At 41.6% G+C, this 144,179-nt stretch overlaps 2 protein-coding genes across 2 annotated transcripts; both read left to right on the top strand.

Moving 5' to 3' along the window:
- Positions 1-58,624: 58,624 nt before the first annotated feature.
- Positions 58,625-125,971, top strand: fam20cb (FAM20C golgi associated secretory pathway kinase b). The gene is made up of 11 exons (XM_080872824.1): positions 58,625-59,952; positions 60,140-60,315; positions 64,820-64,898; positions 116,823-116,915; positions 120,818-120,933; positions 121,470-121,650; positions 121,953-122,062; positions 122,286-122,367; positions 123,382-123,441; positions 123,647-123,797; positions 124,268-125,971. The coding sequence occupies exons 1-11, from the start codon at positions 59,441-59,443 to the stop codon at positions 124,382-124,384; spliced, it is 1,677 nt and encodes a 558-aa protein (XP_080728950.1). The 5' UTR covers positions 58,625-59,440; the 3' UTR covers positions 124,385-125,971.
- A 3,348-nt stretch (positions 125,972-129,319) lies between these two features.
- foxl3 (forkhead box L3) lies at positions 129,320-131,730 on the top strand. The gene is made up of 3 exons (XM_080872998.1): positions 129,320-129,519; positions 130,272-130,440; positions 130,746-131,730. Exons 1-3 carry the CDS (start codon positions 129,413-129,415, stop codon positions 131,217-131,219), a joined length of 750 nt encoding a protein of 249 aa, XP_080729124.1. The 5' UTR covers positions 129,320-129,412; the 3' UTR covers positions 131,220-131,730.
- Positions 131,731-144,179: the final 12,449 nt, after the last annotated feature.

The raw sequence follows: 144,179 nt of genomic DNA, 5'->3' as shown, positions 1-144,179 counted from the left end.
CAAATCTCTTAACATTATGGTGATCACGCTTAAGTTTTTGTGAAATATCTAAGGTTTTCATTACGTGTCCAAGGCATTAAACTATTTCACGCTTTTCAGCAGCAGAGAGATCCTTTTTCCTTCCTATATTGCTTGAAAATCATGGTCTGCTTAATAATGTGGAACATCCTTCTTTAGTTGTTTTACCTTTAATTGGACACACCTGGCAAACTAATGATCATAGGTGTCCGAGATTGATTTCAGTGATCCAAAGAGCCCTGAGACATAATTCCATCCATGGGTTTAGTTGAAAAACAACTTATTTAATCTTTATGACACTTAAACACAATTTGCATAATAACTTGGAATGCGGTGTAAGGACACACTGCACACCATGCTGAGATTTGCTCTTTGTAAATTTCCTTGTTAATGCAAAAACAGTATTTTATGTTTGCTAAACTGTCTTGTCTGTGATATTTTTCATAGATTCAATGAAAAAATTGGGAACAAACAAATAGTTTTTGTTACAGGCTGCTAGTTACAAAATGCCATTCCTTGACTTAGATACATTTTTGAATAATTCATAGGTCAGTGATAACACATTCCTCTGAAAATGGTCTGGTTCAAGGACTAGACTGAAAATGACTGAATAAATAGCCAATGTCCAAAGAAGGACCTTCAGAAAGTTTGGAGAACGATTGCTCAGACCAAGACCGTGTGTTATTATCAGTATTGGAAAATACAAACCAATAGTTAATAATATTGAATGCAATGGCAGGATATGTTTTGTGTTCCTGAAAACCTTCAGTGTTTTCAGTATACAATAACAAGCTATCTGCCTAATCTTCCAGCTCAACACATTCTTCCTGCCACAGTTTTCATTAATCTATGCCGGCTGCATATAGGGATAATCGGTGTGAACCAATTAACGCAGCCCCACAAGTTAAAATGTTATTTAAATCAAATGTTTTATTTACTTCCTGCAGCAAGCTTCTCATTTCCCTAACTCTCTCTAATTAGTAGCACTGCTTGATTACATTTCTTTATTGATTAAAAAAAAAATCATTTAGTGTTTACATAAAGTGGATTGACCTACAGCTATGAACTTCAGGGAATGAGTTGAATATTAATGTATTATCAAAATGTATCCTGCAGCATTGCTGCAGACAGATAGGGTTTAACTGAGATTTACAGTTGACTTTCAGCGTTGCAGTTTCCTACATTCCAGTTTCTTGGAAAATAAGAATTTGTAAAAAAAAGTAAAGAAAATTTGTACCTACAACATAATGAGTATGCCTGATTGTTCATCCTCTTTGTAAGCATCAAACTTTTCATACATGAACCTATTGACTTCCTACAGATTGGTAATTGATTAATAACTGCTCATTTTAGGGAAAAATCAGCCTTAAATAGGAAAAACCGGAGGTCCAGACTTCTGGGAATCCCTGGATAGATTATTAGCACAGTCATACAACAAGGAGTAGAGTGTGTTGTCACTCACTTCTCTCGTGACTGTCAGGCTTCATGCCAACATGGCAGACAGAGCGCAGGGACTTTAACACTTCCAGTGTATCCTGTATCTTTCTGATGCTACAGCAGCTGTGAAGTGAGCCGTGATACAGCCGCTAATTAAACGTGATGTTTTAATCAGCCTAACAAGCTGCAGTCAGTCATTCCAACAGGTTCCTAATGAACCAACAAGTGTTTGCAGTGAAAGGAAATCTCATACTGTGTGAGAACAGCCTCTGAGTCCTTTGAGCGGCGGAAGGGAGCGACGTGACTTTCTGGAAAATTTGCTGAATTTTCTGAAAAATAAGATTGGCAAAGATTATGCTGTTAAAAAAAGGAAGAGGAGAACATTTTCTACCTTGTGGTCTTGCACTTTAGAGCCCTGTGCCTAAACCGTTCCTAAAATCTAGCCTTCGAGTTGATTCGCTACAGCAGCACATACAGTTAGACCTGTAACACCAAAACTATTATATTTGATACATGCATTTTTTAGTCGTCTACATCATCAGTGATTTAACCTCCTAGGACCTGGTGTCCACTTAAGGGAACATCATGTTTTGAGTTGTCGAGACTACAATACAAAATTTTGTTCTTTCAAATGAGCCATATTGCTCAAAGGAGGACAATTGTTGTTTCTCATTTTGTTTTTGTACTCAGGTAAAATGCTGCTGTGTTCAGACACCAAATAAAGAGTTTTGGTCATTACTCAGTTGTGACTTCATAATGTTCTATCGAACACTATAAGGCCAAATAGCAAAGTGAAATTAAAAATGCATGCCATGAAAGAGTTCGGGTCTTAGGAGGTTAAGAAAACTTTTTCTTTTACTATTTTAAAAAAACATTCTTTGTTTTTTGCCTTAAAACAACAACAAGCAGCTCTTTAGGCCAACTGAGATACAATACAATAAATCAAAAGGCTTTTTGAAAAAAAGGTTTTGCATTTAGGCTTAGAACGCACTACACGTTTGTAGAGTACGCTTGGGGAGTGTGATTGTGTGTACAGCGTCTCTTTATGTCTGTCTCCACGTTGGTTGAGTGTGGAGTGAGTGCATATGAGAGCATGAGGGTGGGAATGGATGTTTGTGTCTGTGTGTGCCTGTATGTCTGTGTCTATATGTCAGGTTGGGTATCAGACGCCACCTCTCTGGGGACACCTCAGGCCCTCCAAGGTTTGGAGGCCTATCTCCACCCACCACCACTTCCCCTGCCGGTGGCGGACTCCCTCAGGTGTCGGTGTGTTGGTGGTTCTTTGTGTCTGGGGGTGGGCGTCCGGGTACACACCGGCTCACTCCTTGGCGGCCGCTTGTCGGGGCCTGGAGCCTGGGGCTCGCTCGGGCCCCTTTGGAGGTGGGGTGCCCCCGGCCTCTCGGCCTGGGGCTCGGTCACTCAGGCGCAGCTGGGGGCCGGCGGAGCTCACGGGCGCGTCACTGCAACTCCCCCTGACTTCTGCTCCGCGGCTGCTGGGCGAGCCCTCATCTGGGACTCTCCTCAGCTCTTACTGGAACAGTGGCGCGGCTGCCCCTCTGTTGGTCTTCCATGGTCTCTTGTGTTCTGGGGGCCTCTGGATGTCTGGAGTTTTGATCTCCTCCATACCCGCTTCACACCCTGGAGGACGGGGCTGTGGCCCCCCCACACTCCCTAGCAGATCATTACATGGAGAAACCTTTGGAATGCAAGCATGCTGATCCACACAGGTATGCACACATGGGTATTCACAGACGCGGACTAAAGCTTTCTTGGCTGCTGCCTCAAAGCACACTGTGCGCTGTCTATCTTGCGTGCTGCACAATATCGTTTATTATTTAGTAAATATTGATATCTATGACTAGCTAGTTTATTGTGATGGTGCTTTGTTTTCTCTATTATTATGTTGCTCTTTGTTGTTTGCTGTCTCCTCTGTTTGTTTTTTTTGTTTGTTTGTTTTTTTTCTCCATACAGGTGACCCAGGAGTTCTTTTTTTTTTTTCTCTCTCTTCCCCCCCCTTCTCACCGTCTCTTCTCCCCTTTGGTTTTCTTTCTTTCTCTCCCCCTCTTTCTCTCATTCATTCCCCCTGTCCTATTTATTAAAAAAAAAAAAAAAAAAAAAAAAATGACAAAGGATGAACTGAAGCTCTGCCATCACGTAATGTCGCATACTGCTGTTTCTGATGTCATTTAGAAAAAAAAAAAAAAAAAAAAAAAAAAAGAACGCACTACACCCTAAAAATATGTTACCCATAAAAACTATCACTATCATTTTGTTAGTCCCCAAAAGGTTGATTCTGTTTATCTTTCTCCAACCTTATAAACAGTACATTTGCACAATGACTGAAACTAGCCCACTGTAGGAACAATGGGCTGTGAGGTCAGTGTCTTGATCATTAATATTCAAATTTTCATGACCACTGATCGAATGTTTTGTGCAAATGTACTAAAAACGTGTGAATTCACAATGTCCTTGTAGTTTGACCTTCTAACTTCCAAATGTTAACGATTTCATCATTCCTAGTGCCAAAATTCCCTGAAGAAGTATCAAACACATGGTCAACATAATGCCGACCACAGTTGGCGGCGGCTCGGAGCCAAAGTAAACCACGAGAGTCTGACTGTTGGTCGGTAAGTGTCTCTAGGATTACACAGGCCAGCGGGACAATCACCAACATGATTCAACGTAATTACTGCAGATGTCACAGAGAATGTCCTTCGCTTTAGGAAAGACTATTTAAATAAATCCCATTATCAATATGCTGAGGCATTTTTTTAAACATCAAAGAGAAAAAAAAAGATGAAGGTGGAAAAGAGAGTAAAGAAAACGAGTGAATGAAAATGAGGAGACAGATAGACGAGGCGAGGCAGTGAAGATGTAAAACAGCGACTAACAGAGATGAGAAACAAAGAAAGAAGGGTAGATGAGGGTGAGGAGATATGATAATAGATTCACTACAGAGCCAAGCCAATTTCCATTCTTAACCTCATCTGGACCAGCTGATGATTAAGAACACAGCTGGGGTCACCTTCCTGCAGCCCTCCTTTTCCTCCGTCCTAAATTAGAGACACTTATGGATTCATGACATGCACAGAGTGGATAGTGTCGTTCTAAATTTTATACCAATATGAAAAACAGGACACTGAGAGTTAATAAGTTCATCTTTCCAAGATAGGATATGTATGAGAGTGTTTTAAGGACGCTGAAATATCTATTTCTGATTAGAGATCAAAGACACAGTTAGGATCAGGAGATAGAAGTTATATTTAGGGAGTGTTGAAGTTCACTCGCATACATATTAGTGGGGGTCATTCCAGTCAATAATTTGACACTTTTAAAGAGGACTGGATCAAAAGGCTTTTAGAAACAAGTCTGGCTGTTCAGCAGCCACCCTCGCGACTCTGAGCAGAAACTTTAGGAGTTTTAAGACCAAGCTCCAGTCTAAACAAATGGGGACAGCAATGTAACTTTACCTTCAGTGGTCACTGGGACATTAAACTGGTCATGAAGAATCCTCACTGATCATCATCTGTTAAAGGTTAAAGGTTTTACAACCTGGGCTCAAACAGAAAATTTAAGACGTTTTTTCCACCTCCACAGATTAACTTCAATTCAACTTTATTTATATAGCAACAAATCACAACAACAGTCTCCTCAATGCATTTTATATTATTAGGTGAACAGTAATAAAGCCAAAACCCAATTAGATGGCCCCATTATGAGTAAACATTTGGCAACGGTGGGGAGAAAAACTCCCTTTTAAGAGGAAGAAACCTCCAAAAATATCCGTTTCTGTGACTCACACTCCGGAGGATGTGACAAATGCCACATCACATTACGGATACAGATAATTAGTAAGGGTACGTATGTGCGTGTTTATTACGGTAACGAGTAGATATGTGCACCGAACAGACAACCGACTCTTTGAGGGATTGGGATATCCATGTGTCATGTCTCCGCCTTATCATATTCTGTATTTAGTTCTTGGAAGTTACAGGGCATTTAAATGCATGGTACATGACCCTTCATTAAAACAATAGCCAGTAGTATAATACCAAATAATTGCCTGTGTGAGATTTCTGAAAATGTGTCGCTGAAGTTACGGCATCACTCACAGGATCGGTGTAACAGCAGGATTTTGTTTTCCAACATTCGAAGCTTAATCTGGTATTCAGTGAGATCTCTCACAAAGCACTGATCGCCTGCTACAACTAGCAGATCCGTCCCTTCTTTCATGCACATCTCCGCCGACATGCTTTCTTCCCCCCCCCCTGGGCTCATTTATCCTATTGGAGTGTAGCTTAGTGTAATTGACTCCAAGTGCAAAGTAGAGCTGAAATTGTTCACAGTAGAGCTACAGTTTCCAGTATTACTGCAGGCAGGCGAAAGCCCAGAAGTTAATTTCCTTTTTCTTTATTTTTCCTTTTTTTGGTCATTTCATCTCCTTTACAGTGTGTTTGGCTCCCTGCTGTGGGTGCTTCCTGGCTCTCTGCAGCTTTTGAGGAATGTTTTATAATGGTTGCTCTATAATGTTTCATCTTATAACAGCTTAAGCTATGGCCTAGTGCCAGTCTCAGTCTATCCTTCGCAGTAATAATAACTATCATTGTAAAGCTATTAGGGGGCATTGGTGTTATCTTCAATTTTGTACTTAGGAGCACTAAAATAATCTTTCAAACATGTAACTGAAAAGTAAAAACAAATTGAAAAAATTGAAAAAAATAGCAGCATAATCGAACTGGTTCCTGTTCTTACTCACCTTAATATCACACGTGCTTACACAGAGGTAAACTCTTGGGCTGTGTCCTGATCCATGCTGAAGATATTCCACATTACTTACGTGTTTATCATTTAACGTGAGGGCAAAAGTGGTGTTTGAATGAATGAGTGTAACCTATTAGATTCCTACTGCAAATATGGTGACTGTAGCGCAGATAATCGTGTATCACATGGACACAAACTGGCTCCTGTTGTTATTTTTCTACAGCTGAAGGGCAAATCTAATGGAAATCAAACAGGATTTCCTTTAGAAAACACCACATTACATCCTCTCCTTCAGCATCCAATTTCCTCACTGTGGCTGTGTGGGCTAACAGGTTAATAGGTTCAGTGGTAACCCTGTGGTAAATTGGTTGCTCTGCAGTGGTTAAGGGAGTAATCAAAGTGGCTGATTGTGGACCATTCACCTGTCCTGAACCCAGAGGTCGCATCATCAAACCGGCCGGTCTCACTGCTGCTGTTGCTGTCGGCCAGGCTACCAGATGGCTAATTGAATGGACCGAGGCTTTCAGAAGGCAGATAGCAGGGGTTGGAAAAAACAACACCCAAACAAACAAACAAACCAAAAAAGAAAAAAAGAGAAGCGGAGGGACAAAGGATAGCCAAAGGGAGGAATGAAGGACTAATGAAGGAATAAAGAGTGCAGGTTTTTACAGGAAGTCAGCAGCAATATTAAGAAGGATCTCATAGCTAAGCAATTGAAGCTTAATAACAGGCTGTAAATAAAAGATGGACGTAGAATTCTGGTCAGTGAAAATTAAGCCAATGACAAAGAGCAATTTTGAACATATCGAGCCCTTTAGCATCCTGATGAGATGCCAGACTTGAGTCAATGCGTCAGCGTGCTTTTTCTAATGGCCAGCAGAGGGCGACTTCCCTGGATATAGTGAATAGCATGGGAAGAAATCCCACTTCAGAGCTATTTCCTTAGTCAAGTTAGATTAAACAGAAATAGAAGCAGATGTGAGGCCGCTGTGATGTGAGGGATTCAGATGTTTTGGCTGATGTCCAAACATGACTTGATGCTGTGATAGCAAATAAAGTTAAAGATTGCACCACACACTAGCTTAAACTAGCTTATTGCTACAGAAAGTTGTTACATTTGTAGCATTTGCACAGACTTTTACAGTATCTGCACCCAGCTGTTCCAGCTGTAACTGCTGCAGAGCTGACATAACTAGAAAAATGACAAAATGAATGTTAGTTTGCCTGTTCTGTTCACACTGGTGATTAAAACAGGGGCTGATCTAGAATCATAAATTCATAAATTCAGTTTTACAGTCCAAGTTTTTTCATAGATGTGTGGTGATGTTTTAGATACGTCTACCATTTTGAACCGATAGAAAACTTAAGCTTCCTTGTGAGATACATGACCCGTGTCAAAATGAGTTAAATCTGCACTTCTTCTAATGGCCAGCAGAGGGTGACTCCTCTGGATATATAGAAATCTATGGGAAATTACTCTACTTTACAGTTGCTATACGATAAAGGTAAATATTTTTTCTGAGGAGTTCATGTCCTACACCTCTAGTTTCAAGTCTTATTAAAACTGTCTTTATATTTGTTAGGTAAATTATGATCTCATGTGAAATAGATAGTGAACACAGTATGCTTTAGAGAAATGGACAAATTCTGTGAGTGCAGTGTCTTCATGCTCTTGTTCTTCACATCAAGTTTAAAAAACAAACAAACTGGATGTCCATGACCAAAATTCTCAGCTTGAGGCTTCAGAATAGGATTTCACGAACACACGGGTGACATCACAGTGGCTACATCCATGCTTTATATACAGTCCAGCAAAAAAAATGGCAACTAGCACCTCTGAAGCGTATTAATTAATAGATTAATGAAAGAAACAAACTGGAAAAGGGGACATCTCAGAGTATTAAGGTGACTAATTGTGCTAAACTCACATGCTTCTGGTTTGTCCAAGCATTCTCCCATAAGGCAAAGTGGAATTCAAGGAATAAGCACTGAGAGGTTATTAAATAGGGGAAAACTAAAAGAAAACGTGTAGCCAGTAAGATGAGCATAGAGATGAAGAGATAGAGGGTTTAGCCAAGTAAAGCGTGAGAGACAGCGAAACAGGAAAACTTTTAAATATTATGTACAGAAGAAATGAGGCAGGCCAGAGGGCCACTCAGTCAACATGACCTCTGTCAACCTTTTGCAACACGCTAGCAAAACCCTGTTTGAACAACCACTGCTTTCCTAGCACCAAACATGACCCCGGGACTGTGGCTCTGAATATTTATAGAGACGACACGCCGAGGAAGAAGCTCCGCTGCACATTATCCCAGTAAGAAATTCATCCTGCTATTGTCTCTCATTGCAAATGCTTTACAAAGCATTTTTGACCTAATAAAAAATAATACTGTACTATATGCATTTTTTTTTTGCTCAGCAAGAGATCTATTTCAGCCCACACTGTGGCCAGTTACCCTTGCTCTGATTATCATAGTGGCACTGAGCTTTTAACCTTGAATGTCCAGTGGTATCTGCAGTAAAAGGTAATGTAAAAAGTTAATGACTTTGGCTTGAAGGACAAAAAGTTTGGAAGCAATTTGAACGGAGCGATATAGCATATGCGCTGTCAGATGCTTCGTAATATTTTATTTCTGACATTTGATGGGTGATTGCGGAATGTGTTAATCACTCGCAAAAATAAAACCATCAATAATGGCTGTTCCTTGCATCCCAATTTTCCTGTCACTTGATGTGATTGTGTTGTGATTGACTTTCTGGCTCACGCAGGCAAACAGCTATTGAGAGTGGCAGGCGAGAGGCGAGGCAGGTGTTCGCAACCAAGCGACTAGTCAAATATTCAGGCATTTTTGGGAGTCAAGCAGTCAAGCTGTCAGACAGACAGGTCACAGACATCTGCCTTCAGGCAGAAATTCAATTTTTTGCACAGAGAGACGAACATTTAGGAAATTCCACATTGATGCAGTCAGACTAGACACAATCAGGTGCTCGGACAGGTGGTCAGCCAATTCACCAGTTAGGTGGGCAGTGCGGATATCTGTGCCAGTCAGAGAGACATACAGGCGCTCTAATCAGAGAGTACCACCCGCATTCAGTCAGCCCTGTTACATTCCTACAGACTCAGAAAGCACGGCAGAATAGACACTCTTCACTGACCGGAAACAGCAGACGCCCACAAAGAAAGAATGGATCATTTAACAACAGGTTCGTCTTCCTGTAGTGGACGGAGGTAGGCTCACTAATTTGACTGCTGTGAAAGATGGAGAAAAGAGCGTCTGCGAGGCTTGTCTCGGTTAGGGAAAAGAATCGGCTGTTGAAAATCTCGAGTGCACTTTGAGGTGCATTTTGCAGTTTGGGTGATCACAATGCAAAACGGAGGCAGGGCAGTTTGGTTAAATTGACTGGAATGATGCAGTTTCAGCCTCATTAGCCAATCGTTGCCCATTAATTCTTTTAGAATCTGTGTTGTGGTTTCTGGTGTGGACATTATCTGTGACCTTACTGTCAACAACATTAATGATCAGGCTTTCATAAAAAATATATTAGGCTTCCTCAGTGAAGCAAGATTAGAAGGAAACGGAAGCAGCAGATCTAAGGCTACTAGCACATAGGGGATTCAAACACCCCAAAACTAGTTCTTTAGTAAAAAGTTGTTACATTTGCAAAATTTGCACAGATGTTTTACAGTTTTTTCACCCAGCTGTGCCAGCTGTACTGCCAGCTGTGATTGCACCAGAGCTGAGTTAACTAGAAACATGACAAAATGAATGTTAGTTCGTCTGTCCTGTTTAGACTGGTGAGTAAAACTGCAATATTACAAAAATTACAACTTAAATTTTATTTTACAGGAAAGAAGAAATAAATATTGTAAGTAATGTTAAGTAATTCTCTAACTTTTAGATGATTTAGTGGAAACACAAGCAAACTTGCTCCCATTTTGTATAAAAATACGCTGTACTTTTAGGGGTGTAGTCGCTTATCTGTACCTCATCATTTCAGATCAAATGTGCAGAAATTTTATTTAATTCTAGAGGAATTCAACCCTAAATCATGTGGCATTTCAAATGCCAGCAGACAGAATGGCCCCAGTTCCGACAATGAAAAGAAAACATTTTTGTCAGTCTCAGAAAATGTGCTTTGCTGTTTCACTGCTCCTCTTCCAGCGATTGTGTATGAGGGGAAAATGCATTTCAGGCCAGTGTGCATCATGTGATAAATGCTGAAGCAAAGCTGTGTTTTTGATTGCATAATTTTGCTTTGAGACCTAATAAATACTGTAGACTCTGAACCACATGTGTGTCATGCTTGCATTTACAAAAAGGTGGCCAGTTAAATTCTCTCTTTTGCTAGCTTGCAAAGTTGCAGTGCTACCTATCTACCTAGTATAACTACTGATGGTGCAATCAGTTTTTCTAATTTATAGTTAATTAATTTGTGCAGAAATTCTCAGTAAATTAGCGCAACTCACTTATCATCCCTGGTATAGCTGTCCTCTAGATTCTGCTTCATTCTCTGCCATTTGGACCTACTTTTAAATAAATAAATAGAAACACTATCCTTTAAATTCTCCTCACATACCTCTTTCTGTCAGGTTGTTTGTTAAGGTATTTTGCCTGCTCAGAGCTGCTAAATGATTAAGAGAGATTTATTCCAACTCCTGCTCAGGTCAAAAGCCTTGTTTTGCTTCCGGGTGCAGCTTAATAATGCTCATAATGAGGGCTGGCGGAGAATTAATATAAATTAAAATAGACCACAGAGTGCATGCAAACTTGTCTTCATTAATAGGTAAGTGACAATATAATTTTTGTGGGGTACTATTGCCAAGAGGCTCATACAATGAGCTCTGTAGAGGCTGACATCCTATGAGTTATTTCATTGTTTTTGGCTTAATTAGCTTTTGATAAAGCTTTATGAGGGGGTGTGTAGACGAAGGCAGGGAAGAAGAAGGGTCATATAAAACTGCTTTATCAGGGTGTTAGCCTCCGGGCTCTGTTTTCTTATTGTGGGGTCTGGGCTCTTCACATTGTGTATCAGGTTATATTAATTTGGAGAGTGGTATCTCTTGGAAACAAGGGAGGCCTGTCTTTGATGTGCTCTCCTCTGCGGTTTCTCCAGAAGCATTTTTCATGTAGGCGCTCCACTCTGTATTGATCAGGCCTCATAAATAGTGAAAGAGTATAGGGGTGATGGAGAGGTCTGAAAGCTCCCCTAAATAGGTTAATGCTGGAGAGCGAGAACCAGCAGGGAGGAGAGAAGCAATGAGAGTCTCATCTCAGAGTGGCTCGGTTAAGGCACTGCTGAGACCATGAATAATCCCTTTATGAAATTAACTAAACGTGCAGGGAGCTCCTGATCTACCTTTGTCTCACCCCAGTGCAGACATGTACGATGTGAACACTGCTACTAAGTCAACTAAGAATTAAAGCCTCAATTTGACTCCTAATTGGATTTTTAATTTTTTTTCCCACCAGTGCAAAAAAGATAGTTGATATTAAAGTTTAATGTGCACGCAATCATAATCTGTATATGAAAGATGGCGGTAGCTTTTTAAATCTATTGATTTTTTGGCTTAGGTATTGAAACTCCAAATTTAGCAGCTATAATAGAGGCCTAAGTCATCAGCTAATGCAAGCTAGCTTGGTTAGCAGGCTGGGTCAAAAGGCTGTACTCGTGCATTGACAGTGATAGCTACTAATTACTGCTCCACTTGTTTTTAAACTATAATAATTTCACTCATCATCGTGAACAAGTGTTTGCCCACTTTCCATGAAGGCATCCAAACCTACCTGACTCTGTTTGTCCTCTAAACCTAATGACTGGTTTTGCAACCCTGGCAGCAAAACCTGCAATCAAGCTTTTGCAGCAACAGGCAATGAGTCTTTCACATCACTGTGGAGGAATTTTGGCCCACTTTTTGTTTTTTCTGTCTGTTTAAGGTCAGGTCAAAGCATCTCCAGACTTTAACTCTAAAATGTTTACTTTGTTTATTTTTTAAGCCATTCAGAGATAGACTTGCTGGTGTGTTTCAGATCATTGTACTGTCTAAAATGGCCTTAAGCTTCAGAAACCAATATATTGGATATTGGAAAGGAAGCGGCCATCTACCGCCATGTTTAACCAGCGGTAGATGTTCTTTGAATACAATGCTGTGTTAGTTTTACATCAAAGGTAACAAACCTCTTTAAGAGTTCAGCTTTTGCTTCGTCAACACAGAATATTTTATAAGTCTTGGAGATCATCAAGATGTGTTTTGGAAAACTTGAGATGAGCCTCTGTGTTCCTTTTGGTCAGCAGTGGTTTTCGCCTTGGATCTTTCCCACGGATGCCGTTTCTGCCCAGTCTTTTTCTTAGAGAAGTGAGTCCTGCAGTTCTTTAGATGTTGTTCTGGGTTGTTTGTGACCTCCTGCATGAGTCCTCAATAAGGCTACGTTCACATTGCAGGTGAAGGCACATCAAATCCGATTTTTTTGACCCTATGAGACCCATATCCGATCATGCTACGACAGTGTGAACGGTACAAATCCGATATTTTCAAATCCGATCTGGGTCACATTCGTATGTGGTACTGAATCCGATACATGTCCGATGTTTTAGAAAGCGACTGCTGTTTGAACGGTCAAGTCGCATTAAATCCGTCTTTTACGTCACCGACACAAGACAGACGCCAATTATCAGCTCCGGAGAAGCGCCCGATAAGACATCGTGAACGCTTCCTGGCCATCCAGTGTAGATGTTAGTGAAACTGTTGGGAAGACAACGTTGGAGAAACGTGAACATTTTATTTGTACTGTATAATCTGCAGATTCTGACAGAAATCTGCAACTATCCTTTGAAGCACCGCTCCTCTCAAAACAGCAATAAGGATAATTATTAGGTTATATACATTATTATGTAAATAACAAAATAACTTAAAGCAAAAATTGGGAAATGTAAAGTCATCAGTCAAACAATACTGTTTGGTCTGGATCTAAACAGAGCGCGTTGTGTGTGACGTCTTCTTTTGCGCATGCGGGCCGCTTTGTGGGTTCACACTAGAGCACGTTTGCTGTCTCATTTTATTTGTAGTGTGAACAAGCAGACAAACAAAAATCGGATTTGATCAAAAAATTGGAATTGAGCATCAAGACCTGCAGTGTGAATGTAGCCTAAGTTCTTGGAGTTATTTTGGTAGGCCAGCCACTCCTGGGAACGTTCACCACTGTTCCAAGTTTTCTCCGTTTGTAGTTCACTGGAGTCCCAAAACTTCCAGTGATTTTGGGACTCCAAAACCACTTTTGGGACACCAAATGGTTTTGTAACCCTCAGTGATTTCATTTGTCAGGTGTTGAGTTTCTTCAGCAGCAATCAGGCATGGGTGTGGCTACAGAAATTTAGCTGAGTTTTGCAGAAAAAAAAGATTATTTTTGTCTAATATTAAAATTTGTTTGTTATTCCAAAACATTTAACTGTTACAAATAAGAACTACAAAAAATCAGGAATGAGGCAAATACTTTTTTCATGGCTCAGTTCATGAAAAATAAAGGGCAAAAGCTGAAATGTAATATAAGTCATATCAGAAATCAGATTTTACATATACAGTGTTATTGTCAGGATTTCTTTCAGGCTGAGCTGTCCTCATATTGCTCGGATCTATTTTCAGTTTATTTCACAGAGCAGCAAACTGAGAGGAAAATATTAGCTATTCAGTTCAATAAAAGCTTAAATTTGTGTTTTACTCTCTCACTGCATACCTCTTATCACCATTGTAATGTTTTTAATATGCTGTGATATGGAGTAGGTTACACCCTGGAATAGATACGTTCATTTCCGTAATTCAGATCAGTCAGATAGAGGCAGCAGTTTGGAACTGAGCCGTGAATGAAAACTCAAATCCACATACGCTAACACGCTCACTCATGCATACCTTCTGTTTTCCCCCCCTCTCTTGTTTATGCCATATCTGCTAAACTGAATATATGCTTACACTGGCGTCTTCTGATTTCACAGATACAGATGTATCTGTGCCAGTTCTTTTAGATTCAAAGTACCTCGCTCCATTTCCTGTTATCACACTAGACTGCGTGGCTGTCACTGCTACATTAGTGAGGAGAGGACAGAAAGATGAATGTCTGTATTACAGCATTTGTAACAGTGTACAGTATATTACGATGTGTGTTTGGTCTATGTGCATTTCCTCTTGGTTTGTAGTAAATCTTGTGTGTGTGTGTGTGTGTGTGTGTGTGTGTGTGTGTGTGTGTGTGTGTGTGTGTGTGTGTGTGTGTGTGTGTGTGCGCGTGTCCTCCACCTCATCATGTGCATGGATGTAGGGTAATGGTGTAGCAGGGAGCCACAGTCATCTGTCTTTGTTCAATGCTGATGTCCTGTTATATATCAGAGGCAAAGATGAATGCAGTTAATAGACTGTGACGCAGCCATTAACTACAGCTGTAATAGAAGTGTAATGGAATCAAACAGCCATTGCTCCCCCTCAGCACAGGCAGGCACAGGTAAATGTTTAAAGACCAGTAGGTGTTGAGGCAGCCATGTCTTCCTTTCTCACGTTCTTTGTAATGTGTCTCTTTTATCCCATCCACCCCTTGCTCTTTTTCTTCTCACACACCACCATATTTTAACCTCCCCCCCCAATGCTGTCCCACCCCTTCTCAGTCCCTCCCATCCCTCAGTGCAGCAGTTGTCCTTGAACGTCCATCAGCCTCTTCACCAACATCAAAGCCAGGAGATAAAAATGTCCAACTGTCCATTTTCCTGCTGATACTCGCTGCCAGACAGATGCACTGATGTCTGCTTTTATCCGATGCATCTTGGGAATAAATTGTGACATTGCTCCCTGCACACCCCCTCCTTTGCAACCCCATTTGTAACTCTTTGTATATTCCTGTATGGAATTACTGTATTGATTGGCGAAATTGTCGTTTATGGTGGTGCTCTTGAGTTTCAGGAGATAATGGGAGTTGTGTTATCCACCAACCTGGACAGAAAATCTTTGGGAAATGGAGAGCGATCATATCCGCACAATGATCCTATCCCTTTATGGACAGCTTAAAATTCTGCAGGACTGCGAGCGCCTCAGTATTACTCATGACTGGTGTTTGAATCCTACCTTTACGTGATTTTGACCATGGCATCTATTTCTGTATTTTTTCATGCTTAGCTCAATGCAAGTTTTGAACCTAAAATATTCCATGTAAAAAAAGCCATTTCCATCAAAGCCCAATGTAACATTTTTCTTTTTTTTTTGCAGCGATATATATATAATATGCAGCAATGCAGAGAATGCACCACTGCTGCCAGTAGCAGTGATATATTTAGAGTTGAAACACATGATGCAACCTATGAAATATGTTGTTACCCGTGGCACAGCCCCAAGTTATCTAGTCTTTCTAGTTTACTATGTCTTGACATACATTACAGTGGAATATGCTCTTCATGACAGCAGTAATGGGAGTTCAGGTGCTGTTACTTGTCACACCAGGCTGCTCATCATCCTCTATTCACCACAAGACCGTATGACACATGCAATTAAAGGGACAAAGAGGTGTACTATACTATCTGGACAATTTACTACTTGAGACACTACCTGGTTATGTTATTGTTGCTGTGTGCATGTATGTAATTTACAGCTCGATGCCAGAGACAAATCTTTAACAGAAACTGTTGCTGATGATGAAAAGAGGGCACTGACATGGTTCCAAATTTGGAGCGAGTGTAGCTCATTGCGCTCTTAGGCATCACATTGTAACATACACTGGGGATTCCTGTAGTGTCGTGTAGTAAAGTAGATGTGAATGCAGCCAACAGGCCTCTGTTCATCATTAAGGTGGGATGTATAACCACGGTAACCAGCTTGTTCCACTTGAGAAAAATAATTCTTTATTCTTTACTTTGGTGTTTGTTGCTTTAAATTGACCAACTAATGACAGAAAAGGAAGTCTTAAAATTAAAGTATATAAAAAAGGAAGCAAAAAAATCACAGAGATTTTATTTTTTTCTGAATTTATAAAATGTTTTGATGAAAGCGTACAATTTTTTTTAAAGGAATATGATGAAAAGAGTCTGGGTTGGTCAGAGAAAGGCTGATTTTAGATCAACATGTGCCTTCTACTAGTCTTTTAAGATTAGGCTTAAAACTTTCCTTTTTGCGAAAGCATATAGTTAGGGCTGGATCAGGCTACCCTGAATCCTTTCTTAGTTATGCTGCAATAGGTGTAGACTGCTGGGGACTCCCATGATGCATTGAGTGTTTCTTTTTCACTCACCTTTCTCACTCACTATGTCTTAACACACCTCTCTGCATCGAATCATACTTGTTATTAATCTCTGGCTCTCGTCCACAGCATGTCTTTATCCTGTCTTCCTTCTCTCTCCCCAGCCGGTCGCAGCAGATGGCCCCGCCCCTCCCTGAGCCTGGTTCTGCTGGAGGCTTCTTCCTGTTAAAAGGGAGTTTTTCCTTCCCGCTGTTGCCAAAGTGCTTGCTCAGGGGGTCATATGATTGTTGGGGTTTTCTCTTTTTGTATTATTGTAGGGTCTAGCTTACAATATAAAGCGCCTTGAGGTGACTGTTACTGTGATTTGGCGCCATATAAATAAAATTGAATTGAATTCTGCTCAAACAGCTCCACTTTACATAAAACTTTTGTGGTAAAGTTTGGACACATAAAAAAAAAGAAGCATTTTTTGATATATGAAGCAAAAATTTTGAAGCTCTGATAGTTATTCATACTTGTTAAGTTGCACTCTTCTTCGTTTTCCTTTGCTACTTTTCTTTGTGCATTACCGCTGCCAACATAAAACATCAGGTTGCACACATATATCCTCATATGCTTGCATAACATTAACAAAGCAGGGTACCCACTGTAAAGAAATTTATCCACTGCACAAGTAAAGGCCAAGAACTCCACATGGTACCTTTAAGGAAATAAATTGTACCTTGTTTTCTTATAGAGGTTCATAAGGGAGGACATATGTGCTTAGGTAGTTTATATAAGGAGACAGAGCATTGCAAAATTTGTCCATGGGGTGTTACTATGATGAAGTGCATCTAATTAAAAGCAGTATTTTATTGTCTGGATATTCTTCTGTTTGGCATGTGACATTCAGAAAATAAAGCACACCTCCTCCTCCTCAGCAGCACCTGCAGAATTTTTCTTCTTGTTTCCTATTAAAAGTAGTTGCCATCAGTCTGACTATAACCTTGCGTGCCTGTGTGCACATCTATCCACTGCAGCTGAAAATCAATCAGGAAGCATGTCCACTAGGCATATTGATGTTTGCTCTATATCAAGATACATATTTGTGCACTTCCTCGGCTCTATTAAGCGAACATACAGAGAATTATGTTACAATATTTTACACCTTTGATATGCCTTTGGAGACCTGCTCAGTATGCAAAAACCTCTCCCTGATAACATACGTATGTCGTTGCTTATTCTTTTGGAAGAAATGTATTTAAAAGTTAGATTTGTGTGACTTTTGTGGTGCCACTGGCCTTGAAGGGTAGTATTGGATGTCAGTGGCTTGTGAAGCAGTTGATGAGATTTTTGCCTGGATGATGGGAAAATATTTAAAATGTCCTCAAGTGTCTACAGTGCAGCGTTTCAAACAAAGGAGAAAATCTCAACCACAACAAATTGTTGAACTCTAAAAGAGATGGAAGTGATTCAAGGTGAATAAACTCCATCCCGTCCAGCTGAGAACAGTCATGCGGGGATAGATGAATTGCGTCTGCTTGCTGATTAATCAGACTCACCTGTTTTTGGCCCCAACTGGGACTGGACAAACCAAGTAGAGAATGATTACCTGGTCTGATTAGAGCTGGTTGGTTGCAGATACCCACCATGGGACTGTGCACCTGTTTTCTTCTGCTCTATAAACCAGCGTTATGACTTTCTGCTGCTCCTTTATTTTTGCAAGTTAGCTGATATGTGCACCTCTGTCTCTCTTTAATCTGTTCTTCCTTCAAAAATCATTAAAATATTACCACTGCGTCCAAATTGTGCACTATATGAAAGCAAAGAAAGAAAAAAAACTTACCTAACTGCAAGCAAGATGAAAGCATACACTGTAAATGAATGCTAGCATCTCAGCAGGGAGAGCAACTCCACTGAGTAGTAAATCAACTTCAACTTGTCCTTCCACCTACTGCCCCCCCCATCAGTGTTACGAGTCATTGCTCTCAGGAGCACAATCTACCATTCTGGCTGCTTATGTGGCTGCCCGCTCAGGATTTAGTAGACTGGTAAATGTTGTCATCCACGGTACACAAGCACACACACTCAAGGCCTCTGTTGTTTGTCGCATCCAAAAGTCTTGTTAGTGAGAGTGATGGAGGATTACAGCGCTGGAGATTGCGAACACGCTTCCGAGCGGAGCCTGAACAAAAAAAGCACATCAGAAATTAGTCGTGCTAGAAATGCCCCTTAAAGACTGCTCTTTGCCAGTAAGCAGCAGAGCAAGTCGCCGTGGACGTTTTAACGATTGTCCACATGACTTTGTAGGTGGCGCAAAAATCTTCCATGAACTGTCGGGAATTGACGTAAAATTTGAATTGCCACTTGGCTCACGAGGAACATATGAAAATGTTGTGAGGTACAGAAATACAAATCAATACAATCACAACTAATTGATCCGTCCAGATGTTACACTTTTTCCTAAATGCCACTAACTGTCTAACTTCTATTCCTCCATCCTTTCACTGCAATAGTTTCGATTTCGAATTTTAGACTTTAGATTAGAAACAGTTAAAACATTAACATGTTAAAAAGTTCTTTTTCAGTGTTTTATTTCTGTTAATATTTTGAAAAAAAAATCTGTCTCTCAAGTTAGGAATCCATTTCACTTGCTTGGGTATAAAAGACAGTAACAGCTGGTTACTGAAGAGGCAACATCAAACAAACCCTCAAAACTGGAATGTTTTTTCGGGTGGTGACTACAGACCATAACGCTCTTCTTATCCCTCCTTCTGATTTTTCTTCAATATAGCTTTTTGTTAATGACCTAGTCGCTGCTGAAAGCATGAGGCAGTATGTGAAGTTCATTCCGGTTCCACAGGTAGTCCTGCTTATCCCGGATGGCACATCCATTACGTGCCTTCTCAAGAAGGTTTGTTGTCTCTCCCCAGCACAGTATCAAGAGTGTAGGGGAAATACCAGGAGACCAGATGATCAAGTGTTCCTTTTATGTTTTTGAGCAGTGTATTCATTGTTGTTTCCTTTTGTTTAAGAGTTACATTGTTGTCGTTGAAGCACTTGGGAAAAGTCCAGGTTAAAAGTTGTATTTTTTTTTGATTACTCATTGATCTGTTCCCACCGGGTGAAGAATGCAAGAATTCTTTGCACTGGTCGAGTCCTTTATTTCAGCGGTCCCCCAACCCCCGGGCCTCGGACCGGTACCGGTCCGTGAGTCGTTGAGGTTCAGGTGTGAAATGTATAGTTTTCAGGGTTTTTATCGGTTTTCAGCGTTATTTTGTTATCGTTTTTATTGTTTAATCGGTTTTCCTGGGTCTTTTCACGTGTGTTATGAATATTTTTTCTTTTTTTCGGTACCGGTACTAGTTTTATTTTGTTGTATTTATCCGCGACACCTTAAAGGCCGGTCCATGAAAATATTGTCGGGCATAAACCGGTCCGTGGCGCAAAAAAGGTTGGGGACCGCTGCTTTATTTGACTGGAAAACTAAAAGAGTGCAGTCTGAAGCACTGGAAAATTTTGGGGCTACTGTAGCAGAAAAGAAAAGTGTCAACTCTACAGGAACTACTTGATGATATGTTTGAAATCCCACTGTAGAAACCCTCCTGATAAAATATAATGGTCCTGACACACACATACAAATAATAAAAGAAATGTGACATTATAAAGAGAATAAAAAGCCAGCACGGACACACACACACACACACACACACAAAGGAGCAGTGAGGCTTGGAGGCTCACCTTGCTGTGTACTCTGAGATGTAAATGTGCTGCTCACCTTGCCACTGCAAACCCTGCTGTGATCAAAGCACTTTTAGAGACATGACTGCTCTGCTCACTGTGAAAATCTGCTCCGAAGAATATCACTGCGGGTGGAGACACGGGGCATTTTAATTACATTGTTTGCGGGTGCTTGCACACACTTGCATGCAAATGAATGTGTTTTTATAAAAAAATATAAAAACATTTAAAAAGCATTCAGTATGTGAGTGACTGTGCAGGTGCACATGGGTGTGTGTGCATAAGTTACAGGGTTGAAGTGTGACTCCAGGCTGCCAATGGTATATCAAAGAGGCAGGTGAATCGCTTCAAAACATCTTCCCCCACCCCTGAGCAGCCACCATGCTCACAGCCTCTGCCACCTGCTGTTTACATTAAAAGCCTCCAGACCATTAAGCACATCATGCAGGTCTTTGTATCAGCATTTTTAACAGTGGTTCAGACTCCTCAAAATGAAACCTTTAATTTTTTCCCCAACCCCTGATACATTTTGTAGTTCAACTTGGCAAATTCTTTTTAGCACAAAAGGTTCTGTAGAGTCCCGGATATTAGTGCCTTCACACATGGTTTATGACAACGACACAACAACAAGAACAATAAATGAAGCCCATGACTCAGAGAGAGAGCGCGCGAGAAAGCTCGGCTGCAAAATTCTGCGGCCGTCTTGAAGATAGTCAAACAATTTTCAAGACCAGCAACTTTCAAGTCTATAAAAATTGATCTGTTTGTCATGAGACCAGACCCATTTGGGATTCCTCAAGCATGAAATCTTTGTGAAATGGGTGTATCAATCAGAAAACACACAGAGACATAGATTGAAAGACGATTGGAAGGAAAGATAGAAATGAGAAAGAAGAAGTGAGTGGAAGAGACAGAGAGAGAGAAAAATCATTTTAATTTAGTCATTGTCTAAGCTTCCCTAAATCTTTTCAAGATGAAAGGCACTCTTCCAGCTATCTCTCTTTCTCTCTCTCTCAGTCTCTCTTCTCTGAGCAAAGAGCAGAGTATCACTGCACTGTCACACCGGATATGAAAAGCCAACAGCTCCCCTTATGTGTACCAGTATATGATATCTTGCATCTTCTTTATGTTCCTAACAATGCGGCATCGTCGTCGAGTGAATGCTGCATTAGCGTACGACATCTGTGAAAATAAATGTGCCGCATCTTAAGCACGGAGTAAGCTGATTCTTATCTGCTGAGCCTCGCATTCAGTCAGGGTACAAAAGCAGCTCAACAAGCATCTTTCATGTTTCCAAAGCCGCCAGAAAATTATTCAAGAGCAGCAGCGCATTGTTGACTCTGGTTTTAAGAGCTTCTGAAGCAAAGGTATACAAAAGCTCCAATCACAGGCGTTTTCAGTGTTTTCTGTTTTCATTGAATGTTGTTCAAAAGACTGCAAGGTTCTCCTTTCTAGCGAACAACGGTGGAATTTGTTGCATGAAATTAAAACTGTCACCGGCACACATTATCAGCTAACACCTAGGTGCTAATTCTATTATTTAATTTTAAACTTGCAGATTTGTTGCAAAATTTAAAGATGTTTCAAGCTGACATTTTGTAAAATGTAAATTTTGTATTAAAAAAGTGCAGTCCAGGGCAAAATTCTGATAAAACTAACAGAATCTTTGAAGTCAGGATCAACTTTTTGTGAATTTTAAACCATTTTGCAAGGTTGCATTACTTCCATCGTGTATGCCTGCAGTGATGACCTATTTAGATCAGTAAAATCAATAAATAATGAAAACTAATTCTCAAGACTTTTTTTTAGACATTTGCAGTAAATCAGGTTTATTCAGAAGAGAAAGAAAATCATGTTAAAGTGTTGATAGCTTCATATCATATCTATCTATCTATCTATCTATCTATCTATCTATCTATCTATCTATCTATCTATCTATCTATCTATCTATCTATCTATCTATCTATCTATCTATCTATCTATCTATTGACCTATATATAGTTTATATAATACACAAAAAGTTTTACGATGTGAGACAGGACGCTTAATTAGAGAATTCATAGGTCATAGATCGACTGAGAAGTTTTTGTGGCTACAGGAGTCACCCTGTGTGGGCTTATAGAAAAAACAAAAAGCTGTTTTAAGCCTTCATAAGCTATTTAAAATACACCAACTGATATTGCTACAGCGGTCACCGTAGCTAGGATTATGCTCTTGAATTGAGAGGGGTAAAAACAATCCAGTCTGACGTCATTAGCCGTGTCTGGGCCCAAACTCCGCTGCAGGTCCATAGGTCAAGCGATCACTGTGGCATCACTGAGAGTTGAAAAACTGTCCTGACTGAGGGATTTCAGAAACAAATTACGTGATCGCTAGTGACACAGCCATGTTAGCATAATAGACACAATGCAGCTGGAGGATGAACGCTAACCACTCGATAAAAGTTAACGTGAGGATTCTCGGTGGTCAGGGACAAATGCAATCGCATCGCATGGCAGGATGCTGTAAATGGACCGAACTTCAGTCAGGAGAATAAGTGAGATAATCCATCCACAATAAGAGGTTAGTCATTCATATACTGCTGCATGGGCTGGGCTGTTACATCGTAAGGTTTTAAAAACTGAGCTTTAAAATGATTAGCGGTAAGAACTTGACTTCACTGACTGTAATTAGAGGCTTTTTGAGATTAAATAGAACAAGACACAAAGCATTAAAACATGTTAAAAACACAAAGCCCTATTAAACGCAGGGTAGTTTGGGCCCAGAAGCAGGATTCATCACATCATCACTTAAAGACCAGATAGAAATCAGTTGACTGCAATCTGCCATCTAGTGGTGAGATTTTATACACTGCACCTTTAAGGACTTGAATAGTTATTTAAAGTATGTCAGGAACTGCTTAACGTAGAAATAAAAAAGAAATACTTTTTCCAGGCTTGAAAACAACATTGAACATTTTTTTTTTATCTGTTCTGCTTTTCTAGCATTTTGCACACACAGTATCACCTGTCAGCGTTTTGCAGCTCAGATCACAAGATCCTCTCAGAGGGAATTACAATGCACACAACATAAGACTTACTCTGTGAAGACTGCATAGCCTTCACATGTTTGAGTGACCTGTCCTGACTTAAGTGCTTTATACTAGGTGAAAACGAAAGAGGAAACAGAGTCATAATAAGGTCAGGGTTGTGTCCCCTGTGCAATCATGTGATTACACATCAGATTTTTTCAAACTGGTCAGTCTTGTTTGGCAGGTGCAACACGATGCCTGAGTAATGCCGTCTTGTGAACTGGCAACAGTGGAGTCACCTAAGTACCACGTGTAGGTGTGTAATTCTTATCCACTGCACATATTAATCTCTCGGCAAGCATTGCTTTTAATTGGTTTATTTCCAGGGATAAGCAGTCACAGCTACAGGGATGCAGGGCACACAAGGTACACGGCATAACCAGAAAAAGTTCTCACTTAGGAAGCAGAGCTTGACCACCAAACAGAGACAACCCCCACATCATTACATCACTCTAAAATGTAGCCATTAAGTCTGAGTTTAAGGGGGAAGAGAGGAAGCTAAAAGCCCTAAAAACTGTCAGTGCTCTTGGTCAGCACTACTCCCCCCACCATAACATGAGCTGAAATGAAGCATGATCCCCACCACCGCCGCTTACCATCACCCACATAAGCACACACACATGCACACCATCACCTTCAGCTCTGCTCGTCTTCCTCCATTTGTCATCAGCCTGGGAGAACAAAGAGAGAGAGAGAGAGAGAGAGAGAGTACCTGATATAATTGCTTTCTTGTCTTTTTCGGTTCCCTCCCAAAAGCAGGAGGCATAGCTGTGAGTGACTGAGGTTATCTTCAGCGCACTATCTGCTGAAGAAGCACATTAATGAATAGTGCATTAAAAGTTTGAGTCTGTTCTGCACAAAAAAAAAAAAAAAACCCACACGCACACACTATCCTGCAACTCCTGTAATTTAAAAACCACAATAGCCTCTATGCAATCTTGAAAATGAAAAATAAAGGCCTTCGGGCAGTGTGCATAAAATTTCTTTTTCTTCAAACAAGGCAAAGAAAGAGTAACATTTACCCATCTGTGGTCGCAGCCTAATTGATTCATTTCACACTTCTTCAGTCATTTCACGGGTTCACGCTTACCTTCTGAGAAACATACTCTAAGCAAATATACGTCCAAGTAAACAGAAATTACCATGAACCAGCAGCAGGCAGGAGCAAATCAAACAGGGCTGCCGTGACTAGTTTGCATTCAGGTAAGTCACCGCAAGTAAAAACACTGCAAAAGGACATGAAAAAAATGATGAAAGCCTCCACCTTGCACCAGCGCTAACCAGTTTGGGTAGCTCTGTGAACTCAAAGCCCAGTTTCTATACTGTGAATGCCTGTTTAATTAGCCTTGTATGATTGGCTGCCCATCAATTTTGCGGCTAATTGCCACCCTATCAGGCCAAATAAAACGCGCTATCGCACCCTGGAGTCTGCATCATTGCGTCAGATGATATAATTTCCCTGTGAATCATCTGGATAACGAAACAAGGAAGTGACTGACATAAATGTGAGTGGGTGTGTGCACGTCTAAGATGGAATGCAGGAGGAATCTCGAGCTGTGATTCAAACCTCTGCTTTGACAAAGTACCCATTAGTCTTAATCGAGGATGAGTTGTGTTTTTTCAGTGAGTGTGTGTGTGCCGTGTAGTGGCGGGGCCTCACTAGCAGACAGCTCTCTGCTTTCCGAGCTCCCCGTGGAGAGCAGTGTGCTTCTTGAGCTCATTTGCACCACACAAACCCTCATCCTTTATTAGCTACCCAGCCAGCAGTACTGCCCAAACACAGAAACAAAAATTGTCTATTCATTTAACCCAATCTACATGCCATCCAAACTAACCTGCCGTCAAATAAGTTTACTTAGACACCCCCCTCCCCTCTATTTAGCCATACAGTCATATGCTGCCGTATTTGCTCCTTTCAGGGGCCAGCAGCAGCAGTCTATTCTCCTGATGGAATTGAAGCAAAGAACGACTATGAGTAGATTTTCACATCGGCCAGCCCATGTGAAGTAGAAGAGACTGTCATTATGCTGTTCAGTGGAGCAGCAATATCTCTAGCTGCTTGGGGACATTGGGTGCCTGAGTGTTGCCGGCCTGCCCTCCTGTCTGTCTGTCCACCTGCCCGCCTCTACCTGCCTGCCTGTCTCTCTGTATGGCTGCACATGTGTTTCTTTGATTATCTGTCTGTCCGCTTGCGAGTTTTCTCCTGGTGTGTGCACATGTGTGTCTAAAGGGAGACACAAGCTATACCCCAGGGATTGGACTCTTGGCTCTGAGACAGCATGGCAGATAATAGGAGCTTCTATGGAAAATTACTGGGCCTTGTTCTGTCCCCATCAAGCTTTTAGTTTTTCCTCTTGTTCCAGCTCCTGCTTTAAACCTGACTGGTAAGGTTGTCCTAGCAATTAAATCCCCTTCCTGTCACTGTCACTGCCTCTGTCACCTTTATTTTTATTTCTCCCTTTGCTCACCCTTCCACGTTTTCCCTTCTTCCAGTTTCAGGACTTGTGTACAGACTTGCAAAGGTTTCCGATAGAGAGAAATTGGGCATCAGTCTCTCATCTTTTTTCTTTTCTTCTGCCTTTTCTTATCATCCCTTTCTCCCTTCGCTCCCCCTCTATCCTTCTCCTTTATGCCAGACTGTGACTGCTGTCCTCATACAAAGAGCTGCAGCTTAGACTGAGACAAATATACATGCTGGTAACTTCCATCATGCACTTTGTGTCTAAGACTTAAAGCAAAAGGACCCCATGAATTGCTACTCTGCTGCTTTTGGGGAATGCTCTAAGGGCAGGCTAGCAAAGTAGTAGTTATAATGCATAATTTTACATTTTCAGTTAGTCACATGACTAATTACATGTGAAAGATATTACTCATACTGATGGACTCTGAGATTACCTGACTGATCACAGCTGCATGGGTCAAATATCACAGGAGGATAGTGGAAGAGAATGGATTAGGGAACTAGCTTGTCTGGTAATGTCCACTGCTGCTAGGTCATATATTAAAGTTTAAAAAGCACAACTTAAAAAAAGCTCAGTATTTGTGTAACACACTGAACAACTTGTAAAATTTGTGGTCAGCTTTTAACCACCAGGGGTTTGTGGACTCCACATTGGTAAGACTCCAACCTTATAATCTTAAAACAAGAGGGTGTAGTGCTAATGTTAGCAATCTTGATTAGCGAAACATGCAGAAACAAATGGATTATACAGACAAAAGAGTATTGAGTAACTATTAATCCTTTAATTAAAGTGTTTTTAGTCCGATTGCCACAGGCATATGAACTCAAGCACCTAGCCTTGTCTGCCTTTACAAACATTTCTGTAAGAACAGGTCGTTCTAAAGAGCGCACTCACTTTGAATGTACTGTAATAGGATGGCACCATTGTAATACGTGAGTTTGTGAAATTTCTTCCACAATCAACTGTAAGAAATGATGGAATGAATGCAGCGTTCCAAACCTTCTCTAGCATTAAAATCAGTGCAAAAACCATGTGCTGAGAGCTGAGCAGCTGGTTGGTGTAATGTGTAGTTGACCCAGTACTGTGTACCTGCTACCTACTTTGTGCTAGGTAATTTTATGTACTAAGAACATGCAAACAGCTTTTTTTTAATGCTGTTAAATCAGGCAGTTTGATATTTGAGTCTCACTCTAGGAACTGCAGTTTTTGGCACTTATACACTGACTTACACTTTTCAGCCCAGGAGTCAGCCACTTGTTTTTAAAAAAAAACACCACCAAAAAAAGACACCTCTAAAAGACACTCGAAAAGAGCCACGTTACTTTGCTTCCAGGCATTATGCTAAGCTAACTTGCGCCTACCTCTAAGCCCGTACGGTACTTAGACAGGAGATTAATTTTAATCTTGTGTAATTCTCCCTAATTTGTGGAGGCCATTTACATATTATGGTGTGCACAAAAGTGATTACGAGAGTTAAGCAATGTATCATATATAGTGTCTGAGACCACATCAACAATCTGTCATATAAAGATGAGAATAATCAGAAAGGTTGAAGACTTCCACCCATCATTATCCAACTTGGGCACCATGGAGCTGGAGCCTATCTCAGCTGTCATCTGGAAGACAAACAAAGTAAAGTAAGTAAAGTAAAATGTATTTATATCGCGCTTTTCACAGATAAAAATCACAAAGTGCTTTACAACACAAGAAATGGAAATATAAAACAATGTAACAGATAGATAAAATGATAAAAACAACATAAGGGGAATGCTTTTCTAAATAAAAATGTCTTCAGCTGTTTTTTAAAAGAATCAATGGAGTCCGTGCAGCGAAGAGACAGTGGGAGAGAATTCCACAACAGTGGTGCCACTGCCTGAAAGGCCCGATCACCACGAGTTTTAAAACGAGCGTGTGGATGAATGTGGTTTCAGCAGGTCAGATAAATATTGGGAGCTTGACCATGTAGGGCCCTAAAGGTCGGAACTAAAATTTTAAAATGAAACCTAAAACTTACAGGCAACCAGGGAAGGGAGGCTGAAACTGGAGTAATATGAGATCTTCTCTTGGTGCCTGTTAAGAGACGTGCTGCAGCATTCTGCACAGTCTGAAGACGATTTAAGGCTGATTTGTTAAAACAGGTAAAAAGACCGTTACAGTAGTCTAAAAGGGAGGAAATAAAAGCATGAATAATCATCTCAAGTTCAGACTTTGACACCATTAGTCTGAGTTTTGAAACAAACACTCACACTTACATTCGCTGAAAGTTACATGTATTATGAAGAAGAAATATCACATTTAATTTCATGTATGCCACTGATAATGTTGACTTTTTTGTTAACAAGTTCACATTTTGAGACTAATGGGGTTCAGATCTACTCATCAAAGGCTTGTTCAAATAAATCAACCGCCATTGTTCACCTGGCTGCGCCTCAAGTTTCCAGCAGAACAATGCTCACTAAGTAGCATTGTGACAGTGAGAAACACGGCATTGCATCCGTTAAAGTATCAAAAGTCAACATTTTATTCTCTGTGTCAAATCATGGCTAAGTGAGGGTCTTCTCAGGAGGCAGCGCATGGACCTCTAAAAGACTTTGTGGAAACTGGATCACTTTTATCCAAAGCGCAATCAAGCAGACCAAAAGTGAGGGCACCATCAGCAGATGGGTTTTGTTTTCTGAGAGTTAGAAAGGAAGCAACTTCATCACAGGTACAGACTTTACTGAATTCAAAAAAACCCAGAACATCCCAAGATTCCAATCCAAGATTTGAATCAAGAGATGAGAGTGTCTCAAATCATGAGCCATGGTTAATAAAACACTTTCTCAGGAGGGGAAATAAGACTATACATGACAGGATTTTACAGTGGATTGCCAGAGAAAAGGATGATCAACTGATCCTTGTTTGCAATCCATGGCAGCAGCAGAAAGGTGTATGTAAGGGGATTAAGACCAGAGAAAATGATATTGCAGCAAACTCTCAGCGAACCGCAGTGGTGGAAATATTCAGATTTTGTGACTCTGGAGTTGGACACCTAGAGTGAATTGACCCGACTCAGATCAAGGAGATCCAGAACTGTATTCCTCAGAGACTTGCTTCACCCTTTGGTTTGCATCTTTGTGGTGCAGAATAATGAGTTCTCACCCACCTCAAAGGTTTACAAGAATTTCTTCAGACCTAAAGAACACCAACGGGTGCAGACTGTTACGAACTTTCCTCCACAGTCACTTGACCTCAAACGGAGGAGGCCTAGCATCGCACTTCACAAGAAGCTTCTTAGAATATTGTAAAATTATTCTGGGATGCTGATGTTCTGAATTCATATAAAGTTTTTTTTCAAAGCTCAACTTTTCAATCAAAAATTTAAAGGGGACCTACTATGCTTTTCCCTTTTTTCTGTATAGTCATGGGTTCAGGAACACTCACCGTGCCATCCACAAATGCAGTTTAAAGCTCGATCATGCAAAGAAGCCATATGTGAACATGAAAAGCTGCCGTCCTCTCTGGGCTAAAGCTCATTTAAAATGGACTGAGGCAAAATGATTCATCTGACCGCAGAAGAGCTGTCAGATTAATCGAAATTTCAAATTCTTTTTGGAAAGCATGGATGCCACATCCTCCACACTAAGGAGACGGCCCCTCTTCTTATCAGCGCTAGTGTTCAAAAGGCTGCATCTCTGATGGTATGGGAAGATCACTTTGTATCCTTCTGATGCATCATGATTGTGAACATGAGCATGCTGATATTTCCCTTCAAAGAGAGCAAAATGCACTGCAATAAGGCTAAATGTCTCCATTTCAATCCCATCTGCATTGTTCTTCATTAAATTCTACTATAGTGGTGTAATATAGGGAAAATTACAAAAATTCTAATGCTGTCCAAGTAAATATTTTCTATAGCTAGAAACACATTAATTAGACACTGGTTTGTGGGTTTAACACTGCTGTGCTTCTCACTGCACAGTTTTAGGTAAAATAAATGAGCTATGCCTGATAGCCGATTCTTCAGTTGATCAATCTACAAATAAACACATAAATTCACATTTTAAAAAAACCTCCAATAATGCATCAAAAATCAATGATCCCAAGCACTGGAACTATGCTGATCACTTAAAAGTCAGGTCATGGCTTCCATAATCGGATTATATTGTTCACCCGGACCTGTCACTTCCCTTTATTGTGAATTAGAAGCACTTAATGAAATGAGGATTAACTAATGAAACTAAAATTGTGGAAAATCTGTGCCAGCAGCCTTCACAAAGTCAATTGTTTATCCATCAGGGCTGAGATTATATATAAACGGATAAAGTGGTTTAATGGGGGCCACTTAAGTGAATATTTTAAAAGCCCTTGTTAAAAAAAAAGGCTTTAATTAATCATTAGGTTTTTTTTTCTTCCTACCCTCTACACCCACTGCTAATCCAGGCCTGGTGTTCCTCATCCTGACAGCCAATGAAATCGAGCTTGGCACCTTCAGCCCAACATTATAAGCAAATGCACAAGAAACTCTGCCTTAGCCTGCTGGATATGTCTCTCGCTCTCGTCTTACTCTCACTCAACACACCAGGGCTACAATTCCCAGTGACAGGCTTCCAGCCTCAGTGTGTGTGTGTGTCCGTGGAGGAGGACCTGGGAGTTCTGCGCCATGATACTCAAGCTACAGAGCAGCTCTTTTTGCTAATTGCAGCTATTAGGCCTCCAGAGACCATCTCAGAATCTAGCATGGTTAATGAGGAGTGCACAGTGAGATAAATGAGACATTGTATATCTAATGTTGGAACAATGATAGAGTGACATTAGATGTGCAGTTGAGGGGCACTTGATGCATTTGCTTCCCCCATGACCCCTCCACCCATCCCAACAGCACTGAAGAGGTATCGCTAAAAATGTTTTTTGAATGGGGATAATAGAGGTTATCATTTCCCTTTCCCGAGTGCTGATTAGGTCTTTGTACCCGAGCAATAGGTACTGTGGCCTACTCGCTTCTCTGTTTATCGTGAAAACCAGCTCATGCTTCAAACAATCCCGGGAATCAATGTTTTCAAAAGCCAAGAGCTCAACAAAGTTCAGGACCCTCGGGGGAATATAGAGTCCTTCAATTAAACATAAAAGATTGTCACCATCAAGAGAAAAGAAAATCTTTCGGCTTCAAAAGTTTGATTCGGGGACATAAAAATAACTCTCCCACTCTCTCTTTATCTTGCTCGTAAGATATTTATATAGTGGAGTTTGAAGGAATTGTAAAGCTCAGGCTTCATGGCCTCATGGTTTTTCACCCACCAGCTGCAGCAGGAATGTCACCAAATGACAGTGAAAAAGATTGGATGTCACTTTAATTTTAAGTCATAATATACTCATCTGGCGACAGCATTAGTAACAGCAGTCAAATGGGCCGATGCTTTTCACAGTAATGAAAAGCTACTATTTATGGATGTCTCTGCGCATTCTCTAGCTTTGCAGGAAATGTGATGGGCAACAGCAACGAGGTAGTCATGTTGCTCACTGCGTAAACACATGGTGAGGCTATGTATAGGTGCAGCGTGTCACCGAGGTGGTGGATGAGTATAATCTAGGTCTAATAAGCAGGGACAGTGGCAGCTCCGGGCCGGCAGAATGTACAGGGGGGGATATCAGTGGCTAATTCAATGAATCATGGTGTCAGTTTTGATAACCTTGTGACACTGCCACCTCACCCTTTAATCTAACACCCAGTACCAGTTTCTACACCAGGAGCACACAAATAGCATGTGTACACTTGATTTTATTGCTGGGAATACTTTGGAGGACTGTTGGACTCTCTCCTCAGTGGTTTTCTGGTGTAAATAAAAAGAAACTGTATTAACACAGCCTTGCAAAACCTTCAAACCTTGACTCATGTAATACAAATTTGAGATGTCTGTCCATTTACAATATATACAGTCATTTGAAATGGGAGGTTTCCCAGGACTCTATTGCACTCCATCATTCAGTGGCTTGTAAAACCATCTTTAGCAGCAATAACTCGGATTAATCACTTTTTTTTTTTTTTTTTTTTTTTTTTTTTTTTTTTTTAAATGACATCAGAAACAGCAGTATGCGACATTACGTGATGGCAGAGCTTCAGTTCATCCTTTGTCATTTTTTTTTTTTTTTTTTTTTTTAATAAATAGGACAGGGGGAATGAATGAGAGAAAGAGGGGGAGAGAAAGAAAGAAAACCAAAGGGGAGAAGAGACGGTGAGAAGGGGGGGGAAGAGAGAGAAAAAAAAAAAGAACTCCTGGGTCACCTGTATGGAGAAAAAAAAAAAAAAACAAACAAAAAAAACAAACAGAGGAGACAGCAAACAACAAAGAGCAACATAATAATAGAGAAAACAAAGCACCATCACAATAAACTAGCTAGTCATAGATATCAATATTTACTAAATAATAAACGATATTGTGCAGCACGCAAGATAGACAGCGCACAGTGTGCTTTGAGGCAGCAGCCAAGAAAGCTTTAGTCCGCGTCTGTGAATACCCATGTGTGCATACCTGTGTGGATCAGCATGCTTGCATTCCAAAGGTTTCTCCATGTAATGATCTGCTAGGGAGTGTGGGGGGGCCACAGCCCCGTCCTCCAGGGTGTGAAGCGGGTATGGAGGAGATCAAAACTCCAGACATCCAGAGGCCCCCAGAACACAAGAGACCATGGAAGACCAACAGAGGGGCAGCCGCGCCACTGTTCCAGTAAGAGCTGAGGAGAGTCCCAGATGAGGGCTCGCCCAGCAGCCGCGGAGCAGAAGTCAGGGGGAGTTGCAGTGACGCGCCCGTGAGCTCCGCCGGCCCCCAGCTGCGCCTGAGTGACCGAGCCCCAGGCCGAGAGGCCGGGGGCACCCCACCTCCAAAGGGGCCCGAGCGAGCCCCAGGCTCCAGGCCCCGACAAGCGGCCGCCAAGGAGTGAGCCGGTGTGTACCCGGACGCCCACCCCCAGACACAAAGAACCACCAACGCACCGACACCTGAGGGAGTCCGCCACCGGCAGGGGAAGTGGTATACTTAACACACAGCTTGCATAAAAAAAACTTTATTAATATTAAATCATGACTGCAGAAAAAGCAACAACTATTGAATAAATATTGCCTAACCTGGCCTTGATCAACCTTTAATGTAAAATAAGGGTTGATATGCCCGTCCCATCCCCTCCTCAATTACACTTTGTTATAACTGGAACCTGCAAAAGCCTTTCAGGATGTCTGGAGACTCTTCGCCTCCTATTGTAGGTAGATTCTATAAAGTGTATAGTATAGTAATTTACTACATAAATATTAAAACACTGTATTAAAACTATTATTTTCAATTGGCCTTACCAAACTTGCTGTACTAATCTATATTTCTAGTCCTAGGGCAGAGCTTCATCACTACCAACTGACAGGCTACCAGCAAAGAATCAAGTACAGAAAACATCAATCAATAAAACATGACAAACCTCTTTCGATGGGTTTTATTCAGATACTATCTAAGATACTCATGTGTAAGTGTCTAAGTAATAAAGAGAACCATCGTTACACTTTGCTACAATACAAATGCAAAGTGGAAGGAAGTGTTTAGGGGGTCTTTTGATCGTAAAATAAAATTCCCATTTATTTCTCCATAGATGATATTACTTGACATTGTGTTGTTTAGCTGTTCGTTGCACTCCAAAGAGTCAGTGTATCAATATCTCCAGTAATTACATTGTGTTTTAAATTTCGGCTACCAAAGTTGCAGCAATTATAAATGCACCTTACAAGCCAAGCTAGTTCATCATCAGCGTCCAGGACACCTCAGGAGAAGCAAACAACTCTAAAGTTCTCAGCTAGTTTTAACATTACATTACTAGTAACTGAGTACTTGTATCAGTTTAATTAAAATGAAGCTCTCTTGATTTAATCATTAGTGCAAAATGTTAACAACTGGATAAAACCCTAAGAGGGATGTGTAATGTGTTTAAATGTGTTAAACTCACTGTCATGTAGACTGGCAAAAAATGTAAACACGGAAAGCTTAAGATATTATAGAATGGGGAGGACGGTTAAAGCTGAACATAACCATGCTGAAAAAAGCGATGATAACCTGTATTTTCAGTAAATTCTGGATTCTGTTTTTTTTGTGTGTGTGTGAAATCCAGCGACCGTGACACTGTGTTTTATTCACACACTCAACAGCGAAGTGTTTTTAATCTGTGCTGCTCAGCCTCGTGCCTCTGACAGGCTTTATCTATAAAGCCAGCTATGTTCAGGGACAAAACAGGATTTGTCTGAAATGAAGTTGAAGAATTAGCAGTGGACATAAGTAAAATTACCTGAGAAAACCTTGTATTTTATTGTTGACTGAGGCATTAGCTTAAGGACATATTTAAAGAAGGATACACAATTTGAAAATGTACTTCACTTATATGTACACTGTTCCAATAAATAGTAATGTCAAAATATCTTACTGTATATTTTACAGTTTTGTACTGTCTTTCTAGAATATCATGAAATTTACATAAGCAAACTGTGATTTTACATGTCAAAGGTAAAATAACATAACATCACTGCACATATAGTAAAACACAATTTACTTGTTTTTTTAAATATATATTTTTTTACATATGCATATTTAGTTTGTAAAAATACATTCACAAATGTTTCATGATTTCACAAATATCTGTCCGTTAAATGAAAGATTGAACTGTTGAATTCAAATGTAATGCTATGGAAAAGTATATAACATGAGTCCTATAAGCTTGTGTTACATCACATAAGTATTATTGTCCTTGTGATTTAGGGCGATTGTGGCTCAAGAGTTGGCAGTTCGCCTTGTGCTCAGAAGGTTGCCGGTTCAAGCCCCGACTCAGACACTCTCGGTATTGTGTCCGTGGTCAAGACTCTTCACCTACTGGTAATGGCCAGAGAGGCCGATGGTGCGATATGGCAGCCTCGCCTCTGTCCCAGGGCATGCAATTCATTATTATTTAAATTAACTGTATATTTCTGTACATTTACGTATTATGATTCATATTGCCACATTCAGTGACCTTGTTTATAGGTAATTTCATTGTTTGATCACGTTAAAATGTTCCTAATTTAATGTCTAAAAGCACTTAGAAAAGGCAGAATCCCATGTGAAATTAGCGCAACAAACTCTATTTTCATTACTGGAAATAACTGTATTTTCATGAGGAAGTTATTTTCTGTTATTTTACGGTAGTGTTTTGGCGCCCCAGCTGCCGGAATATTATCGTTTTTTTAAGATGTTTTTTGTAACAGTGTAGATAGAAAACCTTTTTTATATTTATTTAGTATAGGAATAATTGTGAGATCTTTTTCCAAAGGAGGCAGGTGTATCTTTTCATATGTGAATCACTACACTAGGGCTCTCAAAACCTGCAACATGAACATGGACTTTATATACGGTCTATGCAAGTGAAGGATAGGAGCTCATGCATTATGCATATACAAGAGGGACTGTAAATGAAATTAGAAAAATGCACTCTGCTTGATGAAATATGACTGAAATATTTAGATAGCACAGAGGTTCACAGAGATATGACCTAAGGTTCAAATTCATTCAGCCACTGGATCAACGTCCATGAAAAATGCTAAATTAAAAGTTAAAGTTAAATTTTATTTTATAAGATGTTGTAATATTTCTGTTGCAAGAAGCAAATCAGATTCTATGAAGCAAACCTGCGCCTGTAAAATAAAATAATATGGATGGATGCATAGGAACCACAGCTAGTCTGGTGGTTAAAATAAGATTGCATTCAGTATTTATTGTGACTTCAGCTGTAAATGAAATGTATGTAACTCACCTTACACCCAAAGTGAGAGGTTTTACTGAATTTCTTTTTCAGCATGTTGTCAAATGACAGCTTGGGCAGCTGAGCTCTCTGATAGCGTGGCAAGGCGAAGCCAGTTACGCTGTGTCTCCAGTGCGAGTTCATACTTGTGTTTTTCTGGAGAGAAGATGTTAAGTTGATGATGTGGTTTAGACAGTAGCACCATCTTTTTCTCCCTGTGACGTTCTGTTGTTGCATATCATGGTGAATGCTTGGGTACATGTCAAATCTTGTTTTGGAAATGTATTCTGCCCACAGTAAAATCTTCTTTTCTCTCTGAGGTTTAGGTCCTGTTAAAGCTTTGAAAAGGCTTTGTTCTTCTGGCTCCACTGGAGGCAATCCACCACTATATTTTTGTATTCAATTAGAAGCTTGTCCAATACTCTTCTTAATTTAATTTCCAGACTTGGTTTTCAGTTTACGAGGACATCTTGGGTGTTGTAATTGGAAGCTGGTCACGGAAGTTTATTATTCTCTTACTGGAAATGCGTCTTTAACGATTCCTGGAGATTATGCAGATGTCTGAAAATTCTTCACTAGTTTTTTGGCATTGGCTTTTAATCTTGCTTGGTTTTTCTCATTTCTATAAATAGATATTTTCATATGAGTATGTGGAGTATACAGGTGAGGGACAAGATTTGGGTATGGAAGCTTTTTTGTTTATAATGTGGCCTACTTGTAGACCCAGTTTTATAGATCCATCACATTTGATCAGGGTTTGTTTGCATGCCGGGAAACAGTCCATGCAGAGAGAATTAGAAGAGTTGCATTTGCCAAAATGCTGTCTCACAACCACTAGCTATTGTCTACTATTGTCAGTTTATTACCTTTTCTTAAATGAGCTGGAGGACTGAACAGAATGTCTTGAACCAGGCAGGAAGCCCCAAAATATTGTCCATTACCCTTGCAGCTGCACAGAGATCTAGTTTTCCTTGGTGTGACTTTTGGAACAATGTGCTTTGGACATTGGATGACATTAAAAGCAGTAATGGACAACAGCACATGGAGAAAAATTAATTCAGCATATAAGCACAAATACCTCAAACCAACTGTGAAGCACGATGGTGGATGGGTGACAATTTGGGCTTGTTTTGCAGCCACAGGACCTGGACACCTTGAAGACTTCAAGTGAACCATTAACTCCTCTGTATTGTAGAGTATTGTAGTCAAATGTGAGGCCATCAGTCAAACAACCATACGTTGACCCGAATTTGGTCATGAAACAGGACAATGAAATTAAGTTGCTGTCAAAATCCAGACTTGAGTCCCTGCACTGCACAGAGTCCTGTGAAAGCTTTCTTTTTCACCTGACTCTACAAACTTAATAGCTTAAACAGAGCAGCTTAAACAGGATTTCTAAAAACGTCCCACGGGACCAATTTGCTATCATCTCTGATATTAACACTGACCAGCGGATGCTCTCTCTGGGGGTTTCAGTTATGATGACAGACACGTAGCTAGAGCCGTTCATCCCTATCTCTATTGTGATTCATAATGAAGTTATAATCTTCACAGTGGAGAACGAGCAACATCAAAGATGTGTTCTTTGTTCTTTCGCAACTTCAGATGAATATATTCATTCCCTTCTCAATTTCCTCCTTTTCTTTCTTGGCAGTTCCTCTCTCCTTTCTGCTTTTCTTTCAGGCTTAAATCTCTGTCACTCTCTGCTTGCTGATGTTGGAGTTTTCTCCGGTATTCATCTCCATTTGGGATTTCTTGTACAAATCCTTTTCCCCATCAAAGTACTTCTTGTTCTTCTGTCTTTCTTTTTAAGACCAAGTCAATACCTGGATACAGCAGGGGCCATGAAACCAATCACTGGCAGTAAAGACAAAACTATTTGTATCTCTTAATTCAGCAAAGAGGTCAATGGACTGAAGGTTGTATTTTTCTTTTTTCCCCCGTAATCTTCTGGACAAACAAACCGATCAGTTTAAAGGCTAGCTTGACAGACGGGGCTGCTGTTGATCAAAAGGCCTCATTAACATTTCAGTCTGCCACTGCCCAGATAAGACAACAACAGCCATTTTGAGATGGGTGCCATCTGTCAGATGTGCTGGGTGGCCAATAATGATGGTGATATTTCATGTATGTTATCAAATAACAGATGCCACAGGTTTAATGTGTCTACTTTCCATTTTCCTGAAAGTAAGCATAATGATTTGGAAGCTATTTTTTTTTAAGTTTAGAAGAAAAATGTAATAATCTCTCCCTCTAAATAATAAAGAAAACTGAACATTGACTACATTAACCTTACAAATGTGTACTAAATGGCTTGCTTCAGTTATATGATGAAGAGAGCGTTCACCAAGGTCCAGTCTAAACAAACCGAACAGAAGACGGAGGGGCTGATGTAAACAACACGGTAGCTACAGAGGCCTTAAAATTGAATTAAATTATAAAACAGGGACTAACCAATGATATAAAACCTGATACGCGTTTTGAAGTTCTGTTGCTCTGTTCACTGTGTCCCTCCAGCTGCTGGACAAACATGCTGACAGTCAAATCAGACAAGTTACTGAGCCTTTTCTCTTTTCAACACTGGATCAGGCTTTCATAATTGTGCAGGCAGAGAAGACTCACGCCAGGAATACTAAAGACTTTATTCACCTTAACCAATGGACACATGATGCACGTTTGACTTGCTCGCTGGCTGCGGTTCAACTAAGACAAATAAGAATGAAAATCTGGGCTTCATTACACACTGTGTGGCAGACTGAAGGACGGCTGCAGTGGCCGCAGCTCATCTCGTCCCACCACGTAAAGTTGCAATGCTTGGACACAAATAGCAGATCTGTCCTGCTGCGAGATGCCTCCTGAAATCATTTAGTTCCACTTAAAAGGATTAACAAGTTAGACTTTTATTGCTCCATAGAACAAAATGAACTGAGGTCGATAGAGGCTGTTGATCAATACTAGTGACTCAGTGACTGCTCAACCGCAAAGTCTAAGAAGCTTTTCTTCTCCAGCCAAAAAGCAAAGTGGGGCAGAGTTATGAAGCCGATATTGTGCATGTTGATATTTCACGGCCTAACGAATCTATATATAAGTTCTGTGGGTGGTTAGTGAAGTGAAGGAGGTCAAACCACAATAAATCCTGAAAGGATTCACTATATTTATTATTGGTACTGATTCTATAATTACTATGAAAAGATGATTATAATGTATTATGGAAAGCAATATTTTTCTCCATCACAAACTTGTAAACAGAACAGAAATTCACTGTGTTTAAACTGTGTTCTGTAATTATCTAATGTCAGTTAAAAAATTAAATGAGCATGAACAATATTGCAAATTTTTTATTCATATTTTTAATCACGTTGTACAGTGTATGTACTCCGTGTTGTATGTTGCAAGTCATTGAGAATGGATACATTTGGAGTTAATGTACGTTTCTTAAAAACCCACCTTTGAGTTAAAGTGAGACGAGATAATTATAGTAGGTGTTTAAATACTATTATTTTCTGTTCTGCTGACAATTATGTGAAGGGAGAAAAATTGTATCATTCATAATGCATTATGATCAAATTTTAGGTTGGTTTTTAAGGTGGTAACACCTTTAAGGTGGTAAACACACTAGGCCTGTGTTTACCCCCAGCCCTTCACTCCCTTGCTGCTACACAGTTGCTAAAAACAAGCACACAGATGGTGTGTTCGCTTGCATCTTGACATCCTTCTGATTTGGAGGCTGTCAGAGCTGTAATCTGGAGACAGGTTCGGCGTGATACAAACAAATCGACGCACTGTTCAGCATGCAGGTGTTTTATTGATCTTTGCATTGTAATTCATGCTGGAGGCAGGATTGAGTGGCACTACAGTGCTGTGAAAAACTAAATGCTGCCTTTCTGATTTTTCTTTCTATTTATTTATTTATTTTTGCAGATTTTGTCACACTTAGTTGTTTCTGTTAGTGTGAGCTGCTTGTGTCGGCTCACACTAACTTAGCGTCTTAGCAAAATAGAGTGTAAAAGAAATTCACCCATTATAGAGTTGAAGTGGGAAATAAAGAAAAGCTGTTTTGTGATTGGTATTCTTGGTTTTAATTTTAATCACTACAGTTGGCCATTGTTCCATGGGTGTCCAAACGGACTGAGTACCTTCTGGAACAAGTCTATGCTGGCCATTAGAGGAACTCCCATTTTTTCACACAGTTGCTGCTGTTAGAAAGAGCTGTTAGCATGGCTACTATACTTTTAAATGTAGTGCATGTGTCTATGTGTGTTTGTGATGGAGGCTGTTGTGTGTTTGTTGAACTTCAAAGAGATTGAAAGCATCAACTAAATCACCCGTCCCATTTTCCCAATCAATCCCACTTCAGCTATACTGCACTAGCCCTCCAGATATTTCCTCAGACTGGGGATCAATAAGCTTGAATGATTGAAGACCACTAATCCCATTGATACCCCCCCTACATTTGACTAAGATCTACCAAAAGACCAGGAACCATTTTCCTTTGCTTTCCCTAATTTAAGTGGGCTAAGTGATGGATAGAGAGAGGCTGTGTCTGTATCTTTAGGCTTGATTTTGATCACTGGCCACAGAGTATATTTGTACTTGCTTTGAATTTGTCACAAAGACTTTGGAGTGGTATCCATTTAGGCAAGTGCTGTTACAAATCAGCTGGCTTTTTACTGTATTTATCTTGGCACAAAATCCACTGGCCAAGAAACCAACTGGACGCTGTAGGCACTTCCTCTGAATTCAAGCCTCTTTGAAAATGTGTGATACCCAAACAAAACAGGGCCGCTGTTTGCTGTCCATTTCTGTGCTGACTGAGAACAAGGAGCTCTATACCAGTTGTCAGACCACTGATATTTAGACATCGACGCGACAGTCATCCCCACGTGATTACTTAGGATTCAAATCAGTCTTTTAACAATACAGCCTTTGTTGGCTCACAAAAACCCATCTGACCTATACACACAGCAATCCCTTGTTTTCATCCTCTGTCTTTTAGTGTTCTGCATCTGCAAATGACCTCCGGTAGAAGGAAATGAGATGCAGCAGGAGGCCTGAGAGAAAGCCTTTTGCTGGTTTAAGATCAGCCACAGGTATTAAGCTGCTCTCAGGGCCCAACAAAGCTCAGGCAAAAAGCCCAGGCAGGCAGGTGGGAGCGCGAACAACAGGGAATCAGATAGAGGGGAATTCATTGAGACACACCAAGGCACTATAATCTGAGGGAAACAGAAAACCAGGGCTTTAATGTTTGTTTTGTGTTCAGAAAATTAGTGTCGGAACGCCGCTATTTGATGTTGGAATAAGAGATTGGGAGATGCTGATACTGATTTCATATTTTGTGAAGGTGCTTTTCCCCCCACCGCTCGTGTTCTCTCACATCATCATTTCTATCACGGCCATATCTCGCTCTCTACTCAGTCTGCACCCTTAATCCTACCTCTATCCTCTCCCTCACAGATTGCTGTATCACACATACTTAAGAGTTTTCGCCTTTTTTTTTTGTTATACCTCTGGCAAGAAAACAGACCTTCTCCTTTTTTCCCTCTCTTTGCTGCTTTGAGCACGTCATCAGTCTAATGCAATCAAGACCAGCCACCTGCCAACCAACACCTTTTACGGGACAGGACAACTGAATTTAGATTGAAGGAAAGAAATTCTTTCCAATGCAAACACACACACACTTAAATGATCTCTGTTTTTCCTTTGGTTTAATATGAGAATAATATGAGAACCCCACAATAACTTAAAACATCTCACAGATGGGTTGTTACGTAGAGAAAGCCAAAAGGTGAGTGCCTGTGTGTGTTGCTCTATTAAGAGTATCAATATCTACAAAATTAATACGGGTGCTTTAGCCACTGCAGCCTTAAGGGAAATAACACAGAAATGGTTTGGCATAAGGCCAAATCAATATATCCTTTAAATGACAAAACCACAGGCGACAGAGGTCTTGTGTGTGCTATCTATTGGACAGCGTTCGCAGTAATAGAGTTTGATGTATAGCATATTTTATGAGGTTGTAATATTTCAAGGTATGTGATATTTTACAACAACTGATAATATCCTATACTGCCTTTGCTGCAACAGATATCATAAAACAAAATCCTGCAAATCACAAAAAGCTCTGTAATAATAAAGGCAGACAGAGCAGACATAAAGCCAGGCATGGTTCACGGCCAGTAATCCCAATATTAAGGAGTGTGTTGCAATACGTCCCCTACTCTCTGGCTTCATACCTATTCTGTTCCTACTGAATTTGCACAGAGAGACCTGTTTTTGTAAAGGAAGACAAAAACAAACAACTTTTTGCTTTTCAGGGTTGAGAAATGCGAGGAGACTTTATCACAATTTTGTCCGACATTCGATAAAGAAAGCGTACGAGAAACAGCTGCCCTTCTTTCTCCCACTCCCCCATTCAATAAAGCTCCCATTGAGGAAAGGAAAACAGCAGACGCACCTTTTCTTTTTACCCTGAGGGGAAGGTACTTCACATCGAGGCCATCACTGAAAGGTCAAGCCGCTCCGAATCTCATGGAAACTCCATTTAGGATACACACTTCCTGTGTCGTACTGGGCCCTGTCCAGCTAGCATCTCAGTTACAATAACATTTCCACAACCTGGCAGGGGGGGATATGAGCTCCAGAGGTGCAGAGAATGTCAGGACAACGCTCTGACCTTTTAATCGCTGTGAATACAGATGGGCATCTAACACTCTGTTGATTTCAGGAATATAACCTGTGTCGTTCACATTTACAGTGCCCTTTCACTGTGTCATTGCTGCATGCGTGTCTCTCTGTAACATGTTCAATTTTAACATTTAAGTATCTCTCTCTCTATGTATATATATATGTGTGTGTGTGTGTGTGTGTGTGTGTGTGTGTGTGTGTGTGTGTGTGTGTGTGTGTGTGTGTGTGTGTGTGTGTGTGTGTGTGTGTGTGTGTGTGTTTCCTATCATCAAACATCATTTATTAAGGGAAAAAGGCTATCCAAACCTACAGCCCTTGTGAAAAAGTAATTGTTTGCTGAACCTAATAACTGGTTGTGCCACCTTTGGCAGCAAGAACTGCATGCAGCCATTCATGATAACTTAATTTTGTTTTCTCTCAGTCAGATCACTGTAAACTGAGTGCTCTTGAGCTTCAGCACACAAGCTGAAAATCTTCATCAAGATTTTCTGACAGATACCAGAATTCACGGTTCCATCACTTGCAGCAAGTTGTCTTGAAGCACCAAAGCAGCCCCAGACCGCCACACTACCACCTCCATGTTTGAGGTTTAGTATGATGATCTTTTTATGAAATGCTATGTTAGTTTTACGCCATATGTAACGGGAGCTTCTTCTTTTCAGATTGTGACAATGTGTTGCTTGTTGAGATCGTTTAGCCTGCTTCACTTTGTCAACCAGGTCCTATTTAAGTGCTTTGTTGACTCAGCAACTCTGACAGTAATCCAACCCGAGTGTGGCTGGTGAAATTGAACTCGGCTTTCCAATACGGTAAATGTGTTTAATCACATTTAATTCATTTAAGTTTGGATAACTGTTTTTCCTTAATAAATGAGAAGAACAAATACTGTTTATAAAATTGCATTTAGTATTTACTCTGGTTATCTTTGTCTGATATTAACATTAGTTTGATGATCTGATACGAGTAAGTGTGACAAAATAATAATAATCAAGAAATCAGGAGAGGAACAAATACTTTTTCACACAACAGTGTATACAGACACAAGATACACCCACAAATGCTGATGGTTTCTCCTCCTGTAAATTAAAAATGTGTCAAATCCATTGTTATGGTCCTGAGAATATGGTGAACAGACATGATACCTCTGTCTGTTTACAGACATCAGAGTAATGCCTGGCATCCAAGGTATTACTGCTCCATGCCAAACTATGTCAACCAAATGTTTGCTTGACAATATATGATGACAAAAAACAAACAAACAAGATACAATCTAGAGAGAAGGACTTTGCTTGCTTCCATGAAATTGGCCTCTTAGGTAAATGAGAGTGTAATGAAAGCCCTCTTCATTACTAATAGGAACTCCCATCACATAGATTGGCGCTTTACTCATTTGTAAACATTGTAATTAGTAAGGAATAATTGCACTGACTTCATTTGATTGGTTCATTTATATTTTTCTCTTAACCCTGGGAGGCCTAAGTCATCATCACTGATGACCCTAACTCTACACTGTGCTTCCCGAATATACTTTTTTTTATAACCCTGGGTGCTGATGCTTGGTGCAGCCAGCAGAAGGTTCCTTTTGCTTTTTAAGTGCTGACGTATCAGCCCTGCTTCTGGGTCCAAGCTTCGCATTCATTAAGGTTGTTGTCTGTTTACCATGTTACAAGGCTTTGTATCTTATTTTATTTATTAGAATCAAGCTCCTAAAAGTAATCAGTGATCATTGTCAGCCTCTCTGGCTTTTTATTAGCACTATTTATGTGCAGCTTGTCTTTAAGCTCAGTTTTTAAATCTTCCAATGTAACGTCAGACCATGGGCTCAGTTTGCCAGAAACCAAAATATCTGAAAGTTTCAGAAAAGACAAGAAATAAAATCTGAGAACAGAGAATCACTCTGAGACTAAGTGGAATGTCTGTGGCTACTAGCTTAGGATGAGGAATTTTTCATAGCGAGCAACATATTAATGACTAACCTTGTGTTGTTTATGTATCATTTCTGTCTTTTGACAGAAGTTTGACTTTTAGGAGAAAAATTTAGCATTGCCCTCAATCTTTGATCTGCTAATGTTTTTATATTATCCTAGCCATAGCTAGCCTAGCCATAGCTCTATAGCTAGCCTCTAGGTAGCACACGATTATACGGCAGCTAGCCCAATTTCGATAACCCTACGAACTTTAGACTGTGTGAGTCTAAAGCCAGGATTGTACCTCCTGTAGAGAAACAAAGACAAGTGTCTCAGCAGTACACATATGCACACACACACAAGCAACACACTGAAAAGCAGAGGCAGTTTCGCTGGCTGACAGTGATGGGACTTTGTTGATACGCCACGACAGCAGTGAAGAGATGAGCACAAAGAGGAGAAGTCAGAGGAGAGGAGAGGAGAGGAGCAAAGAGGAGAGGAGAGGAGTTGTATGACAGGTCTATAGGAGTGTGCCAAAATGAGAAGAACAAAATAAAGAGTTAGAGAAAAAACTAAGAAGAGGGTGGGATGAGTTGCAAAGTCAGCAGTCAGGAGATAGGTGATTGTGTGGAGGCTTCTTGGTAGGGCTGCAGGGAGCAGGTGGAATCGGCAGCGAGTTGAGTGTGTATGCGCACATGCTTGTGGGTACATTGTACACCATCCACTATGAGTGAAAATCCCAGATCGAATAGGTTCATATATCATCCTCCTAACGGTATTGGCTGTGAGTCAAATCTTTGAGATATCTCTTTCTCTCTCATTTTGACTTAATGACTCCAGGATCTGTCTCCATTTAGCACTATTTTCGCTCAGCTGTCATAACTGTTGAGATTTACTGCAGAACCATTTTTTTCACTCCCGCTGCAATTAGAAACACAAACATGTGTCTGAAGGCTGGATTAATAGCGAGAGTTCAGTGTTTTAAAGCCATCTGGATGATTACATTATTTTGATGTCCTAACATGAGAATTTTGCCCTTGGAGCACGCCCACCTCCTTGTGAAGGTGGTCGGCACTAAACTCAGAAAATGTTGTAATATAAATGTTGATTTTAGGAGATGGTATCTGTGAAAGAGGTCACGTAAAAGCACACTGTAAAAAAAAGTGTTTATCAAAAAGAGCATGTCATAAGATAAGAATGTTTTTCACTCTCGTGGTAGTTACGGTGATTAAGACTCCAGCTGTGTGGAGTCTTTCATAAACTGTTTATGCTGAGTCTGAGTCTGCAGAGGGTCCCGGTGATGTGGAAGACATCATGCCTCGTCCCTGTACCAAAGACGCCTCGTCCCAGTGGCCCCCAGGATTACAGGCCCGTGGCACTGACCTCCCACATCATGAAGACCCTGGAAAGGCTCATCCTGGACCAGCTGCGACCCATAGTAAGACCACACCTGGATCCCCTTCAGTTCGCTTATCAGCCTCGTCTCGGAACTGAGGACGCCATCATCTACCTGCTCAATCGTGTCTACACCCATCTGGACCAGCCGGCGAGCACTGTGAGGGTCATGTTTTTTGACTTTTCCAGTGCTTTCAACACCATCAGGCCGACCCTCCTGGGTGATAAGTTAGCAGCGATGCAGGTGGATGCTTCTCTGGTGTCCTGGATTGTTGATTACCTGACAGGAAGACCACAATATGTACGTCTCCCACAGTGTGTGTCTGACAAGGTGATCAGCAACACAGGGGCACCACAGGGGACTGTCCTCTCCCCCTTCCTCTTCACCCTCTACACCACAGACTTCAGCCACTGCACAGAGACCTGCCATCTTCAGAAGTTTTCTGATGACTCTGCGGTGGTTGGATGCATCAGCAGGGATGATGAGACAGAGTACCGGGCTGTGGTCGACTCCTTTGTCACGTGGTGTGAGCAGAATCATCTGCAGCTCAACGTGGCAAAGACCAAGGAACTGATCGTGGACTTCAGGAAGACCAGGAAACACTTGACCCCTGTTTCAATCCAGGGGGTCAGTGTTGACATTGTGGAGGACTATAAATACCTTGGAGTACACATTGACAATAAACTGGACTGGGCTAAAAACACCACAGCACTTTACAGGAAGGGCCAGAGTCGTCTCTATTTTTTGAGGCGACTGAGGTCCTTCAACATCTGCCAGAAAATGCTGAGGATTTTCTATGAGTCTGTTGTGGCCAGTGCGATCCTCTATGCTGTTGCATGCTGGGGGAGCAGGCTGAGGGTCGCAGATGCCAACAGACTTAATAAACTGATCCGTAAGGCCAGCAATGTTGTGGGGATGGAGCTGGACTCCCTCAAGGTGGTGTCGGAGAGGCGGATGCTGTCCAAGATAAAGACAATGTTGGATAACACCTCCCACCCACTCCATGACATGTTGGTCAGTCACAGGAGCTCGTTCAGTGAGAGACTGAGATTACCAAAAAGCACCACTGAACGACACAGGAAATCATTCCTGCCTGTGGCCATCTCCCTGTACAACGCATCCACTTAACACACTGTTTGCTGCTACAGCTACACATGTTTCTTTTCCAACTATTTATTTATAAGTGACTTATGTATGTATGTATGTATATATATATGTATATATTGTACTATTCTTAGTTAGCGTATTGTCTGTCTTGTCTTAATGTTGGTTTAAAATGGAGCACTGTAACAAAAAATTATTTCCCCCAGGGATCAATAAATTATTCTGATTCTGATTCTGATTCTGATTAATTCAAATATTTGCATGAAATTGAATATGTGGGCATGTGGAAAAATAAGATTCAGAATGAAAGGTACAGACATTTGAGTGAGGGTAAGCAGTTTAACGCAGATGGAAAAAGTGCCATGTACCAGAGAGGAAATGTAGTCATACTGAGCAATGTTTAAAACTTTAAATTAAATTTTAGATTAAAGTTAGGAAAAGTTGTTCAAAACTCTAAATAGGTAAAAATAAGAAAATTCTTACTTAAATTTTGAAACAATATGAAAAACGAATATCTGACTTCTGAAATTCAATGTACAAACACACACACTCAAGGTAGGAGAAACAGGGAGAAAATTACGAAGAACTGTAATGAAAACAGATTTTATGGAGTGATGAACCTAATTAGATTTTTTTTGGTTTGGTTCAAATTGTCAGAATGACAGAGGAGGACAAGAGAGAGGTACAACAGTCATAGTTTGTGCTGTTGTGGATCTTGTTGAAACTGGTGGAACCCATATGATTGGCGACAGCTTCGTTTTTCAGCATAACAATGATCGCAAACACACTGCTAGTGCAGTAAAAGCATACCTGGATAGAAAAACACTCAGTGGAGCACTATCAGTCATGTACTGGCCTCCCTTGAGCCCGGACCTCATCATTATTGAAGCAGTGTGTTATCATCTTGACAGAAAATGGGGGGGGAAAGGGCAGCCAAAATCCAAAGAAGAGCTTTGAATGTCTTTTAAGAAGCCTGGAGAACTATTCCTGAAGACTACTTAAAGAAATTGCAAGAAAGTTGCTGAAAAGAGCTCAGACTGCGATGAAAAATAAAGGTGGTCATACCAAAGATTGAATTTCAAACTCAGTATATATACAGTATTCTGTGAATCTTTGCATGTTTCAATAAATTGCTGCACTTATTTCCAATTTGTTATAAAATATAAAGAAATTGGAGATGCTTAAAACATTTGCACAGGACTGTATAAAGTAATACTTTAGTAGAAATAAATGGGTTAAAGTTCCAGATTTATGAAAGAGCAAAACATGGAAGAATAGAGGCTGAACCACCAATAAAGAGGGAATGCTTATCATATATGAGAAGGTACAATAAGATATTGTCTGCACCAATAATATCCCTGCATCTAGTTCCAGATGCTGAAATGTTATCACCATATTGTTTTCTCAAAAATATGAAGAAAATGCTAAGCAGAGGTGTTTAATTCAACCCTGCAAAGTGATGCAGTGGTTCCTTGTTGACTCTCGAGAGTTCAACTCTAATCACCATAAAACCACAAGAAGTAAATGAATTTCATTATCTTCGGAGGCCTGGTCTTTAAGCTAAGCTAAGCTATGAAAGCGTCTATGAAAGCAGTGACAATCTTCTCATCTAGCACTCGCCACATTAGCAGTGAAACATGATTGCCCAGACTGAGAGATCATTTCCTGCAAAATGCACTGGTCTCTTTTGTAATGCAGCACAACTTCACTGGTTAAACTTAAGGTCAAGGAGTACCTCGGGCAATCAGAGCGAAAGCTAACAAACAAATTTCCCACAGATGACTGTTTTTAACAAGGAGCAGGAAGGGCGCCGAGGGTCGCTACTATATCTGGACCCGAGCAGTGAACTCTATATTGGGGAGGCCTGGCAGTCAACAGAGCCACACACTCTAAAATAAACACACGCTCGTACCAAAATGATCCAAACAGCAACAGCAATCCTTCCAAGCCAGCCTTCATTAAAGTGGTCCACCCAAGTTCTAATTATAGGATTACAGAGCAGCCAGCAGGACACAGCGAGGGCCTCTGGTTGGATGCCGCCAGATCACTGTACCTAGTGACCCAGGTATCCACCCACAAGCACACACACATACACACACTCCTGCTCAAAACACTCATTTATACACTACCCATTTTTGTCCTCCTCTCCACAGGACTCGGGAGTCTGAAGTCACCCAAACCAAACAAGACATACACCTGGTAAGTATAGTGCTGACTGCGTGACTCCTAAACATACTTAAAAATAACCCCAAAGGTAGAGAAAGCAAGGAGAGTCAGTACCAAAGTGTGATAGCAGAGGGTAGTAGACTGGGTCAGGAGATCTCTTTTCAATAACATCTTATTATAGCCACAGACAGTCTGGGCTTTTAAGATGTTTTAAGTGATGCCCCCAGAGTAGAGGTGTCACCATTTACCAGTCTTAAAGGGGAAAGAAGCATCCTCCCTTTACTACTTTCCAGATTTTTTAGCCCGCTAGGGACTTCTTTTAGTATTTTTTAGTATTTATTTATTTATTGTCATTGTCAAGAACAATGAAATTGCGTTTGGGGCTTCCATACAACCCCCAAAAAAGAAGAAAATAATAAATACCCCTTAAAACCCAAGTGTACATATTTAACCCAGTGTGACTCCAATGCAATAAGACAATCCTTAGCAATAATGTTCGTAGAAATTCAGACAAAGACCTGAGAAACATGACAAAATACAACAATGCAACCCATTCAATATTATTGTACTGTGAGATATGATATCAGATATGATAGGTATCTATTTAAGAAAGAGGGGGGGGGGGGGGCAGGAGGGGGAAGAGAATAAAGATATGATGCACCAATGCAGACCAGTTCATTGCTATTAAGAAGTTGGATATGGTTATTGTCCGTGAGAGGGGGGCAGAGAGTTCAGGAGCCTCACAGCCTGTGGATACAGGCTGTTGGCCAGTCTGGATGTTCTGGCCTGTATAGACCTGTACCTTCTCCCTGAGGGCAGCAGATGGAAAAGGTGGCGCGCAGGGTGATGTTGGTCCCGCAGGATACTGTGCACCCTCCTCAGACAGCGAGTGGGGAAGATATTACTGATCTCTGGCAGACTTGTTCCAATAATTCTGCCAGCTTCTTTCACCACCCGCTGGAGTGCTTGCTGATCGGCCTTGGTGCAGCTGGGGAACCACACTAGAAATCCATACGTCAGAACGCTGCTGATGGCACAGTTGTAGAAGTTCAACATCAGAGATCTGGGAATGTGTGCGCTCCGCAGTCTCCTCAGGTAGTAGAGGCGCTGTTGGGCCTTCCGTACAACTGAGGTGATATGGTTGCCCCAGGACAGGTCCTCGGTCACAGTTACCCCCAAGAATTTAAAACTGCTCACCCTCTCCACCGCCTCACTGCCAATGAAGAGAGGCAGATGGTTGTTATGACCCCTCTTCCGGAAATCTACAATGATCTCCTTGGTCTTTTTGGTGTTTAAGACCAAGTTATTGTCGTGGCACCATGACTCTAGTTGTTGCACCTCTGTCCTATAGTTTGTCTCATCATTGTTGGATATAAGTCCGAGCACTGTAGTGTCATCTGCAAACTTAACAATGAGATTGGACGCGCAGGAGGAAATACAGTCATGGGTGAAGAGAGTGTATAGCAGAGGGCTCAGAACACACCCCTGAGGGGCACCGGTGTTGACCACAAGGGTGGAAGAGGTGTTCTTACCCACTCTGACACTCTGTCTACGGTTAGTGAGGAAGTCCACAATCCAGTTGCACAGAGAGGAGTTAAGTCCCAGTTGGTGGAGTTTGGGACGGAGTTTGTATGGCCGGATGGTATTAAAAGCCGAGCTGTAGTCTACAAAGAGGAGCCGTGCATAGGTGTTCCTGTGTTCCAAGTGCTTCAGTAATGTTATTTCTTCTTCCTCTCATTTTTGACTCATCCCTTAGAGGTCAGATAAGTAAATGAGCTGCAGGCTCATTGATTATTCACACTGAGTAGTTTGTGCAGGTAGAAATCAAAGACTTTAAACTTTCATGGGTTCTAAGCTTTTATACAAACACGACAGTGATGGCGTGTTTGGGATGTTGGTTGGTATCTCACTGTAAGATCATGTATGTTTTACAATATTTTTTGTACTTCAGTAGTTTAAACAGGGTGATTCCTATAGATGTTTGTGGTGACATTTGGCATGGTATGGATGTTCAGAATCAACGATGGCAGCTTTGGTGAGCCTTTCACTGTTTTCATTGTGCATCATCTTCAGTCTAAATTTCAGTTAGGTTTCAGTAATGTGAAATAAATTATTAAAGTTTTCGCACATAAGAACCTGGAGCTCTTAATTAGCAAATACTAAGATGCTAGCATCTAAACAATGTCCATTTTTAGCTTCACAGACCTGCTGCCATGGCTCTAGTCTAGTTTCCAGTGCAAAAAAGAGAAATTTTAAAGCAAAGCTATCAGAAAAATACAGTGAGCAAAGTGTTAGTTAAATTGAGCTCAGCCAATCCACATCAGCTGACAGGCTGATTCATTCACATTCACTGTGCTTTTGCAAGGTACTTTGCAACCCACCCCAGCTCCTCCCTTCATGCTGTCTCATGTCTGTTGTTATTTATGCCTGTGTGTGTGTGTGTGTGTGTGTGTGTGTGTGTGTGTGTGTGTGTGTGTGTGTGTGTGTGTGTGTGTGTGTGTGTGTGTGTGTGTGTGTGTGTGTGTGATGAATTGTTAAAAACACTAAGGGAAAGCTCAACTTTTATTAGTTGCTTTTTTTGCCACTACAACTGCAGTTACAAAAACACATAAAAAAAACAGTATTTAGGCAAGACAGCGTACAACACAACTTCACATTGGGCAATAATAAGTTTTACTGCAGTCTGTGAACACACACACACCAACAGGACGTTGGCTGCAGCTCACTGAACATGCTGTCACTATCTCTAGATTGGAGATTCAAAAAGACTTTAGTGCCGTTGTACTGCAGTGCAGAGACGACAAAATTAGGTAGGCATCCCGTGGTTCTCCGTTTAAAAAAAAGAAAGAAAAGCAGACAAAATAAAAAGAGACATAAGTTAAATGGCAAAAAAAAGAGAGATTTAAAAGTAGCAATAAAAATTTGAACAGTAGTAAACTATAAATACATAAATACACGGGGGGTGGTCACTGATTCGGGAGCCTAACAGCTTGGGGGGGGGGGGGGGGGGGGGGGGGGGGGAGCTGCTCAGCATGCTTGTGGTGTGTGAGTGCAAAGTCCTGTAACATCTGCCAGAGGGGATCAGTTCAAAGCGGGTGGTGAGTGGGGATGAGTGGGGTCTCCAGTAATCTTAGAGTCCCCTTCTCTGACATCTAGACAAGTAGATTTCCTCAACTGTAGGCAGCTGTGCGCCACACTGCAAATCCCTGTGGGCCTGCTCAGTGCAGCTGCCGTATACCAGTGCAGTGATGTCCTGAGTCGGCACGCTCTCCACTGTGAATTCGAAGAAATTGAGGAGGAGATCTCATGAAAGTTTGATTCAAGTAAAGGTTTTGTTGTTAGCTGTGTGCACTCCAGTGGTGTTCGCTACCAGCAATCTAAAGCTGGAGACTCAGATCGGTTCTTTTCTTCTGCCACTGCGATCCACTTGTTCCTTCTGGTATTGAGGGCATAACAATGCCCTCTGCAAAAAATGTTTATGGTGTTTGTTGCATGGATGGCTTGGCAGTCACAGGTAAAGATCTCATACAAGAGCAGGCCAGCGTGCAGGGTGATCTGCAGCGTCTTTGGAAAAAAAATCTCCATCAGTTGATTAAGCTGGAGATGGCTGGGGTCAGCTGTAAAGTCTGTCAGCCCTCGAGGGTCACTTAATGTTTTCACATCTGACTGTTATTGAAGCATGACCGAACACCTCTAAGCGAGGAGTTCAAACCCAGTGCTGGACTTCCTCGTGTCCCCGGCAAGACGCATGACACACAAACACAGCCCTTCATTTATTAGTTTAATTTATGGTGCTTTTTGTATATGGAACAGGAGGACAACAGGTAGCTTTAGCTGTCAGGTCAGTGACTGTGATAGTGCTAAATATGAGAAAAAAAAACCCAGCCCACTTTAGTTTACCATCTTGTCATAATTATTCATGGAGGAATACACTGCATATTTTGTAAATACGCTAATGCTTGTGTAGAGGTACTGATGTGTAAAGGGCTGCCAAGATGTGCTTTTTTTTAAAACCCCCAGGCATCATCTTGAGGAACAATGAATTCTCTTTTTTTTTTTTTTTTTTTTTTTTTTAAATGACATCAGAAACAGCAGTATGCGACATTACGTGATGGCAGAGCTTCAGTTCATCCTTTGTCATTTTTTTTTTTTTTTTTTTTTTTTTAATAAATAGGACAGGGGGAATGAATGAGAGAAAGAGGGGGAGAGAAAGAAAGAAAACCAAAGGGGAGAAGAGACGGTGAGAAGGGGGGTGAAGAGAGAGAGAAAAAAAAAAGAACTCCTGGGTCACCTGTATGGAGAAAAAAAAAAAAACAAACAAAAAAAAACAAACAGAGGAGACAGCAAACAACAAAGAGTAACATAATAATAGAGAAAACAAAGCACCATCACAATAAACTAGCTAGTCATAGATATCAATATTTACTAAATAATAAACGATATTGTGCAGCACGCAAGATAGACAGCGCACAGTGTGCTTTGAGGCAGCAGCCAAGAAAGCTTTAGTCCGCGTCTGTGAATACCCATGTGTGCATACCTGTGTGGATCAGCATGCTTGCATTCCAAAGGTTTCTCCATGTAATGATCTGCTAGGGAGTGTGGGGGGGCCACAGCCCCGTCCTCCAGGGTGTGAAGCGGGTATGGAGGAGATCAAAACTCCAGACATCCAGAGGCCCCCAGAACACAAGAGACCATGGAAGACCAACAGAGGGGCAGCTGCGCCACTGTTCCAGTAAGAGCTGAGGAGAGTCCCAGATGAGGGCTCGCCCAGCAGCCGCGGAGCAGAAGTCAGGGGGAGTTGCAGTGACGCGCCCGTGAGCTCCGCCGGCCCCCAGCTGTGCCTGAGTGACCGAGCCCCAGGCCGAGAGGCCGGGGGCACCCCACCTCCAAAGGGGCCCGAGCGAGCCCCAGGCCCCAGGCCCCGACAAGCGGCCGCCAAGGAGTGAGCCGGTGTGTACCCGGACGCCCACCCCCAGACACAAAGAACCACCAACACACCGACACCTGAGGGAGTCCGCCACCGGCAGGGGAAGTGGTGGTGGGTGGAGATAGGCCTCCAAACCTTGGAGGGCCTGAGATGTCCCCAGAGAGGTGGCGTCTGATACCCAACCTGACATATAGACACAGACATACAGGCACACACAGACACAAACATCCATTCCCACCCTCATGCTCTCATATGCACTCACTCCACACTCAACCAACGTGGAGACAGACATAAAGAGACGCTGTACACACAATCACACTCCCCAAGCGTACTCTACAAACCGGGTCTAGGTACCCTTGCCCCTGGAGGGGGGAATTGCACCCAGACCCAGGTGGTGTTACCCTTTTCCCTGCGGTGGGGAGAGGCAGACCACCCCGACTCCGCAGCAGCAGGGAGGAACAATGAATTCTCTATGAATATTACATTTCTTACAAATGAGATGCCAATTATTATTTTTTTATCAACAACTTCCATCCCTCTGTAACTAAGAACAAAGTGATGATCACAAAGAGGACACACATATCTCGCATACACCCTTAATATGCAATCAAGCAAAATGTCAAGCTTGCTTTGTGCTGACACCCACAAGTGATAATTGTGTAAACAAAAAGCTCATCATTCATTCAAATATTATAGAGAAATAGATGAAAAGGGATAACAAAAGAATACAACCCGCACCGAGTACACAAGTGTATTGAAACTGAAAGGAGAGCGCTGCGTTGGGTGTGACTCATTCAGAAGCTATCTGATTATTTTAAAAATTTCACCAGCTCTCTTGGGATTTTTTTCTAACCTAAGATGTTATTGTAGTAGTTTAAAAGTGTTTGTGTTTACACATCGGACTCCCAAGCTGGGCAACTGTTAATGGAAGATGAGGAGGGTGGGGGCTGAGAGGAGGGTTAGAAGACGAGGAGGGTTGAGGAGCGAGAGGAGCGAAGATGTCGTGAGGCTTATTGGGGCCAACAGAGGGCATTGTTATCTATAATATCCATTCACATGTGCTGTATCAGATGCAGCGAGTGCGGCGCTTCTCAGAGATGGAAATTAGTCTTGTTCCCCACTCAGCCCTGGTCACACCAAGGGCGCATCAGACAAATGAATTTATGCAGACAATACATATGCAACGCTGATGATACAGAGGGTCGTGCGAATGGCTGAAAAAGTGATGGGATTTGAGAGAGCCGCCTGTCAGTTTGTGATTCAACCTGATCTCACTTCTGTCCACATAAAACTAAAAAACTGTCAGCATTTCATTTCCGTGCAGCTTCAGGGTGAATTTCATGTTTTGGCTGCTCCTGGCATGAGAAAATCACACAATGACTACAACTAAACTAAAGCCAACAATAACAAATGATAACAAATCTTGCATATACTGCATGTTGCATGTTAATCTGCACTGGGGAAGGCAAAAGTGGGAAGGAAAAAACCCCTTTTACAGGAAGAGACCCTGAGGGAGAGGCAGCCCTGCTGTGAGCAACTTATAATTGAGTGGAGTAAGAAAGGGCAAAGACAGGCTGTGGAAGAGAACCAGAGGTTAATAATAACTAATGATTCAATTTAAAGTGGTGTATAAACACATAGAGAGTGAAGAAAAAATATACAGTGATTCATGGGATGCTTCCAGCAGCCTAGGCCTTTTGCAGCCTAACTAAGGGAGGATTCAGGGTCACGTGATCCATCCCTAACTATATGCTTTGTCAAAAAGGGACGTTTTAAACCTAATATTTAAAGTAGAGAGGGTGTCTGTCTCCCGAATCCAAACTGGGAGCTGATTTTACAGAAGAGGGGCCTGAAAGCTGAAGGCTCTGCTTCCCATTCTACTTCTAAATACCCTTGGTACCAAAAGGTACTATGATGGCCTGATTATTTAAGACCTTGTATATGAGGAGAAGGATTTTAAATTTGATTCTGGATTTAACAGGTATAGAAATCTAGAAAAATAATAATTATTAATTAAAAAGAAAAAAGTTCCCAGCCTATAATGGCTCCATTCCTTTGATACACCCTTTTCTGTAAGAGTGTGAGACATAATCCAGCATGGCGCGTGGATCATATCTTCTTTTCAAAAGTGTTTTAAAATACTTTCGTTTAATCTAGTGTACCATGAACAAAATCTTTCTAGAAGAAAGTCTTGCACCTGGCAGACATCCTGGCAACGCCTGTGGGCAGTTATTTCAGGTTATCAAGGCCAAATCTGTACTTAAATGAACGGAAAGAAACACATAATTTATATTGGCAGACATAACACCTTCTTATACCACTTAAAACTACTTAAAAAGTGTGCCAAACCCATGAGCGCTACTGCAAATGTGCAAATTTGCTCAATCTAGATCAAAATGCCGTGCTTATTTCTGTTAAAGTCACAGGCCATGCTAAAAAAAACAAAATACACTTGCCAACATCTTTAGCAAGATGATGAATAGATAAATGAAACCTCATAAACATGCAGGTGTTAGCACAACAACACGACATGCTCATAATTTTCCTCAGGTGGCAGCTGATTGGCTGTTGTTTTGCTATTCAGCATTCTTTGAGCGTCTCTGTTATTTACAATGCAATAAAACCTAACAACACAGATTGTTTTGATATAGATCTTTGTTTTATTTTATTTCTTAATTTTTTTCTTTACATGAAATCGATAAAACGGTAGAGCTGCTAAGAAAATGAAAACATCATTTCGACTTGAATCCCCTCTCCCCTGAATTGATTTGGCAGACTTTGTACAGTAGCGAAGCTCACTCTTCACTGCGATAGTCCAGATAGGAGCGCGGCTCACGCTATCTCAGTATCTTCTGAGTGATCTCGCTGAGAGACACTGTGAAGTGTAGAGGACATAAATCTTATATATTTACGACCTTTGCTGTAGTCAGCTATCTGTTAGGATACCCAGCCCCTCTACTTCTCCTGATCTTGTCTGTGCAAGGTCTAGGTGCTTTTGATAGTGTTCCCACATGGCATGTGATAGTGGATGGTGTTTCTCAATCAGTCTGTTGCATCATAGGTTGTCACCGAAAGCACACCAGTCAAAAACAAGTTTTGTTTTTCTTTTTTTCAGGCATGGCGTTCCAGACAAAGGCTGAAATTTGACACTGGAAACCCCAAACTTAGGTGTCTTTGTCTGGCTATTGTTATGTTGTTGATTTTTTTCTTGTTTTTGAGCTGCGCTTCGTTTGTGTTTAAACTCGTGTTTCTGCTCAATAATAGAGTGAGGCCAATAACTGGGTGTTGCAAATTGTCATCTCACAACAGTCCACTTCTATTACCACAGCCGAAGCGTTAATGTCCTGTGACAGCACAAAAATAAGTAAAGAAAAATGTGTTGACACATCACCCCCCCTTACACACCAACACAAAATGAAAAAGTGGGAGAATCAACCATTCCTTTGGATTCCAATTGAAGGGCTCAGCCATGATTGCGCATGACAGGCCTCGCGAAGAACTGCCGCGATCCATGTCTGACTGACATCGATACACATTCATCTCTGCTTGTTTCACCTCAGGCTAGTGGGCCACAGGCTGCAGTGGCTGGCACGAGATCTGGGCGGACAACAAGCATCACTTTGTCTTCGGCGCTGACGCCGTGACTGACATCAAACACCACAGAGGCCAATCTGATGGACCTTTTTGCTTTGTTGTGAATCAGCCACTGTTAAAGGGGCCCCCAAAATGTCACTGGTCATTGTATCTTATATTCGTTAACCCTCCATTACTCACTAATATAGGGGTAAGTCCGCCTTAGGGTCCTCCAGGGGAATTACAGCAATCTTATATGTGACTCAATAGACAATGCTGCGGGGATAGGTGGATAAATCCATTGTTAGTGTCTTTCTTCCTGCTTCCTCCTCAGTGTATCTCCAGCACACACGCACACACACAAACACACACACACATCAGATTAGCAGAGATCTCTACACTGTTGTTTTAATTTTGCCTCTATAGCAGCTTCATTAACATTCACAACTAATGCTTTGTTCCACTGGGTAAATTCCCGTACAGAGCCTTTCTTAAGTCATCTCCACTTTCATTTCTTATGAATCAGTGTTAGTGCAGCAGCCACTGCCACAACCTCCCCCCTCCCTCTGTCTTCTGGGCCCTTTTTAATTATAAACCAATCTAGAGAGGTAATCACAGACAGCATGATTAGTTACTCATAAACATATGCATATATGACATATAGTAGTTTATTGCTTCTTTGAACCTATTTACAGCCACTGGGAAGGGTGTGGGGGACCTTAATGCCACTCCAATTAGCCATAAGGATGAAACGTTACCCAGCTGACCAAATAGTTTGGCCGAGAGAAGAAGAATCTCTCATTTCAGTATTTAGTAAATGGGCTTTTTGTGGTATGCTATATAGGTCTGAGGTGAGGGCAGCAGGAAAGCAAGGAGCCTGTTCATTTTTCTTTGCTGCCAAAGTCATTTCTTTGCCTTCAGAATGCAGCGCTGAAAGGTGCTTTGTGGTTTTCATTTCATGCAGCCTTTAAACATTATTGAAGATGCGATTGCTGCTGAGTGGCAGCAGTGGAGGATGGAACTGGATCCTCAGACTGATGAGCGGTCTAATAGGCCTGTCTAATGTATCATCGATGGATTGAGTGCCGTCTCGGAGGAGACATTTCAGAGAGATTCCAGCAGATGAATTTCAGATTTAAAGATAAATAAATAAATAAAATAAAATACTTTGCTGCTGCGTGTGAGCCAGCCTGGATATTGGCCAGGAGAAAGACGCCCTCTTCTTGCGCAGCCGGGATGTGCAATGAGGATTTATTCCAAGAGGAATACAGACAAGCAGTTATATGCTTCACATGGTCTCACTTTCCTCCCCCCTTCTCTCGCTCTCCCTCCCTCCCTCACCCTCTCTCTCTCTCTCTCTCTCCTCAGCCAATCTGTGCACTGTGACGCTGCGCAAAGGCAGGATCTAGCTTCGGCTTCATCATCATATTTAACACACCCACCCAGATTCACACATTCTACAAGAGGTGCGATCTCTTGTCCCGCTGTACTCCTAAAGGTTGCCCGGCCCCGGGAGGGAGGGAGATTTCGGTCTCCTGTTACCTTACTCCTTTGGCTCGCCTCTGGTGGTTTGACGGCTCTCGATGTGGCAGAATTACGCATCCCGGATCGCTTATAGGTGAATTGGAGTAAACACGTCGACTACTTCCCGGGGACTTTCCCCCAGAAACAACACTTAAATGTGAAGAGCTGCACTTCTCGTGTGTCTGTTCCGGGCTGACGTCCCGGCTAACCCAGGCCACTCTTCCTTGCGCAGGCTGGTCGGTGAGATCGATGCGCGCTGTCGGACCTCTCGGGCACCGACGTTTAACGGATCGTTTTCTCTTCTTGTCCCGGCTGCTTCACTCGTCTTGTAGCCTGCATTCCCTCTGATAATTTTACTGGCGGACAAGGAAAGGAGACCGGGGCCAGTGCGAAGAGGATGAGGCTTGAGCAAATCGACCGTTGGTCTGAAGCGACTCGACCTGTTTTACCTGGACTCGTGCGGATGGTTTGGCGCTTCGGGGATCTCGCCTAAAACCCACAAGCAGGACTCTGATGTTGAAAATACAAAGGCTGAACACTGAATCCTTTACTCAAGACGGCAAGCGAAGATGGGTCCTACGTGTTTAATGTGTATTTCATTAGATTGGCGTCCAGTCTGATAAACATCATCAGCGATGTAGTCAGCCTGTTCATCTGCGTGCTGATCATTTGCAGTAAGTACTCACATCTACTCAAAAGGGAGACCATGAAGATGATTCTCCTGCGCAAATTCCGGGTTTTGATCCTCATGGTGTTCCTAATTGCATGCTCCATGCACATCATGATAGACTTGTTACCAAAGCTGGAGAGGCACGGCAGCACCGGCTGCTCCTGCTCGCACACGCCGAGCGAGGAGCCAAAGAGCTGGGGCAAGCAGGGTTGGCCTAACAAACACAGTCTGCGGATCCTCCAGGACTTCAGCAACGAGCCCAGCTCAAATGTTTCCCTGCACTCCCTGGAGAGGGTCCCGGTTGCAGGAGATAAATCCCAAGCTTTCAGGAGACTTGACCATCACGGACAACGTGGTGACAGGAAGAGGCAGTTCATGCAGGACGCCGGGGTTGACAAGAACGTGCCGGCTAAAGGTTCAAGGCTGTCAGCTCTGTATGACCATCCTTTATATAAAACGTCGTTGCCGCCTTTGACAGACGAGGACACGCTGTTCAACGTCAACACGGACATTAGATTTGACCCCAAAGCAGCGGAGGATCAGGCATGGTAAAGTGTTTAAAGCCAAACTTTAATGCAACAAAACCTACAAATAAATATTTCATAATTTCTTTGAACATTACAGTAAAGTTCAGTCATGTGCAATAATAAAGTAATAACATTACAAGTAACAGGAATACTAATAATAACAATCTCTACCTCTCTGTTCTCTCCTTGTCCCTCTTCTTCTCTCCAGGGCTGGGGAGAGCAACATAGACGAGTTCAGCCAGACTGGGGAACTGACAGCCGATTCCTACCCCAACTGGCTCCGCTTCCACATTGGGATTAATCGATACGAGCTGTACTCCAGACACAACCCGGTCATCGATGCTCTTCTGAAGGACCTGGCTACCCAGAGGATCACCAGCGTGGGTGAGTCATATAAGTCAGCACAGGGGGGCAGCTTGATCGAAACAAAAACCAGCAGGTGGGCTTCAGTGAACAGATGGAGGGTCAAAATTACATTTGGTCTGAAGACACCATGTTGACACTGCAGAAAACGTTTCTCACTTATTTTGGGCTGACATGCGTCACTGCAGCGTGTGTGGATTAAATCTGTGCATTTTGCAGCTGAAGGTGAAAGAGCTCAGCCACCTTTCCGGTGTCATTTGGTGAACCGCTAAAACGAGATTATAGGGAGTGCGGTGTCTTACTTCAGAACTGGCTGATAGGCCAGTGTCTACTGATGGACACAGATACCGATTGTTGTGCTCATGGTTTAAAACCTGTGCAATCCAATAAAGATATCGCTTGTGATGACTGGGTCAGCTCACCCAATCATCACAAACATGTCTCATTTTTAATTACAGTTTACACAGTTCTCCTCTTTCCTGGCATTTTAAAATAATGACCTGTTATTAAATGGCTTAACTAGTGTGGCCAATGGCGATAAGCAAACACAACAGATGCCGATATTGCTGGTGAGAAAATTATAAGTACAGTTTTTAAGTCCTTCCTTTCTAAGTTAAGCTAGCACAAAAAATGATATGTTAAGAATCAAGAAAACTCTTTTCCTTTCAGGTTAAGAAGGCCAACATCGACCGATGCTGATGTCTTTCCACAAACATTTACAGAGCTTTAACCTAAATAACCTCTATTTAAGCAAGAAATTTTTATTTAAGTGTATGCGTGATGATCCTCTGGACTTCTATTATACATGTTTAAGTTTTGGAAATCCAAAATCATGATCACAGTGGATAGAAAATAATCTTACAGGAGCAGATAAAGCTTCAAGGCTACTTGCTGGGATAAAAACGAAGCCTAGTTGTGACTGAAGTGCCTTTTATTGATCATCACTTTTCAGTCGCTGCATGCTGAGCCTGTTGAACTGACAGCTCTGTAATGCTCAGCTCTGATTCCCTCTACACTACTGGGTGGAGTTATTATGTGAACAACTGTTTAACACCACCTGAAGCGGAAAAAGGGACGACTGTATCTAAAATTATTTCATCGGCGAGGCCCAAAATACAGCAAGCCGCACAAAACAAATTTCCTCTGCACGCTCGCGTAAGCAGCCCAAGTTGGGCCGGCGGTTGTGAGGAGGGGCTGCTAACTGACTGCGAAGCGTGCTCCTTGATCTCAAAGTTGTACACACAAGCGTGCATGAAGATGGAAGCGAGCTGTGGGCGCTGAATCCGATCAGCTCGCACGCTCCCGCCTCACAAGGCTGAAGGTATAATATAACACCCCGGTCTCTTCTCATGTATTTCCACAAAAGCGTCGCAGTGGAATACATCAAGCCCGAGAGAACACCTGGTCTCGATGCAAATCACACAGCTACACTGCCGTTTGAATCAAATCAAACTCCGACTTTTTATTTGATTGGCAGGTGGGCCATAAACCTAGCAAGCGGCAGAGAACCCCCAAATACTTGAAGAAAGTGTCAGTAGATACCTGATAGAGGTGATAATGTGTTGCGTCATCTGCCTATACTGAACCTAAATCTTTCTTTTTACCTTCTTTCTCTGTTTTTTTTTTTTTTTTGTTCCTGCTTGGCTCAGTCTAGCTTCCTCATTCCAAGAGTGCTTGTTGACCTAAGGTCTCCTATCATTAGCTCGCTGAAAAAAGGTAGATTCCCAGATTTCAGGTTTTTCTGCCAGTGACTAAAATCTAAGTGGTCTGCAGCAAAGATTAAAAAATTGTTGGGGATGCTGTATACTTATGAAACTAGCCTTCATGCAGCATAACTAGCAGAGGAATATCCTTCTTTTCTGTTGTTCTAGTCAAGACGCTCTCTAATTTTCTCAGATTTTTCTTCCTCTTGCTTTCTGTCTGTCGGCCTGGGTGGATAGCGGAAGCAGTTCTCAGCATCTCTTGCCAGCTGAATACATGGTGGCTCAGTAATTACAGAGTCTTAGCACAGGCCTCAGGCAGGCTACCAATAGAAGCCAACAGTAGTCATCTATTATCTCAAATTCGGCATAGGAGATCTTAGATGTATTATATGAAGACCGAGCATGGAAAAGAGGACAATATCGAAGCTGATAGGATGAACCTGTAAGCTCACAGCCCGAGCAGAGACACAGGTAAACGCTTTGCAACACGGCAGGCTCGGTGAATACGGTTTGCTCGCTGAGAGTGGAAGCTGAAACATTATTTTCATGGCCCCTTGCATGCATGAGTTCCTAGCGACTACAGTCAGGGGTATCCATTATTTGAGATATCCCAAATGTCTGCATAAGCACACACACACAGCTTTGCACAGCAGCAGGTGGGGGGGCAGATGGACACTGATCTTTCTGCCTCTATTTTTCTGTAAACAGTCTGCTTGTCGTCATGATTCATGTATGTAAACATAAATGAACACATTGATAGAGGAGGTCGTTCTCTGGCAACGCGCCACCGAAAAACAGCCTCCAGTCGATCAGTGTGTAGGAAATAACGGGCACTCTGTCATCTCTGCTCCCTTTTTTTTTTGGTGAATTTCAGTTTGGTTTTCTGCTGTCATTCTGGCACCAGCTAGTCCCATGAGGGCCTTTAGACTGCATTATCGTGTTCAAAAAGGGAGAGAACATGAAAGATGGAAGGATGAATAAAAAAACACAAAGACACACACACACACACACACACACACACACACACACACACACACACACACACACACACACACACACACACAGAAACAGCAACAGAGGGACAGACCCCCAGGAGAATACTGGGGAGGGAGTAAACAGCAGAGGAGCAACGAGCGCTGGGTGCGCACTGGGTGTCCTTCACCCTCTCGCTATCCTTTGCCATCAAACAAACACTGTGACATCAGCTCTCTGTCTTTTTGGAGTTCAAACACACAAACATAACTGGCTTAGAAAAGACACATTGCCACCACTCGTGTATGAGCTTACATATGCAGCGGGGCTCTTCACTTAAATAGCAGAGGAGATTGATGTTTCTGCTGTGCTGTGAGATGTCGCTCAAGTGTAAATCAAATCATTCCCATTTAAAACAAGATCATGCCTAATCCATCTACAGGTTTGCTAAATGTAAGCAGAACATACTTCAAATTTATGATGTATGAGAACAAAGGGTGCAAAGTCTGTTGCTGTTAAGGAATTGCATTAATACACATGTATGGCTAGTGTTACTATGTCTGAAATGACTAAATAAAGTTAGGTGACAAGTGTTTTTAAATGCAAGTTTACTATATGCATTTAAAAAGATGACATTTGGTTCTAAAGCATAAAGAGAGACATGCTGGCAAAGTGGATAACACTGTTGTATCGCAGCAAGAAAGTTCCTGGTTTGAACCCCGGCTGGGGTCTTTGTTTGCATGTTCTCTTTTGTTGTGTTTCCTTTGGTAAATCAAAGGCATGTATGTTAGGTTCATTTGTGAGGTATATGTGCTTCAAGTGTATAAAGTGCTGTATGAAGGTGTGTTTAGGTGAGCCCTCATTACTAGCTTTGTTGATGTGTAAATAGCTTAGTCTTAATATTTAGACAAGAGAGTGATATTGAGTTTTTCCCCCTACAATGGTAAATTCTCTCTTTAAAACATAAGGCAGTGTAAAAGACATTAAAACAGTTTCCTATAATGAGCAGACTAATCTTTGACTGTGCTGCTTTAGGGAGAACGTTTTTCATTAAACTTTGAAAACAGTGAGCACAGACTTGATTTAAATTTTCTTAGAGCCAGAGTTCAAAACAAGTACAGTATAATCAAATGGAAATTAGCTATGCTGCAAACTTGGAATGGGCAAAAGTTGAACACTGGCTATGACTTATTCTATTTATGTATTTATTCATTGTGATATGCAAGCTTACTGAATTAGCTGAGCTAAAAACTATACCTAGCTTAAGTTAAAATTTTGCGGCTTAGCTAGCAAAAGTAGCTAACACCACTAGCTAGTATCTAGCTAGTCAAGCGAGATATTAGCTAGTCAGTATAGATAGATACTTTACTGAGGTTAATTTTTATGTTATGGCAGCAGAGTAGATCATTCAAAATAGTGTAGTCTACAATAAATAAACAATATAGTTTAGTGAAAGTGTCACAGGCATTTAATGAGCGCTTTTATACTGTGAGATACCTGAAAAAAAATTATTTATACACAACAATGATTATTAAAAACCAAAATAAAAAATAAAAGTGAAGTTAAGTTAAAAAAAGAGTAAAAAGTAAGAGTGAGATTGTGCGAGAAAGTAGTGCAAACAACATTAATAAATAATATGTGGGCTATAAATTTTAGAAAGAAACTTAGAAACAGTAGCAAGAAGGTATGATTCAGAAATTTAATGGGAGAAATTTTTGATTTAACTAAAACCGATATACAGTGGGTCAGTTTATCTCAGGGCAGGACTCATTTCTTCAACATACCCGCAAAACATGTGTAGCTAATATCAGTTGAAGTTAATAGCGACCTTGTCTGTTTGACTCCAACAGCAATGAAATCTGGAGGCACTCAGCTGAAGCTCATCATGACCTTCCAGAACTACGGACAGGCACTATTCAAACCCATGAAGTAAGTTTTTTTTCTCATTTTGAGATGTGCGTTCCTGCTAACCTTACATTTCTCCTGCTCGACCACACATGAAGCAGCGTTGACCCTGCTCTCTTTAAGAAAATAAAAACCAAACAAAAAAACGACCTTCTTCATATGGTATTAAAGCTTGAGTGCCATTTCAGCATAAAACACGAACTGTGCAGCTTTCTGCCTTGGCTCACTTCCTTTTTTTCCGCATCTCACCACCTACCCATTCTCCTCACAACATCAATCTCATTTCCTCATTCTCCTTTCTGGCAATATCAAATTGCTTTCATTTCAGCACAACCTTGATATTAGATTGAAGGCCGACATCATTCTGCTGTGTCAGAGCCAAATGTTGAATAGGCATTTCACCTCTCGCAGCTTTAGGATGACACATCACATTCTTCAGTGGCCATGTTGGAGGCCTTCGGCTCTCAGCCTGAGACATTTTGTTACTGATTCCATCTGATTAGTTTTCCGTGTCCAGATATTATCGCACCATCTACTCGAGCTAAATGCCCCTATCTTGTTCTCAGCATGTGATCCACATGTAAGCAGACACCGTTGATCCAGCTTATCATAATCCAGTAGAAATGTATTGTTGCTGATATTTGCCTGTCTAGACTATTTCATCTTAATAGATTGTTGGTGATTGTTGGCAAGATCGAGGTAGGGATCGGGATCATGGCTGTAGGGGTGGCAATGTTGGTTGGTTCACCTTTTGATCAAACTTTGGTCCAGAGCAAAGGTTAAACAAGGCAATTGTAAATACTAAGACTACTACTAACATCCATGGCTCCCAGATGACAAATCCACACTAAAGTACACCAGCAGGTCAATTTTTTTGTACTAACTACTAACTGAATTGCCACAGAACCTACTGTCATGATTCGTGTAAGAGAAAGCGTGATGGATATTTTGGATGTTTGCATGACATCTTCTTTTCTTCTTGGACTGAAGTGCACATTACCTTCTCCATGAAGCGGGTACAGACACTCCCCTCTCTTTGATGATGAGCTTTAATTACTTTGATAACCTTCTTTCTTCATTAGGTCAGAACTTTTTTTCAATTTGTTCCAAGACTAATACCAGTAGCAAGTTTAAGGGTGGTGATAAAGTTATAAGCTGCCACTTTTCAGTCTTCACTGGTTCTTGAGAGCAAGGCCGGTCTTGAAGCAGTACTGTCCATAGATTTATTCCTTAGGTTCTTTTGTAGAAAAAGTCAGCTAACATGCTAAAAATGACATCATTAACCTCCAAACTGTAAGCTTGGACCTACCCAACAGGTTATATGTGAAGATATTTATATTTCTATCATAAAACTGAAGGCGATGGGCTTTCATGCCCATGTGAAGTGGTGCCACAATTCCTGTGAGCCTTATGGTTCAGCCACAAAGCCTCTGTTCTTTGCCTCATTTCTGTTTTTAATCTTATTCCACTTGTGAATCAGTGAACTACAGTAACCTGTATTTACCTGTGCAGACAATTTTAAACCCCTTTGACCTAACCTGTAAATGTCTACCCAGTGGTTCCCAGCTGCCCCCTTTGGCCCACATACTGTGAAATATTTTATTAATTCACTTTTCCTTTGTCTGCACCATCATATTTAGAAGAGAATGCATCTTGTGAAGAGTGCTCCTAATTCCACATCAATTGATGGATTTAAATGTCACCCGTCCTTTGCTGTTGTGATTGTGATTTAATTGTGGGTTAATGGTTCTCTACGCGGGCTGTTTTTCTGGCCCCTGCATGTCAGTTTGGAGAGCGGGGTTAAGCCCGCGGATGATAGGTAGGAGGGAGGGAGGAAAAGCTATTCAGAGACTGTTGTAATTACTGTTTCGGTCGCACCCCACAAAGTCAGGCCAGACGCAACAAGCCTGAAATCATCCTTGACAGGCGGGGGAAAAGCAGAGATAAGAATGAGGAGAGAGGAGGCAAAGGATGAGAGAGAGTCTAGGGAGGTGAGGTGGGGCGGATTGGGGAAGACAGGGGGTAGGAAGGAGAGACAGATGAAGAGACGTGGGGAGAGAGCGTTGTCAATACATGCACGGAGTCCAAATCCACAGATTATCTCGGTGCACTGCCTCGAATTTGAACCCAGGCGCAAAATGTGAAATGACATTTTCCGAGAAAAGCACGGGCCGATGGTGTTGGATGTAAATCTGCTGCTTGACACTCGTGGCTGTCGGAGCCGCTGTGATGTTTGATAATCCTGAAGAACGGCAGGAACAAAGGGGAGCTATTTCATTTCCTCCAACTTGAATGCACTTGTCCTTAACAAAATAGGGCAACCCATGCAGACATGTACGTGTGTGTGTGTGTGCTCATTTGGGCTGCAATCAAGTTCTTGACAGATTTGCACAGTTATTCCAGCTATGTACACCATTTCCCTCACAGAGATCACACATGACACACACAGACACTCAAAAAAACCCCACACACACATCCACTTAACACTCAACATCATCCCGTCGTTCCCAAATCTGCTGGTGTGTTTCCACACGGTGCATCAAAGAGACAGAGGCTGAGAGATCAAAGACTTCTCTGGCTGCGCGCTTCTGCTCGACTCCTCTCAGCTCTAATGCAAATGTGTGCCAGGCAATCAGGCAGCGAAAGGCAGGCAGGCATGCATGCAGTGTATGGGGTAACGATCGACCCTCCAACCATCCATATCTGTGTAAAACTGCACTCTCGCTCCTCCTCTCTATATGGTTATCAGCTCTTCTGTCTCTTTCTCACTTTTAGTATTCTCCATCATTCTCCTCCTCTGTGCATGCAACACTGTCTGCCGTGTGTTTTTCTCTCTTTACTGAACAGCAGAAATGCAGAAATCCATTAACAGGCCTTCTGTATCGATCCTTTAGGTATTCTTTCCCCTGTTTTTCCCCTCAGTTAGAGTCAATATCAGATGCCACGGTCAGTATTTCTTTATGCATTTGGAGAAGCAAAGTACGCCTCAGTGTGTACTTGAATGTGGCAGATATTTATTTAGCTTCTTGCTGTACTGGGTCACCACAAAGTGGCCTACAGTATCTGTCTGTACTGATGCAATAGGGATGAATCAGACCATTAAATCTGCTGTCTGTGGTCCAGCTTTCCAGACATGAAATAAACCCAGTCTTAACTAGTCTAATCTAACTCCAGGGTTATTTTGCAATATTTGTTAAGTCTGTGCTCTCTTGGAGGATCGAAGAGGCTTCACGGGATGTGGCTAAAATCCCAGCTGATGCCCAGCCCTGTGTTGCTTAAGCAGACAGATGAAAACATCTTTGTGCAATGTCTGTAACAACAACTGCATTGTAACCTGAGCACCATTCAGCTGGATGAGTAAGCTCAATTATCATCTTTGTCATCCTCTGCTTTCGTTATGTCTGTGGTCTGGACTGAAAGAACATTGATTTACAGCAATTTCACAATTTCTGCCTTTAGTGCGGCAAAAAAAGAAAGAAAAAAAACTTTTCAAGTTGGATGAGGAGCCAAAAGCTGGTCCTGTGGTCCTGAGACTCATAGGGAATCTTTCTAGAGTCTACAGTGTAGCCTATGTAAGTGATTACATCGTAGGCAATTGCCTACATTTATGCTTGTCCTGGTGCTTTATGTGTTAATTAGTGCGTTATGTCCTGTTGTTTTACATGCAATGGAAGCTGATAGGAAAAAATAACATGCTAGGACTTTATTCCCTCCCTTTTGTTGTGGTAATGTTTTGGGGTGCACATATAATTATGACTCGAGTTTTTCTGCTTTTTTGGACATTCCCCATTCCAATATTCTTAACATCTCATTTCAGGAAATTTGCGAGTCCTTATATTGAACCTATGATTATTATTTCTCATCCCGAGATCTGATTGTTTTTCTCTCACTGATAAATTAAAAAACTGAAGCAAAAAAAGTAGCTGGAAATGTACAGGAGGAATCGAGGGTGCTGAACAGGCTAATCGCATTCCTCAAACCGACGTGTAGTTACAGTTCCCAGGAGGAGCACATAAGGTTATATCGTATGTTATGTTGTAGGGTTCCTGTAAAGTGGTTTTTAAAATCAGAATTTTTAAAACCAAGAATAAACACCTCACAGGTAGAACAAAGCAAAATGAGACATAGTCACACTGGTTTTGTATTATATGCAAAACCATTCCAACAATTACTGCAAACCATTTCTAGATGCAAAACATCAGCAAAAGCAAAAAAGCCTTAAAAAGATGCATTTGAGCACAAACAGATGCTAAATGACAGCAAAGAAACACAAAATGATCATTAGATGATGGAGGTACCTGCAAATAGATGAAAAATGACCTCAAACACATAAAATTCAAACCTCCAAAGAGGTACAAAGACAGACTTTTGGTGTGTCTTTTGCACTTGTAAGTTGGAGGTTTGTGGAGATTGTGCCAAGTTGTCTAACAGTTAACATCAACCAGTAACCAGTGAGCTGTTTTTTCTTTTAATTATTATTATTATTATTATTGTTATTATCATCATCATTATTATTATTATTATTTATGTTTTACAGCCGTGCTGGCCTTGAACAAAACAATGGACTGCATTTCTGTGGCACTGTGGTAGAGTCATCCACAAAAGCTTCTGCATATGAGATGATAACCTCTCCACCAGGACTGGTTGAGTCATTTTGCACTGTCGTTTTATATATGAAATGACATCTTTTAACCAAAGTGTGGCACACAGGTACATTTTAGGCCCCTGAAGGTTCTAAATCTGTATTAGAAATCATCACGTTGCCAAGCAACTACATAGCAACAGGATAAAATGATTTGCTTTTAGCATTTATGCACCTATAAAAACATTATATTGTTTTCAATTCACAGCCAACAGCACGAACAAGCCAAACAATGCTAGTATGTTAAGTGTAGCTGACCTGTTTGAGTAGGATTACGTGATATTTAAAGGATCTAGAATCTTGAAAAATAGTCTAAATGGCAAAATGAGCTGCTTTGAGCTAATAATAATGAATGGTAACTGTGAGCTATACTTAATACTACAGTAAACTTTGATATCGTCCATTTTTACCATCAAACCATCCATCCATGCTCAAACCTAGCTCAGCTCACCTTTGCGTGAAACGTAGGATACTTTAATATCAGAAAAGCCTCCCATCCACACGTTTGATCAAAACACTGCAAAAACTGACTTTTGCTATTTACCATTACCATGTATACAAATCACATTTTCAGCTTCTGCAGCAGTATTACATCAAAGACAAGCTCAGATAGGCCCTTGGGGCTCACCAACAGGTAGCAGAAAACTGTGATTTATTTTTTTAACTTCATGTTCAACCCGGGTTTGTATGAATCCAAAAACCACTCGGGATGCCTGTGTTCCCTGATAATTTAACACTTTTTTTTCTGTCTTTGATGGACTGGCAGCTGTGAAGTCCTGCTCTGTAATATCTCACATTAGTTCCAAAGGATCACTAATCACAGCTGTTCTGGTCAGAAACTGCAAAAAAAGACTGCAGTTGACTGAACTGGTAGTACATGGTGGCAAAAAAACAAAAAATTGTCCATTTAAAAGGTAACAGTCTCACTGGGAGTAACCCTCCAGCAATGACACATTTTGTACCTTCAAAAGCTTACGTTCAAGTTCAAATAACAGTAATACATATAATGCCTTTTCCTGTCACAAATGTCCATGTACTTGTTAGTGGAAGTTAAAAAAGAGGTATGCAGGTTATACTCTATGGACTGGGCGACCTTTGGTACAAGTACTTGTGTGTTCAGCTGTTGCTGGGCTTGATTGTACTTTGAACCTGAGGCACTAGGTAACAAAAGCAAGCACTTCTGTTCTATTTATCTTCATCTCTTCTTGTGTTTTCCCCCTATCTTTTGTCTTTCTGTCACCATGACTTTGTGCTAGTGTCAACGGCAAAGACGTGACTGTAATATTTACACTGAAATTAGTCTCAGAGCACACAAAGCCCATTAGATGATGAGTGCAGATGATCGACGAAGGGATGCGGGGGAAGGACTGATGATTGATATAATGATGGTCTTCCGTTCCTTCTTGCTTCCACTTAATTGTATCGCTTGTCAATCAGCCCGGCTGTTGGCTCAGTCGCACGCAAATCAATTCCAGTGTTCCTCGAAGAGATATCCGCTCTTTCCGCTGCTCCTCCTCATCGAGAGATCTATATCTGTCTCGAGTCGGGGTCCGTGAGTAATTTTTGATTGACACGCCGGGGACACAAGAGACTGATGCCACACGTCACCTCGTTTGTGTCGATAACATATTGACCGCAGCGCAAAATAACAGCGCGCAGGAAACGTCTGTGTTAAATGTGAAATATTAGTGAGAAATTGCCTGTGTGTGCGGGGAGGATGTGTCATCAAGGTGCGTAAGCTGTGGAGGGTGGAAGAATAAAATAGAAGGAGCTTTGTTTAATAAGGGCATGTGTCCTTATTATCCTTGTCCTGCAAGCTGCCCAGATTTGTCCTTGAAAGAGGCAAATGACCAAAGACTGAAAAAAAGGAGCAGGACAGTTCAGCGATTGTTCCAGCATGTATTCAAACTGTGACAGTGCCAAGCAAACACAACGCCTCCGCGGACCAAGCTCTGTATTTGTCCCTCAGTTTTTGTTATATATATTTTGACTTATAGTCGGGTTTTTGGTTGTTTGTACATGCGCTCTTGTTTACTGTATGATATTGTATTCACAAGGTCTTCTGTGCCTGTGCTTTGACTTTGAGTCAGGAAATAAAGGGATGAAGCGCCTGAGGACAAGTCATTCAGAGCGCGGATGATGAGTGCAGCTCTGTTTGGAAACAGAGGAAATTCATAGCAGCACAGAAGCAACATCAGGGCTGAAAGTTCCACGTTAACCCCCAAACTGCTGGGAAACGTGTCTGGAAATGGTGCAACGCAATATAATATTAGCAGAATATTATAAACGCTTGTAAAAGCAATGACCGCCCTTATGAAATATCTGAGGCCTATTCATTTTGTGCGTTACCGCTGGTTCTGTTTGATTGTTAAATAATTAATCTAAAATTATAGCCACAGTGCGATGTGTGATTTAGCAGCACTCGCTGCCTTTCGCTGCTCTCTCTCTGTCTCTCTCTCTCTCTCTGGCTAATATTTTGACTGTTTCCCCAGTGCTATAATTGTTTCACCAGGGTATTATTGTGCAGCCTAAAAGAGGTGCTCGCACCAGCAAAGCAGGGACAACGCACACACCAGTCTTCTGCATGTGCTGTAGAAGAAATTTGCAGTAGCTGAGTGTACGCTGCAGCGGAATGATTCATACGATCAAATGAAACCCTTAGGCTTAGTAATCTGACCCCCTTTCTGTCTTCCCCACTGAGACCGTGACACACTGTGGGCTGCTTGTGCGCCAGGATCACGCAGCTGCTCTGTGTTTTCCACTAAATGTGTTAGTCTGACTGCTACATGTAGCGAGATGGGAATAATCTGACTAAAACTAATTTGGTGTAATTCACCCTGATGCCATGGAGTCTTACAAATATAATCTCACTCTTCTTCAGTGTTGCCAGGGATGCCAGGTTATAACTCACCTGCAGTTGTCCCGAGGTGAATAAGGGGAAGGGAGAAGATTGGGTGCATTAGTACAGTGCCGATCACAAAACAGATGTAGTCTGAGACGAGGCAGTCGACAGAACGCCCTGAAAAAAAATGTTTGAACTTTTGATTTTTTTTGTTGCTAGAGTGAAGCGTGGCTGAAATGATCGATATTGGACAAGGTAGTGCCGCGGGGCAGTGATGCACACTGTGCTGTTCAGCTGCGGCCTGGTTCCAGTAAATCACTGCTTTTTATTTTATTTTTATAACCCCTGAAACACTAAGAATGTACTCAGTTTCCCTTCCTTTATATAAGCATATAAGCAAAGCAATAGCTTACGTTAAGAGCTTTTTATTCAACATTATTGGCTCATTGAGGCTACAAAATTAACTCCATGGGAAAAATCATCCCCTTCAGCTTTTATTCTTATTGATGAATAACCCTCCAAAATCTGTACACCGGTCCCACTTCCCCAGTTTATTTCAGTCAGCAGAAAGTATACCAGCAGTTTGATTACAGTTACATTGGAATGCTTATTAAGTCATCTAAAATATTTCCAGTTAACTGACTTAGTTTTCAGTCACTTGTTTTTTCATTTTAATTACACAAAGCCAGTGCAGCAGGTACAAGTAATCTAACTATACCTTCTCAAATTACATACCGCAGTTACCGCTAATTAAATGCAATCATATTTCATTTTGTCTGGAATTCTTGATAAATATCAGCTTGGCAGATTGAAATGTACTTTTTTTTTACAATGAGCAGAGCAGCAGTCTTCATATTCCTGTCCCTGTCCTACCACAGTATGAATGATTAACTCAGCAACTCACCCTCACAACCCTTCTGATAAACATTAACTCTTTGAGTGCCAACCCTAACCCTAACCTTACCCCTAACCCCGGGAAGAATAGGAACAGGAACAACTTTGGCCTTCACCAAATCTAAGGTTATAGTTACCACTTACGATGACATTAATGGTAAATTAAACACAACAGCTGAACGAATGAAATGCAGTCATATGAAAAAGAAAATGTTCACATCACTGCATAGAGTGCTGTGAAAAACTTCCTTTTCATATGACTAAGTACAGCCTATGAGCCAGTAACTTGTAAAAGCACCTTCAGCAGCACTAACATGAAGTAATCATTTTCTGTGTGACTTTAGAAGTCTTGTACGTCTTTGAGGGGGAATTTTGACCCGCTCTTCTCTGCAGCATTGCTTTAGTTTTTTTGAGATATGCCCCGATCCTTTTCTTTTCCATCGATTCTGTTGTAGATTGGCAGCTGTGCTTGGGTTCATTGTGCTGGCCAGGCTTTAGCTGTCATACAGGGCCTCACATTTCTAGAATACTTTGGAGTTCATTGTTGACGTAAAAACTGCAAAGCATCCAGGTGCTGTGGCTGCTAAACAAGCCCAAATCATCATCCCTCCACCACCGTGCTTCACATCTTGTTGAGACGTCCAGTCCTGGAAAAACTGTGGCATTGTGGTAACACACACAGCTGAGTCCTTCAGACCAGCAACCACCAACACCCACTTCTTTTACAGATGTGGTCACTTGCTGATCAATTATTAAATTGCATTTGATTAACAGCACCTGGCTGCCACTTACCCACTTCCTAGAGGCAGTAAGAGGCTGTAAAAGAACTCATTATCATAGCATCCATAATATTTTAGCTAATCTCTGTAATTTGCTACTGCAAACTTGGAACTTCCACTCTATGTATACCACGTATATTAATACTAATGGAAAAGTACAGACTATAGAAGACGCACATAGTAGATACTGTATAAGTAATCCCATACCTTTAAGTAGAGAGTAATCAGTAATCACCTTAAATATTTTGGTTTTATCAACCCAAAAAGAAAAAAATAACAGTGATAAAAAGAAGTTTAGAAAAAAATAATGCCACTAAATCTATTTAATTACTCAGTTTATCTGCTGTGAAATTCCCTATAATTAAAATTAAAGGATAAACTCTCTCTCCTCTGAAATAATCTCTTAATTTGGGCCAATGTCATAGACAGCATAGAGGCTACACTATAGCCAACCCTGCTATGAGTACTCAGCAGCAGAAGCTTACGCAACTAATCTACGGTCTAGCGGGGATGCAGGAAGCTGCACCTGAGCAAGTGTCCCACTGTAATAATCTACTAATGTACTGCTGGCATTCTGCCACCTACAGTAATCAGGCGTCATGATTTATGTAGAATGTAGGTATTAGTGAGCCTGAGATACTTTTTTATCCTCCACTAACATATTCTATTGACATGTCTGTTAGACGCTGGCATTCACTCCTTTTATGTAATTTACAGTTAATTTTCAGCAGTCCCAGCATCAGCATCCATTCTTCTCCCATCTTCCACACTATACATTGCTGTCGCTGCAATTGAAATCTCACTGTGTGTCTGTGTATGTGTATGTGTGTGTCACAGTTTTACTGCCACCTCTGATGACTTTGGACATGAAGGCGTCCCAGCTGTCACAGTACTCATACTGTCGGTGCCTAGGAGTGTGCTCCTATTTCTTTGTCTTTTTGTGCTGATCCGTGTGCGTCTGTGTGTGTTTGTGTGTGTATGTTTTTACTCATGCCCCTGTGCATACAGCATGGCTCTTCTACGATACTGTTCCACGTAGTGTTTGCCCAGGCCTTCCAGGAGCAGGAATGTCTTGACGATATTATCAGTCAACTGCCCCCTTCAGGTAAATGTTATCAGCCTTAATGTTGTGCTGAAGAAACGATAACACAGTGTTGCAGCCAGCAGAGATGACAAGCCAGCATCCAATCTGCATATCAAAGCCTCGGCTAAATTCCTCTGCCATCTGTGTGCTTTTGTGTGCGTGTGTATGTGTGTTCGAGCAATCGCCAGAGCTGCACATACTCACGCACAGACATGCATTTTAAATGCGTGCTGCGCTGCCATTTTTCTGCGGTCTCAAAAGCAAGTTTTTTTCGACTGTCACAATTGCGGTTCATCACTGATAAACTCATTGAAGAAAAAAGCAGTTAATTACTCGGGCATAAACTCCTCAGAAAACCTGATCCTGCTCTGTATTTCTATGGGAAAGCAGGCTTTGATACCATCTGTCATCTTGTCTCTTTGCTTTGAAGGGACTGTCACTCAGAGGCAGGCTTTACTCTGTCTCTGTCTGGACACAGTACACCTCAGCAGCTGATGTGACAATGGCAGCAGGCATTGATTCATCTGGCCTGAGTCCGACCCCTCCACGGTGCTATTACTGCGAGCCAGATGCTGGAAGCAGAGGCACAGAGGGTGGCTGGAAATGAGCCCTTAATGTCTTCTGAGAGTCAGTGTCATGTGTCCTGTGTTTGGTATTGTGTACTCGACTTGGGTAGAAAGTCGAGTACGCGCTTTTACAATCTGGGACTGCAAAGCATAAACTTCAGAGAAGCTTTTCGCACCTTTGATTTTGTTTGTTTGATTTTGCTTCTCTTTCCGTGGGCCAATCCACGTTAAAGCTTCCACGCTTGTATTCGTTGTTCGTTTGCTTTCAGGACGCAAGATACAAATCAAGCAGGACCTGTAAACAAAAGTCACACTTCCTCACATCTCATTTTTTACTGGACAGAGTTTTAGAAAGCTGTCATCTTGTCAAGACAGAAATTCTGGCAGAAGGGCGACTTTAAATAAATCTTAACTTCAGTCCCTTTAACTCCAGCCAAGAATCGTGGACTAATTTACTTGCTGTGCTGTTTATACCAGCGTAGGAGCGTGTGGAGAAATGCTTGAGTCTGAGGATCAGTCCTTGCAGTTTTTTTTCCTTTTGCTCAGCTCATCTCGCAATTTGGTCTTTGCACATTTGGACTGTTTACAGCGATAGGCCTAGATGCAGTTTCGCTTCTAAGGAGCGGCACGGCATGCCTCGGTCCAGTTGGTTGAGCCTGTGTGCTCAGGATGAACAAAGCCAAGGTACTGGTGAAAGCGTTGCTAGTCGTTTTAATTAAAGGAGAAGGAGTCTTTATTTCTAGACTTATTCTGAAGGGGGGAAACAAACCTAATCTGTTCTCCTGCCATGGTGCAGGACAGCTCTGGTTTTAGCAAAGTTTCCAACGTTTTATCGTTTGTTGGAGCTCCGCTCTGGTTTGCAGCAGAGCTCAAGGCCTCTTCTGTGATCTTCCTTCTTTTTTTTTTCTTGCCTTCAATAGCCATTAAAGCTCATTGTCTCATCACACTGTCCTGGCAGCAGGAACTGATCCCTTTTGTAAGCTGCAGTTAGTGTCAGGAAAAAACACCTTTAGACTGTAATGAAGCAGGAGGTAAAATACCATGATCAACCATTGCTTTTCAGCATTCCCGATTGTCAGGTTTAATTATAGCACTGCAAGGTCCTTGGCTGTTTTTTTGTTTGTTTTTTTGCAGCATTTATCTCATTTCTTGAGCTCACCATCTAGAGCCATCTGTGTCAGTTCTTGGACACTTGGTCTAATTAGGCCTTCTCTCCCCCTGAAGAGTCACCCTCTAAGGGAAGCATTCAGGAGCGTGGTGTTACGAGGGCATGTTGTGATACGTAATTAGCAACCAGCGGAGTGGCAGCTAAGTTTACAGAGGGAAAGAGGACAGCTGTCAGTGCACTTGCTAAGGTATAGATGTAGATTAAACATCTGTGCCACACCGCTGCGTACCGCACGAGCTCGATTAAAGTAGAAAGTTTTGCTCTCACAATTCAATATCTGCATATTCCCCCAAGTTTTAGCCGTGGACATCCTGTGTAGAGGGGAGAAAAATCCAGGGTGGGTACTCGAAACAAGTGAAGCAGCCAGTCTCAGATGGGAAGATTAAAAAGTCAAACACAGCACCCGTGTCTCAACATGAATAGATGCCTAACATGAATCGCAATGAGAAAAAAACTATACTGAACTGTGAGTCTTTCTCTCCACCTTTTAGGAATGGATGTCTAAGAACTGATCATAATTTACAAGTGATGACAGCATGTAATTTGTTCCACTGGGATGTGCTGATTTAGTGGCACAATAATATTCTCAGTTGCTCTTTTTTTGTTTTTTTACTGGCCACACTTCAGTTTCATTACAGTTTATAGGGGCCCTCTTGGCATGTTAGCACTCTCTGCTGAAATAAAAACAACAAAGACAATCGTTACATAATTTGACAAAGTGACAACAAGTGCGGTAATGTGACTTTGGAGGCTTCTCATTCAGAAAATAGACAAATCTACTGGAAGAAAGACTTGCTTGCCTGCATTAGTGCTGGAGGGACCAAGCATAGATTTTAAAAGACGGATGCAGCCACAGTTACATGACCGGCTGGTATGCAGACTCACATTTTGATGCCTTAAATTTATTTTTATGACCATGCCCATATCTTTTATTTTTGAAGATATTTAGACAAAAGTGTGGAGTTGTTGTTGCTGGCTGATGCTTGCAAGCTGCATTGTATGGCTACATGGATACAACAGATACAATAACACAATTTCACTCGCAAAAACTGATTGCAATGGAAGACTTCTTGAATGAGCTGTGCAACCAAATGAGTGAAGGCCTAGCAGATGGCTGTATTTGCATTGGCGACCGCCTTCCAGTCAAATCTGCCACATCTCTTATAATGTAAATTTTAAGCCTTAGTCAAATTTTACCTGCTGAATTATAAACAAAATCTTTACTCAAACATTTTGATGGGAGCCTGAAGTGGTCATTCAGTGAATTGCAGTTTTTTGGAACTTCTGCTTAGGCCTCAGTCACACAGGCCTAAAGATTAGTCAGAGAATACCTGGCAGCCACTGGTTGCTAAGGAAAAATAAGTATTTCCCGGTTGTCGAGTGGTTGATTCAAGTTGCTGGCAGCTGCCAAGTGAAACTGGTAACAAAACTGGTTGCGCTGCATACTTCATTGTGATTGTTTCCTCACTAACACAGTGTCACTGTTGCCTGTAGTTTGCATAAAAGATGCAGTTGAGTTGTCAAGAAAAACTTTAACTAACTAACTTTAATTAACTCTCTAAGCTGTAGTGAAGCTTGAAATTTGCAATAGAGAATATTAGCTTTCAAACTGAAAGTTTACCACTGCAAACAGCACATTACAAACAACACAAATTTAACTTTGAATAAAAATGTTTTTAGCTATCAGTTTGACTGCTGCTTAGCAAGACAAGTCACTGTCTGCCATGCTAACTACTGGGAACCTGCTATTGACTGGAGCTCGCAAAGAGTTTCTTGGTGCAAGTTTTACTGGTAGAAACCTCCATTTACCATTCACCAACCAGTCAAAGAATACACTTTTTTTCCATAGAGACTGGTGGCTGTGGGTGACTGACTGGTCTCTAGCCCTGTGCGATTGGGGCCTTAGGTTGCAGCTTTGCATGCATGTAATAATAATAATAATAATAAATTTTATTTGAGGGCGCCTTTCAGAAACCCAAGGTCACCTTACAAAAAACACAATTAATAAAAGCAACAATAGTCATAAAATACATAAAATAAGTTAAAATTACAAAACAGAGCGTGACAACAGATAAAATCAGCATTAAAGCGAATAAGCCAGTTTAAACAGATGTGTTTTGAGCTGTGTCTTAAATACGGAGAGGGAGTCAATATACATGTGTATACAGAACGGCTAAATCTCCTTTGGCTAACAAAATGTTTGCAAAATGTTACAGTCTGCATTTGCACAAATGTAGTTCTTGGTCACCCAAGTCCATCATTTCCTCTACTTTTAGCGCTGGTTTGGAGGAAACATATATCTCTTTAATAACTAAAGGCCCCACTGTGTTCACCAGCTAGTTGTTCACTGTGCTGGTGTTGAACAGTTAAAGCACAAATTGATTTTAAAGATTTTTGTGAAAACAACCGTCGCCTGCAGCAGTCAGCTAAACAAAGAGCTGAAATTACTGTAAAGCTACGAAGCACTATAGATTTATTGGCAAGTCCTCTCAGGTTGTCAGTGTTTTTCTGTTGCCCTTTACAACTCAGTTGCTATAAAACGTAAATATATTTAGAAGTTGAGCAGTGAATGATTTACAGTCTGACAGTTTTTTTGTGTCCTCATCATTTGCAGGAGAATCACGATACATCAACCCATCAGTTTCAAAGCAAATGTTTTTTTCAGCCAAAAGAAGTACAAAAAAATGACAGTGGGATTATTTGAATGTTGGGAGTGTTTTGGCCCTATACCATCTCCCCAGCCACACAGATTATTAATGTCAGTGGGGTGTGGATAAAGAAAGGATAAAGAAAAGACCATATGGCTGAGCTCACCAAAGGATTATGATTTGTTGTTGTTTGCAAAAAAGAAAAAAAAGAAAAAGAGAGGGAGAGGCAGGAAAAGTGACTTCAGCATTGTTAGGCCCTGCGAGGAGAAAGCAGCTTGGCAAAATTGCACGGATTAGTGTGCTGCAAGCGATGGTGCTTCTCTACCAACTGTGATGATGTGCTGTGTGTTCGCTTAACTCAGTGTAGGGCTATGGAGGAGGGGGGAGGTGGTAGTGGCAAGGGGTGGTGGTAGCGGTGGGGGCATTTACGGTGTTTGCCTAGTGCCAATTCAAATATGAGCTTTGGAGTTTCAGTTCTTGCCCACGCACGAGCTAACTTCAGAGGGGGCGTGGCTGACTCATCATTCAAAGTAATGGTCCGGTAAAATCATAGCCTAGAGTCTAAATCGAGGCAGGGTTTTCACCTTTAATTCTACATGTCCTCCCCTACTTCACTGTCAATGAACAACTCAAGCAGGGAGACCGCTTAAACATGCAGCACGCAACACTCCCTCCTCTAAATGTAAGAGTGTAACTCGTAATTTATCAGTCAGTCTGAAGAGAGGCTTTCGCATCTTTCATAGTGTGTAAGGAAACATTAAAAGCAGTTTGTTTGCGCTCTCACTGAATATACACTCCTTTATTCAGCTGTGCAGTAAATGGAAAAAGCTGCAGTTAAGTGCAGCAGATGTAAGAAAAGGCTTCACATTAAATATGCAAATATACACAGATTCCTTTTTTCCCCCCCCCATGTATTTTTTATACGCTGAATTAAACGTGCATGCATCTGTCATGCTGTGTACATCATTAGTTACTGTTAGCTTGCTGTATTTGAAGCCAGTTTTTCTCGAGGCTGAAGAAAGAAGGAAAAAAAATTGGCATGTTACATGAAGATTTGCTGCTCGGTGCTCTTGTAGGAAAATGCGTGACGGTACACGAGGAACTGAGTGGCAGTTTGTGTCTCAGTGGCCAGTTTGGCTTCTTCACTTTTCAGCTTTTTTCCTTTTCTCTTTGTGAATCTAGAAGATAGTTTTACATTTTATATGTAAGCCTAACTCATAAAGAAACTGTCTATCTGGTCCATTTGTGACAGTGTTCCCAATTGTTTTTGGTTGCTGTAGTCATTCCTCCTATCCATACATGATTCTGGAGATCTCTTAATAATAGGATTTAAATGTAGGAGACGCAGAACTAAATCTAATGCACCCCAAAGGTTCAGCTAAAACTAATAAGAGGTTTTAACACTGAGTGCCTTTTCCTAATGTTAGCCATGTTGCTCCAAGCAACGCCGGTCTGTCAGTTGGTTGCTTTGCTCATTTTCAATTGATTACCATGAAAACAGACATGCTCCCCACAAGTGGCTCCCAAGTAGGAGTGGGTGATATAGCCTCAAAATTATAATATATATACAATATTTCACGAAGATTTGTGATAATGATATTTCTGATAATCTAAAAGAAAGAAAATACTGAAAAAAGTAATGTTTTATTGATGCTTGTGGCTCGCAGAGCGCATGCTTTTTTAAGTGTATGTAAGGGAAGGGCTTTTTCCATCCTTTTCCAATGAGCTGCTATCACTGATGACACACTTCCTAATTTGAAGTGTGAATCTACTGAAGCAAGTTGCCAGCAGCAGCAGCATTATAGTGCAATCATAGTGACATAGAGTAAGGCAAATGTAATAATAATAATAATAATAATGGATTGGATTTATATAGCGCTTTTCAAGTCACCCAAAGCGCTTTAAGCAGTAAAAATGTAAAATAAATGCTTAAGGCTTTAGTTTAACAGTAAAAAAAAGCAACTTAATCTTGGAACCGATCAGAACGTGGAGCCTGCACAACTTTGTAACATCTTGGCTTGATCTTTCTCGTCCTAATTTCCCACCAGGTAACCACAACGGTCATTTCCATCCACTGTTTGCTTTTCTTGTCATATGGAGTGCAACTAGTGAGTGTCTCACTATATTGTTTGTGTCTCTGGGCCACCTCCCCCTCATTTACTGTCAGTGTTTAACCCAATGAACATACATGACCTTTCACTCCTGCTGGATAAAATGAAAATTACCACTTGTGCAAATGACATTCTACCTGCTGGGCTGTTTAAAAATGCTCTCTATGCCACTGGCCCCTCTATTGTAGAGATATGCAATGCCTCTCTGTGGTCCCTAGGTTCTGTAAGCATGCTGTTGTTGAGCCGATATTAAAAAAGAGCAGTTTGGATCCAGCTCAGCTGAAGAATTATAGGCCTATCTCTAAGCTTCCATTATTGTCGAAAGTTCTGGAAAAAGTAGTTGCAGATCAACTTTCCACTTTTTTAGAAAAACATGAAATGTATGACAAATTTCAGTCGGATTTCCGTAAAAGTCACTCAACAGAAACCGCATTACTTAAAGTCTCTAGTGACATTATGATGTCAGCTGACTCCGGAGCATCCTCAGTCATGGTTTTGTTGGACTTGACATCTGCCTTTGACACCATTGACATACCATCCTGATTAACAGGCTCTGGGACGTAGTCGGTGTGTCCGGTCTGGCTTTGAAGTGGTTTCAGTCGTACCTCTCCAACAGATCTTTTAGTGTTTTTGCAAATCAGTTTATGTCACATTCTAGGATCTGACATGTGGGGTACCGCAGGGTTCAGTTCTGGGTCCTCTTCTTTTTCTTTTGTATATGTAGGACTTATAATTAGGCAGTTCCCTGAGGTGTCTTATCACTTCTATGCTGATGATATTAAGCTCTATTGCTCTTTTAAGCCGATGGAAGTCCATAAACTGTCCTCTTTAATAAATGTTTTGCTTCCATTGAACAGTGGCTTGGTGACAACTACTGTTGAACTCTGAGAAGTCAGAAACATTAATTATTTCCCCCGACAACCAGATATCTCTAATCAAACAGCATCTTGGTTCTCTTGGCTCATCTGTTCACCCGAGCCTCAGGTACCTCGGTGTGATGTTTGATTCTACCATGTCCCTAGAACAACACTCTCGCCAGTTAATTAGGAACTGCCTTTTTCAGCTAAGAAACATCTCCAAACTGCGAACTTTGCTGTCTAAATCTGAGTTAGAAATGGTTATTCATGCTTTTATTTCATCTCGCTTAGATTATTGTAACAGCCTTTTTCTTTGTTTGAGCAAAAGGAATCTTGACCGTCTCCAGTTAGTCCAGAATGCTGCTGCAAGGATTTTAACTAAAACACGAAAAAGAGAGCCCATTACACCAGTGTTACGTTCATTACACTGGCTTCCAGTACATTTCAGAATTCATTTTAAAATCTTAGTACTGACTTTTAAAGCTTTGAATTGTGATGCCCCTGCCTACATTTCAGATCTTTAGAACCCCACGCTCCCTCTCGCAGCCTGAGATCATCTAATCAAAGGCTGTTGGTAGTCCCACGAACCCGTTTTAAGACCAGAGGTGATAGATCTTTTAGAGCGGTGGCCCCCAGGTTGTGGAATGCTCTCCCTCCATCATTACGTTGCCTTGATCGTATTTATTCTTTTAAAAAGCAGCTTAAGACTCATTTATTTAGATTGTCTTTTAATTAGATTTGTTCTGTATGTTTGATTTTTGATGTATTTTATGTATTTCTGTTTTTATATTACTGTGAAGCATTTTGTGGATTTTATCCTGTGAAAAGTGCAATATGAATAAACTGATTGATCGATTGATGAGAAAGGAGGAGGAAGGAAAACAGCGACTTCATCCATGTAGCCTAATGTTTAAATACGGAATTAATTGTTTTTTATTACTAATTTTTATTTAATATTTAAATGACTAATATCATTAACTTTGTCCTTTAATATCTTTGGTATGCTAAAATCAGTAAGCGTGATGTTCCACACCTGGACTCTGACAGCACCTTTTAGGCATTTCTCCTTTACCTCTTCATTCCTCTTCCAGCTTTTTCAGTTTTATTTCCTCATTCGCCTCTCTTCTGCTTCGTATCTAACCCTCCCCAGGCTGTTTCCTGTTTTTCTCTGTCCCTTTTTTTCTTCCCGTCACTTCTTTTAACCATCACTCCTCTTTCCTCCAGCCACACCCATCAATCTCTGGTCTTGGGAGAACTGAAAGCGAGAGGCGAGCCCTGCTTTCCCTCCCTCCAACAACACCTCCGTCCTCTCATTTTCTCCTGATATAATATGAGTGATTCAGCTGGAAGGAAACGGCTCAGTGTGCCGTATTTGCTGCCCCTCTGCTCCTCTCCTGTGAGTTTCCTGACCCACTTACCCTCCCAGCTTTCACATCTCTGGAAAATCTGAATCTGTCATATATTGTTCCTCCTTTTTGCAAAAACTTGTTTTCCTCTGCTCATAAAGCCTCTCAGACGGCCCCTATAAATGCTTTACGAGCTCAGTTTTGTTGCTTTCCACCATTTTTCATTTCTGCGGTTTCCTTTTGTATCTGTGAGGATTTAATGGTGGCACAATGGCAAAAACAAGTTGAAACCTGACAGGTTGAAGGAGTAAGATGCATCCTCTTTTTGTTTTCTGGTCTTATGAAACAGAACAACACGACTCGTGTTAGTGAGATCCCATCAGTTTCTCCAGGATAATTTCCTCGTTCCATCTAATTTGTTCCCTTTCACTGTTTCTCACCCTCTTCTATATTTCTGTATCCATCTCTGTGTTTTTCACTGAACGTCTCTGCAGCAGTGCTCCACATCTTTATGTAGGGAGTCCATCTTCCCTCCCTGTGCACCCTTGCCATGCTAGTCCCATGGCTCCAGGGTTTTCCTATGTGTATTTATTATGTATTTATAGGCACTGAGCACTGTTTTCTATCTGCTTATCAACAGCCACCATGTACCCCACCCACCAATTTACCAGACACAGCCCTGGGATTTCAGGGCACCACAGGCCCTGGCTGCAGCCACTCAGACCTTGATCCCCGTTCTCTCTGTCTTTCATTTAAAAATAAATAAATAAAACTTTTCCCAAATCCCTTGATTTGTGCCATACCTATTTATGCTTTTTCCCAACACCCATTTTTTTTTATTACTTTTCTTTCTTTTACCATCTTTCCCTGCTAACCCACTTCCTTGGCTTTCTGCCTCTCCCTTCTTAGTCAGTGTTCTGCTCTGCTGTTTCACAGAGGTTCGTTGCTCTCAGACTCCCAATCCCTTGCTGCCCCTGTTTTTGTTTTGTTTTGTTTTTTTTGCCAGGAACTACAGAAAAGAACTTGCTTAAGCGCTCAGCTCTTCTATTCCTGTCGACCACGTATTGCTTTAGGTATGAGGTGTGAGCTGTGATCAACAGAGATTTGGGTGCCATAAATCACACGTGCTAGTCAGCTACCATGTTGCATGTTGCTAAATCAAGTCAGTGTGCATTTTCCCATGTTTATGATTTTGCAACAACACATTAGTCAAAGAGGAGACACGCACATAAGCGCACAAGTTGGATCCTGCTACAGTGGCATGCCACCACCTTCTTAAGCAGGCGGCAAACAGTATAATTACACTAATTGTCTCAGCAATAAATTTCAATTCAGACATGAAAGAATTTGGAGGGGGCTGCATTACTAATTACTCGCATAGTTTGCAGAGTGTTGGGACAGAGACAGAGCTTTAATGTCAGGAACTGGCATAGTGGTGGATGGTGGATAATTTTAAGCTAGAATTGATTAAAGAAACTCACAAGTCGAGGCAGAGTTAAATTAAATAGTGCACAGCAGGCACATGATTAAAAAAAACCTTGTTGGTTGTTTGTAGTGCGCTGTGTGCTGGAAGTAGTGAGAGAAGGAGACAGAGATAGAAACGACTTGGGAGGTAGACAGAATGAACTGTTTGTCTCCTCACGCCTAATTCGGCTTCTCAGAAGGGGACGAGCCACGACAAGATTTGGTGACATCTTTTATTGAAAGTAGTCACGTGCTTGACATTATATAGTTCCCAAATTTTTCCTAAGAAATAAATCAGCTGGTACCGGTACCGGTTCGTGAGTCGTTTGTTACCGGGCCGCGAGAGTTGAGGCTCGGGTGTGAAATTTATGGTTTTCAGGGATTTTATCGTTAACTCAGTCTTTTCCCGTGTTGTGGTTCCGCGTCTTATTTTGAAAGAAATATTTACACGTTACCATAGCGACCAGAGAGCATTAAGGGGCAGAGAGGAGGATGTTACTCTCTGTTGTTGGCGCATTTCAGGAGGACGCTGCTAATGAAGTTAAACAATTACACAGTGAATTACCCTTTATTAATATATTTGCAAAATACCACCGTTTTTGTCTTGGTTGGATCATTTTATTTTGTTGTATTTATCCACCAGTGAAAATATTGCCTGACATCAAACCGGTCCGTGGCGCAAAAAAGGTTGGGGACCGCTGATTTAGTTAATAATGTTACTCCATAAGCAGCTGGCCGTGCTATTTTCTATGCAGCAAGGTCGGAAAACGATGTTTCGGACTCTTATCAAGAGTTAGATGGGAAAATCAAAATGTGTCTCGTGTACACAGTGAAGCAGCTGTTTTGTTGTTCTTGAATAGTGAACAGAAAAACATTATTTGAAGTCATTAAACAAAGATTTATATTTGTAGTTTTTTTTTTTTTTTTTTTTTTTCATCATTGTTTTTATTGCAGATTTTCCTTTAACACGACAGTGTCTCGACAGTAGACACAGAACAACAAAACAGTACAAACACAAAACGTACACAACAGCTCTTAAATAAGGCATAATACAAGATACAAAATACAAAATATAACATACAAGAGGTGGTGAGTCAGTCTTACAGCGCCCGGGTGGTGATCACGTGTGTAGTAGTCCTTTGAATAAGATAGCGGAAAGGTCCGGTCCAATATAGTCCAAAAAGGGGTGCCACATCCCATAGAACTGACCCACACTGTGGTGTATAACGTGTGTGAGGTATTCCAGAGGAATCAGTTCAAAAACTATTTTGCGCCAGCCACAGACAGTGGGAGTCCTATCGTTGATCCATTGTAAGAGGATATTTTTCCTGGCTGCAAATGTTAGAGTGTTATACAATCTTTTGTTGGCCGCCGCTTTTAGGCGGTCACTTGGAAGACCTAGAATCAGGGACAAAGGGTCCATCTCTATATCAACGTGGAAGATTTTCCCCAGTTCACCTGTAATGTCAGCCCAGTATTCTTGAAGCTTATAACAGGACCAAAAACAGTGAGTTAAAGTCCCTACATCAGTTTTGCACTTAAGACACACAGGGGAAAGAGAGCGGCTGAAGAGGTGTCTGCGGTGAGGGGATACGTGTAATCTGTGTAAAATCTTAAATTGGATTGCTCTTGTCCGAGTACAAATTGAAATCCTTTTTGCGAGAGACCAAACGGTATCCCACTTATCTTCATCTATGGTTACCGACAGTTCCCTCTCCCACACACCTCTAATCCCCTGCGCATCAGTGGTAGTCAAAGCATTAAGCACATGGTAAAATGAACTCAGAGACACCGTCAGCTGTTGCCCAAACAAAACCCTCTCAACATCAGATACTTCAGGGTGCTCAGCAAGGGTTGTATTGTGAGTGATATAGTGTCGTATTTGCAAAAAACGAAAGAAATCCTGTCTAGGCAAGCCGTAACTGTTGGTAAGCTGTTCAAACGACATGAGTTCACCACCCGAGAAAAGGTCACCAAGAGACTTAATATTCTTATCAGACCATCGTTGAAAGCCGGGGTCCAAAGAACCCGGAGGGAAAGCAGGGTTATTCATTATAGGGGTAAAGGTTGATGTTATTCTCGATCTTCCCTCAAGACGGCGGACAATTCGCCACGCTTTTAGGGTGTTGATTGTTACAGGATTTGTACAAAGGGCCTTAATTCCGTTAGAATCATTACAAAATAATAGATCGCTCAGTTTGCATTGTGACAGAGCTGTCTCAATATCCGACCAGATTGAGGTTTTACCCCTAACCCAGTCGCTCACAAATCTTAAATGGGCAGAAAGCTGATACAATCTAATATTAGGTAGATCCAAGCCGCCCCTGGAGCTTGGCAGATGCAACACTGCCATCTTGAGTCTGGGTCTGCGCTTGTTCCAGATGAAAGAGGTGAGCCAACCATTTATGTCCTTCAGTACTCTCTTAGAGAACAAGACGGGGATCATTTGGATAGGATACAATAGCCTGGGCAGCACATTCATTTTGATCAGGGCAATGCGTCCTAGCCAGGAGACAGGAAGTGACGCCCACCGCTCTAGGTCCTGTTTGAGTTTGCCAAATAAGGGTGTGAAGTTGGCTTTGTACAATTGGTCGAGAGACGGGGTAATAAAGATCCCCAAATACACAAATCCATTAGGAGACCATTTAAAAGGAAAGGAAGGAACAGTAGCCGGCATTGTGAAAAGAGTACCGAGAGGCATGGCCTCTGACTTAGCCAAATTGATTCTATAGCCAGAGAAATGGCTAAACCTGTCAATCACCTCAATGAGACTGGGTACGGATGTTACAGGGTTAGTCAAAAGAATCAAGATGTCGTCCGCGTATAAGGTTATTTTATGACACAGCTGTCCAATCTCTAAACTACGTATTGTGGGCGTCGCCCTTATGGCCTCAGCAAGAGGCTCTATGGCCAGAGCGAATAGAAGGGGCGATAAGGGGCAGCCCTGCATAACTCCCCTATGAGTGTTGAAGTAATCAGACCTAAGTCCATTAGTCAGGACTGCTGCCTGTGGATTATTGTAGATAACTTTGACCCATTTTATAAAATTCTCCCCTAAGCCGAATTTGCCCAGAGTATACAACAAATAAGACCACTCAATTCTGTCAAATGCTTTCTCCGCATCGAGAGAAAGCACCAGGCCGTCAATAGATTTTTGCTTGAAAGCTACAATAGCGTTCAGTAAGCGTCTAACATTGGTGGCTGAGTTTCGACCCTTTATAAAGCCTGTCTGGTCCTCCCTTATCAGCACAGGTAAAAAATTTTCTAAGCGGGTGGCCAGAATTTTAGAAAGCAGTTTCCTATCTACATTCAAGAGGGCTATAGGTCTATAGGATCCGCACAAATCAGGACACTTCCCTTTCTTTAGAATTAGGGAAATGTTGGCTTCCTTCAGTGTCTGCGGGAATTCACCCGTAATGAAGGAGTGGTTGAACATATCAAGAAGCGGTTCCACAATAATATCCCGAAACTGTTTATAAAATTCACAACAGAAGCCATCAGGCCCTGGCGACTTTCCACTTCGCAGTGATTTAATAGCCTTAAACACTTCGGTCTTAGTTATAGGGCTGTTAAGGGCAGTCTTCTGTTCCTCTGACAAATTTGGTAAGTCGAATTGGGTGAAGAAATTATGCATCAGCTGCACCCCCTCCGGGACTTGTTGAGAAGAGTACAAGGCTTCGTAGAACTTCTTAACACAGTCATTTATCAGTTTGTTTTCATATATCTTGTGGCCACCTTCATCAGATATCGCTGCAATGGTATTCGATTCTGCGCGCTTCTTAACATAGTACGCCAGACATTTACCGGCCTTATCTCCATGCTCGTAGAACCTCTGTCTGGTGTATTTAAGTTTCTTCTCTGCATCTCTGGTAAGAAGGCAATTCAGCGCTGACCTGAGTGCGGTTATTTCTTGCCATAATGGTGGTGATGGGGAGGCAATATATGTTTTCTCCTTATCCATCAATTCGCTCTCTAAAGATTTTTGTTCCTCCATCCGTTGTCGCTTCTTTGTCGCAGAATACGAAATAATTAGGCCCCTCGCATAAGCTTTGCATGTTTCCCACAAAACAGAGGCAGTAGTAGCTGAGGGGGTGTTGATATCCAAAAACGCTTTAAATTCTGCAGAGAAGTGAGAGGTAAATTCCTCATCCTTAAGAATAATGGTATTAAGCCTCCAGTGGCGGGACCTATGAAGCGCAGCTTTAAGATCGAGATCCATGATTACCCTAGCGTGATCTGAGATGATTATACTTGTTATGTCGCACGATACTACTGAACCTAAGTCAGTTTTCGGGAGAAAAAAGTAATCAATTCTAGTTTGGGACCTATGCGGAGCCGAAAAAAATGTGTATTGCTTATCGGAGGGGTGAGTATATCTCCAAGCATCCACAAGTCCAAACTCGTCGCATAGAGCATGAAGCGCTTTGGCCTGAGGAGAAGGAGTTGCAATGCTGTGTGGAAATCTGTCCATAAACGGATTTAACATTAAGTTGAAATCACCACCAATAATAACGGTAGAGTTAGGAAGAAATGGGGCTAATTCCAGAAACATTTTGGTAAGAAAGGTAGTTGGGTGGGCAGGTGGAAAATAAACATTCAGTAATAAGATATTTTGGCCTTGCAAAATCCCTTTGACTATCACGTAGCGGCCCTTCAGATCCTTAACGCAATCAGTTACTACAAAAGGTACATTTTTCCTAATCAACACTGCCACTCCTCTACTTCTTGTAGTGAAGGATGAAAAAAAACACTTGTCCATATAATCCTTGTTGCAACTTCAAGTGTTCATTATTATCAAGATGTGTCTCTTGTAACATAGCAACATCTACACCGTCCTTTCTTAGACAAGTAAATATCTTCCTCCTCTTAATAGGGCTGTGAACCCCTCGTACATTCCAGGTGCATATTCGCAGCCTACTCATTATTAGACTTATTCATGTATCACACAAAGCATATTGAGCCAAAGGGTTCACCACACCCTGGTTGAAAAAATAAATAAATAAAATAAAAATAAAAAAGGCATGAAAGAGCTGTGTGACGGAACATTCAAAGAACAGTGATTTGGCAACAGCCCTACTAAACATGTAGGGAAAAACCAATCTCCTCCTGCCCGTCGGGAAAGCCGAAGGGCATTGCACGCGCGTAACTCACGCCTACCCATAGACGAAAACACAGTCCGTCCGGTGCCCGAAGGGGTGGAAGATTTCACCTGGTCGCTTATAAGCAGCGAGGACGAAAAAAAAAGAGTCATATACGCCTAGATTCGGCAAGTACTCACACCGGTTAATTAAGGCATAGTGTGAAGAAAAGGAGTACTCCGGTGGTTACGGGGATTCAGGGCAGCGAGTCCGCGTAGGACGCAGCTGCCTCCGGTGTGTTAAATCTCTTCTCCTTGCCGTTGGCAAACAGCCTCAGTGTGGCGGGGTAGAGAAGCGCATAATCCACATTCTTCTTCCTCAGGCAGCTTTTCACCTCGTCGAAAGCCTTGCGTTTCTTGGCTACCGCCGCTGAATAATCATTAAAGAAGGAGACTTTGATCCGACTTGTTGGTTGGTTCGGCTGCGTAGCCAGGCGCCGAGCTGCGGCCATCACACGTTGTTTATCAGCAAAGTTGTGAAGCTTCATAATGATGGGTCTGGCGCGCTGGCTGGGGCCCGGCCTCGGTGCTAGAGAGCGGTGAGCGCGGTCTAGTTTGATCTTCCCATTTTTAGTTGTGAGCTCGAGATAGGAGGGGAGCCATGACTCCATGAAGGCGACAACATCATTTCCCTCCGTGCCCTCGGGAAGCCCGACCAGGCGAAGGTTACATCTGCGGCTGCGGTTCTCTAAATCGTCCATGTGGTCTGCCATGTCAGTTACTTGTTTTTCGAGTCGAGCCACTTTCGCCTGCAATACACCTGCCGTGTCTTCCACGCCTGAAATCCGTATCTCGGCGTCTCCCACCCGTGTCGCCAGAGCCTGGATCCGAGACGTCTGTTCACGGATTGCGGCCAGCACAGTATCAACTTTAACATCCAATAAAGTTGTAATGCTGTCAGTTATCTTACTCAGAGCCGCAAGGATATTCGGGTCGATATCACTCCCAGTTTCCTCAGCGTCAGCGGAGATTTCTGTGTCGCTGGCGTTAGCTTCTTCAGGCTCAGCCGCCATAGGACCCACAATGTCGCTAGCTTGCACAACCGGAGCTGTCTTTTTCTTAGACCTGACGTTAGGCATTTTAGAAAAATAGTCGTCCAGACTCATTATAGAGTTACTCCCACGCACATTTGTAACGTTTCACCAGGTGAACACGTATTTTAGACGGATAATCGGGGGACCTCACCGGAGCACAGCGAGACGGGTGTTCGCGCTACGACGCCATCTTGCCCCTCATATTTGTAGTTTTAACCGGTGTTACTTTTTATTTAGTGGTCATTTAAGACGGAAACTTCACAAAGAGGGTTTAATTATCCTCCAGCATTCCCCATTAAAAACCCATAACCATGCTGTGAGACTGACTTGCCTGCTTCTCTAAATGTTTCTGAATTTGGTTAATTGTGATTAAAACATAGACCCCCCCCCCCCCCCCCCCCCCCTTTATCTCTAAATTTGAACCATTAACAAATCACAAGTCTTACCACCAGCAGCATCTCAGATGTTTTTTTTTCCTCGTTCTTTTAAGACTAAAGCCACAGGAAATGAGGAAAATCCATTAGGGTGGTGGTTTTAGCTGCACCCACTCACCCCCCACTCCTACACACACCCACACACTCTGTAGTCTTTACTCCAGTCCAGTGGAAGCATATCACGCCCCATGGGCCTGCGTGGCAAGGGCAGAGGAAATGGCCAGGCATTAATGGCTGCTTTGATTACTCTCTTGTCACTAATGTAGCAAACATGAAAGACGAGAAGAGAAGAGGAGGATGACTTCATCCCCAATGAGAGGCAATCTGATGGCATCTACGTGTATCCGGGCCAGCACTTATGCTGCCATTTGGATCACACAGTAACGTTGGGAGGTATACATACTGCACAAAATGTTCAGGTTTGGACAAAAGCGAGGTTATAGGATTCTTTTTTCTTTTGGAGAGGGCTGCTGCTCGGCATGTGTCTTGGCTGTTTTTTGGACTGTCTGACCAACAACAGTACTCTACATATAGGACTGTGCAAAAGTCTTGATCCAGCACCAAAGTAAAATAGAGAATTCTAACGAGCTTAAAAGTCAATATTTGGCTGCAGGCAAGCTTTCTGGTTGAGTAGGTAGGTCCATACTCCAAAACCCTTCCTTGAATGTTGGCGGCCTTTCGTTCCGTGATAGAGCCTCCACCATGTTTTGCACATATTTGTTGAAACACTGTATGAGACAGGTCGCCACATATTTTCAGTCCAGTTCTAGTGTAATTATACGTACCTCAGCCATGTCTCCCTGTTTCCCTTCTTTAAGAATGACTTCTTGGCAGTCACCTTTCTGCTGAGACCATTTCTCATGACGCTTCAGTGAACAGTAGATGGATCAACTGAAGGTCCAGATTCATCTCTCAGGTCGGATGCCGTGACTTTCAGATACCGTTCATCTGCTGTAGATTGTAGATTTTTTTTCTTTTTTTTTTTCGGCATGCCGCTTCTACTTTTGTCCTGAACTTGTCCAGTTAATTTTTTAAGAACACGCTGCACACCTTGCTGAGATGTGCCAAATTTGCAGTGATACAAAAAGGTTGTTTTTATGCCCGTCAAATGGTGTTATCTTTTTAGATTCAACTAAAGAAATGGGAACAAATTGTGAGTTTTGTGACAGGCTGCTAGTAAGTGCTAAAAGATCCATTTTAAAGTTGCTTTGCTGCTAGATACATCACTGGAGGTAGGTACTGTTTTTGAGATTGAAGGATTCATACTGTAGGTCAGTTTTTAAGTGGCTTAACAAACAAAGGGAAAAAAACATCTGAAAATCAGGTACAAGGACTGGACTGAAAATGAGTCAAAAATCTGATGACCTTCAGAAAGCCTGGAAAACTATTACTGGAAAATTACTAAATGGCTCATTGAAAGCAAAATAAAAGGAAATGAAGGATAACTTAAGACTTCTGCACAGTACATTTATATTCAGCTAAAATTGAAAATAAGGAGAAAATGTTTGTGGTTTTAGTCTTTCTCAATTAGGTTAAGGTTTTCAAGCCAACAAGCCCGAGGAGGCTTAGGTGCATATGCATGAGTGTTTGCATGACCGTGAGTCAACTACTTTAATAAAGTGTTGTTTTTTTAATATTTGTTCTCAACTTCTGAAATCTTGCCCCTGACAAATGCCCTCCGTATTATAACTAAAACGACTGAAACGAATGAAAAGTTAATATTTTCAAAATATAAAAAGCAGATTGAAATCCTCAGCCCCGCTCTGAAAATGAACCGAAACGAAACGAAACGACAATAAAGCTCAAAAACAAAATGAAAAAGAGAATTAGAAAATACAAAACTGTAATAACTCTGGCTCTGACTCAATGCACCAGTTAGTCTGACGAACTCGTCTAAAACAACGCTGGAAAAAGCCAGAAAAACATCTGCGTTGTGTTTGCTGGTGTTTCCGTAAGTTGGAGTGTGTTTGATCTCTCAGGGCCACCATAGTTTCTGGACCAAAACAATTAGTCAAATAATAGATGAACTAAATTTTTGCTCCAACAAACAAAAACTCTTTGCTTCAATTTACAACGTAATGTATCAGCTCAACAAATGTTGCACTCTCCTTCTGCTCGCCGAGGCCTTCTCCAATGAGATTAGCCTTCACGGACGCTCTGGCCATTGGCATATTTGGATGACCAAATTTTCAATTTACCATATTCATGTGCCCAAGAGCACCGGTGAGTCATATAAAGCCTGATCATGTGCACAAAGCACAGACATGTGATGATCCGTCCTCTTCACAATTTCCGTTGCTTATACAGCCATTTGCCTGTCAGCTCGAGTAACACAAGTGCAGCAGGCAACCTCTGCTGGCACATGGAAACACGGGGTTGCATATAAACTACTGCAGTTATCTCTAAATGATTCAATTTCAAAGAAATGACAAAATTTAAATGAAAATGGTTCAATCAATTTTTTGGGGGAAAAAAGCAGCGAATTTTGAAAATGGACTAGACTTAATTTTTTATTTGAAAATGTACCCATCTTATCAGACTGAAATTATGACTGCAATTGAGAAAAGCACGCTGTCCCCCCTCTAATTGACACTTGGTAATTTGCCTCATTTGCCCAAATTATTGATGCTTGCGAGAAATCTTCTCAGCGTGCATGACAGATGAATGAAAACCCGAGAGCGAATCACAGAGCAGGCTTTATAAAAGGAGCCAGCTTGCACTGTGTAGCAGGGACTCAGCAATGACCTCTGAACCGCCAATTTTCCTGCTACAGTAGAAGTCGTTATTTTGAGGAGCCAAATTTGTGAATTGCAATAAATTCGATAAAAGTATAAACACTTCCTAAATGTTGATTTTCAGTGAGCTTTTGGGGAATTCATTCAGCACTGTGAATTAATTTTTAATAACCTCGTGCACTTTATTACAAAATAATTACAATGAGACACCAACGTGTGTTATAGACATAAAAAAGTGCTGATTTGACTCCAGAGTGAGACTTTCTGCTGTGCAGTAGCATTGATCAACCACATCAGCTCGTGTGTGTGTGTGTGTGTGTGTGTGTGTGTGTGTGTGTGTGTGTGTGTGTGTGTGTGTGTGTGTGTGTGTGTGTGTGAGAGAGAGAGAGAGAGAGAGAGAGAGAGAGACTTGAGATTCTATTTTTCCACCTGCTCGCTCAGAATCAGACCTCACTGGAAACAGTCTTGCCTGCAGGTCTCATCTCTCCCTCTTTTTCTGTCTGTTGCCTGCTACCCAAACCGAGAAGTAGATGTAACTTCTCTGGGTTTATTTTACTCTGCACCCGAGAGTTCATTCCGTGTCAGCTTTGGCGTTACTGACCGTGACAACATCTGCAACACATGTCCATGAGAGCGTCGCCTCCTTTGGAAATGAATCCCCTCTCAACAGAAACATTGCTGCCATTCTCCTCTCTTTTCATTCCCTCCACATAATTCTATTAGTGGGTCCTATTCAGGAATGGCCTGATAAGTCTGCAGCACAATGAACTTTGCGATGGAGAGGTTCTTCGGGGGTTTGGATGGCGCCGGCCTGTGTGATGTTTCACAGAGCCTTGGCTTTGTTCTCTGCACTGTAGCCTCTAGCAGCAGCTACCGCTGGTGCTGTAAGCCGAAGTCTATCAGCTCTGAGAGGCGCTTGATGAGCTTAGGAGCCCCGTTTTCTGTATTTATTTTTCATTGTTGGGGCTTCATGCTCTGCTTCTAATACAACAAATGACACAAAATAACGTGTTGTGGCCGCGTATGTCATTAAAATGTGTTTGCATAGACATAAACGAGTTAACTGGTAGACATATTTGCAAATGCAAAAAAGGCACATTTATACATTTGTGCACCTGCACACTCTGTGACACAATCACCTCTGGGAGTATGTGCACATGCACATTTATGTACATGTATGTGTGTGTCTAAGTGTGCGCATCAGTTTATAAAACGCAACAGACAGAAACAAAAAGAAAAACGTTTGACGATTGATACAGGAACTAGATGCTGAGTATACATGCAAGTCCTTAGAGCGTGAAACAATGCATGCGGTTTAAAAGACAGTTTCAGTGAAGCCACATTAAAACTGTCTGTTGTTGCGGGCACCGATTATAAAATATGCGTTTTAAAGAAAGAACATCTCCTCTCACGAGTATTGCTGTTGTGTTGCCTCTTGTTCCCTTCCTCTGGCTTTTGTCCCACCCCTCTCCCAGTATCCACCCCCTCTCCCCCATCCTTCGGGTCTGTTGGGATGGAAGCGCAGTAACGTCGGGCCTTCTTGGTAATACCTTCTAATAAATCCGTTGCACGCTGTGAGAGCAAAAGGGCGGATGAGGGGGATTGAGGGAGGAAGAAGGGAAACTGCGACGAGGAAGAAGGCGGGCATGAATAATGAAAAGTGCCAGAGCTCACGCTGTCCCATCAGGGCCCGGCGACACCCCGGCTTCGTCTGTTTTGGTTACAGGCAGATGAAGGCTGTTTGCGCGAAAGGGAGCGGGAGATGGAACAGAAGAAGAATGGCCTAAGAAGTGAGAGGATGGATATGTGTTACGTGCCTTGAGTGCTAAGGGCAGAGGCGGAGAAGAGCAGAGAAGCTGATAATTAGCGGTAATTGTTGTTCAGGAGGGAAATCAGGCAATTGGTTTGGGTTTCATATCAGGCGTTTCAAAGAATTTCACAGTGCTTCTGTTCCCCGCTCTGTTTATTCTAAATGATTTCATATTATATTTCATGTGATTGCACCATTAGACAAAGATTTTCTTTCTTATTACAGATGCAATGAACACATCAGCTTATTATTTTTTCAGTTGATCAGTTATAAATGTTAAACATCAATAAGTAGTTAAATATTCTTTTAAATCTTCTTCCTAGAGACTAAACTGGTGTCTGGGTATTCATTATAAAACGTGTTATTAGTGTTATTAAAGGGGAATGTCTGTCATATGTGTGCTGTTTCAAGGCCAAAGCTTCAAATAATGAGGTGAGTCCATGTCTCATTAATCCATAAAAGCCAAAAGCTCAGGTGTCAGATTGCTTTACATATTTGGTTTCAGGCAGTTTTCTGCTTTTAGATCTCAGTGATTTCAGTGAGAGTGAATATAGCCACATGGGCCTGATGTTCAATTCCAACATCAGGCCGGGGTCTTTCTGTGTGGAGTTTGCATGTTCTCCCCATGTTTGTGTGGGTTCCCTCCGGGTACTCCGGCTTCCTCCCACCGTCCAAAGACATGCAGCTTGTGGGGATAGGTTAATTGGAAAATCCAAATTGCCATTAGGTGTGAATGTGAGCGCGAATGGTTGTCTGTCCCTGTGTGTTAGCCCTGCGACAGACTGGCGACCTGTCCAGGGTGTACCCCGCCTCTCGCCCTATGACAGCTGGGATAGGCTCCAGCACCCCCCGTGACCCTGAAAAGGAGAAGCGGAAGCGAAAGAATGGATGGATGGATGGATGGGGCCCTGCTGCTGACACCTTTTATAGATATAGACCAGTGCAGATTGGGAACACCCCATAAGAGCTGCAGTTTTGGAGCCATAACAATTTGGCCTTTATCGAACTCATTTAAATCCCTGTGTTTTCCCATTTTTCCCACTTCTAACCCGTGAACCTTGAGAACAAAATGTTCACTTCCTCCCTAACAAACCCACCCACTAACAGGTGCCATGATGAAGAGATAATCAGAGGTATTCACATCACCTGTCAGTGGTCAGAATGCTATGCCTGATAGGTGTATACGGTGTTAACCTAATGTCTTAGATATTCTGTAGATTGCATGTATGAGAAATAAACTTGATAGCTGCTGTCATTTAAGTGCTGCTTTGCATTGATGGTGAGAGTATCAAAAGAACGCCTTAGGAAGTAAACGCCGCACAACAAAAGCGCGTGACCAAGCACTGTGTACAGCACTGGCATGTGGGCCTGCCACATTTGCGCTGTAAATGTAGAGCTGTAAAAAGCAAGCTTCCCTCTGCACACTTGAGTGCACAGGGTGAGGTGGGGTGGAGTGTGTGTGTGGGGTTACACACACAAAGGGAGAGAAAGAGTGGCCATGACAGAGCTGTAAAGGAGCTGCTCTTTATGTACTTACACACAAGCTGCAGTCGCCAGCGTTTGTTGCTGCACGCCGGAGAGAAACGTTCAGTGTGGGTGAGTGAGCATGGGCTCAAGTGCTGAGCCGAGAGGGCCACTCACATAGTCACAATGGTTTGCAGAAAGACTTGAAACTTAAGAGAGCGACTCCTTTTACTTTCGGATTAAACTCCTCTCAGTAGTGAGACTCCTTCCCTTATTCATGCAGTATTTATTTTCTGCACTCTTTGCACTGACTTTTAATTTTTTATATATATGGCAATGTGTTCTGTTGCACCTCCAGTGCATCCACCTGCATCTTATTACAGCAGACAATACTGATCCTTTTCTTACCTTGCTAACCCTATTTACTGAGCTGCTCAATTCCAATTGCATTGTGGTGATTGCATCACTGTGACAAAAGCTTACAAAGGCTGGTCAATGGCACCTAACCGCCGCCGCCACACACTAAAGAATCGCAAACAGTGAGCGAGCTGGAGTGACTATTGTTGACGTGAGCATAATTCAGAGAGGCTACATCAATCTTGTCATCAAAAATCAACATGCCTGTTAGTCTGTGTCTGTGTGAGTGTATATGCACGCTTGGTCGTGCCTGTAGTGTGTGTGTGTGTGTCCGATTCACCTTTTGGTCTGAGCAAGGTTTTACTGGACTGTGGGTCGATAGATCAATAGTGAGTGGAAGGCACGCACTCAGCAGAGCCAGAATAGCTCTGGAAAGGCCACGGCAATCAGTCTTAGCCGAGCCTGTCTTCTAATCATCCAGTGGAGATTTTTATTCTGAATGGAGGTTATTTTTTACAAATTGCCACGTCAAGTGAAGTTAAATGATGTTAAATATGAATGAAGTTAAATATGCAAAAATTACAGACACGGGTGAGTGAATGGGATTCCTTATCGGACTTGAGTCCGGGTTGTTTATTGTGCTACGTATGAGATGTACAAATGTTATAGCAGCTGATCAGACTCGAGGTCAGACTAACAGCAGATATAATCCCAGTGCTTGAGATTGAACTGTCATCCTTTGATGTTCACACTCAATAAATAAGTGTTTCTGCCTTTTATAACCAAAAGTGTGTAGCAGAAGAATCACAGATTTTAGATAGTTATTATGAAAGGAAAGTAGAGATGGCACGATACCACTTTTTTATGTCCGATACCGATACCGATATCATAAATTTGGATATCTGCCGATACCGATATGAATCCAATATAGTGTTTTTTAATCAACAAAACTGTTTTTTTTAAATATCTTGCTGCATTTTGTATAAGTTCATACTCAAGTTTAAAACAACAACTACACTAAAGCTATTCTGTTATACCTGTATGCAAAAAAAAATATTTCATAGTTCAGCAATACTGATCAATCTAATAAACTTAAACCTACACCATCCTCCCTATTCTGGTATTTTAAAGAGTACTTAGCATAAATATTAAGCAGCCTAACTAATAGGGTTCCAACTCCCAGCAACAACAAAAATAAATAAATAAAAAATAGGGAACCACCCCTCACACTCCACCTCATGATGCTTAATCGACGTAACCAACCTTAATTTGATGCAGTGTGAAAAAAAAATGCACAGAAATCAATTATTTTTCAAGAAATATTAAATAGATTCAACATCTTTCTTCAACAAAATTGCAGACTGCACAGATGGTACCTTCCCAAAGGAAAAAGTACTATAGCTTACTAGGGTATATATATTAGACTTAATAGTTACTATATACAGTAATGGACTTCTATTTATTTTGCATCAAATTAAAACTTTGGGTGTCAGATAATTATTTATTAAAAGCTAGACATTTTAAATGAGAATAAGAAAGAAAAGTATGTCTTTGTGCCCCCTTTTCCCTGTTAATGCCCTATCGGCCCCCCTGGCTAAACTTTGCTAGATCCGCCCCTGCACAGTTACCAGCGTCAGCTACGTAGAAAAAGATCCTCGAGTAGAAAGTAATATTAAATAAATTCTAACAACAGCTTATCAAGCTTAAACGTGCTGCTGTTGTTCAGCCGCTGGTTTCCTCTTTCTGGTGCAAAGTGGGCCAAAAACAAACCAGAGAGACGGACTCGCGACAGAAAAGCCGATCAGCTGATCATTAAGCAGTTTCATGATTGAAGTAGCAGCAAGAAGAGGCAGTCGCTCCATATATCGTTTGTTAAGCTTAATGCAGGAATGCTTTACAAACATTCAGAGATGGACTTACACACTTGCTTTACTTCTCTCGGGATAACTTTGTCGGAGATGAAATGCCGGGTTGCTAGCGAAGCTCCAAATGCTATCCAGACCACCGACAGGTCCCGCATGCCACAGCCGCTCTATCACGTGATGCATACTGCTCCGACGTGCTAACGTTCTGAGGCGAGTTACGGCGTGTTGCAAGTTTTGTGAGGTGCTTTCGTGATATTTAATGGATCGGATTACATTTTTTATTTTTCTCCGATATCCGATCCAGTAATTTAGGTCAGTATCGGACCGATACCGATACGTAATATCGGATCGGTCCATCTCTAAAGGAAAGTACACCATCTGTCAGTTCTAATTTTTTTTTACATATCAGGACACAATAAAGAGCTTCACCTGGACAACAGCACTTATTATTTTACTTACTTCTTTAAAGAAGAAGAAGAAGAAGCTAGAATGCAGAAGCAGTGTGTGAAAAACTCTTTCACCCTTCTTGCTTCCACAGGAAATAAGAGTAGAAGTAGCAGCCAGGTGCTGATAATCAAATGCATTTGATTAATTGATCATCAGCAAGTTTGAGGACCTCTATAAAAGCAGAGGCTTTAGCAGCTGTAGGTCTAGAGCATTCAGGTGTGTCTTAGTACAAAGCAAAGGAAAAAAGACATCAGCAATAATTTTAGAGAAGCACCTGCTAGTGGTCATCAACCTGCGAAGAGTTATGAGAGCATTTGCAAAGAATTTGAAGTCGACAGTGAGGAAGATATTCACATATGGAAAACATTCAAAACAGTTCCAGGTCTTCCCAGGAGCTGATATTTTAGCAAATTCCTCCCAAGGTCAGAGAGTGCAATGTTTGAGCAACTACAAAAAGGCTTCAGTTAGCATGCTAAACGTTAAAGTTCATGACAGTACAATTTGAAGAGGGCTGAACAAGTATGGCTTGTTTGAAAGGACTGCCAGGAGAAAGCCTCTTCTCTCTAAAAAGAATATTTCAGCACAGTTCAGGTTTGCAGAGTTACATGTGACCAAAGCACAAGACTTCTGGAACAGCGAGCTTTGGACAGACGAGACCAAAGTGGAGATGTCTGGCGCTAAATCACAGCGCCACGATTAGAGATAGCGTATTAGCGTAAATGCCTCGTGTCAGCTGTCAAGCACGGTGGCGGAGGGATGATGATTTTGACTCTTTTTTTGCTTCAGCCATTAACTCCTTCATATATCCAAGTATCCTCAAGTAAAATGTGAGAGCATCTGTCTGACAGCTAAAGCTTGGTGTGAACTGGGTCATGCAACAGGACTGTGATCCCAATCAAAGCAACAAATCTACAACAGAATGACTTGGGAAAAAAGATGGTCCAGTCGAAGTCTAGTTTTCTGCAACTGCTTCTCCATTTTGGCTCAGTTTTGTTAAATGAATTATGGCACAGTATAATATAATATGTATTGTTATTTGTCTCAGATTGGATTTATATCATTAAGACCATATCATTTTTAATTGAAACCCCAGAAATGGCAGGTGGTGCGCTTTCCCTTTAGTTTGTTGGGGTTTTTTAGTATCCTTCAGTGGAAATAGCACAGTTAGGCTGTTTGTTGTGTTCGAGTTAGGTTGAAATTTAACTGTCTTTCAAGCTGTTTTATATGTGTAATAATAATGAACTGTAACAGTAGGCTAATAAAGATACATTAGGTAACTTAATACTTGCAAGTTATAATTCCCTGATGCTTACGCTTAGTGGGGGGGCACTTAGACGCATTAGCCCGCCAGGCTTGCAACACTTGTGTTTCCTTGAAAGTACCTGGAGTACCAGAACTCGAAGAACCTTAGAAATAGAGACAGAGTACATCAGAAACCTAAGGTTTACTGAAAAAATAAAAGCAAGGGTGGAAATCTCCCACTGATTCCAACTGTGCGAATCACAAAAGCTGCACTCGTTTATTTCCTCCACAAATGTCGTAGCATATCCTCGCTGTAAAGTGTCACATTTCAAAGGCACGGATATATTCGCAGTCTGTACAGTTGTGTAACATAATGTGATTATTTGGTCAATATGTGGCCCTGCATGTTACTCATTCACGCAGCGCCGTGTGAGCCAACTGATGGTGGCAGCGCTTCACTGATGTTGTTCCTTTGAAAGCTGAATGAATGCGGCAGATTAAGGATCATCTTTTATGCCGTACAGGGAAATTCATCATCTCTCCTTCCCACTTGCAGACACACACACACACACACACACACACACACACACACACACACACACACACACACACACACACACACACACACACACACACACACACACACACACACACATTATCCAACCCTGCTTTAGAAATGGAAATTAAAAACAGTTCAGTCTTGCTCTTATATGGTTTATAAGGGAATCCACTGAAGCATGTTTGCATTTGTGTTTGAAAATCAGATCTTGTGAATGTTTACTATGCCTTCATGTTATGTTTCTCACATAGAGAGCAGGATTTCATAAGGAGAGAATTTATCCATCCATCCATCCTCCTTTTCACTCTTTATGATTAAGTCCTCTGACTCCAGCTTCCAGGTGAAAGGAAAAAGCATTAGACGTTTTTGCAATACTTAATTGAATTTCACTCAATTTTTAATCGAAGCCAATTTAATTAAGTCGGAGCCCTTGCTGATTTCCTGCTGGCTTTGGCGCATTCAAAACCAAGTAAGAACCGACTGTTTATTTCCAAGGAATACTGCAGCACTGAAAGGACAACTCCTGGAAGTGTCTCCCAGGCAGTTTTCTATCCACAGCCATTCCATAAATATTACTTTTTCTTCCTCCTCTGACATACAAAAAGAGAAAGGCATGTTTTTTTGTCTCTAATGAAGAAAGCGATAGATAAGTAGAGGTGTTGAGCTAAACGCTGGTGCTGTATTAGGATGTGTGCTGTTGCTGTATCCTGCACAGATAAGGAGATGATGCCTGCTCAGAGGGAGTGGTGAGTATCTCTCTCGGGTTATGCTGAAATGACGACTTCATCTTTATGGCCAGTTTATCTGGATGGAATATTTGCACAATATCCACACTTACCATGACGGATTAATGCGAAGATAATCCCAGTAGAAGTCTTAAAATTAATGGCGCGCACGTTTCACCTTTTTCTGTCCCTTGTCTCTTGCCATAGTCTAAAAAAGCCTCTCAATAACAATCTAGTTGAACATCCTTCTTTCAGCGTCTCCCTCCTACTCCTCCTCCTCCTTCTCCTCTCACAGCTAACAGACTTCATGGTGTCATGCCACGCAATAAACCTCTAATAGCTGTGTTTTGCTCAGTGATTTTCATTTAGGGCTATTCTTTGCTTAAGCACAGGCCTCTTTGAAGTGGCACCGGGAAAAAAAGGTGGAAAAAAAAGCTGTTGTGTTCTAAAGGCGTTGGCTATTTATTCAGGATGACTGCATTTAAATGGTGCTGGCCCCGGAGGACACAGAAGCTCAATTCGCAGCTGAATACAGATTCTTTTAAAATCAGTTTTATTGCATAAATCATTATATTGACATTAGCTTCATGCACACACGTTGAGAATGCATTTAACACGCACGCATAGCTGTTTTCCACAGGGAATAGCTCAAGCTGTAACAGTGATTTTTGCACTGTTTGTGTGTGCTAACCTAGTTGTCATCATGCTATCTCAATACTTTCATCACTTACGCAGTGTGTGCGTAAGGGTGTGTGTGTCCTATTCTGTGAAGCCTATATGTGCCTATTTGTAGTTCATTCTACCTACACCCCTCAAAAATGTGTTTACACACCTTCCTCTGTGTGTGTGTGTGTGTGTGTGTGTGTGTGTGTGTGTGTGTGTGTGTGTGTGTGTGTGTGTGTGTGTGTGTGTGTGTGTGTGTGCGTGTGTTAATGTGTTACGGAGAGAGAGGGGTAGAGTGAGCTTTGCCAGAAGGAAGCAGCTGTCTTTCTGTATGTCAGGCCTGGGATCTGAAGGGGTAAAGGAGTATAGAAGGAGGAGGAGGTGGAGGATGAAGAGCACTGCAGTGCCTGGGGAGCCATGACAGCTATCACACTTAGAAACTGTGACACACAAGTTAAACACGCACACACACGCACCTGGATTGGTCTGTGTTTGCGGTGTGCTAGTTAAAAATCCTTGAGTGAAATTTTTACTACCTGACTCATTATGGCTGCTACGCTCGGACTTTACGAGGTGTTGAAGGTTGATGCTGATTTTTTTTTTTTCAACTCACATCAGTTTGTGTCTTTATAAACGCTCATTTTTAAAATTTTGTAATTGCCAGTGTGAAAAAAAACAGGCGGCGTTTCTGTTGGGCTCAGCAGTGATGGGAGTATTAAGGCCTTTCACTCAAGAGGTGCCCTGAAATGCTTTTAAAAGAAGAGAGCGCACCGAGGTGCAGCAGGTCAAATCATGATTTTGAATTTCAAAGAAAAAACACATTAACGTCACATGAAAAGGCTTTTTTCCCTTTTCCTTTCTTTCTTCCTTCCTTCATTTCTTTTCTTTTCCTCCTCTTCTCTTTCCTTCAGTCCTCTTTTCCCCATTAAACTATAAGGAAATTAAGAGACAAATGTGTTGCACCTTTTTCCTGCCTTTTCCTTTCCATTGGTTTCATTTCCTTCTGTCACCTTCCCTAAAATATAAGGAAATATAAAAACAGAAAATGTTTTGCAACTTTTCCTTCTTTCTCCCCTCCACTTCCTTCCTTCCTTCATTTCTTTCTTTTCTCCTTCTTTCCATTGCGTTCCATTCCTTGTCTTGCACCCTTTTCTGTCATTTTCCTTCCTTCCTTCCTTCCTTCCTCCCTTGCCATCTTTCTTTCTTTCTTGCATTCTAGCTTTCTTTCTTTCACACACACAAAATGTCCTCTCAGTGCACCACCCACAGAGCGGAGCACTTACTCATACAAAATAAGATGTCACATCTTCCCATTTGTGCGGTAAAACCTGTGCTCAGACATAAGATTACAGCAGAGGGTTATAGCAGCAAAGGCCAGTAAACAGCAACACGTATCGTCAGATACAAACACGCAGGTGCGCCTGTCTCATATGCTGGTAAAAGCCTTTTTTCTCAATTTATCAAATGTCATTGCGCGAAAGGTCAGCTTTCACACGTGTTATGCTTGAGATAAAACAATGCACCGCCTCCTCTCATCCCCAATCTCCGCGTGGTTCTGATGGTATTTTTTGACCCATAAATGGTATTTGCTATCTTACCCTCTTATGCATTTAAAGCTTACCTGCTGCCTTGGCGTTCAGCTCCTCCCTCTCGGGGTTTAGAAAATCATTTAAGCTGCTACGTCTTCTTTCTATGAATGTGTGTGTATGCATGTTAACGCTCTGTTTGTGCAGATGTGTACGTACGAGCGTATACGTTTTTGTGCACGCGATCTTGCGCTCTCCCCGCCATGCCCGTGGGTTTGACAGATGATGTGTGACAAGTGTGTGGAGTCAGCCCTTTGGTGGGAACCCGCTGGGGCTGGAAGATGCCCTTGTCTTTTTATATTTTGCAGCATATCTTTTTACTCCTGTCTGCTTTTTTTCTCTTTATGCTTTGGCCTGCGACCATAGCTGCGGGCTTATGGTGATCGATTGGCCGCTTGACTTTGAAACAACAGAAAATATCCTCTCCGGTCTATATCCAAACGCACCATGACATGGTGACACCCGGGTTATTACACATCACCTTGGATAGGATATTCACTCCGGTTGTAAAGTCAGATGAAACGATATGTTGGGGATGTTTTGTTTCCATAATTCAGCTCAGCTGCAGATGAAACAATACTGCAGCACAAGCAAGAATTGCTCAAAAGTGAGCAGTTGGACCATGAAAAACATGAAATGCAAATGAAAAAAAAGCATATATTGTGATTTGTGTGGAAGGAATTCACAGTGAACGGCTTTGTGCATAATTTTGACTGTCACCACATTTGAATTTTTCTCCATAATGAATGCGTTTAAGCCACTGAGATGCATTGCTGATGTCTTAAAAAGGATTTTGATTGTGAGCAAGGGGAAAAACTCAACGAGGGAACATTCTGAGAAAGGAGAACCTTTTTTTTTAACTTTGAAAACGCAAAAGTGAACAAATAGTTAAGAGAGTAACTTTAGTTTTTTGGGTTTTTTTTTTTTTGGTTTTTTACATCTTACCTTCTCAAAGATAAAGGAGCAGATGAAATACACTGCGGTAAACACTGCTTTCTTCTGGAGCTCAAAGCTTGTATTAGACTCCAGAACACAGAGTTTAAACAAGATGCATATTATACATAAACTTGCTAAAAACTGCAGCTTTTGCTTCCTAAAGCCTTGAGAGGCCTTACATGGACAGCGAGATAGATTTCTCAGTTGTCAGCTAATGCTAGCTAGCTTGGTTAGCACCTTTGCTTTGCTACAATCTATGGATTGTATGAATGGATCACAGAATTTAGCCTGACATGCAAATAAAATACTGTAACGTAGCTAATTATAAATAGAACAAAGACATCTAACAGGCTGTTAATGCAGGTAACAGCACAGGAAATCATATTTCTTTGTCAGAAGTTTGCATTTGAAAAGTCTAGTTCAGAGGTGGTGCCTAACAGGTAGGCTGGGATTATACTTTCCTATATGTGCACCAAAGTATACTACATGATTTAACCACTTTTAGCAACAATAACTTGATGTAATTTTTTTCTGGATGACTTGATCGCTCTCTGAATTATGGCTCACTCTTCTTTACAATGTTGCTTCAGTTCATTGAGGTTTGTGGGCATGCCAGGGGTGTCCAACTCCAGGCCTCAAGGACTGGTGTCCTGCAGGTTTTAGATGTGTCCTTGATCCAACACAGCTGATTTAAATGGCTAAATTACCTCCTCAACATGTCTTGAAGTTCTCCAGAAGCCTGGTAATGAACTAATCATTTGATTCAGGTGTGTTGACCCAGGGTGAGACCTCAAACCTTCAGGATACCGGCCCTTGAGGCCTGGAGTTGGACACCCCTGGTTTATGCACAGCTCTCTTAAAGTCCACACCGCAGCCTGACTGAAAGGCTGCGGTGTGGACTTGACTGAGTCGTTCCAACACCTTGATTTCAGTTGTTGTAGATTTGCTGCTGTGCTCAGGATCATTGTCCTGTTGCATGACTCAATTTTTGCTGTACAGTGGTCCCTCGATTATCGCGGGCGTTACGTTCCAAAAATAACCCGCGATAGGTGAAATCCGCGAAGTAGCCAACTTTATTTTTTACAATTATTACAGATGTTTTAAGGCTGCAAAACCCCTCACTACTATAGAAAAGTAAGTCTAGTACAGGGAGTGCAGAATTATTAGGCAAATGAGTATTTTGTCCACATCATCCTCTTCATGCATTTTGTCTTACTCCAAGCTGTATAGGCTCGAAAGCCTACTACCAATTAAGCATATTAGGTGATGTGCATCTCTGTAATGAGAAGGGGTGTGGTCTAATGACATCAACACCCTATATCAGGTGTGCAGAATTATTAGGCAACGTCCTTTCCTTTGGCAAAATGGGTCAAAAGAAGGACTTGACAGGCTCAGAAAAGTCAAAAATAGTGAGATATCTTGCAGAGGGATGCAGCAGTCTCAAAATTGCAAAGCTTCTGAAGCGTGATCATCGAACAATCAAGCGTTTCATTCAAAATAGTCAACAGGGTTGCAAGAAGCGTGTGGAAAAACCAAGGCGCAAAATAACTGCCCATGAACTGAGAAAAGTCAAGCGTGCAGCTGCCAAGATGCCACTTGCCACCAGTTTGGCCATATTTCAGAGCTGCAACATCACTGGAGTGCCCAAAAGCACAAGGTGTGCAATACTCAGAGACATGGCCAAGGTAAGAAAGGCTGAAAGACGACCACCACTGAACAAGACACACAAGCTGAAACTTCAAAACTGGGCCAAGAAATATCTCAAGACTGGTTTTTCTAAGGTTTTATGGACTGATGAAATGAGAGTGAGTCTTGATGGGCCAGATGGATGGGCCCGTGGCTGGATTGGTAAAGGGCAGAGAGCTCCAGTCCGACTCAGACGCCAGCAAGGTGGAGGTGGAGTACTGGTTTGGGCTGGTATCATCAAAGATGAGCTTGTGGGGCCTTTTCGGGTTGAGGATGGAGTCAAGCTCAACTCCCAGTCCTACTGCCAGTTTCTGGAAGACACCTTCTTCAAGCAGTGGTACAGGAAGAAGTCTGCATCCTTCAAGAAAACCATGATTTTCATGCAGGACAATGCTCCATCACACGCGTCCAAGTACTCCACAGCGTGGCTGGCAAGAAAGGGTATAAAAGAAGAAAAACTAATGACATGGCCTCCTTGTTCACCTGATCTGAACCCCATTGAGAACCTGTGGTCCATCATCAAATGTGAGATTTACAAGGAGGGAAAACAGTACACCTCTCTGAACAGTGTCTGGGAGGCTGTGGTTGCTGCTGCACGCATTGTTTCATTTCATTTCATTTCATTTCATTTTTATTTATTTCACACTTGGTACTACAAATCAAACAAAACAACCACATCTTCTATCAACAAAACACAACAACCATGTGTGAAAAGGAGCAGGAAGAAGAAAATATTCTTATTAAACCCTGCCCCCTATCTACCATCGAACTTATATCACCGATGGGCACCAAAAATCAGGAACAAACTAATATTGACATTTCTCTCCGGTCGAATCCCAAACCAACATCACATTCATTCGCATTCTTCATACTGAGTTATCGTTTTAAACATATAACACTTTTTAAAACATTGTAGATTTATACAATTCTTTAAATTATAATGAAGTGAATTCCACAGTCTTATACCCCTAACCGTTGTGCTCATTAATCTTTGTGTAGTCCTGGCTAACTGATGTTTAAAATAAAATTTCCTTCTATTCTCTTCTCCCCTTGAACACATCAAAAATACTCTTTGTAACTTAAAAGGCAAAATATTATTTTTAGCCTTAAACATAATTAATAATGTCCGTAATTTCACTAAATCTCCTAATTTTAATAATTTTGATTCTATAAATAATTTGTTTGTATGTTCTCTATATTTAACATTATGAATTATTCGTATAACTTTCTTCTGTAATAGGTTTAAAGGTTTTATGGTATTCTCATATGTATTCCCCCAAACTTCAACACAATAGTTGATATATGAAAAAAACAAAGAAAAATATAAAATACGCATTGTTTTATAATTTAATAAATCTCTTATACTACCCAAAATATAAATACTTTTGACCATTTTCTTTCTAATATGTTCAATATGAGATTTCCATGTCAAATTCTCATCCACTATTACACCCAAAAAACGAAATTCAGTAACTCTTTCAATCAATTCTTCCTCTATAAACATAATGACTTTATCCTCCTTTACACGATTGCCAAATATCATATATTTCGTTTTTGTCAGATTCAAAGATAATTTATTTACATCAAACCATTTTTTTATTCTTAACATCTCAGAAGTCATAATTTCAACCAAGTCTTTCAAATTCTCTCCAGAGCAATAAAAATTTGTGTCATCTGCAAATAAAATCGAATTTAACCTTTTAGATACGTCACAAATATCATTAATATATAAATTAAAGAGTTTAGGTCCCAAAATAGAACCTTGAGGAACACCACATACAATCTTCAGTCTTTCAGAAGTATTGCCAAAATAATAAACATATTGCAACCTATTCTCTAAATAACTCATTAACCAATTCAATGCTACTCCTCTCACTCCATGGTTATACAATTTAGAAATCAAAATAGAATGTTGTATCGTATCAAAAGCTTTTTTTAAATCAACAAATACTCCCACTGTGTATTTATTATTATGTGTTGCAGATGAAATATCTTCAATAAAAGTCAACAACGCTAATGCCGTTGACCTATTTTTACGAAATCCAAATTGGTTTTCATGTATTAGTTGATATTTTTCAATAAAACTATCAAGTCTTTGTGCAAAGAGTTTTTCTAGCAATTTTGAAAACTGTGATAAAAGAGACACTGGCCTATAATTGTTAAAACTATGCTTATCTCCTGATTTATATAATGGTATTACTTTTGCCACTTTCATTCTGTCAGGGAATACTCCTGACTGTAGCGAAAGATTAAAAATATAACAAAGAGGAGTACTTATACAATCTATTGTCTTTTTAATTATGACCATGTCTATACCTTCACAATCAGTAGATTTTTTATTTTTACAATTTTTTACGATTGCTACTATTTCTTTTATGGTAGTATCGGCTAAGAATATGGAATTAACCATTCTATTATCACCTATCCAGGCTTCCTCATCTCCTGAATCATCATTTTTCCTGATTAGATTTGCTAAGGTAGGTCCAACATTTACAAAAAAAGAATTGAATTCGTTTGCTACTTCGGTCTTATCTTTAACAACTTGATTATTATTAATAAAATAATTAGGCCGAACTATGGGTGTGTTCTTATTACCCAATACCTCTTTAAAAATGTTGTTGATGGTGAACAGCTCAAAACACTGACAGAATCCATGGATGGCAGGCTTTTGAGTGTCCTTGCAAAGAAAGGTGGCTATATTGGTCGCTGATTTGTTTTTGTTTTGTTTTTGAATGTCAGAAATGTATATTTGTGAATGTGGAGATGTTATATTGGTTTCACTGGTAAAAATAAATAATTGAAATGGGTATATATTTGTTTTTTGTTAAGTTGCCTAATAATTATGCACAGTAATAGTCACCTGCACACACAGATATCCCCCTAAAATAGCTAAAACTAAAAACAAACTAAAAACTACTTCCAAAAACATTCAGCTTTGATATTAATGAGTTTTTTGGGTTCATTGAGAACATGGTTGTTGTTCAATAATAAAATTATTCCTCAATAATACAACTTGCCTAATAATTCTGCACTCCCTGTATTATAGAATGAAACTAAATGCACCTGTGGTTGCCTTTGACGGTGCAAAATGTTTCGTCGACATTGTTGTGTTTGTTGGGGAGAAAAAACAAATATACAGTACAGCACTTCAGAGTCACACTGCTAGCAATCGAAGATTTATGTAAATGTGACAAGCTGAACACATGCTGTACTGTACAGAAGACACGGCACAAGATTGATTGACAATGGTCTACAGCCAATCAGGACACAGAACACAATGCGCTGTAAAAAAACAAACAAAAAAAACAAACCTGAGAAACAGCAAGACCACGAAAGGTGAACCGCATCATAGCGAGGGACCACTGTATACTTAAGTATACAGAGCAAAACAAGCTAAAATCCCTGCACCACCGTGCTTCGCAGCAGGTATGAGGTCTTTGTTCTGCTATGCTGTGTTTGGTTTTTCTATCACTGCACATTAAAGCCAGCCATCTCCTCTTTCATCCCAACTGTCCAAAGGATATTGTTACATAAGGCTGGTGGTTTTTTTCAGATGCAAGTTTGTTGTATGTGGCTTTCCCCTTTCCTTTTGAATACACCATACACATTAATTTTGTTAGTGTACTCTCATGAACTTTGACAACTGTATGTTTATATCTACTGTCAAGATGGCTATTTTACCACGTGAATCTACTATGACTGACTTGCTTTTAATGTCAGCCTGCCTCAAGTGGCCATTTAAGGAACTGCAGTTTTGGGCCTTCATGCTGGCTTTATTATTAAACCCCTGAGGTTGTTGCGTGTTACTAACCACGCAGAAGAACTTTTAAAAAGAGAGCTGGTATTGAGTTGTACCATGGGAAATTTAGGGAATCCTGTAATAGCTCACTTATGTGGCCATTCAGACAATTTGCAATAGTGGCTGGTCTGAGATAATTTTACACAGGGCAGGAGATCTAATATGATACGATACTATATACTTTATTGTACCCTTAGGGAAATTTACTGAAGAATAAATTCTCATAAGGGTACAATAAAATAGTCATAGTGTATCACATCAAGGTTACTCGGTGTGTTTATTTCAGCTTCAACTGATCATTAAATCTAATGATTAGATTTTTATTTGCAGATCTTATTAAAATACTGTGACTTGATGTCAATAGCAGGTCAAATGGAAACGCCTTTTCCCCCCATTCTCCTTGGTCCCCTCTGTGTCTCGCTGGTGTTTCACAGGTCAACTATGTCCTGTATGCACAGGTAGATTTTCCAGATGCAGCGCTTTCATTCACCTTTATGTTTTCACACTGCTGTGTGTTTGCTAATAGACTTTCGCTGCCCCGGTGGCTGCCGGGGGCCCCTCGGAGCAGAGCCAAGAAACTGTCTGGCTACTCAGTGTAAACTATGTGTTTACAGCAGGGCCAGGGTCACAGTGGGCATGCTCGGCTCAGTGCATCTCACCTGCTTGTGATGATAAAGGAGCTGATGTTTGGTGTAGAAAGACAGCTAGTTCTAAATATACTGTTACTTTTCTCTTGCTGAGGAGGAGAAGAAATGCATGCTGTAGATATCTACGATTCGTTCAGCACGAGTCCGCCGTGGATTTGTAAATATTTTAAAGGTTGGGCTCGAGCAGGCAGTCCAAAATGAAAAGGGCGAGTAGCTTTCGAGCAGCCGACATCTCTGCCCTCCTCACAGTTTCCTTTGAACTCAGTGCATACTGTGTACTCAAACATTTATAGACTTTATTATGTGGTCATGCATTTATGTATGTTTCCTCTACCATGCTTTGATGGAACGCTTCCCTCGTAACGTGCCCTTAATGGTTTGTTTGATCAGGACGCGCGCAGATTTTCCAGAACACAGGTGCTTGTGTTCCACGACTCAAACACAATGTTACATAATACAAAACAGCTGCGTATTTGTGAGTTCAAAGGTACCTGAGAGACGTACCGTAGCTCGTCCTCCGTGTCATCACTGCTAATCTGCCTGTTTAACCTTTCGTCGCAATTTATTTCGCGTCCTTCCTTCACTTCTTCCTCTCTTTACCCTTTTTCCTCCCGCTCTCACTCGGCGGCGGGGCAAGGGGGGGGCAAAATGACATGCTCTAAATAACTTTATTGACATTTGAATTGGTTGTGGACTGTGGTAATTATCCAGCCTTCCTGCTTCCTGGCTGGCATTCAGTGAGAGGAGAGCATCAGTGAAGCCACATATCAAGCCAGGCCACAGGCAGAGATATTTGTCTCAAGTATAAACATATACTGCTGGGCTCTTATATTCTTATTCGCACCATCATAGAGAACAGCAGTGATTCAAGCATATGCACCTTGGACAAGCTTTATTGTTGGGTCTGTGGAGCACTCACGAATAAAGCACCTTATTGTGGTTTCTTCCCCTATACAGGGAGAGGAGTGTAGCACGACTACGTGAAGTATTTTAGTGAGTTTCTTTAAGGCTGAGTGGCCATGAATCATCGCACTAGAATGTTTGTTCATTCTTATCCTCCAAGAAATCTCCATGACTACGCTCCTGTATGGTCAGCACAGTCATGAAACACTGGCAAGTTAGGGCTACAGTAACACACGTTTCCTTGTAGTATTTTTTCTTTTACATTATCTTTGTTTTAAACTACACAACAGTCTCCCAAACAGGGCTGGGGATCAGCTTTCGTTCCTTCTAAAGGGGTATTTTATCTACTGCTTTCTCATCTTATCACAATGTGCCCATAACATTCAAAATGTTTATGATTTTGTTAACTTTGGAGCCAAAGAGGATTACATCCAAACTAGAGCCTAGGTATTTGGGGATTTGAAAAATCTGATATATCAGCCGATATATTTTTTCTTTTCCCTTACACTTGTTATTTGTGGTTATTTACAAGTCCTTACTAAGATAATGTGGCAGTGCAGCTAAGAATAAATGTGTTGCAGGTTACTTTTTTTCAGTCTGCTTAGCCTTCCCCATACCGCACCTCAATTCTTAATTAAGCCATTTGCCTTTATCTGCTAAAAACTGAAATATGAAATTATATTCATTTTCAAATAATTATATTTGGTGATACCAATATATCGACAGTTCTGTAATATCAGCTGATAATGTCGGCCAAGACAAGAGAATATGGTTTGCAAGGTGCGTCTATACCCGTCTTCTAATCAGCATTTAGTATTATATGAATAAATATCTACTTGCCAAAATTGGAGCACAGGCTTCTTGACGAGGTTGCTAGGGCAACTGCATGCACAGATAGATACATTTGTCGTGTAATTCCATTAAAAAGACTAAACAGCACCGCAAACATGGTGAGAATGGTCTGGTACTGACTCAATATAGTGGAGGTGCATCCGCCTGTCACCTAAAGCAAACATGCAACTAACTGATAACTGTAAACTTTGATACATTTTAAACAGGTGATTATCACGTCAGCCAGCCTTGAATGGTCAGTTTTCCACCCACTTGAATACAGGTTGGCCCAGTACAGCTAATAAGGATTTATCAGCTTCACCTCAGATAATATAAAACTCTCAAAACAAACCCTTAAATTCAAAAAGAAATATAAAATTGTAAAAGAGCAATGTGTTTGGAATCCCTCTTATAGAAAATGCATGCTTGGGTTTTGCCATCAGTTTAACTGAGTTACAAGTGTGCCAGTGTTATAGGTTTTCTTTGGTTAATGAACTTGGACAACAAGGCAGCGCTTGAAGTACATTTAAAAAGCTTTTATGTTGTTCAGTTGTAAATAAAAAGATAGTTTTTGTTAGTGAGCTTTACTTTTGGTAGGTGGATGCATTGCACTGGTTGTTGTTCCTTCCTGTTTCCTTTGCTTCCGTATGCCAAGCTTTGCTGACCAACTGCGTGCATGTAAACATTACCTCTTCACATTTTAGTCTCCAAAATTCATTTATTCATTGGAGGCCGGTCCCCCTGTCGTTTTGGCAAACAATAGATTCAGCACCTGACTTTACGCCGCTGTTGATAAAGTAGCTGCTTAATGTGTCGGCGTGAATGATATTTTTTTGTGTCGCAGAGCTGCTGAGCAGCGTTGGGGGTAAATAGACGCTGCTTTCCGCCTTCATCATTTCATTTTTTTCCTTCATGTGGAGCGAGAGCTGTGTCCCTGAAGCGAGGCTATCCAGAAGGAGAGAGCGATACAATCAAGAGACAGCGGTTGGCCTTTACTGGCAGAGTCTCAATGACTGCTCGGGAGTGAGGCCGAGAGTAAAAGAGAGGCAGATAGTGAGGAAGCAAAGACTGAAGAATGTTAAAGGAGGAATAACTGACTGCTTATGTTAACTTTAGATGCTGAACGTAGTCGTCTAATGCGAAAACACAAGCCGAACGTCTTTTTAAAAAGCAATATTCTTGTATTTTGGGCAGTTTTGACGCAGGATTCACTCTCAAACTTTTCTGCTTGCTGCAGTCAAACTTGGCCACCCATCTGCACGAGGCTGCCTGTCAAATGTTCGCAGGGGAGATTGAGGATGGGGATAGATTTTAGAAAGACAGAACAAGAAAGATAAAGAAGGAGAGGAAATTGGTGTGGGGAGGGTTTAGTGGATGAGAGTGTTTCTGGGCTCCATGTTGGGTTAGTTAATGACTGGTGCATATGTCAGCCACGCAGCTGTGGAGCTACAATCAGCCAGCCAGCTGAGGAAGGGAGTGACGGATGGACTGGAGAGAGAAAAAGAGAGATGCAGACAGATAGAAAGTATTAAGCCGTGAATGCGCGCACACACACACACACACACACACGAAACTAGAGAAAACAGTTCTGAGGGAGAGCAGTGAAGCAGAGGAGGTGAGATAGAGGATTTTGAGTGAAATAAACAGAGAGAGCCATCCAGAGGGAATAGAGAGCGAAGGAGAGAAAGAGAAGTTGCCAAGATAGTTTCCATTCTTATCCTCCCTCAACTAGCTGAAGTAGAAATGGCAGAGGCTGCAGTCCAAATCATTACACTCAGCTGCCTTCCTGGAAAGTATTTACTGTTGTCAATAACAAAAAAAATACCAAAGAGAAGGCAGAGTGTATAAAAGAAGAAAGTTTCATGGCTCTCTTTGCATTCTTTATATATATTTACATATTTTCTATAAGCAGCATCTTCTCAGGAATTCTTTTCACCTCTGCTTCCTTTGACCCCCGTTCCCCCTCTTATTTTTACCGCAGCCATCCAGCCTGTCCTTCTCCATCCTGGCCCATGTTCCATCAGCTCTTGGATTTAAGCCTTTAAGAGCCTCTTTTCCCTCCAGTAAGAGCTTTAAGGCAGAATGTGTATGGAATGCAGTTTTTTTAAGAGAGGGAAGGATCAGAGCTGGACAGAAATAGGTACAGGGTGAGAACAGGAGCGGATGCTTCAGTAGAAAGTCTTTGACCTTGAGTTGTCCCCGCCTTCTCGCTGCCCCACAAAACACCCTGGGTAACTCTGACGAGGGTCTTTTTGAGAGGCAAGGACACTGGTTTATTGTGCCTATGTTATTACTCACAAATGGTGTTTGTAGTATTAGCTGTACAGGTGTAAAGCCTGGGCGGATTATCACTGACTGGGCTGCTGTGGAGTGAGACATCTGTGGAAATGCGTTATGGGTTAATGTTCAGTGCACCCGTCAAAGACTGTGACACTGAATTCTGGTCATTTTGCATGCCTGCAGCTCGATTCTTTCTGTATCCATGCTAATTAATCATTGAGAACAGTGAAATGCATGCATAGCTTGATGCGTAGTGTCAAATCGCTGCAGGTTGCTGGTTATGCATAAGGTGTGTGTGTGTGTGTGTGTGTGTGTGTGTGTGTGTGTGTGTGTGTGTGTGTGTGTGTGTGTGTGTGTGTGTAACCCCTCAGCTAACTGTGCTTTTTTTCTTTCTTGTGTTCCTGCAGGCAGACCCGGGAGCAGGAAACGCCGCCAGATTTCTTCTATTTTTCTGACTTTGAAAGACACAATGCTGAAATTGCAGCCTTTCATCTGGACAAGTAGGTGAACACTAGCCTGGCACAATACTCTGAGACTTTTTGAAAACCACCAGTCCCTCATATAAAGCAGAAGATCAAAAGATTTTAGCTTTTCCGTACCTTGCTGCAAAGGACAAGATTATCAGCCGCAGGCGAGCTACACATCACCATAAAGGAGAAGATAGACCTTTTCAATGTAAATGTTTTATTCTGAATTTTATGTGCCTGTACAGGCACAGATCACTGTCACTAGATTGACATGCCCAACCAGTCATTTCAGTTAAAACCTTAAAAAAACAGGCAAGATATCTGTTTTTTTTTAAAGTGAATAAAACCATAAAGCAATTCAAACAGTGAAATTCCAACTTACCTATTTACTTTTAAAATGTAAAACAATGGCATCTTTTTCTTTTTCCATAACCCAGCTGATGAATTCAGATTGAACCTAAACATGTGTCGATGAGGCAGTCACCTCATCGACAACATCACAACATTTTTGATTTGTAATTTGTTGGTTTTTGACATTAGAGTTGGTGTGAACTCAAAAGCAGACTGTTTTGTTTTTGCAAGGGCAATTTATTGGGTAACATACAGTCTTGTTTGTGAGCAACGGTACTGTGGCTAGCTTAAAAATTCTGACATGCAAAGCAAATGTAAGGCCTTTAACTTTATTAAAGTGCAGAGGGATTCAGAGTTGCAGATTTTTATTTGTAAAATGTATAAACGTCTTCATTAAAACACATTATAAAAAGCAAAAGGAAACACAATAAAAATACACTTTTATTCAGCTTCCTGGGTCCAACATGTTTGGAACGTGGCTAAAACAAGGAAAGATGCAGCTTGGCACAAACCAGAAGGCAAAAGCTCAATTTAACTGAAACAACGTTAAAGAATTAGCTGTGAAAAGGCCTCTTCCTTCAGGGGCAGCAGTGGGTGTCTGGCCTTGAGCACCATAACACCCAGAAACAGCCCTGTTGCTACAAACACTTCAGACTTAATAAGGAGGGGAGAAAAAAAGCTCATGTTCTTAAATTTACACTAACCTCCCAAGTATTTTTTCCACCCGCGTGGGCCAACATCCTGCAGGGCTTTGTTCCTCCCTGATTGCTATTTCTTTTTTGCCTGTCCTCGTGTCAGCTCATTAACCGCCTGGGAGGAACACCAGATCCGTGTACCGGTGTCTTACAGTAACGCTTTAAGACACGTGTGCTCGTGTGAATATTCTCCATATTTCGTGCGAAGCCTTGCTAATTAATGCGTGAATTCTCTTACATAATTGCTCGATTAGCATAATCTGGTTATTACAATATCACAGGATAGAAAGATCAAAATGTTGCCATTCTACCTGTTTTTAAAGGTTTGAATGAGGAAAAAGAATATAGCCGATTGAAGTCACCCCAAGTATAGCAACACATAGTCTTTACGCCGTGTGGATGAAAACCTTCCATATTCTTCTGCACTTATTTTCACATTTGCTTCCTGTCCCTCAGAAACTCTTTTTTTTTTCACCCAAACACAGTGAATTGTGCGAGTTTGACCCATCCAGCAGAAGCTGTGAGCTCCGAGAGGCCATGAGTCATAACGGATGAATGCTGAACTCCTGCAGCTAGCATCTGACTGAACAATGACTACAGCCTCCTTGCTTAACTAACAACCAAGCTCTCTGACTTCACTGCCTTTACCAGGCTAGTACTTTACGGCCCACCCGGCTGCTGGAGAGACTTTAATGAAAAGAGAAATCCTCGCGAGGGCCTCTGATCGACGAGCGAGAGCAATGAGTTTTAGTGCGTTGCTGTTAAAGTCGTGCTGACGTCACTGTGGCTGTTTGCTATTACGAGCAGAGGGCTTGTGTTGTAGTCTGAATCCTGGTGCTCCTCTGTGCTGACACGAGATGATACCGAGGTCTTGCGCACCTACACACAAACACACACACGTCTACACACAATAGGGCCATAGAAGGCCGTGATGGTGAATCTGCTTTTCCTTTAGGCACAATGACACAGTTCATCTGGAATTGCATTAGAAGTGGCGTTCTTCACCAGTCTGCTTCACATCTGGTCCTCCTCTCCACATACACACATGAAAATATGCTCCAGCATATGTGTGGGTTAAGGGGAAGAAGAAGAAACCAAAGGCACGAAAGGCCCTGTGCCATTCTAAATATAAGCCAGGCAGGGTTTGCCAAAAGCAGCGCTTAATTTTTTTCCTTATTTTGTCTGTCCTAAATTAGAGCCTGTCCAGAGAGCTGCAGCTGCTGCTGCTGGTGCAGAGGCTGAGGCTACACTGCCTCCCAGGGGGGCCCACAGACACACACACACAGGCACTTTTAAAGCATCACTAGCACAGCCGCGCACACGCATACACACACCAACACTGACAATGACTTTTCCTATATGGGCTAAACTGCTTTAGGCATCATTAATAATGTGATTGGATTTAACTGGGAAGTGCTGCATTAGGTAGTCAGCAGATTTAAAGTCATACAAGGCCAAATGTGACCTTAAAATATTAAACCATATAAGCCCCAATCTCACGAGACCCACTTGGGTCTTATACATTTTCTCAGCTGGGAATATGGGAAGCAGCGATTCCCACTGTTGTTCATTTCATGGCTCTAGCAGGTTCTCTTAAATCCAAACTAAATATAACGCAAGTTTGAAATGGGCACTGTGGGAATTGGGCTTATCAGAGGGGACGAAGATGGAAGAAAATGTGTGTGAGCGATAAAAGAGGCAGAAGCCAGCACTAGCTGTTCCCTTTAGCATGGCAGCAAGCCCAGGCCCAGCAGGCCAAACAGCACCGTACAACACCGCATCCTGTGTCCTTCTGTCTCTTTGACAGAGAGCAGGAAAGAGACTGCACGTGTCTGTGTCACTGCACCCGCCAACACACTTGATGGCATCATTTGTATGATGGGCTTGTTCTCCCATATCGCTGCATCTCTCTTCTCTCATTCCCGCGCCTTCATTTCATTTAATCAGTCTGTCTCCTCGTGTCTCCCTGCCCTCGGGCTTTGGCCATTAGGTGTTGTCAGAGGTATCAATTTTTAAAGAGCCCATGCTGGTGCTGTAGTTGGGTGGCTGCATACATGCAGGAAGACATTCACGCCATATTAAACCTTTCTCAAATGCGCATCTGGGCTGGTTTCCAGTCAAATGATGCAAAAACACAAACCCAGAAATAGATTAGAATGCACTGGAAACTTATATCTCTCAGCATATTAAGGCAATAAAAAGCTGCACTGAAGTTAAAAAATAGCTTAATGTAGGACCACAGCCACATGAAAACCACAGGGAGGTTTACCAGCATGTGACTTAACTGTCTGGTACTTGTGTCACAGTGCCCCCTTCTGGTAGTGAGGTTCAATCACATAAGGTTTCTCTATGACAGTACAGGTATTTCGCTCCAGTGGCATAACGGATGAAGTAGTGATTCCTCTAAGTGAGGGATTGTAAGTTCACCTCCCATTTGGTGTGAAAAAGCTTTTCTGCATTACAAACAGCTGGTCCCTGTTGCTGCTGTTCACACATAGAAGTTCAATACACTGCAGATTTTCAAAGGACAATGAAGGGAGGGGTCATCTGGTATCCTTTGGCAGCCCTATTCTGGCCTGTAGGTTGATGTTTGACAGTAAAAGTTGAACTAACTAAATCACATTTGTGCTTTTAGATTTTACTCAATTATGACTCAGTTGTTGCTTATATTATTATAGTCCATGCATAGAGTGAAACATTAGGTTAAAATAATGACCTGTGTCTTGTTGCAATTACTGCAACTACCAACACTGTTGACGAACGGTCCAGATCCAAATAACCACGGTTAATGCATCTTTTGTTTGGACGCGTGCACTCATCGCTTTCATACTTTTTTGGTGGGCTGCCACTGAAGTCAAATGACCCTGAGTATTTGTCTCCATCCTGTAGGATCTTGGACTTCCGTCGTGTCCCTCCTGTAGCCGGCCGACTAGCTAACATGACAAAAGAGATCCGCGATGTTACACGAGATAAAAAGCTCTGGAGGACCTTCTTCATTTCACCAGGTACACATCTAGACTATTTTTAGCTTCTCTTCCAAAAACCGCTCGTGTCCATGTGCAGTTTCCCAAACGTCTGCTGATGATCTGAATTGTTGATGTCAGAAGAACACCTTGAAAGATTTTTTAACATCCCCCCTCAAAAAATGCAAAAGCACAGCAAAAATCAAGCACCTCCTTGATCATAATGTAGAGCAAGTCTTTTGGCCTGAATTGCTGTGATATTCATTTGCATGGGATTAGTATTATCAGGGGACTTTACCTTGTGCCAAAGCACGACAGTTAATTAGCAATGCAGCTTTACATATTATACACGAGCAAAATTGTCACTGGATTAAAATTACTGACAATCTCAGCAATTAATACAGGTCAGCGAGCATCCCCAGATAATTTCAATCGGGTGGAAAATGGTCTTTAAATATATGTGGACCGACTGACAAAAAGAGAAGAAGAGTGCAGTGACTCTTTAAGTATTTAGCACTGAGTGGCTGATCAGAGTATTAGTATATGAATGTGTTTGCTTTTATTTTTCTGACTTTTAGCCAACAATGTGTGCTTCTATGGAGAGTGTTCCTACTACTGCTCCACTGAGCACGCTCTGTGTGGTAAACCTGACCAGATAGAAGGATCTCTGGCCGCCTTCCTCCCGGATCTGGCCCTTGCCAAACGCAAGACCTGGAGGAACCCATGGAGACGCTCGTACCACAAACGGAAGAAGGCAGAGTAAGACGTCGATCCCGTGTTCAGACACTCTTGCATTCGCACGCGTTCAGTAGAAGCAAATACTGAGCGATTCACTGCATCAGGAGGTGTTTATTGAAGTCACTGACAGTTACCAGCAGCATGAATTCGTAAGAGCTGTGCTAGAGGTCAATGCTGGCTATACAGCATTAATTTCAATCTTATTACGACGCAGGAAAAAAACGCTTAGATCTAAAAGTACATAGCATAAAAGGGAAATGGGTTTAAAAGACATTTTTCCAAATCAGATGCAAAAAAATTAAAAGTATTAAACGTTTCTTCAGATGGGAGGTGGACCCAGACTACTGTGAGGAGGTCAAACAGACTCCACCTTATGACAGCGGCACACGACTGCTGGACATTATGGACATGACCATCTTTGACTTCCTCATGGGTGAGTGTCTGACATAAGACGAGAATCAGTTTTCTACCAACACCGAAAAGTCGGATTGTTTAGTGTTCAGTCGAGCGAACGTTATCATCCACGACTCTACTGCCATCAGTGGTTTTTATTTTTTTGTACTTTTATACAGTATGTAGCCTTATAAGCAGGTATATTACTCATATATCATAACATCCACTAGCTGATTTGTTTTTGTTTTCCTCTTTCTTAACAGGAAACATGGATCGCCACCATTATGAGACATTTGAAAAGTTTGGAAATGAGACCTTCATCATCCATCTAGACAATGGCAGAGGGTGAGTCAGTGCAGCTTTAGTTTAGAATGGGTGAGTGCCCGCTGCGGGTCAGGGATGAGTTGTTGCTCTAAATAGAGGAGTTTAAGTATCGTGGGGTCTTGTTCATGAAGGAGGGCTTGGCTGCAGTGATGCAGACGCTGCGCTGGTGCATCGTGGTGAAGAGAGAGCAGAGCGTAAAAGCAAAGCTGTCAGTTTATTGGTTAATCTACATTCCTACCCTCACCTATGATCACGAGCTTTGGGTAGTGACCGAAATAATGAGATCACAGATACAAGCGTCACACATGAGCGTGCTCCAAAGGGCAGCTGAACTCTCCCTTAGAGATAGTTTGAGGTTGTGCAGTCATTTGAGAGGGTCTCACAGTAGGCCGGTCGAGGTGGTTTGGCTATCTAACAATGATGTCTCCTGACTGCCTCTAGAGTGAGGTGTATCGGGCGTGTCCTATCGGGCGTGTCCTATCGGGAGGACGCCCTGAGCTTCTTTGCTTAAGCTGTGGCCCCCCGCGATCCGGCCCTGAATAAGGAGAAGAAAATGGATGGATGTTTAAAGTCCTTATACTAATTTATGACACCATGATTTCAGTTCTGGACTCTACTAGAGCAGCTTTGCATAATTAACTGTTAGCATCTCTGGAGCTCCACAAACTGCGCTGTATATCTGAGATTACCAAATAAGGGATATCAGCTCTCAATGACATCATAAAAAACAAAAAAATGTAATTTAAAAAAACTGTCGTAAGCTGAAAAAATTTATATCGCGTTGAAGTTTTGGCTCATAAGACTTGATTTCATATTTAAAACTTGCTCGTATATGAAATGTGAGCATCCACCATTGCAACAGTATACACATAAATTAAGGAAAATCGTAACAGGCTATGTTTAATTTTGTCCGGCCATTCAAATTAAACCAAATAAGTGAAACAAAAAAAGAATGCTCAGGTGTTGTGGACATGATGCACAGAAATCTGGAACCACATCCCATTTTGCACACTTATTTATGCTTTTCCATCCTAGCTTTGGAAAACACTCGCATGATGAGCTGTCCATCCTGGTGCCACTGAACCAGTGCTGCAGGTGAGGTCTTCATTTTTGATAGTTCTGGAAGGATAGTGTAATATAGAAGGAAAAAAACCTATTTAAAATTTTAATCTGCATGAGGCTAGTAAAGGTGCACGTGGGGTGTTGTTGTATTTTGGTGTGAGTGTTGCTGAGCAGAGGCAGAGATGTAAAGCGTGTGGCAGCGCTGACTCTTTTTCCCCCGGCTGTTCTCTTTCTGCAGGGTAAGGAAGTCTACCCACTTGCGACTGCAGCTGCTGGCTAAGGAAGAATACAAGCTGTCTGTGCTCATGGCAGAGTCCCTGGTGAGGGACCGCCTCTCTCCCATCCTCATCCAGCCACATCTGGACGCCATGGACCGACGACTGCGCCAGGTCAGTGCTTCACACTCATAAAGCAGTTTGCTTGGGATTGTCTATTGAATGTATTAAATTGAAACTATAAACAGTCAGTAAACACATTCATTTGATAATTACTTAATGTTTTTCAGCAGCTAGAAGTGACTGAAGACTTTGATTTCCGGGAGTCATTGACCAGTAGAAAGTGTGTTTGGAGGACAAAAGAGGAACACATTTGCTTAAATGCAGTGTCAAATTCTTAATCCCAGATTTTCCCTCGTTTCTTTTCATTCATAAACAATAAGAGATCACGAACTGGAAGTCTCGGCTCTTTCAAGGTTCAACGTTCAAGGTACCTTGACGAGGTATCTTTGACGAGTCATCAGCAGTACCACAGAGGTCTGAGAGTGGTGTCACTGCTCTTGTTCTTGGAAAAGCTAGTCAGTACTTAGTGGTTACAAAAAAGCTCACCGTGTACTAAAAGCTTGGCGTTTTCTCGTCACCAGGTGCTAAATGTGCTGTCAGATTGCATCGAAAAGGAGGGATACAGCTACGTGGTGGAGGACGACCTCCAGGGATACCAAGGGGCAGACCACGCCCACAACGGCCCGAGAAGGAGGTAGCTGCCGCGGGGGGCGCTTGGCGGCAGGACTTGGACTGACTACCTGGAGATTTGAGGCTGGACGGACCAAACCCAGTCTACCTTTAAACTGAACTGGAATCCTGTAACGCAGATGAACTCCATCTGTGCTTAATTTCTCCGAGGGCTTAAATTCTGCTGAACTTACAGGAAAGCCCACCTGCCCGAGGTAATAGGCTGCGCAGAAGAGGACGCCTGCTGGATAGCACTGAAAAAAAGAACAGTGCAATAACTTGTAACTGTACTGATGCCCGAGACATGCTGAAGATTTCTGGACCGATCCGGGGCTTAGCAGAACCGAACCCACCACCTAGACTCCTTTGAAAAATCCAACCCTGAGTTTAGTGTACCACCACAGCCGACCCCGCCGACCAACCAAACCGCTAAAGTCTTGCAAAGGACGCCTTCTCTCGCCTTTCTGGTTCAGGACCCGTTTTTTTGAATTCAGTGAATTCCGAGGGACTCGTAAAAGAATCCGGCCCCCTCCTCTTCACATGCTGAATTATGTGTTTCTACCTGCTGTTGAATATTGCAAGCATTATGGTTAACCAATCAGGGTGGCTGGAAGAGGTAGAAGGGGACTTCCTGTTATCGTCATTATGAAAATGATATTGATTTGCTGCGATTTTTATTTTTTAACTTTATTCCTGCTGAGCCGTTTCAGCATCTCATAGTTGGACGATGAAAAATATTCGACTGGAGTGGAGTACAGGTTTACTCCTGGATTAGCCCATGAATTATTGCCCATAAATGTTACATGTCCTTAAGAGAGTATTTATTATTTATTGTTCAAAATGAATACTAATCAGTAACATATTTTTCCTTTTTTCTTTGTCCTAAAGCTGAATTTCCTTAATTTGTCCACAAGAGGGCAACCTGAGCACGTGGGAAAAGGGTGGCCAGCTGCCGGGTACTGGCAGTCCCATTTTACAGGCACCACACATCGCCACCTGTGTTTACAGCATTTACATTTTTTTTTTTGTTCCCCCAACTTTATTGCCTTCAGCGCAACAGACATGCGGTTAGAGTTATGGTACCAAAAGCCAAATGTGACACTAATGTTTCTTTGTAATATATATTTGATGTCCAGATGTTGCTGTTGTGGAGAGATTATTTTTCAGGATGTATATTTCATTCATTACCAGCAGCTCATAGCTTAACTGTTGGTGTCGATGATTCAGTCACTGGCTGAAAGTTTAATATATTACATTAGGAAAAATCTAGTGCCTGTGCAATGATAGAAATACTTGAATGTCTGGATTCATAGCAGAAAGGGTTAAGCTCCTCCTGGGTACGAGCTATAGATAAGACACAGAGGTCTACATATGTGTGCTGACTCCATCTGTTCCATAAGGGGTTTTTATTAAGTTTCCATAGTCCTGTGTCAGGGCGGTACAGTGTGTATGGATGTATGGGTGGATCAACGGAGAACCTTAGATGGTGTCCTTGAAGTGAAAATGCTTCTTTTTTTTCCTTTCTTTTTGTTTTTATTCCGCTCATCGTTTCTGTGGATTTTATCTTGAATTCCTTTGCATCATGGTAAAAGTGCAATAAAACAAAATCAGCATAATTTGAGTCTTTTTTTCCTCCGTACACACTTCTTCCTGACAGTAACAATGTGTCTTTTTCATTCTCTAAAGCAAAGCAAGCAACGTAATGTGAAATGTCATTAAACAAATCATATGCAAGCACTCTTCCGTCTCTTTTTAGTGAGCCATTTTGACTCAGCTCGAGAAGAAGAGTGAACCTCCTCATCCGTCTCAGTGCCTCGCAGCTTTCTGAGCTCTCTCTTTTTCTTCTGACCTTCAGTCCTCAGGATAGTTAGGATAGGATATTGGATTAGATTTGGCCCGTTCAACTTTAATGTGGATCCTTTGGTTTTGTGGGAGTAATTTCTGTTCCTTTTCATGTTACACGAAACACATAATGTGCTTCAACAACATTTAAAAATCTTCAGAACTCGTTACAAATGTGCAAATGTTCCTTGGTTGGTACTTTACCTGAAAATGCCCCAAACATTTCCCCAAACTTGCGAGACCTGTGAAAGTTAGTAAATTTATTTGAAGCCAAGGCAGAAGTGGGTAAATTGCAGTTCCTCTTGATCAGAGATGTAAAACTCATTTTACATCAAGTGCCACAAACACTTAAGTGGGTCAGACCAATAAAAACACAGTTCTGTGAGTGTAAACAAGTGTAGTTGTATATTTCATCCCTGAAACGTCTCAATATAAATAAGAGGTGCAATTTCAGCAGCGCATCTCAGTTTTACTACACAAAAGAAATGCTGCTCTATTTAATGAATGAAATCTATCAACATGACTCTTTGAGCTTAAATTGTAAAAAACATAAATACATGTGTAAGATTTATTTTACTGTAAACTCAATGTAAAAAACTGAATTTCCTATTGTAGAAAAAACAGGGGTTTAACTGTTGCTTTGCAGGTATTCATCAGTAAGACAAGCTCTAATACTTCTGAAAATACAGTTAAAAGCCAGATTAAAAAGGGGAAAATCGGCACCCCTGTGATACTGAAGAGCTCCACATCATCCAGTGTAATTTGTCAGGTGGTGGCAGTGAGGATGGCTGCACAGTGCAGTGCAAAAGAAAATGGCCCTCAGCCTCAGATCTGTGCATAACCATGTTTACAGTTCCCAGTGCACGGTTGTGTTTTGATAACCTTTCCTCACAGAACAGCCCCCGGAAAGGCTCTTCGGTTGGTTTACATAAATGCATGCACGCACACGCAGATACGCAGAACGAGGCAGACAGAGTGATGAATGGAGGAAGCTGCATCTGAGACAACCATCAGAGGGACAGAGAGTGACCAGAGGAGAACTACTGAGGGCCGTAATCACCGCGGCCGGCCGCAGACAGGACGCCAGAGGAAGCCTAGTCATGGGAGCGAGCCACGAGGTGCTTATCAGATCTCAGTTCAAACCAGCCTGATACTGTGACCTCTCCTTCTCCTCCTCTGCGCCCCTTTTCTTCCGTCGGTCCTGTTTACAGCCATGTTTGAACTGCTCTGCGTTTTCTTCTTGGCTCTACTCCTGAATGAGCTCAAATCAGTCATACAATTAAAAAAAAAAACACGAGGGGACATTAAAAAAGTTTTAGAGCAATATCTTTACTTGCTTAAGGACATTTGTTAATGAGACAAAGGTGCCGCCTTGGCATCTGCTGCTCAGCACCTTACACTGACCGTCAAGGGTTAATCTTGCTTTTACCTTCACTTCAAAACTGTGAATCCTTTTGTGGATGAAGACTAAAGAACAACGTTTTTTTCCAAGAAAATTAAGCACGGTTTTGACCTTTCAGCTGCTCGATCAGCCGGCAGAAATAAACACAAGCACTGCTTTAACGTCTGTGCGTACGCACCAGCGTACCTATATGTGACTCCAACAGCAGAAAGGCCACACACAGAGGCTTGGCGGACCTTGGGGCTGTTTTCCCGGCCTCTGTCGCCCCACAGGAGAGCTCCAATTGCCCCGTTAAGAGCCCTTCAGAATACACATCTCCCTGTTTTAAAGACACGGAAACAATTTATGGCCATTAAAGAACATTATAGATAGCATCTACAATACTTCCCGTTGTTGGCTAAAAAGTCTGCCAGAGTGGACACACACATGCACCCTAAAGAGTTAACGGAGAGAAAAAGAAAACAAAGATGCAAAGGATTTTGTTTGTTGATTTGGGCTTTGCTGTTTTAAGTACATTTGGAGAGATTAAGCTATAAAAAGAAGCAAAATAAAACATGAAGGCGGCCTTCGAGCCCTGCAGACCACCCAGAATCCTGCTGAAGGTGGGGAGGGGGGAGAGGAGCAGTCTGTCCTGTGTATGTTCTCTCCGGGTACAGCGAGAGGCTGGGTGGACTGCATCAGCACAGCAAGAGCTTAGCAGAAGGTTGCACTGATTTTATATGATTGTGTACGAGTCGCAAGACTTGTCAAGCTGCAGTGACAGCTGACGGTCTCTTCTGAGTCTCGCTCACAGCAACGTTATTCTCACTGTAACGTGGCGGCTCTGCGTGAGCGCGCAGGAGGGAGTAAACACAGCCAAGCTCACCTGAAAACCTAAAGTTGCACTTTACTAGTTCCCCAACCAGGAGCTGTCGATTTGTCCTACATGATTGGAAGTGAGTTACATTTAAACTTTATTTTACACACTGGTCTGCTAATAAGTGATGGAGAATATGTATCATTGCTCCAAAATGAGCCGCAAGATGCCGCTTGTCTGTGTCAGATGGGGCTGGAGATTACAAGGAAAAATCTGGGAGTGTAAATTTGAAAGATTTTAATACCCTGCAGGGCATCCATCATCTCTGGCTGTGTCCAGATGCAGGACAACTGAGTGGAGGTTAGGGGTAAAGGTAGAGTGCAAGTTTTGATACAGAGAAACATTCTGCTGTATAATATATAGTTTAGATAGTATATATTATAACTCCTTAGCTATAATTCTCTTTCATGTGCTTTCAAGTCTCCAGTCATTATTCTGAAAAGTCAACTACTACTCTGTGTTGTAGCAACACTGTTGCAGTGTAGTCAGGTGCATGATTTACATCTGAGTTTGCATAGATTTTGAGTGCTACACCCACCACTTAAAGCAGAGTGTGTAAACAAACGGCGATCAGAGGCAGGGGACTGGCTTAGAAACAGGCCCTGACCCAAAAATAAAAACAAGAAAGGTGGGGAAAAGCGTTCTTTTCAAGAGGTTGCCGAAAATACTGGTGTTACAACGGAGGGTCGCAAGGGTTCAAAGACCTCGTAAGAGGAGGCTGCGAGTTTCGAGATCAGCAGCAGTTCCTGGAGAGCAGCTGGGACCGGGAGGGGAGGGAAGGAGGGGGGGGCTGGAGGCAGCCATCATCAGCAGGGCTCGGAGTGAGTGTCAGCCGGCTGAGCAGAGCATGGTGGCAGAGCAGAGCAGCAGGACAGGGTGTTGCTGCTGGGCCTTGGCCAGGACACTCAGAGGAGCCAAACACCTCGGATTACACGTCAAACTTGTCAAAGTGTAGATATGTTTGACAACTCTCACTACCCCTTCAACTGTTTCAACTACGATGGTGACGGATACCCTTCTTCCAGCACGGACGAAGAGAAGAAAATGTGCAGACCGGCATACAGGTATGGAGGGTTATTAATAAATCTTTTTCTTTTCCCCCATTTTTTGTGTATTAGTCATTATACACACAATCATACACACAAAAAGACATATTTTACATTTAGGTCCAGTTCAGTTTTCCAGTGGGACTTTTTGTCTCTCTTTACAATGTAAAGTCATAGAAAAGCAGTTTAATAATAGGTCGTTAGACAAAATGCTACTTAGAAAAATGCCTTGTGTTTTTTTGTTGTTGTTTTTATTTCCCCAGTGCTACGAATCTGACACAAAACTGATGATAACCTGGTTTAATTTAACTAGAACTGCAACTTTAACGTGAAGTTCATTATAATACTCAAAATGTTTCTCAGAAAAATAAACCAGACTTCTTTTTTGGGGATTTTTTAAATTTATTTTTCAGCACCGCTGAAAAAACAAACTATATTTTGTCTTGTTGAGCTCACAGCCTTCTATGATTGGTGCTTACAGTACTATTATTCTCCAATATAAATTACTGTTGTTTTAACAGAATCATTGCTAAAAAGGGTCAAGTAGAGGATCTATGTACTTTCTGATCTTTGTAAAATAAATGAAATCAAAATCAAAGATAAAATATGAAAGATAAAATATCAAAGATAAAATATTGAATATATTGAAAAAAAATTTTTTACATATTGACAAAATATTGTCAATATTTTTTCTTCTCCCCATTTGATTGCCTCTTTTCGTCTTACTATGTTTCACCTAATGAAAGTTTGCGTGTGTGTTTGTGTGTCAGCTACATCGCTCTGATAGCCATGGCTATCCAGCAGAGCCCCGACCAACGGGTCACTCTGTCCGGCATCTATGAGTTCATCATGAGGAGATTCCCCTACTATCGATCCAACCAGAGAGCCTGGCAGAACTCCATCAGACACAACCTGTCTCTCAACAGCTGTTTCATCAAGGTAAGGACCCACAGCACAGCGTGCAGGGAGAACTAAAAATGGTGCATCTCACACACAGATTTTTAGTTTCCATCAGGCTTTTTCAAGAAAGAAATCATCAGTTATTTGTATCATTGGTTTTAGTTCTATTCAATTCTGTTGTCATGATTAAGAAGCTTCCGTATACATATTTTTTACTTTCCTGATAAAGGACAGAAGATGTGTTCCTTCTATTACAGCAGCAGAATTACTTTTGCAATTATCATTATAATAATAATTATTATTATTATAGTAAATAAGGACATATTTTGTCTTATTTTCCGCAGGTTCCTCGGACTGAGGGCAATGAGAAGGGAAAGGGAAACTTCTGGACTTTTGCCACTGGCTGTGAATCCATGCTCGATTTGTTTGAAAACGGCAACTTTCGCCGTCGCAGACGCCGGAGAAACATGAAAATTGGCCTCCGTGATTCCAGAGAAAGCCCTTTCCACTCTTTGGAGAGCCACAGCAACCAGCACACGCCCTCAGCTCGACGTCCTGAGCCCGAATCCACCCTCTGCCCATTAAACCCCGAGAGACCAAGACCCGGTCCCCAACATAACCACCTTATCCCTAACCCCACCCAGCAAGGGAAACCAGAGTCAGAGATCAAGTTCAGCATTGACTACATCCTATCCACTCCAGATCCGCCCCTGTCTGGGCTTAGATCCTCCCATGGCCCCGTGCATATAGGGCCCCCAGGGCCGCCAATACACGTTCTGGAGCCACAGCACCTGAACCTGCACTTCTGGACTCTGTAAGAGGAGAGGGAAGCAGACATTAAACTTATTTCATCACGGTCTGTGTCTAAAACTGGGAAGTACAAGGACATCTGAGGACAGGAATTCCAAGAGGAATTTTACTTGAAAATGTAAATGCAGAAACAAAATAAGGAGGTACAGTATTGTGTGGTGGAATCTAAACGAAAAGTCTAAGAATACATGTGGGAATTCATCCAAGAGATTAACTTTGAACTTTCAGCAAAGGATATTATCATTATACTGTCTGTGGTGTCTAGTGCTGACATAGACTAGGTTTATAGTGTGTGAATGTGTGTGTGAATGGGTGGATGACTGGATGTGTAAAGCACTTTGGGGTCCTTAGGGACTAGTAAAGCGTTATACAAATACAGGCCATTTACCATTTATAGATTTTTGTCTGTCTGTATATACACAGAAATTGTGAGCACAATTATGATGTGTGTAAAACTGCTTTAAAATGGATCAGACAAAGGAAATTATTGGATTATGTTCAGATCAAAAGTTGATATAAAGGGGGAAAAAAACCCAAAATTGTATGGTTTGTTCTTTGAAGCGTTTCCCTTTTTTTTTACACCCTTTAATGTGGCTTACACAATTTGTTTTTCTCTATTTACACCCCAGCTCAATCTGAAATCCCTACCCAAAAAGAAAATAACAATAATGATAATAATACTAATCCCCAAAATATTTTGAAATATTTTGTTTATTAATATAGGTATTTTTTAATACCTTCAATTAATAAATTATCTTATTATTTTCTACATAAAAACTGATCTGATCAGAGAAGCTCTAACATCCATGTAAAAACATAATAATAAGTATATTACATTTCTGGTTGAAATGTTAACATTTTTCAAATTAATTTTATATTGATTAAAAAAACATTTATTTTTGAGCATCTTTTCTTTTCTTTTTTTTCTTTTTTTTTTCAAAAAATCTCGTGTGAACTCTCTAAAAAATGTCTTTCTTTTAGTTACAAACAGGCCTTAGTATAACCACGGAAAGACATATAGGTGTAAATAAGTAAGTGCTAGACTCAAATTAGCTTTAGCTTCAGGATCCTTTGTGTTCTAAACAAATCCAGATTACAAATACCCAATTTCATACACTTAAATTTGATTCATATACTATTTAAAAAAAACTTAACTTGATTTTATATTCCATTTATTGCTTTGATACCCACTAAATAATAATTGTATTCCGTAGTTTTATGTTGCTAAGTAGGCTAAATGTTAGCGTGCTAACATGCTACACCCTATCAGGAGACAGGATGATCATTGGATAGTCATTGTGTAGATTGTTGGCATCCGTGACACCGATTTCTGTCCATTTTAATTGGTCAGTTTATCTGTATGTACACTCAAAACCTGCTTACATTTAATATGCATTTTTTAAATGTTTTTTTAAGGGTTAAAAACAAGCACTAGATTAGCACCATTGCTAATGTAATTAGTAATAGCTAAGGTTTCCCAACTATGATAAGTGTCTGCTGTCAAGTAAGCCTGTTCTGCTGGAATTCAGTTATTTTAAACCTAATTTCAGCCTGCATTTTGCAAATTCTGTTTTCACTGACCTTTTGAAATCCTGATTGACTGACACTTAAATTCTAATCCACTCACTTATTACAGCATATTGTATTCATACACTTAAAGGAGGCCTAACTAAACAGGTCTGCCTAACATTTCTTTCCTATACAAGAGAGATCAATCATGGCATGTTCCTGCGCTGTGGAAGGGGACATTTTTCAATTTAACCTTTATATTATGTCTTGACTACATCAAAGGAGGGTTTCAACACACTTAACATGAGTGGCATTTAATATAGCATAACACTTGCAAGGTGAGGCCCAGGAGTGACCCTATTTAAATACCAGACCCCCCTTGCTTCTGAAGCTTAAACGGCAACACCACCCCCAGCAGCATGCGCACACCCACAAACCCCTGACGCAGTTATAATTAAACACACCTTATGCCTCTTTTGCAAATGCCCCTCATCGATCTGTATGGTTTTTAACATTCATACGTGAGCTGCCCCCCAGCAAAAAGTCTGTGGCGGCACAAACGTTTATGGATCAGCAAGTTTCCATTAACAAAGTTGTTGATGTTGAGGCGGCTGCCGTGATGCCGCGGATATATTTGGGTAAATTAACTTAGCATAAAGTGCTTCAAGGCTAAGGGAGTCTGAGGAAAGAGAAAGGCACCAGTGAGGCCCGAAAAGTCAATGCACATATTATGTTGTCAGTGAATATATGAAAGTGTAGCTACTGGCGCGGTGTCCCAATGAATGGCCTCTATTAAATAATAATATCTGAATCCGTCTCTTTGCCTCATTCAGTCCTTTTAATATTTTGCACCAGTCATTTATAATTAATTCCACAATATTTTCCATTTACAAAGTACGATTTTGTTTGAAACTTCATTATGCCCGTACTGCCAGGTGAAATGAGCAGCTGAGGGCGAGAAACAGTGGAACTGCAGGTAGAGGAAATTGGGAAACCACTGGTCTGCAACATCAGTAACAAGTGAATTATAAACACAAATAGGTCATTTAATCTTGAGTGTTCGCAGCGACTGGATTTCACTGAGGCTGTGGTGGGAATTATGGGATTGGAGATGAATTTAGGTGTTTTGATCTAAATGCATTTTGCACCATACTGTCTAAACTCTCCTTGAGCTATGGTTGCAGAAGTGCAAATGAATTGTGGGGCAAACACTTCCAAGACATATTAGGGTATACTAACTAATGAAAAGCAGTGAAATAGCCCGAGGACCTGCACATACACACACCTCTGCCTTTTGTCGTTTCGTGACGCGTGCAGAGCTGCTTTAAGACTGGAATATGCTATTATTTTCAAATGTCTTCAAGTGAGTGTCAGCAATGAGAAAATCAACATATCGTGTCAATCAGCTGCAGTTGGGAGATGTGTTTATATTTCGGCTGCATGCCCCTTCTAGGAATACAGCAGAAGTGGGAGGACTGGAAGTGACCGGGAGGGTTTTTGGAAAGAAAATGGAAAATAGGCAATTTAATGTAGTAAAGGGCTTGACATTTTAATGAAAATGCAAGCCATGAATCTTCCAGATATCTGTTTAAATATGTCAGTTCTCATGTGGCATGCATGCCAAGTTAAGTGAAGTTTTGGGGACAGCGGGGGTTAAAGGTTTGGTTGGAGGCACAAATATGCACAAATTGCACAAATAAAAAAGAACAGGGCGCATTTTGACATAGCCGAGAACAATGTGTTCAGATACAGCGGTTTAGCAACACTTTAAACCTAACTAAGGTACTATTTAAAGCTGTTATTTTTAGCACTCCAAACACCGATCTCTTGTGCTAAAATTAAAAAAAAAAGAGAAGCAATGATAAAGTGGCCAAAGCTGCAGTTACTTTAAGTGTCACTTGTGGCTGGCTCCAAAAGTAAGTCAATCCCCACAGGCTTAAACGTCTGATTTCAGGCTGCATAAAAATATCTTTGGTTTCTATACCTAATCCACCCCGCCCCTGTTAAATAACCACCGGGTGTCTTTAATCGCTTTCTCAGATTTTTGTCAGGGTTTCAAGTTAGGGGTGTGTCTGCTGTAAGTGTGCCAGTACACGGGGAGCTCTTTGCCGATTGCTGTCTGCAAGGCCTCACCTCTGCTTATTCCAGTTGCTGAGCCACAGTGCTGCTGGTCCCTTTGGAAGCTTTTTGATGAGTTAAATTCTTCCGATTTATACGCTTGTTTTGTAGCACTAATAAGTAGGTGCATTGCATTGCACCCAAGTATGCTAGGTAGGTTTTATGTATGAGGACATAACAAAAAACTTCATCTGGTTCTTATGAGGTTTTACATTTAAACAGAAACTCACATGAACAACAACACATGGCATATTACACTGGATCATTATCTATTTCACAAGAACTGAGCTAAAATGCAGAATGCATGATGATTGCATGATTTGACTTTTAGCAGTCTCTCACATCACTATGGAGGATTTTTGGCCCACTCTTCTTTACAACATTGCTTCAGTTCATTGAGGTCTGCAGGTATTTATTCATGCACAGCTCTGTAAATGCCCCAATGCAAAATTTCATACAGGTTGGGGTCTGAATTTTGACCATGCTATTGCATGATCCAGTTTCAGCCGAGCTTTAGCTGTTGGACAGATGGCCTCACATCTGATTCTACAATACTATAGCATACAGAGGAGTTCACGGTCAACTCTATGTGGCAAGGTGTCCGGGTCATGTGGCCATTCTATCACCATGCTGGACAGTCAATATCAGGCAATTTAATCCAATGTGGTGTTGTGCATTATGGCCAAACATTTCCACTTTGGTTTCCAAAGTCTTTTGGTAAAATGCTCAAAAGATTAATTTCTCCTGGTAACCTTTCCAAATACGCATGTTTCTCTCTTTTTTATTTTAAATTTGCTGTCCCAAACATCAGCCCTTAACATGCTAAATTAGACTTAAATCTTTTTTTTTCATATATATATATATATATACATACATACATACATATATATACATATAAACATTAAATGAAAGCATTTAAAGACATTTAAAAATAGATGATGTTTGTCATTTTTAGCAAAGGCAAGATAATTAAGAAAGAAGCTAGGCATTGTAGTTTTAAGGAAATGTTACTGTAGTGGGAGTAAATTGTGCATTTACGGAGCCCATATTCAGCAGCAGTAGTCTCTAATGACTGTTAAGGCAGCAGCATCTGGGACAGACTTTTTCAGATAATGAAGGAGCAACAATGTAGTTTGTAATGTTTTTTAATAGCTGTAGACAAGTATTAACTTTTGTGGGCGATCGTGGCTCAAGAGTTGGGAGTTCGCCTTGTAATCGGAAGGTTGTCGGTTCGAGCCCCGGCTTGGACAGTCTCGGTCGTTGTGTCCTTGGGCAAGACACTTCACCCGTTGCCTACTGGTGGTGGTCAGAGGGCCCGGTGGCGCCAGTGTCCGGCAGCCTCGCCTCTGTCAGTGCGCCCCAGGTGTAGCTCCCGTTAGCCACCACGCGGACAAGTTCTTGTTTACAGATGATTTATTCAATGTTCGGCGACAAGATCACTCAGCGTCGTCATCATCATCATCATCGTGAGAACTACCCAAAGAAAACAATTGCAATAAGCAACATGTTTACAATAACTCTTATCACAGTAAATCCAAACAATAAAGGTATAGACACATAAATGCCCTTTTATGGCACTTTCATTGAAACTGAAATTAACAGAGGCACCCTGAACACACCTCATTGCCTGCTGTAGCCAAACGGGAGAAAGTCCGTTCTTCGCGCGAGCCGCTACTCCTCTCAACGGTGAGTCCACAATTGGGTTTAATTTAACTTAACTTAACTTATGTGTTCTTTAAAACTTAAGTCCAGTTTAAAGCAGTAGGACGATGCAGCTGAACTCACAGAGCGCCATGCTTCTCTGCTCTAGTGTCACCACAAACTCAGTCCGTGCTGCACGTTACTTCCGCTACCACCAATTACAAACAAAGTTCCACAATTAAAGGAAACTTACAAATATAAACACAAGAAAAACATTGGAACACTTCACTGTTAGTTACACTCCCACCAAATCACCTGTGATTTTCCCATAAAACGTAACATGTATGGATATAACAAGAAATCACATTTAACATTAATTGAACTTGTGGATTGGCAAAGTGACTCTTCAATTAGCCTCCAGTAGAGTTACAGTCTTTTGAATAGGTCTCTCCAGATAGGTTGGTTTTGTGGTGCGCCTTCCTCTAGCATCTAGAGTTGAGTCACTGATCAACAACCTCACACTTCTCACCTTTCCATCCTGTCCCAGATAGACATCTATGATCCTTCCCATCTTCCATTGACTACGTGGAGCAGAATCGTCCTTGAGAAGCACAATATCATTGACTTTCGCATTTCGTCTTGCTCTGTTCCATTTTTGTCTGCTCTGAAGATTCAACAGATATTCCCTTTTCCACCGTTCCCAGAAGCTGTTGGCTAAGAACTGTACTCTGCGCCATCGTTTTTGCAGGTACACATCTTCCTTGATAAACTTTCCAGGAGGTGGGGGAATAATGCTTGACTTCATTGTCAGAATGTGGTTAGGTGTCAAGGGTTCTGGACCAGATGGATTGTGCAAATGCTCTGATGTTAATGGCCTGCTATTCACAATTGCCATAACTTCGTAGAGGAAGGTTCTTAACGAACTGCTGTCGAGCCTTTTAACTGCTTGGTCGAGAACGGACGCCAGAACATTACGCACGGTGCGTATTTGGCGTTCCCAAACCCCACCTTTATGACTTGCAGATGGTGTGTTCATAACAAACTCACATCCAATTTTCTTGAGGTTCTCTCCATCCATCTCCTTCATGGCTTCAGCGAACTCGTGCCTTGCACCAATGAAATTGCTGCCTTGATCACATCGAATTTGCCTGACACTTCCACGCAATGCAATAAACGAACGCAAGGCATTGATGAATGCATCAGTTGTTAAGTCCTCAAGCATCTCAATATGTATGGCTCTTGAGCACATGCATGTGAGTAAAAGCCCATAACGCTTAAGCTCCTTTCTGCCATCCTTGACATAGATAGGCCCGAAGCAGTCCATCCCACAATATGTGAAGGGTGGAGACAACTCCGTGCGTTCTTGTGGGAGGTTCGCCATCCTTTGTCCTTCAGTGTTCCGTCTAAACTTCCTGCATTTTGTGCAGTTGTAAATATGAGAGGAGACTGCCTTACTGCATCCAAGAATCCAAACACCATTGGCTCGCAGCTCGTTAACAGTCATACCTCGACCTTGGTGCTGCACCTTTTCATGATGATGCTTGATGAGCAGTGTTGCCAAATGGCTTCCTTTAGGAAGGATAGCTGGGTGTTTCACATGGGGGTGAAGACTGGACATTGTTAAGCGCCCTCCAACCCTGAGTACACCCTGCTCATCAAGGAATGGGTTTAATTTGTGCAATTTATTTGCCTTGTCAATTGCCTTGATTTGCCCATTAAGCTTGAGACTCTTCATGGTTTCAGCAAGGTGTGTTGCTTGAACCAGTTTGATGAGAAAAACTTCTGCCTCCTTACGCTCCTGCAAAGTGGTGGGTTCACTAAACCTTGGTTTGTGGCCTTTAGCTGCCCTTGCTCTGCGTTTCAGTATGGCTACAGCTTGTACTGCTCTTGCCCAATCTGAAAACCTTTCAAGACGATCTAGCAGTGACCTCTCTTCCCTTGAGTGAATTTTGTGGACATGAGTCTTTCGTAACTCTGGGTCATCTTCTGATATTTCTCCCACTGTGAACACACTACTTGGGAGGTTTAGCTGCCACAGAAAATTTGGACCTCTAAACCAGTTAGATGCCTTGAGCTGTTCTGCTGTCTGTCCCCTAGAAGAGTGGTCAGCGGGGTTGTCTTCTGAAGCAATGTAGTTCCATTGGTCAGGATGTGTGCTCTGCTTGATACGTTGGACACGGTTTGCTACAAAAACATGAAATCTCCTTGCATCATTGTTGATGTAGCCAAGGACAACCCTTGAATCAGTCCAAAAGTATTCCTGCAGGCCTTCCATTTCAAGCTCTCTCTGGAGCATGTCACTTGTGCGCACTGCCACCACTGCTGCAGAGAGCTCAAGTCTTGGTATAGTTGTTACCTTTGAAGGAGCTACCCTTGCTTTCCCCATCACGAGGGAACAGTGCACTTCTCCCGATGCGCTTATTACTCTCAGGTATGAGCACTCTCCATAACCTGAGGCACTGGCATCTGAAAAATGATGCAGCTCGTATTTCACAACTTTGCCAAAGCTTCCTGGTAGGTAGCATCGTTGTACCTTTATGGTTGCTAGATCTTGCAGTCCTCTCAACCAGGATTCCCACTGGGGCAGCAGATGGTCTGGAAGAGGATCATCCCAACTAACTCTCTCGAGACACATTTGCTGGAGGATTTTCTTTCCTAAAAGGATGAAAGGTGCGACAAAGCCAAGCGGATCAAACACCGAGGCCACGGTGGACAATACCCCTCTTCTGCTCATGGGTTTTTCCTTCACCACCACTCTAAACTGGAAATCATCTGATGTGACACACCATTGTACACCAAGGGCTCTCTCCATGTGTGGTTCATGAAGAGCCATATCCAAGTTGTTGGCTCCTCCAGCACACTCTTCCTTTGGGATTGATGACAACACCTGCTTACTGTTGGAAATGAACTTATGCAACCTTAAGTTGCCAGTGTTGCAAAGCTCCCTTGCTTCATTCACTAGCTGGATTCCCTTTGCTTCGGTGGATACACTAGTCAAACCGTCATCAACATAAAAGTTTCTTTCTATGAAGCGGACGGATGCTTCGCTGAAATTCCCCCTTGCCATTGCAGCAAGATGTTTGAGGCCATAATTAGCACAGCCTGGAGACGAAGCAGCTCCAAACAAATGGACTCTCATGCGATAGACTGCTGGCTGTGCTTCTAAATCTCCATTCTCCCACCAGAGAAAGCGGAGGTAATCTTGGTCTTCTGCCCTCACGTGAAATTGGTGGAACATACGTTCTATGTCACACATGATTGCAACCTTTTCCTTGCGAAACCGACACAAGACACCAACAAGGGAATTTGTCAGCTCTGGACCAGTCAATAGATGATCATTTAAAGATGTCCCCTGAAACCGGGCTGAACAGTCAAAAACAATGCGGATTTTCCCAGGCTTTTGCGGGTGATAAACACCATGGTGTGGGATGTACCACACTGGGTGTTTGTGGAGATCAGCCTTGGGGATCTTCTCAGCATCTCCACGCGCTATGGTCTCTTCCATGAAGGTTTTGTAGTCCTGGTAATATCTGCTGTTTCTCCTTAATTTCCTTTCTAGGTGCTTAAGGCGATGGATAGCACACACCATATTGTCTGGCAAGCTCGGCCTTTCTCGTTTAAATGGAAGAGGCATCTCAATATGACCATCTTCTTTGTGTTTGATTCCTTGTTTCAATTTCGACAAAAACTGGAGGTCATCTTGAGAGAAGTGATTGTCCTCAGCAACTCTCTCATTAAAGTCACATTCAAGCGCTTTAATTATGTCAGATGAGATGACTTCCTTGATCTGTGTTCTGCATACATAGTGAACTTCCTGTTTGGGACTTGATGGAAGCTGAAGTTCCGGTGTCACTTGCCTTGTGATGACTTGATGACTCACTCCAATAGTGTCTCCACAGTCTACGTATGGGCTGCCATGTCCAATAATGCTCCATCCCAAGTCTGTTCTCTGTGCAAATGGTTGATTTTCTTCACCGCACACCACCTCTCTAGGAAGAAGTGCCTGAGAACAGTTGTAGCCAATTAGTAGACCAACATCACACCCTTGACGAGGAGCAATCCTATCTGCAATCTGCTCAAGATGGGGCCATGCCATTGCTGTCTCTGGTGTGGGTATGTGGTCTCTGTTCGCCGGAATGAACTTTCTTGTGTAGGTTGTAGGAAGAGTTATTTTCTTCTCTGAGTTGAATCCTCTAACTTGCAACCCAGAGATCCTTTGGCAAGCTACAACTTTGTTTGTAGAGGCCATAGTAGATAACTTTAGCTTGACCTGTTCCCCCTTTGCATTTAGAGAATCTGCTGCCTCCTCAAGAATGAAAGTTGTGTCACTTTGCGTATCAAGGAGAGCATACACAAGTGTTTCTCTGTCAGGCTCTTTCATCATTGAAACCCACACAGGAATGATTGTAGATGTCTGAATGTTGGTGTTGTCATGCTGAACTCTGTTGGATGTTGCTTCACTTATTGCTATAGCTTCTCTTTCTTCTAGCTGTTCATTGCTTTGTTCTCTGTGTCTAGCTTCCTGCCTTATTCCTTCAGTCTTTCGTGTCTTTTGTTCTCTTTGATCATCGTGTAAGCAAGTTGGATGCCTTTTCTGGCATGTACTGCAAGTGCTTCTGTACTTACAGTCTCTCGAGTGATGTCCAGGCTTTAAGCAACCAAAGCATAGCTTATTATCTTGAACAAACCTGTGTCGTTCCAATATTGGTCGTTCCAAAAATTTTCTACATTTGTACAGACTGTGGCCTGGTCTTTCACAAAACAGACAACTGCTGGCAGCAATCTTCTCATCAGTGTTTGTTGTTAGAACTTTAGCTGCAGGAGTCTGGTTTCGTTGTGGCTTGACCTTTTCTCCATCGAACTGTTTCAAGGCATGGAGTGAAGTCACAGGATTGCATGCGATCCTGGCTTCCCTTATGAGAAACTGCACAAACTGGCTAAAGCTTGGAAATCTGCCAGTCTCCTCCTCTATCGTCAACACTTTCCTATTCCACCTTGATGTCAACCAATCAGGGAGCTTGGAGAGGATTTTTTGATTCTCATTGCAATCATTAAGAACCTCTAGACCTTTAATCTGGCTTTCCGCAGCTTCACAGCTCCGTAGAAAGTCCACAAATTCCTGAAGTTCCAGACTGTCCTTGGAGCCAATTCTGGGCCATGCACTGAGTTTGTCTCTGAAGGCTTTGGCAATAAGGAAGGAGTTTCCAAATCTCTCATCTAATACTTCCCATGCTGCCTTATAAGCAGCCTCAGTGCCTAACAGGAAATAGTTTTCAACAGCCTTCTTAGCTGGTCCACTAACGTACTTGCACAAATAGTAGATTTTCTCAGAGGCTGGTATGTTTTTTCTTTCGATTAAAGTTTGAAAGGCAGCCTTCCAGTTCTTATATTTTAGCGGGTCACCACTGAATGTTGTCGGCTCTGGCATAGGAAGACGACTGGCACTAATAGAATCTGCTAATAACATGGCAAGTGCTGCGATGCCACCATCATGCTGTGGATGTATAACAGCTTGTTGTGGTAAGTGTAACTCTGGTGAGTTATGTATGTGACTTGTGTGCTGAAATCGGTCCCCTTCCCTTTGGCTTTCAGTTTTACATCCATGCAGTAACTGCTTAATTTCTTCTTCTGAATCTTCATCTTGCTCTTGCTCATACACTTGCATGGTTGCCTTAGCCACCCTTAACTGTTTGAGTGCTTCCAATCGTTCCAGTTCCTTGCGTTTGTCTTCCAAAAGCTTTCGCCTGGCAGCATTTTCAACCTCAAGTTTTGCTTGTAACTGTGCTTCTTCTTCCTCCATTCTTAAACGTCGTCTGCAGGCTTCAGCTGTTTGTTCTGCAATCTGTCTTTTATCTTCAGCCTCCAGCTGCAGAAGCTCTGCTTGCTGACACTGTTGTTCATGAAGGATTTCCAGTGTTGCTTGGGCTGCAGCCATTTTAGCAGCAGCTTCTTGTCTGCTCATGGATGACGCACTGGAGGACTTAGAAGCGACTCTTGATGCAACGTGTGACTGTTTGTATTGACTGGAAACCTGTGAGTGCTTACTGACGCCATATGATTTCTCAGACATTAAAAAAGATTCATCTACATTAAACTGTGGTTTGACTGGTGCCTTTCCTCTCAAACGTCTTTGTGCAGTCTTAATAACAGTTCTTGTTACCTCCTCGCAAGTATCAATTCTGCGGCGTGCATTGTTATCAGGAATGTCCACCTGACGCCAGTTTTCATATGCTGTGTTTAGTTCGCTGGAAGCAGTATTAATGTTGTTTATTATTGCTTGCAGCTCTTCATCTGAACAATTGTCAGAAATTGAATGGTTAGCATCCTTTGCTAGAACCTTCCACTTTTCGTACTTGATCTTAAAACTTTGCTCCAACTCCTTAATCCTTTGGTTTAACATTCCTCTTCCCTTTTCAGTTAAGGTTCTTGACCTCTGGCTTTTACGAGGTGGGTTTTGAATTTTTTGTTGCGCACACTTACTTGTTGATGGATGAACATCTGATGTTACTCGAACTTCTTGTGGACCATCTGTATTTTGCAGAGGAGAACTGCACAGTGGAGGGTTTTGCTGAGGCCTGGTCACAGTCTCTGCCTCAGGATTGTCACTCAGTTTAGAGAGATTTGTGACTGACATGTTAGGCTAAGTAAAGGAGTCTGATAACATAAAATAACACTGCTTATAGCTTGTAACAAACTTGGTTACTTCCTTTGAATAAAACCTTGCATAAAATCCAGGACTGCTTTAGTAGCTTATTCTTATAACCCTTAAACACATGTCTGAAATCACTAACAACCCTTAAAGACACATATTTTTCAAACTCATGATCAATTGTAAACTTGAACCTTCTTGCTTGCAGCTACAATGAAGCCACTTCAGGACACCCTTATTAACACTTTAAAGCATCCAAACTTGCAAATGGTCTTCAGGTTAATTTTCTGCAGCACACTTGAGAAGATCAATATGTCCTTTCTTTGAATTGTTAGGATGAGCAAACCCGTTCTTGGCTTCTGGCAGGAGCTTGGGGACCCTTGTAGACACGCTAGAGATGACTTATGTTCCTTTCTTTCTCGCCCACTCACAAGGAGCAGATGAGTTCTCACTGTAGCTCCCGTTAGCCACCACGCGGACAAGTTCTTGTTTACAGATGATTTATTCAATGTTCGGCGACAAGATCACTCAGCGTCGTCATCATCATCATCATCGTGAGAACTACCCAAAGAAAACAATTGCAATAAGCAACATGTTTACAATAACTCTTATCACAGTAAATCCAAACAATAAAGGTATAGACACATAAATGCCCTTTTATGGCACTTTCATTGAAACTGAAATTAACAGAGGCACCCTGAACACACCTCATTGCCTGCTGTAGCCAAACGGGAGAAAGTCCGTTCTTCGCGCGAGCCGCTACTCCTCTCAACGGTGAGTCCACAATTGGGTTTAATTTAACTTAACTTAACTTATGTGTTCTTTAAAACTTAAGTCCAGTTTAAAGCAGTAGGACGATGCAGCTGAACTCACAGAGCGCCATGCTTCTCTGCTCTAGTGTCACCACAAACTCAGTCCGTGCTGCACGTTACTTCCGCTACCACCAATTACAAACAAAGTTCCACAATTAAAGGAAACTTACAAATATAAACACAAGAAAAACATTGGAACACTTCACTGTTAGTTACACCAGGGTGGCTGTGGCTACAAT

Source organism: Rhamphochromis sp. 'chilingali' (assembly GCF_963969265.1).
Source record: "Rhamphochromis sp. 'chilingali' genome assembly, chromosome: 22".
Lineage (NCBI taxonomy): Eukaryota > Metazoa > Chordata > Actinopteri > Cichliformes > Cichlidae > Rhamphochromis > Rhamphochromis sp. 'chilingali'.
This window is presented reverse-complemented; position numbering and strand designations above follow the sequence as displayed.

Excerpts from the sequence above, each read along its gene's own strand:
- fam20cb (XM_080872824.1), top strand. The coding sequence starts at position 59,441 with ATGAAGATGATTCTCCTGCGCAAATTCCGGGTTTTGATCCTCATGGTG. Across the intron at positions 123,442-123,646 it reads CCACTGAACCAGTGCTGCAG|GGTAAGGAAGTCTACCCACT; the intron begins GTGAGGTCTTCA and ends CTCTTTCTGCAG. Across the intron at positions 123,798-124,267 it reads TGGACCGACGACTGCGCCAG|GTGCTAAATGTGCTGTCAGA; the intron begins GTCAGTGCTTCA and ends TCTCGTCACCAG.
- foxl3 (XM_080872998.1), top strand. The coding sequence starts at position 129,413 with ATGTTTGACAACTCTCACTACCCCTTCAACTGTTTCAACTACGATGGT. Across the intron at positions 129,520-130,271 it reads ATGTGCAGACCGGCATACAG|CTACATCGCTCTGATAGCCA; the intron begins GTATGGAGGGTT and ends TTTGTGTGTCAG. Across the intron at positions 130,441-130,745 it reads TCAACAGCTGTTTCATCAAG|GTTCCTCGGACTGAGGGCAA; the intron begins GTAAGGACCCAC and ends TATTTTCCGCAG.